The sequence below is a fragment of the Scardinius erythrophthalmus genome, assembly GCF_964197995.2.
Source record: "Scardinius erythrophthalmus genome assembly, chromosome: 16".
NCBI lineage: Eukaryota > Metazoa > Chordata > Actinopteri > Cypriniformes > Leuciscidae > Scardinius > Scardinius erythrophthalmus.
In genome coordinates, this window is record NC_138236.1 from 21,051,630 (window position 1) to 21,188,149 (window position 136,520).

The 136,520-nt window shown below is 37.8% G+C and overlaps 8 protein-coding genes and 1 long non-coding RNA gene across 13 annotated transcripts; 4 read left to right on the forward strand and 5 right to left on the reverse strand.

The window, feature by feature from the left end:
• Positions 1 to 5,604: 5,604 nt before the first annotated feature.
• Positions 5,605 to 9,337, reverse strand: LOC308704328. The gene is made up of 3 exons (XR_014031790.1): positions 9,068 to 9,337; positions 8,314 to 8,347; positions 5,605 to 6,578 (listed from the first exon to the last, which is right to left on the reverse strand). It is a non-coding gene; the product is annotated as an uncharacterized lncRNA (long non-coding RNA).
• Positions 9,338 to 29,162: 19,825 nt separating this feature from the next.
• Positions 29,163 to 37,081, forward strand: LOC308704508 (cell adhesion molecule CEACAM1-like; the record flags this gene model as incomplete). The annotated part of the gene is made up of 5 exons (XM_081388879.1): positions 29,163 to 29,286; positions 34,358 to 34,495; positions 36,208 to 36,450; positions 36,566 to 36,696; positions 37,055 to 37,081. 5 exons carry the CDS (start codon positions 29,163 to 29,165, stop codon positions 37,079 to 37,081), a joined length of 663 nt encoding a protein of 220 aa, XP_081245005.1.
• Positions 37,082 to 60,603: 23,522 nt separating this feature from the next.
• LOC308704077 (cell adhesion molecule CEACAM6-like) lies at positions 60,604 to 73,501 on the forward strand. The gene is made up of 9 exons (XM_081388152.1): positions 60,604 to 60,677; positions 61,036 to 61,356; positions 65,063 to 65,338; positions 65,446 to 65,712; positions 68,815 to 68,926; positions 71,725 to 71,759; positions 71,950 to 71,972; positions 72,418 to 72,564; positions 72,760 to 73,501. Exons 1-9 carry the CDS (start codon positions 60,626 to 60,628, stop codon positions 72,784 to 72,786), a joined length of 1,260 nt encoding a protein of 419 aa, XP_081244278.1. The 5' UTR covers positions 60,604 to 60,625; the 3' UTR covers positions 72,787 to 73,501.
• Positions 73,502 to 83,146: 9,645 nt separating this feature from the next.
• Positions 83,147 to 95,158, forward strand: ceacam1 (CEA cell adhesion molecule 1). The gene is made up of 14 exons (XM_081388880.1): positions 83,147 to 83,241; positions 86,427 to 86,705; positions 86,830 to 87,093; positions 87,186 to 87,458; positions 88,545 to 88,796; positions 88,952 to 89,227; positions 89,310 to 89,561; positions 90,354 to 90,629; positions 90,714 to 90,965; positions 92,253 to 92,528; positions 92,613 to 92,864; positions 93,666 to 93,941; positions 94,580 to 94,810; positions 94,932 to 95,158. Exons 2-14 carry the CDS (start codon positions 86,459 to 86,461, stop codon positions 95,018 to 95,020), a joined length of 3,216 nt encoding a protein of 1,071 aa, XP_081245006.1. The 5' UTR covers positions 83,147 to 83,241; positions 86,427 to 86,458; the 3' UTR covers positions 95,021 to 95,158.
• A 550-nt stretch (positions 95,159 to 95,708) lies between these two features.
• LOC308703917 (uncharacterized protein) lies at positions 95,709 to 98,521 on the reverse strand. The gene is made up of 4 exons (XM_081387939.1): positions 98,386 to 98,521; positions 97,757 to 97,846; positions 96,484 to 96,534; positions 95,709 to 95,994 (listed from the first exon to the last, which is right to left on the reverse strand). The coding sequence occupies exons 1-4, from the start codon at positions 98,447 to 98,449 to the stop codon at positions 95,870 to 95,872; spliced, it is 330 nt and encodes a 109-aa protein (XP_081244065.1). The 5' UTR covers positions 98,450 to 98,521; the 3' UTR covers positions 95,709 to 95,869.
• A 3,338-nt stretch (positions 98,522 to 101,859) lies between these two features.
• On the reverse strand, positions 101,860 to 108,364 carry pafah1b3 (platelet-activating factor acetylhydrolase, isoform Ib, gamma subunit). 5 transcript variants are annotated; one of them, XR_014031870.1, is made up of 8 exons: positions 108,264 to 108,360; positions 107,612 to 107,695; positions 107,350 to 107,439; positions 106,325 to 106,441; positions 104,481 to 104,603; positions 103,347 to 103,507; positions 102,491 to 102,651; positions 101,860 to 102,321 (listed from the first exon to the last, which is right to left on the reverse strand). XR_014031870.1 is itself a non-coding variant. In XM_081389882.1 (8 exons), the coding sequence occupies exons 2-7, from the start codon at positions 107,687 to 107,689 to the stop codon at positions 102,526 to 102,528; spliced, it is 594 nt and encodes a 197-aa protein (XP_081246008.1). In that variant the 5' UTR covers positions 107,690 to 107,695; positions 108,264 to 108,360; the 3' UTR covers positions 101,860 to 102,321; positions 102,491 to 102,525. The 5 variants fall into 5 exon arrangements, 4 of the variants coding, with proteins under 4 accessions (XP_081246008.1, XP_081246006.1, XP_081246005.1 ...); XM_081389882.1 differs by having other exon boundaries at positions 102,491 to 102,538; positions 103,335 to 103,507; XM_081389880.1 differs by having other exon boundaries at positions 101,860 to 102,651; positions 108,264 to 108,364.
• prr19 (proline rich 19) lies at positions 108,334 to 112,562 on the forward strand. The gene is made up of 5 exons (XM_081389878.1): positions 108,334 to 108,424; positions 108,520 to 108,613; positions 108,848 to 110,265; positions 111,245 to 111,393; positions 111,545 to 112,562. Exons 3-5 carry the CDS (start codon positions 108,855 to 108,857, stop codon positions 112,079 to 112,081), a joined length of 2,097 nt encoding a protein of 698 aa, XP_081246004.1. The 5' UTR covers positions 108,334 to 108,424; positions 108,520 to 108,613; positions 108,848 to 108,854; the 3' UTR covers positions 112,082 to 112,562.
• Positions 112,563 to 112,873: 311 nt separating this feature from the next.
• On the reverse strand, positions 112,874 to 115,887 carry tlr21 (toll-like receptor 21; the record flags this gene model as incomplete). Its single annotated transcript, XM_081388545.1, has 1 exon — positions 112,874 to 115,887. The coding sequence occupies one exon, from the start codon at positions 115,885 to 115,887 to the stop codon at positions 112,924 to 112,926; it is 2,964 nt and encodes a 987-aa protein (XP_081244671.1). The 3' UTR covers positions 112,874 to 112,923.
• A 1,203-nt stretch (positions 115,888 to 117,090) lies between these two features.
• Positions 117,091 to 118,056, reverse strand: cnfn (cornifelin; the record flags this gene model as incomplete). The annotated part of the gene is made up of 3 exons (XM_081387838.1): positions 117,091 to 117,180; positions 117,382 to 117,518; positions 117,945 to 118,056. The coding sequence occupies 3 exons, from the start codon at positions 118,054 to 118,056 to the stop codon at positions 117,091 to 117,093; spliced, it is 339 nt and encodes a 112-aa protein (XP_081243964.1).
• Between the last annotated feature and the right edge of the window lie 18,464 nt (positions 118,057 to 136,520).

The window sequence follows — 136,520 nt, forward strand, 5'->3', positions numbered from 1 at the left end:
CGATATCTCGTGCATCCCTAGTTTTCACTTACTCTTTTCATTCTCTTTTTTACAATTTTTTGGAATGGGAAGCTGTTGTTCTCCAGCCGTTCGAAGCATTCAGCACATTTGTCTGTGTTTAAAAGAAGAAGAAAAAAGAACAGCCTCAACCATCTCATTACAGTCAGAGAGCAGTCAAGATTACAGAGCCAGGGCTAAGGAATATCTGAAGCAACTGTAGACTTCCATAATTTTGCTCAGTTTAAAATACAATATTTTATTTAAAAAAAATTGACCTTTAATACAAGTTGTATAGTTGTATACAACTAACATTTTTTAAAATATAGAATCTTTGCCTTAGATGTACTTCACCTTTATGCATCTGGTCTTTTTTTCTTTTTTTAGTTGGCTCTGTGAATGAAAGATTATATTGTTAAAAAAAATATGGGAAGAGAAATTTCACATTGATAACTAATTGTTTAAAAGCTTTATGCATAATTTTACCTTTTTTTTTGGTGGCACTTGATGATTTACGCTTGTGGGACTGAAGTGTGGAGGCCACTGGTTGTGGGTCTCTCAGTGGTTCTTCATCAGTGATGGGCTGGTCTCTCAGTGGTTCTTCATCAGTGATGGGCTGGTCTCTCAGTGGTTCTTCATCAGTGATGGGCTGGTCTCTCAGTGGTTCTTCATCAGTGATGGGCTGGTCTCTCAGTGGTTCTTCATCAGTGATGGGCTGGTCTCTCAGTGGTTCTTCATCAGTGATGGGCTGGTCTCTCAGTGGTTCTTCAGCAGTGATGGGCTGGTCTCTCAGTGGTTCTTCATCAGTGATGGGCTGGTCTCTCAGTGGTTCTTCATCAGTGATGGGCTGGTCTCTCAGTGGTTCTTCATCAGTGATGGGCTGGTCTCTCAGTGGTTCTTCAGCAGTGATGGGCTGGTCTCTCAGTGGTTCTTCATCAGTGATGGGCTGGTCTCTCAGTGGTTCTTCATCAGTGATGGGCTGGTCTCTCAGTGGTTCTTCATCAGTGATGGGCTGGTCTCTCAGTGGTTCTTCATCAGTGATGGGCTGGTCTCTCAGTGGTTCTTCAGCAGTGATGGGCTGGTCTCTCAGTGGTTCTTCATCAGTGATGGGCTGGTCTCTCAGTGGTTCTTCATCAGTGATGGGCTGGTCTCTCAGTGGTTCTTCAGTGGTTCTTCATCAGTGATGGGCTGGTCTCTCAGTGGTTCTTCATCAGTGATGGGCTGGTCTCTCAGTGGTTCTTCATCAGTGATGGGCTGGTCTCTCAGTGGTTCTTCAGCAGTGATGGGCTGGTCTCTCAGTGGTTCTTCAGCAGTGATGGGCTGGTCTCTCAGTGGTTCTTCATCAGTGATGGGCTGGTCTCTCAGTGGTTCTTCATCAGTGATGGGCTGGTCTCTCAGTGGTTCTTCAGCAGTGATGGGCTGGTCTCTCAGTGGTTCTTCATCAGTGATGGGCTGGTCTGTCAGTGGTTCTTCATCAGTGATGGGCTGGTCTCTCAGTGGTTCTTCATCAGTGATGGGCTGGTCTCTCAGTGGTTCTTCATCAGTGATGGGCTGGTCTCTCAGTGGTTCTTCATCAGTGATGGGCTGGTCTCTCAGTGGTTCTTCATCAGTGATGGGCTGGTCTCTCAGTGGTTCTTCAGCAGTGATGGGCTGGTCTCTCAGTGGTTCTTCATCAGTGATGGGCTGGTCTCTCAGTGGTTCTTCAGCAGTGATGGGCTGGTCTCTCAGTGGTTCTTCATCAGCGGTACTGGTGGTCAATTCAGTATCTGGGGCAGTCCCCTTCTTCTCTCTCTGAAAATGAACTTTAGGACGACAACAAATTTTTCAATTAATAGCAATAACAAAAATGTATACAGGGATTATTATATCAGTGTTTAGATTAAGAAATTATAACTGGTATGGATCTTTTGTAAAAAGTGATACATTGCCCAACCTAGTGCACACTTACAAATAAACAAAAACTGTACAATAAATGGCTGTAGGTATTATACAGTTATTTAAATGTAATGCAAGTAATAGCAGGAAAATATAAGAATGCAAACTTTTTAACACTGCTTCATAGACAGCCTTCAACCTCTGGAGGAGATCATCATCTATGACATGTCCATCACCTAAAATGGCATCAGCCACAATTGTATAGTCACTGTTCTTCCCAAGAAGCAGAATGGGATGGAGATTGAGGGCAGCCAACTTGTCAAGCTGGGAAAAAAAAAATGCATTTAACAACTTTATACACAATATTTAATGGTAACACATTACAATAAGGTTTGTTAACATTAGTTAACATTTAAACTTAATTAACAGTAATGTTAATATTTAAACTAAGGTATATTAACATTAGTTAACATCAACTAATAACGAACTGCACGTATACAGCATTTACTAATCTTTGTTAATTTCAACATTTAGCCTACTAATGCTTAATTAAAATCTTGATAAAATTAGTTAATGCACTGTGAACTAACATGAACAAAAAATTAACAGCTGTATTTTTATTAACTAACGTTAACAAATATGAAAAATACAGAAACAAATGTATTGCTCATGGTTAGTTCATGTTAGTAAATACATTAAATTAACTAATGTTAACTAATGAACCTTATTGTAAAGTGTTACCAATTCAATAATAAATAAGTTTGCTTAAAATGGATACATCAATCTAAAGAGAAAGGACACTGGTCATTATCCATGAAAAATAGGGAAGAACATTTTTTTTTTAATGTAAACTTTTACATTCAATGAAATTGTTCAATTATTTCAACGGAAATTCCCCCTTCTTGTGTTTCATGAGCAAAATCCACTGTCTCCATTACAAAATGTTACTTTTAACATTTAAAATTTCACTGACATGTAACATCTCACATATTAATAACATAATAAAAAATATTGATTTTATAAAAATTATATTAAACTAAATTACTAAGTAATAAGGTGTCACTTATCATTACAAACCTGCAGTTAAACACTTACCAAAAAATAACTGCTGTTAATAACTACAGTCCTGTTGCAGTTTTTTTGTATGGAAGCAGCCCAATCAGATTTCATTAATTTAAAATTTTCTCTTTTTTTCTTAAGTTTTTCCTTGTATGGTTGGCAAGTTTTGCATTCAGGGCAAATTTTGAAGGCCACATTGATAGTGGCCTTACAACTTGGGCATGTCTTTTTGGTGCTCCCGGGCATTCCTGGAAAGAAAAAAAGAGCAAGATTAGAAATAATATGTCTAGTGTCTGTAATAAATATATATATATACTGTGCAAAAGTCTAAGGCATGTTAATACCACCCCCCCCCCCCCCCCCCCAAATGCTTTTAAATCAGTTATTTATATCTTTTTGCCATTAATTGTTATAATCCAGTGAGATTTGTGCATGCAGGAGTCTGGAAGGAGTCTGACAACAGCCAGTATGGTCTGATCTCACCATCATCGAGTCCGTCTGTGATTACATGAAGAAACAGAATAAATTGAGACAAACTAAATCCAGAAGAACAGCGGGAACGTCTCCAAGACGCTTGAAGAAACCTTCCTGCAAAGCTATAGTACTGTGAAAAGCACTGGCACTTCTGTTAAAATGCTGTAAAGTGAGAATGCTTTCAAAAATAAAATCACAAGTGGAATTTATTTACAGGGTTGCAAAATTCTGGGAATTTTCAAAGATGGAAACTTTCCATGGGAATGAATGGGAATGTAAGGGAATTAACAGGAATTTATGGGAATAAACTGGGAATTTTCAAAGTTAAAGGTTGACTCTTCATAGGGAACTTAAATATAGTTAAGGAAAGTACACTTGAATATCCATGCCATTCCTCAATCACATGCACATAGCAGACTGCTTACTGCATGGCTGAGACTGGCACTGTACATGCCTCCATCACATGTACAGAAGCCGGAAATTTTCCGCCCCTTTGCAACCCTATTTATTTATGATTTAATTTCTATTAACTAATTCAAATCAATATATGGTATAACGACCCTTTGCGTTTAAAACGGCTTTTGTCCAGGTAACGTACACTTGCATAGTTTTTCAGGTAGCTTTGCAGGAAGGTTTACCCAAGCATCTTGGAGACGTTCCCGCAGATCTTCTGGGTTTAGTCTGTCTCAGTTTCTTCTGTTTCTTCATGTAATCACAGACGGACTCAATGATGGTGAGATCAGATCATCCTGGCTGTTGTCAGACTCCTTGTGCATGCACAAATCTCACTGGATTAACAATTAACGGCAAAAAGAATGTTTGGAAATGTAAACTGATATTTCCTACTGACACACTACAGCAAAATATATAAATAACTGACATAAAACCATTTTTTGTGTTATATTAACATGCCTAAAACTTTTGCACAGTACTGTGTATATATATATATATATATACATATATATATATATATATATATATATATATAAAGACTATCCTACTTCCTATTGTTTATGTAACTACTAAATACTAATTAAGTTAAATCAATAATAATTCCAATAGTCTGATACTTGGGTAAAGTTGGTTTTATATTCGCATATTTGCACATTCGCGGACTTCCGCGTTCAATAACTCGTGAACTAAACGTCGTTGCTACACAAAACACCTATCACATATAACTACAGATTAAACATCATAAGCTACAACATAATTTTCCTCAAAACGATCTTTCCTTCTCACTGGACAAAATACATTGATCTCTATGCGCAGGCTGCTAAGAAGGGACCATCTGCAAAGTGCAAACCCGAAGGAAAGCTCATTTTAAGAAGAAGATTTAAATATTAAAACAATGTTATTTGTGAAGTAACAATATTCAGCTCACAAGATATTAAACGCAGAACACCACAAATATACGAAGCAAATATAAAAAGCAATACCCAAGTTGCAGACTTGATCATGTAAGATCAAGTGTGAACATAGTCAAGTTTAAAAAAAAAATAGTTTCAGGTTTGATATTTGCTGTGTATTCACCTAGACTGCTTTAGTGTACTTTTGTGTAGGCTATTGGACATACAGTACGCAAAAATATTTTATGTAAAAGTTACAATTATTCACCAAAGAGATTTTTTCATGTTCCAAAGGTTGTAGTATGTTCCTACTGACCAGACTGACTTAATACAGGTGGAATTTTCACAGTATCTCCCTTACTGTACGTTCAGTATACAAATATTAATTTAAAAAAAATTACAGTAATTCCCCAAAAGTATTTTTCCTGTTCCAAAGCCTGTAGTGCTTTCTTATTGACTTACACTATCCCACACTGACTTACTACACTGTAAAAAAAAAACCTGTAAAAAAACGGTATTATTCCGGCAGCTGGGGCGCCAGAAAATTACCGTAAAATAACGGCAAAAAACAATCTCGTTAAAATACAGTAATTTTCCATAATTAAATAACAGATTATATCTTTAATATTACATTAAATCTTATGTAATTATTGGGATTTTTAATGTTTTAAAAAGTCATATACACCTTTAAAACAATTAAATACTGTAAATTTAAGGTTTTATAAAATTATTTTATATAATAATGCTGTCTATCTACAGTAATTTTCTTTTAATATAGTTTTTATGTGTAAAATAACAATGAAATTATGTATAAAAAATGCACACAAGTACATAAATTCAAATACAAATGTTTGTAAATTTACAGTTTTATTTTTTATTTGTACAGATCCAATTTCACAACATCTCTAATTAAGTTCTTAATAATAGCAAATTTACAGCCAATTTCTTTTAAATTAACTAAATGTATGAGTACAAATTACCTGCATATTTACAGTATTAGTAATTGAACAAACACTAAACATCAAGATAAGTGATTGATAGGAAATAGAAGCTTAGTATATAATTTAGAACATGTAAAAATATCCACAATAAAAAGCAATTACCGTATACCTTTACAGTATAACTTATTTTAACATTTACAATTACATTTTATCCAAAGTGACTAACCAATTAAGATAATAATTAAAGATAATAAAAAGCAACAAGTGCAGTGACAAGTCCCAGTTAGTCAAGCACAGTACACATAGAAAGGTGTTTTTTTGTTGTTTTTTTTTACAAAGATTTAGTATTATTGGGTGAAGTGTTTATGAAAAAGATGGATCTTTAGCAGTTTCTTGAAAATGTGTTGCGTTGCGCCGGTCATTCCACCACCAGGAAACAGTCCAGGTAAATGTCAGTGAAAGTGGTTTTGTGTCTCTTTGGGATGATGGCACCACAAGGCGCCGTTCACTTGCAGAGCACAAGCTTCTGGAGACACACAGATCTGAAGCATTGAGTTTAGGCATAGGGCTACCTTTAAAGACAACTCTTGCTGCAGCATCTGGATCAGTTGCAGAGGTTTGACTGACACTGGAAGAGCTGCCAGGAGAGCATTACAATAGCCCAGTCTGGATAGAACAAGAGAGTTGTGTAGCTCCGATAGGAAGGGCCTGATCCTCCTAATGATAAGGCAAATCAGCAGGATCGCAGCAAGTATGTTTTGGCTGAAAGCTGAACCATAAGCAGTTCTGTCTTGGCAAGGTTGAGTTGAAGGTGAAGGTCATTCATCCAGCAAGAATTTTCCATCAGGTAGGCTGAGATGCGAGCAGCAACCGTCAGATCATCTAGCTGGATTAAAAGGTAGAGATATGTGTCATTAAGATAGTAGTGATAGGAAAAGTCATGTTTCTAAATGACAGAGCCCCACTAAGCAAAATGATGTCCGAAAGACTTCTTTTCAATGTCTTTGTTACAAAAATCAAAGGTTGAAATGCCGTCCACTGAGGAGCCAGAATGAAAGTTATGACGTCTTTTTTTGACGTGTTCTGCACGTCCGATATAGACGTTCATCGAACCTTCGTACAAGGTTAAAACTAGTTAAAATGTGGCCATTGTGGACATATTTCAACATCATTTATGGTCTCATTTAGACATAATTACTTTGATTATTGCTGTCAGATGATCTTAGTGAGAATGAACAGAGGTTTAGATGTTTATATTCGTTTAATTTGAAGTGTCACCATTGTGGCGATCCGTGTTTGCTTTAGTTGGGCTCTTGGTCCCCGTTCCTTTTATTTTAACTTTTCTTTGGCTGCTGTAACAGTGTGTTTGTGTAACACAATTGTTGTGGCAGAGAAAGCCTAGAAAAAGTATGAGGTGTTGATGATGACATAATTATCACAAAATGGGCCTTTAATATTGTGTTTAAAGTTTTGTGTTTATATTTGCCATTAATAACCAACAACCTTTTGGAACTGCATTATTGGTGCCAAAAACATTAAAATGATCCCTTATTTGAAGGTGTATAAAAAGCATGTGCACATGTTTTGAGCAAGAGTATCATACAGTCACACACAGACATCAAGATTGTGCATATGATTTCCAACAATGGTGACAATTTAAAAAAAAGCTTCATGCTGCAATGCATGATGGGTAGCTTTCATAGTACAAAACTCATCCTTAATTCCCAAGCTTTTTTTGGTTGTCACCGTTGTTGTGATTCATATCCAAAATCTTGATGTCTGTGTGTGACTGTATGATACTCTTGCTCAAAACATAATGTGCACATGCTTTTTATACACTTTCAAATAAATACACCTTCACCAATAATGCAGTTCCAAAAGGTTGTTGGTTATTAATGGCAAATATAAACACAAAACTTTAAACACAATATTAAAGGCCCATTTTGTGATAATTATGTCATCATCAACATTGAACTGATAACACCTCATACTTTTTCTAGGCTTTCCCTGCCACAACAATTGTGTTACACAAACACACTGTTACAGCAGCCAAAGAAAAGTTAAAATAAAAGGAACGGTGACCAAGAGCCCAACTAAAGCAAACACGGATCGCCACAATGGTGACACTTCAAATTAAACGAATATCAACATCTAAACCTCTGTTCATTCTCACTAAGATCATCTGACAGCAATAATCAAAGTAATTATGTCTAAATGAGACCATAAATGATGTTGAAATATGTCCACAATGGCCACATCTGAACTAGTTTTAACCTTGTACGAAGGTTCGATGAACGTCTATATCGGACGTGCAGAACACGTCAAAAAAAGACGTCATAACTTTCATTCTGGCTCCTCAGTGGACGGCATTTCAACCTTTGATTTTTGTAACAAAGACATTGAAAAGAAGTCTTTCAGACATAATTTTGCTTAGTGGGTAGTTAAAAAAAAATAAAAAAATAAAGAAAGATGGGTGGAATCTAACACAATCGTAATCTTGCTGTAGCAAATCCAAACCTTGTGCATACTTTTAGTGCAATCATATGGAATCAGAAGACTGTTATGAACATATGGAATCAGAACCGTTATGATTTTTATGTTTTAATGAATTCTTCCCATACCTTGTTTGCCATGATCATCTGCTTTCCACGTGACCTGAAATCACACACACACACACACACACACACACACACACACACACACAAGTTATTTTAAAACTCAGTATTAGATTTACACATGTCAGAATATGTTCCATTGGGACAATGCAAAGACTCAAATGACTATGATCTTGAAGCTGAGCTGGAAAGGCTAACAGTAATATTTTGAGCTGCCATGTGATTTTAGCTAAGTTACATTTATAGAAAGTAATGTTAAATGAATATGATTTACTGTGACCTAGCTGCACACCTAGTAGGCCTATTTTTAGTAAAACTGTGGCTATTACAATGGTAAAAAATCAGCTAAAAACGTGTTTACTACAATTTTATTATAGTAAAATAAAGTATGTTTTTTAAGAGAAAAGTTTTCAGCTTCCAGACAGTGTTTCAAAATATCCCGCCATTTATTGGTTTAATGTTACTGACTATCATAACGAAGATTTTATACACAATTATGGACTTTAATATGAATAACAAGTCTACTAAAGATTGTTTTAGGTCTTTAAGTTAACAAGTAGAGATGTGGGTTGGGTTCAACTGATCTTTCTTAACACAGATCGATAATTAAAAAACGCATGCTGCATTTTCAGTGTTTTGCCCTGACCCAGTTATAACTGAACATCATTTAAGAATGCTAACGTTAGCATGGAAACTGTCTAACCACTTAACACAAATGTAATATAAAATATCGTACACACATGTAGTATGAGACTCTTACCTCAGCCGTTGATCGGTCGGGATGAGGTCTGCTGTGACGACGAACCAGGCTCACTGAAAAAGGGCGCATTATTTCTGGACTGACTGACAGACTACAAACAACTAATATGTGTTCAGCGCTCCTGCTCACGGCTGGTTGCTTCTGTCGAATACGATTATAGCTTTGATCCACTGTGATCACAATCCACGACTACTTCACGAGCGTAGACTGAAACTTCAAATCTCCCGCTTGCTCTTGACACAGATCGACGACAGAGACAGATCTGTAGGTAGCTAACTGTTGTGGGCGGGACTAGCAGCAACGAAACGTAATGGCGGATAATTTGAATCTGCGCGCGCGCGCGCGGGCACACACACATACACACACACACATACATACATACAAACGCACACAAAGCCACGCAGATTTGGAAAAACGATTCATAAAAGACATAAAATATAGGCCTAAATGACATTTTCGGGCAAATAGCCTACAAATGATGATCAAAATGAACATCTATTTGCAAGACAAAATTAAAAGACTAAATAATTAAATAGGCTTGCCTAATGTGTGTACAAATCTTAAAACTCACTTTAACCCCTACATGCTTAATAATCTTTAAGGAAAACATGTTTAGTGACTGCTAATTTCTGCAGTTATACCTTATTTTATTTGTTTTCTAATTCCACAGAAATAATCTGTAAAATATTACTTAATTTTGTATGTAAAATTACACATAACCCTATAAAATTACAGAGAATTTCCTTTAAAAAAACGTAAAATTAATGTAAAACCAAAATAAAAGCAATTACCTGTAAATTTAATAGTGGACCTTTAAATTACAAAAAATATCTGTAAAATAACAGGTATTCACTGTATAATGACAAAACGACAAAATTCTGTTAAAAAATACAGACCGTTTCCTGTAAATTTACAGTTTTTTTTTACAGTGTACAGGTGAAATTTTGACAATACCTCCCTTACTGTACGTACTGAAAGGTTGGGGTCAGAATCCCCTGTTTCTTCAATTAAATTATATATATCCTTTTGAATGATTACTTTATTCTTATTAAAAATTTAACAATCAAGTAGTATCCTAATCATTTCTGTATTTATTTTCTTTTAGGTGCATTCCAGTGTGTGCCCTTGGGTTGTGTTCACATGCAAGGGGCCTTTTGATGATAATTGTCTTGGGATTGTCTTGGGACTCCTGGAAACTCCATCTGCATACATTCAGTGTATTACAGCCCATTGGTCAAACACAAATTCTTGAACTGTCATTATTTCTGGAAGACCCCTTAGGACTTTCATATATAAAACTCTTCGTCTCTTTGTCCTCTTTTTCTGGACCTTTCCATCATGGCTGTATCTTCTGTATCTCGTCTGCAACAGCTCATAACAACTTTTGCAAAGCTCTTTCTAATACATTTTCAATTCCTCTCTACTCTGCCTCCATCATCTGCTTAATAAATGCTTACAACCTTCAGTGTGGTATGCTTTTCTTTAAAAAAATCATTTTCATAATAAAAATATTTATAAAACAAGTTACAGTGTTTTCCTTAGTAAACCAGCTTCATAATAAAATCTTTATAAAACAAGTTCAGGTGTTTTTCTTAATAAACTATTTTCTCAATATATGGTTACAATGATTATTAATACAAGTGTTTTACACACTGTAAAAGAAAAGTTGACTAAACTTAAAATTCTAAGGCAACTTGCTGCACAGATTTTTTGAGTTGACTCAACTAATAGAGTTTACTCAACTGGAGATGTTATAATCGAGTCAACTCAACTATAGAGATGTTTTAGTTGAGTCAACTCAAAAAATCTGCAGTAAGTTGCCTTATAATTTTAAGTTAAGTCAACTTTTCTTTTTTTACAGTGCAGTAAACACTCTTTCATTATAAAACCACTTTTTTTAGTTACAATTGTGGTTTACTATAACCCATAAATACTTCATATACAACAAGCCATGATTACAATAGAATAATTGCATATTTCACAACAATATCCACATATCTTCATCTATATATCTGTCTTAGTTGACTTGTATAAGTTTGAGGGTCAATTTATACATAATTTCACCTTATTTTCATCAAGTGAACATCTCATGTGTATTTCTTTAGGGAGTGGAGTAAAGGGGCATATTATTGTTCCTGCTTTCCTGGAGTGAAATGTTTTATCAGCCTGTTTAGGTGGATTGCTCTTCTGATAATGAGCTCAGGCCTTCTTCAGCCTCAAAGAGAACTGTTGTTTGTCAGGCAGTGTTGTGTGTGTGTGTGTGTGTGTGTGTGTGTGTGTGTGTGTGTGTGTGTGTGTGTGTGTGTGTGTGTGTGTGTGTGTGTGTGTGTGTGTGTGCATTTTTTATTCTTTGCAGGTTCAGAACTTTGTGATATACAACATTCTTGGACCCTGGAAGAAGGTCACCACGGACTTAAATCTCGGAAATGGACGACAAATATTCTGATTAATGGCGATATACCCACTTATCTATCAAAAATGTATTATTGTTTAGACTTTATGTTCTCTTAGCCAATCAGAAGTAAACGATTATGTAATGCATGACCTTGAAAAAGGTATAATTGTGTGAGATTTGTTTGTAAGGTAGAGTTGGCTTGCGGCCTTCTCGTGACTTTGACGCTGGCTCTACCAATTTAACTGCAAACTATTCTTCAGTAAAATTTTACTTATTTGATTGAATTTCACGACTCCTGGTCTTCTTTCATTATATCTGTTCCTGGGTCTTACAACTCTGCCGTGCAAAGGCAAGACCGTAACTTCGTTTTTGGTCGAAAATGAGTTATTTATATTTTTGACACATTCAAGACCTTCTTTATCATGTGGATAAGTATCTTGAATCAATTCCGTTTATTTTTCGAGAAAATAATGATTTGTCTTAACAGTAACTTCCAAAAGCCCATGAGAAACCAAGGCAGAACACCGTAACATCAGTTACCGCTCTTTGGCTTTGTTTTGGAACGCTCAAATTACGAGTTACGGTGCTCTGCCTTTGTTTAGCCGCGCGTCAATATGAAGTTACGGTGCCGGTGTTCAATCAAACAATGCTACCTACCAGATTGTAAGGTTATCTGCCTTTGTTTTAATGTCCATTAAAATTAAAATTACGGTGTATCCTGTGTACTTTGTACAGCTGCCATCAGTCGCTCTAACTTCTGATGTCCTCAGAGCGGTCAGAACATTTAGTATGGTCAGCTCCATCGACAAACGTGCGATATCGATCGCGAAGGATTATGCAGAGTTGACAGAAAAACGTTACACATTGCCGTAGGCTATCAGATGAATACATCCATGAATTAAAGCTCGCAAACTGGCTGGCAGAGTGCCAAAACTTCGCCTTCAGCCCCGCCCTAAACGCGGTCGAGTCAACGCTGGACTAATAGGAGGTATTTTGTCATGTCAAATGTATTAATAATGCCATCAGAATGCAACCAAAGCACAGGATAGCAATAAGTAGATGGCTATAAATAATTGTAAATCATACAAAATAAATGCCATGATCACTAGATTTTATACAGGTGTGGACTATAATGATTTTGTTAATGGTGATCAGCAACTAAATATTGATAATGTGGAAGTTACTGCCTTTTGCCTTGGTATGACCTCTCACTTTTTGCTGACAATACAAAGGCAGAGTACAGTAACTTTAAAATAGTGGTCAAAAGTCAAGTTTGAGCTCAAGATTTTTTTATGTATATAATTTCCATTACTAAAACATCTATTTGCCAAATTTCCAGTGTCCTACCTATAATTAATTAAGCGGGACAACTAAAAATCTTTAAAGTCATTTTTCTCAGTTCCACACTCTAGCGACTTAAGGTCTTTTGCCTTTGTAGGGCAGAACTGTACCCCCCACACACACACACACACACACCAAACAGTACAATAATCAAATCATTTTTTCCTGTTCCAAAGGCTGTAGTGCTTTCCTAGTGACCACACTGACTTACTCCAGGTGGAATTTGGACAATAACTCCCTTGCTGTACAATTATCAAATATATCTATGTAATAAACATTACATGTGTTTATTACATATGTTTATGTAATAAACTGTAATTCATCTATAGTGTGTTTTTATATTTATATTCAATGGTTGTAGTACTTTCCTAGTGATCAGACTGACTTACTACAGGTGGAATGTTGACAATAACTCCCTTACTGTACGTACAATAAACGAATACGTTTCCAAAAAAATTACTGTAATTCCCCTAAACTATTTTTTCCTGTTCCAAAGGCTGTAGTGCTTTCCTAGTGACCTGACTGACTTACTCCAGGTGGAATTTGGACAATACCTCCTTTACTGTACGTACAATAAACTAATACGTTTCCAAAAAAATTACTGTAATTCCTCTAAACTATTTTTTCCTGTTTCAAAGGCTGTAGTGCTTTCCTAGTGATCAGACTGACTTACTCCAGGTGGAATTTGGACAATAACTCCCTTACTGTACGTACAATAAACTAATACGTTTTCAAAAAAAATTACTGTAAGTACCCTAAACTATTTTTTCCTGTTTCAAAGGCTGTAGTGCTTTCCTACTGACTTACTCCAGGTGGAATTTGGACAATAACTCCCTTACTGTACGTACAATAAACTAATACGTTTCCAAAAAAATTACTGTAATTACCCTAAACTATTTTTTCCTGTTTCAAAGGCTGTAGTGCTTTCCTAGTGACCACACTGACTTAATCCAGGTGGAATTTGGACAATAACTCCCTTACTGTACGTACAAAAAACTATTACGTTTCCAAAAAAAATACTGTAATTCCTCTAAACTATTTTTTCCTGTTCCAAAGGCTGTACTGCTTTCCTAGTGACCTGACTGACTTACTCCAGGTGGAATTTGGACAATAACTCCCTTACTGTACGTACAATAAACTAATACGTTTCCAAAAAAATTACTGTAATTACCCTAAACTATTTTTTTCCTGTTTCAAAGGCTGTAGTGCTTTCCTAGTGACCACACTGACTTACTCCAGGTGGAATTTGGACAATAACTCCCTTACTGTACGTACAAAAAACTAATACGTTTCCAAAAAAATTACTGTAATTCCTCTAAACTATTTTTTCCTGTTTCAAAGGCTGTAGTGCTTTCCTAGTGATCAGACTGACTTACTCCAGGTGGAATTTGGACAATAACTCCCTTACTGTACGTACAATAAACTAATACGTTTCCAAAAAAATTACTGTAATTCCTCTAAACTATTTTTTCCTGTTCCAAATGCTGTAGTGCTTTCCTAGTGACCTGACTGACTTACTCCAGGTGGAATTTGGACAATAACTCCCTTACTGTACGTACAAAAAACTAATACGTTTCCAAAAAAATTACTGTAATTACCCTAAACTATTTTTTCCTGTTTCAAAGGCTGTAGTGCTTTCCTAGTGACCACACTGACTTACTCCAGGTGGAATTTGGACAATAACTCCCTTACTGTACGTACAATAAACTAATACGTTTCCAAAAAAATTACTGTAATTACCCTAAACTATTTTTTTCCTGTTTCAAAGGCTGTAGTGCTTTCCTAGTGACCACACTGACTTACTCCAGGTGGAATTTGGACAAAAACTCCCTTACTGTACGTACAAATAACTAATACGTTTCCAAAAAAATTACTGTAATTCCTCTAAACTATTTTTTCCTGTTTCAAAGGCTGTAGTGCTTTCCTAGTGATCACACTGACTTACTCCAGGTGGAATTTGGACAATAACTCCCTTACTGTACGTACAAAAAACTAATACGTTTCCAAAAAAAATACTGTAATTCCTCTAAACTATTTTTTCCTGTTTCAAAGGCTGTAGTGATTTCCTAGTGATCACACTGACTTACTCCAGGTGGAATTTGGACAATAACTCCCTTACTGTACGTACAAAAAACTAATACGTTTCCAAAAAAATTACTGTAATTACCCTAAACTATTTTTTCCTGTTTCAAAGGCTGTAGTGCTTTCCTAGTGATCAGACTGACTTACTCCAGGTGGAATTTTGACAATACCTCCTTTACTGTACGTACAATAAACAAATAACTGTAAGAAAAAATTACAGTAATTCCCCTAAAGTATTTTTCATGTTCCAAAGGCTGTAGTGTTTTCCTAGTGACCACACTGACGTACTACAGGTGGAATTTTGACAATACCTCCTTTACTGTACGTACAATAAACAAATAAGTTCAAGAAAAAATTACAGTAATTCCCCTAAAGTATTTTTCCTGTTCCAAAGGCTGTAGTGCTTTCCTACTGATCAGACTGACTTACTACAGAATGAATTTTGACAATACCTCTTTTACTGTACGCACAATAAACAAATACATTTAAGAAAAAATTACAGTAATTCCCCTAAAGTATTTTTTCATGTTCCAAAGGCTGTAGTGCTTCCCTAGTGACCACACCGACTTACTACAGGTGAAATTTTGACAATACCTCCTTTACTGTACAATTATCAAATATTTTTATGTAATAAACATTATTACATGTGTTTATTACATATGCTTTGTAATAAACTGTAATTCACCTATAGTATTTTTTATATAAATATATTCCAAAGATTGTAGTGCTTTCCTAGTGACCACACTGACTTACTCCAGGTAAAATTTTGACAATACCTAATAATACTGTTTTACATAATAATATATATAATAACTGTAATTCACTAAAAGGGGTTTTGTTTGTTTAAGGTTGTAGTACATTAATAGGGGCTACATTATTATTAACAGTAGTGACTGAACCTGTATGCATTGGTGCAGCAAATCTGACAGATAACGAACAGCAAGATCATGGAGGCATTCAAGATACTGTACATTGCACTGTTTTATTTATATTATCTTTCTAATTGTTCCACTGAGATTATACATAAAAGTTGTAATTAATTCCTTGTGGTTAGAGTAAAATTTCAATATCACTTCTTTAAAATTTTGCTGTTGTTGATCCTCTCTTGGTTTAAGTTGTTCTTATATTATCGTAAACCCTTTAACTGATTGTTTTGTCAAGTACTTTTTACTTTACTATATTTTCTTTTAGTGAAGTGACGTAAAAGTTTAAGTAAAACAAATGTGTGTGTTTGAATACAATTTTTTCAAATGTTTCCAGTCAGGACTACTTTGGGTAAACAAAAATATTTAAGCAATTGAACATTTTATTCAATATTTATTCATTGCATTATGTAATTGGTTAACACACATAACTATAACTGTTAGTGGTTTGTTACATAATTAATCCTTGTCATGTTTACCAACGTGAACAGTGCCAAAGATGGTACCCAATGTATGCTGCATTGGACTATCACCAGACAAGCTACCTGAAAAAGATGCCCAATGGTTGTGTTCACTGTGCACCTTAAACAGTGGAACATCATTAAAGAATATCTGTTGTAACTTCTGCTTTATTGTCCTTATTGCAATATGGATTACCACTGTATATCTGTATTTTGGGACTTACAGTTAAAGACCCAAGGACCAGATATAATTTATTAAGACCAGGAGTTAGAAGTGCACTCAATTTAAGACAAGAGTCAGAATTATAATAAATTAAAGGAAATTTTACTGAAGAATGTTTGCAGTTTCATCAGGCAGTAGTCAAGAATCAGAACCAGTGATCAAAAGTAGGCCGCTTCCCCTTACATTTACAAAAATCACAGCAATTATACCCTTCACCAAGGTCTAAGCTTTGACATTGCTTCGGGTTGAATGATTCTGATTGGCTAATAAATAATCACACATTTTCTACACATAGATAGACTGAAGCATATCTCCATCAATTATGTGGCTGACATTCGGACCCTGAATTTAGGCACGTCGTGACCTTCCACACTTGTATTGATTCTAATGAATAGTAATTGGACCAATTTTTGAGTCTCCAGTCTAGGACCAACTCTATAGCGCTACCACCAGTTAAAAAATTAACATTAAAAGGATTATAGCTTTTGAACCCTTTGAACTAGATGTGAATATAAATAGATGTAAAATGAAACTTAGTACACCTGATTCCACTCATTATGGTGATCACAATCAATATCTTACGTTAAGACTCTGCCCATTACAGTAGTGGCCATTTTGAAAAGTACAGTGTTAATTTTTTTTGTGCTACTCCTTATTCAAATTTTGTTCAATTTTTACAAAAATTGGCTCAGATGATCTTTGGACCAAGCCACACAGAAGTGACTGAACAGATTTTTTATTTTTGCTATCGTTTCTGATATACATTCCTCCAAATTTGACCTGTATTTGTTGCCTTATGGTAGTTAGCTTAGCATGCTAATTGGTTAGCATGCTAACCTGATGCCATTCTTTCTAATATGGCTCTTCAGCTATCAGGATAACCATAAACTACATTAGCATTAAGCTAACTTAACTTGCTAACTTAACTAATCTGGTTAACATGCCTTTGTGTGCTCATTCTTACACTTAAGCCTCTCCTCGGCAGCTTGGGAAGACAGCGTCATCTGAGTGGTGCAAGCTGCTAAACCACACGCCACGAGCCCTGAACCATTCCGGTTGTGGGTTTGAATCCTGTGTGGCTCATTCCCAGACCGCAAGAGGTATTGTGGCCTTAAGTGGTGTAAAAGTTGCTTGTGTTGCAGACATGGTGTCTATATGTGAGCGAACTCAATAAATACAACATGCAGTGAATTTATACAAAAATTATTCATTTTGAATTGCTTCTCACTTGAACTACTGGTCCTTCTTCATCTTGCCAAAAATGCAACTTCCCAGTGGCGCAATGATATGAGTGACAGGTATCTGACCCAGAGATAATGGGTTCGAGCCCTGCGTGGGATGATTTAAAAAAAAAATGTGTGTAATGTTGTGTCATGTCGATTCCTTTATTATTCAACGTTGTACTAATCTTTCTTCCTTTTGCATTAATATATATATCTTCTTCATTATATGTTCATTCTCATCTGAACTTCTGTTCATTATGAGTTCATTTTCACCTATACTTCTAAACCAGCACTTTTTTCTTCAATTTCTGCTGTTTTTACTATTACTGCTCTTGCTGCTGCTTCAGGGGCTTGGCCCCGTATCGCTGCTTGCAGCTATATTTCCACTTGTTCCTTAACATGTAACCAAGAATACTAACACACACAGACACAGTTTCTTCAAGATTGGATTTGGTGAGGAGGAGAGTCTTCTCAAAACTTTAATATAACATGTTATTTATCTCAAGGAGAGGATACTTTAAATCTAACTGTAAAGTAAAGACTTTAACTAAGAAATGGTCTCTCAACTATAGGTTTCAATGACTCCTGAGACCATTGCTATCAGGGTAGCCTAGAAAAGCAGATGGATGTAGTGACACCTGTTAAAGAAGTCCATATTTCATCTCTGGAAGCCAGGCTAAATGAGCAAGCACTGTTACTGCATTCCGGGCATGGGCCAGACCCTTACGTTACACCTCAGATATCAAATACAGACTTATATTTAAATGATACATGAAATAACATTTTCGATAATCACACTGATAATTTATATAACAAAGTAAAATCTCATAAGCCTAGAGAAGTCATTCAACTCATTTGATATATAGAAGGAAAACTATTGATTAATACCTTGATTATAATCACTCATTAGATATACATTGAAGCAGCAGTGTGTTCCAGAATCCACTTCTTCAGGACTTCATAACAAAAACGTAACTTGAATAATTACAATAAGGGCGTTGCTTATTTATAACATTGAAAATATTATTAACCTAAAATATCTGCTATTTCTAATCAATGAAAGAATTGTGTTGTACAAGGAACAGCAGTTCTAATACATACTTTTACCTAATACATTTATCAAAGTTAATTGAGTAGAGCGATCACTGGGAACATACTATAACCTTTGGAACATGAAAAAAGGAGAAATTACAGTAACTTTTTAATAATAATATGTTTGTACTATACTTACAGTAAGGTATTGGCAGTATTTAACATGTAGTAAGTCAGTCTGATCACTATGAAAGCACTACAACCTTTGGAATATCTAAAAAACACTATAGGTGAATTACTGTAATTTATTTTTAATTAATATTTGTATACTGAACGTACAGTAAGGGAGGTATTGTCAAAATTTCACCTATAGTAAGTCAGTGTGGTCACTAGGAAAGCACTACAGCCTTTGGAATAGGAAAAAATACTTTACTTGAATTACTGTAATTTTTTCTTGAACTTATTTGTTTATTGTACGTACAGTAAAAGAGGTATTGTCAAAATTCCACCTGTAGTATGTCAGTCTGATCACTAGGAAAGCACTACAGCCTTTGGAACAGGAAAAAATACTTTAGGGGAATTACAGTAATTTTTTTCTTGAACTTATTTGTTTATTGTACGTACAGTAAAGGAGGTATTGTTAAAATTCCACCTGTAGTAAGTCAGTGTGGTCAATAGGAAAGCACTGCAGCCTTTGGAACAGGAAAAAATACTTTACTTGAATTACTGTAATTTTTTCTTAAATGTATTTGTTTATTGTGCGTACAGTAAAAGAGGTATTATCAAAATTCATTCTGTAGTAAGTCAGTCTGATCACTAGGAAAGCACTACAGCCTTTGGAACAGGAAAAAATACTTTAGGGGAATTACTGTAATTTTTTCTTAAACTTATTTGTTTATTGTACGTACAGTAAAGGAGGTATTATCAAAATTCCACCTGTAGTAAGTCAGTGTGGTCACTAGGAAAGCACTACAGCCTTTGGAACAGGAAAAAATACTTTACTTGAATTACTGTAATTTTTTCTTAAATGTATTTGTTTATTGTGCGTACAGTAAAAGAGGTATTGTCAAAATTCATTCTGTAGTAAGTCAGTCTGATCACTAGGAAAGCACTACAGCCTTTGGAACAGGAAAAAATACTTTAGGGGAATTACTGTAATTTTTTCTTAAACTTATTTGTTTATTGTACGTACAGTAAAGGAGGTATTGTCAAAAATCCACCTGTAGTAAGTCAGTGTGGTCACTAGGAAAGCACTACAGCCTTTGGAACATGAAAAAATACTTTAGGGGAATTACTGTAATTTTTTCTTAAACTTATTTGTTTATTGTACGTACAGTAAAGGAGGTATTGTCAAAATTCCACCTGTAGTACGTCAGTGTGGTCACTAGGAAAGCACTACGGCCTTTGGAACATGAAAAAATACTTTAGGGGAATTACTGTAATTTTTTCTTAAACTTATTTGTTTATTGAACGTACAGTAAGAGACTTTTTGTCAAAATTCCACCTGTAGTAAGTCAGCCTGGTCTGTAGGAAAACACTACAGCCTTTGGAACAGGAAAAACTACTTTAGGGGAATTACTGTATTTTTTTCTTAAATGTATTAGTTTATTGTACTTACAGTAAAGGAGGTATTGTCAAAATTCCACCTGTAGTAAGTCAATGTGGTCACTAGGAAAGCACTACAGCCTTTGGAACATGAAAAAATACTTTAGGGGAATTACTGTAATTTTTTCTTAAACTTATTTGTTTATTGAACGTACAGTAAGGGACTTTTTGTCAAAATTCCACCTGTAGTAAGTCAGCCTGGTCTGTAGGAAAACACTACAGCCTTTGGAACATGAAAAAATACTTTAGGGGAATTACTGTAATTTTTTCTTGAACTTATTTGTTTATTGTATGTACAGTAAAGGAGGTATTGTCAAAATTCCACCTATAGTAAGTCACTGTGGTCACTAGGAAAGCACTACAGCCTTTGGAACAGGAAAAAATACTTTAGGGGAATTATTGTAATTTTTTCTTGAACTTATTTGTTTATTGAACGTACAGTAAGGGACTTTTTGTCAAAATTCCACCTGTAGTAAGTCAGCCTGGTCTGTAGGAAAACACTACAGCCTTTGGAACATGAAAAAATACTTTAGGGGAATTACTGTAATTTTTTCTTGAACTTATTTGTTTATTGTACGTACAGTAAAGGAGGTATTGTCAAAATACCACCTATAGTAAGTCACTGCTGTCACTAGGAAAGCACTACAGCCTTTGGAACAGGAAAAAATACTTTAGGGGAATTACTGTAATGTTTTCTTAAACGTATTTGTTTATTGTACGTACAGTAAAGGAGGTATTGTCCAAATTCCACCTGTAGTACGTCAGTGTGGTCACTAGGAAAACACTACAGCCTTTGGAACAGGAAAAAATACTTTAGGGGAATTACTGTAATTTTTCCTTAAACGTATTTGTTTATTGTACGTACAGTCAAGGAGGTATTGTCAAAATTCCACCTGTAGTACGTCAGTGTGGTCACTAGGAAAACACTACAGCCTTTGGAACATGAAAAAATACTTTAGGGGAATTACTGTAATTTTTTCTTACACTTATTTGTTTATTGTATGTACAGTAAAGGAGGTATTGTCAAAATTCCACCTGGAGTAGGTCAGTCTGATCACTAGGAAAGCACTACAGCCTTTGAAACAGGAAAAAAATTGTTTAGGGGAATAACAGTCATTTTTTCATAAACATATTTGATTATTGTACGTACAGTAAAGGAGGTATTGTCAAAAATTCATGTGTAGTAACTCAGTCTGGTCACTAGGAAAGCACTACAGCCTTTGGAACAGTAAAAAATACTTTAGGTGAATTACAGTAATTTTTTTATAAACATATTTGATTATTGTACGTACATTAAAGGAGGTATTGTCAAAATTTTACCTGTAGAAAGTCAGTCTGGTCATTAGGAAAGCACTACAGCCTTTGGAACATGAACAAATACTTTAGGTGAATTACAGTAAATTTTTTATAAACATATTTGATTATTGTATGTACAGTAAAGGAGGTAATGTCAAAATTCCACCTGGAGTAAGTCAGTCTGGTCACTAGGAAAGCACTACAGCCTTTGGAACAGGAAAAAACACTTTAGGTCAATTACAGTAATTTTTTCATAAACTTATTTTATAATTGTATGTACAGTAAGGGAGTTATAGTCAAAATTTCACCTGTAGTAATCAGTCTGGTCTGTAGGAAAGTACTACAACCTTTGGGATATATATAAAAAACACTATAGGTGATTTACAGTTTATTTCATAAACATATAAACATATGTAATAATATGCTCATTACATAAACATATTTGATAATTGTACACTATTGTCAAAATTTCACCTGTAGTAAGTCGGTGTGGTCACTAGGAAAGCACTACAGCCTTTGGAACACGAAAAAATGCTTAGGGTGAATTACAGTAATTTAAAAAAAAACATATTTGTGTATTGTACATACAGTAAGGGAGTTTTTGTCAAAATTTCACCTGTAGTAATCAGTCTGGTCTGTAGGAAAGTACTACAGCCTTTGGAACACGAAAAAATACTTAGGGTGAATTACAGTAATTTTTACAAAAACATATTTGTCAACTGTATGTACAGTAAGGGACTTTTTGTCAAAATTTCACCTGTAGTAAGTCAGTGTGGTCACTAGGAGCATGCTACAACCTTCGGATAGTAAAAAATCCCTTTGGTGAATTAATGTAATTTTATTCTAAAAATATGTATGTACATTATGTAAAGTGAGGCAGGTTTCCTAAATACAATCATTATAATGCATTTTTTTTATTGTTGCTAAAGTACAATCAATAGCATTAGAACACATAATGTGAGAGAGATTTGCTGGTACATCTGTACTTTGTAAAAATGTAGTTGTCTGTTTGCGCACAATGGCAAAAAATTGACCTTTTTAGACGGTCCCTAATCTTCTTCACCACACACATTGAATGTTCAGTGAACAGTCGCAACTTTGTTTGCCATTAAAACAATATTTGCTTGTTTTGATCGATTGTGGAGAGTGTTGTAGTTCACCATCTTTGTCCTAAAGATCATGTAGCTGCTTTTATTCAGCAAAAATGTGCTTTATTGCGCTTGTTATTGAGACGTGAAAGTGCGATTGTGCGAATATAAAACCAACTTTACCTAAGTTATTCTGATCATCTGTAGGTCTATATGTTGTAATATTTACATTATTGTTACATCGTTGTTGTTTTGAAAATACAAACTAGAAATGGTAGAGGGGGTGGTAAGTTACCGTGCTAACCCAAAGCTGTCTGCTAACATGTAGGCCTTGATATATGGACAATAAACATATCTGTTATCTTTCATGTATTTGATGTCACTAAGACATCTTTATTATTGACATGTTGTTGTTTTCGAACCCCGTCTTTTTCCGGGTTATAGCCTAAATAAGTGAATAAAATGTAGAGTTAAAATTACTCACGTGCAGATTGAAGAGACGATTGCGAAGTTGTGAAGGTTATTACCTACGCAACTACTAGCGACAAGATGTTTTCCCGCCCCATTCAGCCTGAACTGTGACGTCAAACGAATACTTTTTTATTGCGCTTTAGAACCCCTTCAAATATTCGTTAAAAACTTCACAACAACTATTGCAGGCTTCACAAGTTTTTAAGACACTAATGATAAATATGTAGTCTACAATATTGCAGTTTTCTTTTTTAGAATCTTTATTTTTTAAATAGTTAGAAACACAACTATGACAGACCAAATTATGGTCGTCAATACAATAACCCATAGATAGCCATATATAACGATATAACATTATGATAATTGTTATAATTATCATTTACTAAAAAGGCTACGTTACAGAATAAAAGTACCTTCTTGACCACGTTGTTTCTTCCACAAATCCAGATCTCCGACGCAAGATCATCATTCTAATTCGCTTACAACCATATACATTTATTAAGCATTTCATTTATTATGCCTAGATGGTAGGCATTACACGAGAGAAATGTCCCAAATGTGCACTAATGGGAGAGAAGCAAGCTTACTGAAAACAGAACAGATCAATTGATATTATGGGGTCAATATAACATTTTATGTACCAGGGTTAATTGAAGCTGGGAGTCCACTGCCCACTCGTAAACTTGCTGTACGTTTCACCGAGTACATAATCACCTGACTGAAACGTGAAGTCGTAACGTTCAGGCAAAATTTGTTCTTAATGCTTTCGATATCTTATTTTATATTCGGCTTACAGTTAACTCATAACTTACTCGATAGACACCAGAGACACAGCTATACAAATGAATAAAATTGGGCTCGCCGTTCAAAAATAGTTTGCCAACTAGTTTTGTGGGGTTTGGTACGTAAGTTAATCAACACGGCCATTATTGCGCGATTCCCTGCCGTTCAATTTCAGTAAAACACAGAAAACTAAAACATACAAATGCATTTTTTTTAGAATTAATTGTTCCATTTGCGAGGCAATGCCATACTCTTTCGGTAAACACGTAAATTACCTCGGCGACTCTTTCGGTAAACACGTAAGTTAAGTTACCTCGGCGACTCTTTCGGTAAACACGTAGGTTAAGTTACCTCGGCGAAGTGCGATCCAGAGCCTATGCTCATCGGACGTCTATCCTCAGTCACGCAGCCTGGGCACCTCAGAAGAGTTTAAATAATTCATAATTGATATTAAAATTAATGTGTCTACGTCGGAGTCCTCACATATTGGAGATCGTCGCTTTTATAACCTTTAATAAACACGCATCTGGAGCAGAGAATAATTGATACCACTTAGCGCCTCCAGTGGACGTTTCACCCGAAAAGTGCAGTGAAACGTACCTGGAGGTAGCCTACGTTTTTCAGGTTTTGCAAAAATGTAGCCAGAGTAACGTATTTCCAATGAGACTGGGTTGACTTATTTACACACTCTGAATTGTCGGGCACAGTGGCCAGTGGGTCAAACTGCTCTTTCAATGCGCCAGCAGAGGAAGAACCACAAACTCGCTCAAACGAGAGCAAACGCTGTTTCCTTGACGCCAGCGAAACTTTAAACGCAGCCTGCCCATTACGTCATCTGCCCACTTAAAGGCGCAACATACTCATTCCGGTTACACTAATGTAAAAGATTATCCTGTAAATCTATTACAGTTTTTCTCAATTGCTAAAACACTAAAACCCATTGGCTGAACAAAGTTCTCAGTTGCCTGAACTCATTTAGCTAATTGTGCAGTCTGTTGGCAATACCTTAAAGGGATAGTTCACTTTGAAATAAAATTTTGGTATGTTTTAGCTTACCTCAAGGGCATCCAAGATGTAGGTGTCTTTGTTTCCGCAGTAGTTTAAATTTTGATATTTTTAGGTCAAACCGTTCTTGTCTGTCAGTCATATAATGCAGGTCGTGTCACTGTCTCAAAACACAAGCACAGAGTCCAAATTAAAACAATTCCCCATCGTCCAAATTAATCAATTCCCCATCGTAAGTACACATTGATGGCCTAAGACACGAAACGAGCGGTTTGTGTGAGAAAACGAACAGTATTTATATCGTTGTTATCTCTTGAACACAGCACACGTCCAAATGATGTGACGGCGCGGGCGGGTATAGATATATACATAGATGTCGCCTTGGCTAGTGCAGTTCATTGGAACGAAACCGTAGCCAAGCGACATCAGTTCATTGGACTTCGCAGTTCATTGACTTCGCTACTGCAGTTCATTGGAACGAAACCGTAGCCAAGGCGACATCTATGTATATGTCTATACCCGCCCGCGCCGTCAGATCATTTGGACGTGTGCTGTGTTCAAGAGATAACAACGATATAAATACTGTTCGTTTTCTCACACAAACCGCTCGTTTCGTGTCTTAGGCCATCAATGTGTACTTACGATGGGGAATTGTTTAATTTCTCTCTATGGCTCTGGGTAGAGCTAGACTCACTGCAGGACGTTGATTGGTTGACAGGGAATCGTCACTTGCGCGTGCTACAAGGGGAATGACAACATAAGAAGCGCCTGAAGCGCCATTTTTTAATATACAGTTTAATACAATACTACTGTTACTGTATCACGAAATGTAATTTTAATAGTTTTTCAGGCGAGAATGTAGTTGTTTAAAGCTCAAATCTGTGGTTTATTTATAAAGATGATTTTTCCCCCCCCGGTTGTGAGATCCATGCGGTCAGCGGGCGCTCGGCGCTCATGTTTCCCGGCTGGATGAGCCGTTCCTCGGCTAGTTCTTCTGACGTTCGCCGCTAACGGTAGTGGTTAAACATGAGATATAATTCGTCTTGTGTAGACCTAACGGGCGATCTTTGGTCTCGTGAATATATAATTCGTTCCCTGTCAATCGTTTTGGCTGAGGGCTAAGTTTAGTTTCATATTAACGTTATAGGCTATTTGTATTTAACTTTACTGTTGTAATGTTCGACTAGAGCGCTGCATTTGGATATTTGACTGAATTGTTTGCTTTATGTCTTATTGTATAGCTTCTTGTACCTTTTACTTAAACTTTTTTATTGGCTATTATTGATAAAACTGAAATTTTACAAAAAGAAATATGGTTTCTTGTCATTTTTTTATTACAAGATTATCACTGATGTTTATTGCAACATTTGTACAAATGCATATATTGCCTGAAATATGTTTACTTTTTTTTTTTTTTTAACGAAAAGAGGTAACGTTAGGGTTGTGTTTTAAATTTCGTTTTGTTATAAATAGAATAACGAATAACGTGCAGTGAATAATCAATATGCGTTGCACTTGAACCACATGTGTCCCTATAGAGCTTGTAAGTCCCGCCCCTTCCACTAATCCAGAGGTGTAAAGTCCAGGTTCAGAAAGTAAAAGTCCTCCTCAGTATTTTGTTCCAATCACCTGGATTTGCTAATTCAGCCAGGAGATAGAACTAATTAGTGAAATCAGCTGGCTGAGTTCATGGGTGGAATAAACATATGGCAGGACTTCTACTTTCTGACCCCTGGACTATACACCTCTGCGCTAATCCCCCTGGACCTCTAGGTTGAAAAATCGTCAATGCAAGTGAATGGGATAAAATAATTATTTTCTGGTCCCGTTTGAATATTGCCATGAATGTGAACATATGTTGTCTGTGAATTTTTTATATAACTTTTCATGCAAATAATGCTGCAATTTAGCGTGTAGAAGTTTGATACAGTTAGACTTTGTGTGAGAGCACTTTGTGGACTACAACTCTTCGCTGCTTTCGACGCGTTTGAAACGTCAACACCACTCGCACACGGACACTAGCTCACGGATCCAGCTAAACATGGCTGTGTCTTTGGTGCACTTCACCGCCTTCTTTCAGGGAGAGGACAAAATCGTTGAGGTTGGCGAAAACCACGGGTAAGTCAACTTTATGGGGTGACGTCACATAGGCGACATGTAGTCTTTCTCGTTATGTCTTTTCCACAACTGCTAGCCGAAGAATCATACCATATACTGTCAAACTCGTAACATGAAAAGTTGTATAAAAAATTCACAGACAACATATGTTCACATTCATGGCACAATTCAAACGGGACCAGAAAATAATTATTTTCTCCCATTCACTTGCATTGACGATTTTTTAACCTAGAGGTCCACTTGGTGTTTTTTTTACGGATGGGCGGGACTTACCAGCTCTATAATATTTAATTTATTTAAATGAAAACGAAAAGAGGCAGAGTGGTGTTTTACAACATATTTCGTTTTATTGTTGCTTAAAATGTACATACAGAGTAACAGAGATAACCGGAGTAGCAGAGCGAGCTGAGTGACGCTTTTACAGTTTTTTTCAATTGTTTACACGCAATTTTGAAAACCATTTTCAAAACAGAATCACAATTATATAAAAACCCCACACTCAATTTGCATAATTTCTATATTGTTTGCAAAATGACACACTTCAGTCAAAACATACACACTTCAGTCAAAACATATACACATATTTGTGAAAATGCTATTAGTTTTCATTTAACCAACACAGTCCTCAAAGATCAGACACTATTGCAGCCAGTTACACACAGCTGTGATAAATATAAAACACATTTGTAAAAAAACTAATTTTAGGAAATAGCATGTGCTAGATATTTGGCCAGACATTGTTATGTAAGGGATAATTTAGATGAAAAAAAAAAAAAAAAAATTGTGACAAACCCACAACATTCTTCATGATTAGTTTGAGATATAGGGAGAATGTACACAAATAGACCTACTATAAACTTACCAAGCACTGCACAACACTGATGCTGCAGACTGAATATTTCAAGTATTTATTTCAATATTTACAGTATTTCTTACCATAATCAGTTACAGTAATCAACCAACAATGAAATCAATTAAACAAATAAAATCTGTAGACAAATAAAAATTACTGCATGAAGTACATACACTTTGACTCTGAAGAAAAACTACTGTAAAAGAAACAAGAATACTGTAACTTTTCATCATCTCTCCGTCTGGCTGGATCAGGCCATAAGACTTCATCCACATCACAGGCTATGTCTTCAATGGCATAAGTCCTTCCCTACCTCTTCCTCTACCTAGGCCTCTTCCTCTATCTCCTTCTTCTCCTCTTCCTCTACCTAGGCCTCTTCCTCTACCTCCTTCTTCTCCTCTTCCTCTACCTCCTTCTTCTCCTCTTCCTCTACCTCCTTCTCCTCCTCTTCCTCTACCTCCTTCTCCTCTTCCTCTACCTCCTTCTCCTCTTCCTCTACCTCCTTCTCCTCTTCCTCTACCTCCTTCATCTCCTCTTTGAGCTCCCCCTCTCATTCTCACTCTTCTTCTTTTTCTTCTTGCTCCTTCCATTTTTGTTGAAGACAGGTGAACTCACCTGCTGCCTTTTATAGCACACCTGAGTGCTGCGTTTTCAAATTAGCACATGTGTGCTTCAACACCTGGTGGTTGTGTTTATCCAATTCGTTCATTAGTGTTGTCATTGACAATCCGGGGCTTTTTTAATGACAAGGAAGTAACCTCACAATCCTTAACTGTGTCTAAGGTGTGAAAATGTGTGTGATGTTTTACAAATCACTGTGTGTAATGTTTTGCAAAAAGGGTGAAGCAGACATTGTGTGTAATGTTGTGCAAATCTGTGGAGGTGTTTTGCTCCTTGGAGTAGAATTTTGCAAATTGTGTGGAAATTTTTATTTTAGTGTGTAAACAATCGTAAAAAAACTGTAAGAACGCGCTGTAGGCTACCATTTGCATGTAGGAGTCGCACATGGCAAGTACAAACTTTGCGTACTTGATATTGAGAAAAGCCTAATGTCGGCGCTTGTCTTCTTGTGACAAACATGTCGAGGAGCAAGAACAAGATCTGCTGTATGTCATCCTGATCTGCTGTAGATCTGCTGTATGCTGCTGTATGCTGTATGTCATGTCATAGTTTACTATGTTCTTCTTTGCGCGAAAATGACGTTGATCGAAACACCACGCCTATCAAGTAAGGGTACTGTTGGCAGTGGAAACGCTAGCCAGATCATGGTTAACAGACCCGAATCGTACCGTACTGTCCCGTACCGTCCTGTCCCGTACCGTACTGCTCAGTGGAAACGAGCCATTATAGTGGTACAAAACAGATAAATACAATAAACAGTAAATTCACATTATATCAGATAATAAAATATGGTTTATTTCAGTAAATTTTAAATTTACCCCTTCAATAGGATGGTAAATTCACATTATATCAGATAATAAAATACGGTTTATTACTGTCAATTTTAAGTTAAGTCTGTAAAACCAATAACGTTGCTACCGTATTTTTGACGGTAATGTTCTGACAACCATAGCTGCCGGTTTTTTACCGTAAAAATCACGATTTAATTTTTTACAGTGCAAACACATTCTCATTCTCAAAACACATTCTGCACTCTAATGCACATGTCATCCATACTGGTAAACACAAGAGGCGACAATCAAATACAAATAGAGAACACATGTCATTGATTGAACAAAACCACTCAAAATTGATTTAACCTTTTTCAAAAGATGTGACACAACCAATATAAGCCAGTTCAGAAAGAAAACAGGTTGTTGAAGGTGGGAAGGAGAAAGTCTGAGAATGGATAGAAGAAACAATGTGAGAGGACGAGGACGAGTGCGGTGGGCGACGAGGAGGAGGAGGAGGAGGAGGGCAAGAAAGAGGAAGAGGGGGAGGAGGGCAAGAAAAGAGGAGGGACAAGATTGCTTGTGATGTCGACGAAGTGCTCTGGCCTGACCCAGCCCAAAGACAAGAAGAAGCACATTGATCACGTTTACTCCTTTGATTTTTGTCTCTTTTAGTATTGTATACTGTAGTACAGCATTGTAGGATGTATACTGTACAATGAACAAATTGTATGGCCCTGAACATTGTTAACATTGTTAACCATTTGTTTACAGTAATAGATTTTGACTGGTTGCAGGTTCATATCAACAAAGAACAAGAATTACAGTATCACAAAGACAAAGGAGAAGTTTGTGAGATGCAGGGTACAGTACTGTAAAAATAGGGGTACAAGGAGTAGGAAGAACAAAAAAAAAATTGCAAAGAGCAAAGCAGAGTAGTAATTTCTGATAAATTTTGAGCTACTATGATAGAACATGTTTTCGGTCATCAAAAGACAATGACGGAAAAATATGAAATTTGTTTTGAGATAAAAATTTGTACTTCTCCCTGGAACTATATGTTTCGAACAATGAGTTTTCTATTTTTTGGTGTGTTGTTTACTGACTGCTTGATAGTGTATATCATTTTGATCACTTTGTTTATGATTTGAGAGCAGTGTTTGATTTTGAACACAGGTAAAACTGTTTTGAGGCGAAAGTTTCATTTTGCAAGAGGAGTCAGAGGTTTTGTAAATAGTGCTTGAAGATGAGGTTTTGTGTTTAATGTTTTCAGAAAATGGAGCAAAGATTCAGAAATTGTGTTTTAGCAATTGAGAAACACTGTAAGTAATTAAATTAGCAGAACATTACTGATAACCCCTGCTGTCAGGATTTTACGCTTAATTTACAGTCCTCCCACCATAATCACTTTACAGAATGTTACCGTAATAATCCCATGCAAGTATTACATGCACAATTAAATACAGTAAAAAATAAATAAATAAATTTGAGTCCACTAAACAAAATGTTTCTTAATCAGTTTTTGGTGTAATTCATTACTAAAGCCCTATTCGGACGGTAATTGTTTCTCATGGGGTTGTAAGTTATTTTCAACATTTACAGGGGCTAGTTAGTAATTTTATTGCCGTCCGAATCCAGAATGACAGGGTTTTTCTCCCACCACTCACACAATATCTTCAGCCGAATTACTTGCCGTTTTTTTGTAGAACACCAAGGTTGAGTGGTAATTTAATTGCTGTCCGAATTTCAGGTCTCTGAATTTAGAAGAGGAGATCAATTCAAAATTCACCGTTTAACCCTCTGGGCCTCTTCAGTCAAAAATGGCCGAAAAAATTTTACTTTAAAATTTGGGGGGAAAAGGAAAAGAAAAGGCACAGTTGGCTTCTTCGCAGTCAAAAATGACCGACATTGGAAATTAATGGGAAATATGAAAAAATACAAAAACTCTGAGAATCTTTTAGTGGTACAAACTGTAAATCAGACACTGTGTAAAAGTGCACAGCAATGAAGGGGTGACACTCCAAAAAAATCAAGAGTGTAAAATAGACATATTTATGTCCACTAGAGAATTTATAAGCCACTTTATTTAGAACTATAAATGCTAAAACACTAAACCACATTCTCTGAACCAAATTCTCAATAGCCTAAACCAATTTGTCAAATAAATCACTATTTCTGTAAAACATTAAACAAGTTCAGGTAAAACACGTTTGCAAATCTCATGCACTCGTTTTGCAAAACTCTAAACACATTCTCACTCATTAAAGCAAATTTCGCACTGTGATGCACTTATGTTTCAAAACGCTAAACACAGGCAGGCAAAAGTTAAACACAACTACAACACAGTTGTCATCGATTACACACAACGACTCAAAATTGTTCACACTTATTTCTAATGATGTGACCAAACCAACTGTACATAATACATGTCAGTTCAGTGCCAAAATTTACTCAAAATGTTGCACTGAATGTTAATGGAAACAATAGAGGGAGAGAAGGAAGAGTATGTGTATAAGAGACGGTGAACAAGGAGGAAGAGGATGAGAAAGAGCAAGTTGTGGAGAATGTTGTCAAGGCTGGATCTGACACTCCAGAGGGTTTTTCCCTTTGCAAGAGACGACACTGCTTGTGATGTGGACAGAGTCCTCAGGCCGGACTCAGCATGAAGACATGATGCTGAAGCAGAATCAATCTCTCACTGACCTTGATTTTGCAGTCGCACAACTCTTTTGAGTGTACTGTAACATGCTTTCATTTAGAGTTTTTTAACCTTTTTGGCATTTGCAGTTTTGTCACTGTATTTCCACAGTATGCAAGTGCTGAATATACAGACATTCAATAGGCCTACTACAATTACTATACTATACAATTCAGTACAATACTATACTTGCAATACATACAGTATACAATTTATTCACCTACTGTAAGTTGTTTTTTCTGTAACTGCATGCTTTGGATTCTGTGTTCTCCATTTTTTGATGTAGTGTCTAATGAATGATATGTAGTGTTTATAATATTGACTCGCTGTGTGTATGATCTGAAAGCATTGTTTGATTTTGAGCACAGATAAAATAGTTTTGAGGCAATTGTTTGAGTTAGATGTTCTCTGAATGTGGTTTGAAAATTTGGTTTTGTGTTTAAGGTTTTGAGAAAGTGAGTGATGGTTTCAAAAAAATGTGTTTTAGCAATTCAGAAAAATTGTAATGTCATAATTTCGATTGTTAAATTCATAATTTTAAAAATCTAATCTCATAATTTTGATTCAATGTCTTAATTTCGACTTGTCATGATTTTGATTTAGTAAGTTAAAATTCTGACTTTTCAGTTTTATGTCATATTTATGAGTTAACAAGTAGGCTATGTCATAATTTCGATTTTTTTTTTTTTTCTTATGTGGCGGAAACGGCTTCCATAAACTTCCTGTCTTACTTATATTTTGTTTGTAAAGTGTTTTTGAGCTTCTGGAATTTATGAGGGTCTGAATAATGTTGGTTGGTTTGTGCCAGTAAGAGGTATAAAAAACCTAGTGAAAATATAGCATTTGTTATATTTAGTAAAACATGTATTCCTTAGACCCACCCAATAGCAAGAGTGAATCAGTAATATAAAATAATTTATTTTAATAGAATAAAGCAATTTAATTAGGATGTTACATGACTGAAGTGATTCATTTAGCTCTTCCATGATTAAAAATGTGACTCCTGTATTAACAGCGCTAGGTGGCGCAGTGAGTTCTCTGCATTCTTGAACTGCCGTTTATCATTAACTAAAATCTGATGTAAATAGTTCAGATGATTTGAGCTGCAGCTCCTGACAGATGAGAGCTCGATCATGATGGTTTCTAATCGTTTATACTGGATGCTGTGGATTTTGTTGTGTTTTGGTGAGACTCATAGGCGTAATTTGCGGGTGGGACGGGTGGGACATGTCCCCACCACTTTTTGCTGGTCGATATTGTCCCCACCACTTTTGAAACATCTCGCGGCACGAATGTACCAATACAAATAAATAAAACATCTCCAGTTAACTAGCAGAGCATTCATTTATTTCGTTTGTAAGAGGCGATCTAGCACTGAAATGTGTTGTTTTTGAAATCAAGTGATCAAAGTGCTCGTTGCCGCTGCGATCAGATACAGACACAGGCGCGGATACTGTGTCTTCACTCGGACTCGTGCTTCAATCTGTTGTGGAGACTCTATTCGTTCCGGTGAAATTACAAAACAAAATACATACAAACGTATGCTTGCCTGATATACAACCACTGATAAACATAATCGGTTTTAATGAGAAAAAAAAAAAACCTATACGAGTGCGGATTAGAACCCACAACCTCTGACACGCTTGGCAAAAGTTCTACCACTGGACCATTTCAATACACAATTTTACAATGGATTTACCCACACCAACATAATATCAAACCTCATTAAACGACAAATTAAACCCATGCACTATTTCAATCGATTGCTGGACATCGTAATGTTATGTACATACATCGATTTATGATTTAGCATTCATAAACCCACCCCCCCCCCCCCGTTTAAAAAAAAAAAAACCGTCCCACCCACTTTTCACAACAAAGTTACGCCACTGGTGAGACTTTTTTTTGAATATCTGTATAAATAGTAGTGTTACTTCTATTTTAATTAGGTAATTGCAGAAGAATGTCTGCCTTCTACTGAAATTGTTATTAAAATTTAAATAAAAAATACACTTCTGTAATTGTAGTAGTTATAACTGCAGAACAAAAAAAAATGTAAGTAGGTCTATACATTTAGTGCGATTTTAACTTTCTTTTAATTTCTTTCTTTCATAAAACACAGGACAATATTTCGGTCAAGATCTGCAGTTTCCTGATCCGGCTAATGGAGCAGTGGGAGAAAGCGTGGTGCTCGCCCCTAATAACCCACCCTCCACATCCATTCTTATTCACTGGTCTTTTACTTCAATTACTATAATTAGAATATCGTCTGGTGTAACTACAGTAAACCCCGCATATGTAGGCAGAGTTAGTTTTGACAGCAACACACTCGCTCTGGAGCTGCAGAATCTGAGACTGGATGATTCTGGAATATACAGACTCAGTGTAACAACCAGTGCTTTCGAGACACTTACAGGAGAAACTTCACTACAAGTGTTCGGTGAGTGCGTTGCTAAAACTTAGTTCAGCTTTTAAGCATAAAATATATTGGCCTAAAAGATGATGATATGAAACGAATTTAATAAATATGTGAATGACAAAATAGACTATGTAGGCTAACTCTTTTCCCTATGTAACATGCTGAAAATTAAACAAAAATGTGGATGTGTAAAATAATAAGATTGTTTCTGTAATCTAGACATGCAAGGTGTTAATTTGGGCACTCTTGTGTCCCAGGGATTTTTTATTATTATTATCATTTTAAATTATTAATACCACACATAGTATTTAAACTTTAAATTGTTATGGAAACCACACTAAATGTCTTGGAAATGTGTTACTGTTATAATCAAATTTTAAATACCTTTTAGGCAATATTGTTTTATTGTTTATAAAATCTTGTCCAATACCTAAAATTTCAACCGTTAGGTCAAGAAGCACAAGAACAACATAATTTCCAGAATCTGTGGCTAAATAAATATCATTAAAAACTTTTAAAAGAGCGGATTCGGTGCTGTGTAAAGATTTGAAGCCGGACTGGAATACCTCAAGGGTATTGTTAACTTTCAAAAAAGCCATTATTTGATTGCAGACTATCTTTTCAAGGATTTTTGAAATAAAAGTCAGTTTTGAAATAGGCCTAAAATTAGCAAGATCTGTAGGATCAAGACCAGGTTTTTTAAGTAGAGGTTGCACTACAGCGTGTTTAAAAAATTTAGGGACCACACCTGAGGACAGACTGCTATTAGCAACTGCAAGAACAGACGGTCCTAGTAGAAAAAACCTCCTTAAAGAATTGAGGAGGAATAGCATCTTGTGGTGAACCTGAGGGCTTCAAATTTCCAACAATCTCCTGTAACATACACAAAGTCACAGGTTCAAACTTATCAAATGTCGCAGAGCAGATAACAGAGACTGAGGGGTCACAGGCAGAAGGTGAAATTAAAGCTCTAATAGAAGTGATTTTATCATTAAAAAAGCGTAAAAAATTTTCACAGGCAGCCGAAGACTCATCAACACAGTTTGTGGAACATTAATAACTGAGTCAATAGTTTTAAATAGAACGCGAGGCTTATTACTGTTCAAAAAGATGATCTCAGAGATATACATTCTTTTAGCATCCTTCACAATCGACTGATAGTGACGCCAGCATTCCCGTAGCATTTGAAATGACACTTGCAGTCTATCCTTTTTCCATTTACGCTCAACTTGACGGCACCTGCGTCTAGCAGCACGCACCGTGTCATTTAGCCATGGTTCAAATTTAGTTTTCGGTTGCCTGACTTTTAATGGAGCCACAGTATCTATAACAGATTGACAGGTGGAGTGTAACCATGAGCAAAGCTCGTCTGAATCACACATATGCTGTGGTATACAATAATTCTGATTAAAAACAGATGAAAATTTAACAGCAGTAGTAGAGTTAATAATGCGGCAGGGCCGAGCAACAGTACAGGGTTTGTTTGTACTATAGTCCAATGCAACTTGTTGCAATTGCCTATGCAACAAGTTAAAATAATTTGATGTAGGCTATGTATGTTAATGTTTATTGTTTATTCATGTAATGAAAATGTTATTTATGGTTTTAGTTTTAGATTTTAATTAGCAATAAGTGCTCACTAAACGTGAAAGACTAATTTTAGATCCAGTGTATTTGTTCTTTCTCTCTTGTTTACACAGAAAAAATATCTAATGTCAGGCTTATTGGTCCAGAAGAATCATTAATAGAGGGCAACTCATCTGCTAACATCACCTCTGAGGGAACTGGCAGCGTCACCTCTGTGGAGTGGATGAAAGATAACAGTCCTCTGTCTCCTAGCAACCGCATCATCTTCTCACCTGATAACAGATCAGTGTCCATCAGTCCAGTGCAGAGATCAGACAGTGGGGAATATCAGTGTACTTATAGAAACCCTGTCAGCTCTGAGACGGCGAAACACAGCCTGATCATCAACTGTGAGTGTTAAACATTTAAACATCAAGATGACTTGAGCTCAAACCTGATGAAATATAGACATACTTCAGTGCTCAGTTTGTCCCTCTGACAGTGAGTCTCTTGTGTTTGTTCTAGATGGACCAGAAGATGTTTCTATTGAAGGTCTGAATGAGGTGAATTTAGGGGTTCGAGTGTCTCTGTCTTGCTCTGCAAATTCTGAACCTTCTGCCTCATTCATCTGGAGGATTAATGGAACAGACACCAGTGTGACCACACACACTTTCACCATAGAGAAGACTGACTTAACACACAGTGGAGATTACGAATGCACTGCCTGGAATAGTGTCACGAAGAGAAGCGCCTCACAGAGACATGCTTTACTAGTTAAAGGTAAGCAGTTAAAATTAACCTGAAACTTGTAAACATATGATAAGCAATGCCTTCACTTTAATGTTCCACTTAATTTACCACTTATTTAAAAATGTTTAAAATAAAAACTATAAATAAATAAATTGGCTGGTGTTTTAGCTGGTGTTTTAAATTACTTTTACATTTTTGATGAAGGATAAAGTATTGTGTGCAGCACATGATCTTCGTCTGTTGTTTCTTGTGTCTTTACTATAGAAGCTGAAGGTGGAGGAGGAGGACTGACAACGGGAGCGATAGTTGGGATTGTCATTGGTGTTTTAGTGGCAGTTGCTGGCATTTGTGGTCTTATTTTCTATTTAATAAAAACCAAGAAAATGTGAGTAATTTTAAAATCACATCACAGCTTTAAAGGTAAGGTAGGTAGGATTTTTATAAAAAAAAATTATCAAATTTGTTTAAACTGTCTTTATATACCAATACATAATTAAAATGTAAGTGCTCTGAAAAAGAGAGTATAAAAATCGAGTGACTGTAGACCTTTTAATCTGCAATAAACACAGCTCATTATTTCCATTCAGGACGAAACAATTGATTGGTTTGGGCGACTGTCACTCTCTCTCGCAACCATGGCTACCACCCCTGTTGCTACAAGATCTGGCCATATGCGCGCGCACCCGTTTGATTTGAGGAGTGCAAGAGAGGCGCAGAACCTACGAAGAGTAAAATTATGGCAGAGAAAAAGCATTCAAAATTCAAAGCTCCTGCATATGCAGTCAGCGAAGGCAAACAAGGCAAAAACTACTTCCTCGGACCCTGGTTGCCCGCACTCTTGAACGACCTCCTCTGCTTCGCCCTCGACCCCGGACCTGTCCTCGAACCGACGATGCGGTACTTGTCACTGGAGTGTAACGTTAGTCCTCATCAGAGTCAACAATGTTTTCATCATGGAAACTCTTACATGCAAAACACCGTATATGTTATGAATCTTACACGAAATTCACCTTCATCACAGTGTAACTGATGGTAATGGAAAAACGTGTATCAATGCAACCTGTTTTTAGCTTTGCCTTATAATAGCTCGTTACCTATAGCCTAAATATAGCTCGTTACCGAATCAAACAAAGTATATTTTAAACTTTACCAGTATCGATATGCTAGCTTGATAGTGAGTAGGCTACTAAAAGCCATCTTATTTGTTTATATTTATAGTGATAAAGTTAGGTATTTTATTACATGTGATTCTGACATGATGTCACTGCATGCACTGCGCTCCTTCCTCCCCACTCGTCTCAGGTAAATAATAAATGCGTCTTCCAGCTGAGCCTGAGCGTTTGGCGTCGCGCGTTCATGTGTTTTGGGGGCGTGGCTTTGGAAGGAGCTCAGAAGGGAGGGGGTGGAGTGAATGGAAATAATGAGCTGTGTTTACAACAGTCGTGAGAGGTCTACAGACACTCGATTTTTATACTCTCTTTTTCAGAGTACTTACATTTTAATTATGTATTGGTATATAAAGACAGTTTAAACAAATTTGGAATGTTTTTTTTTTTTTTTGAAAAATCCTACCTACCCTACCTTTAACGCATTTATTTTAGAGACTTTTGTCAATCTTTGTATCTTTGTAAATCAAAATCCTAATGATCAAAATCCCATTTTTGTATGATACTATACCATATCAAGTTCAGTCATTACAGACATTTTCCCTTAAAACATGTTAATATTTTAGTGGTATTTCATGCATAATAACAAAATGACTATGGTCTCAGTGGAAACTATAACTGTCATATGCTGCCTTTTTGTGAGACAGATATGTGGTGAAGAAAAACAACTTTTAACAAATTGTATTTATCTTTACACTACAGTCCAAAAATGAATGAACAACAAAGAGGACAAGCAAGTGGAGGTATGTTTGTTATTTATTGTTCATAATACCAACATCCCAGACAGCAACAGCTAGATCTGGATTCAGCGTGTACCATATGCAGGACGGATCTGGGCTGACACTGTGTTGCTGTCTGGGATGAGTATGATCTGATTGAAACAGCACAACTGTCTTCCCCAGTTGTAACAAGATTGACTGATAATGACCTGTAAAAGATTTCAGTATCAAACTCACTGAGTGTTTCTTTCTTTAAACAGCAGCACAAAACATACAGGAGCCTGTGAGTGACGTTCAGTTTTTGTTTTCTACTCAGCACAACACTTTTTATGCAGTACAGTCATTATGATTGGCATTACCACTGTTTAAAAGTGGGCTTTATGTTTCACCATTTAAATATCAGCAACATACTTTTACTTCATGTGACATCATCATCATATATGACATTGTAATGTAAGAAAAACAAATTAATTTGTTTTTAATTTGCTGTTTGTAGCACTATGAAAGAACCCTTGATTTCCAGATGACTAGTGGAGATGGAAATATGAGTGAAAGGAATATATATGTGAATCTATGTGAAAATAATGACTATGAAAATGTAAAACATGGGTTTTCAAACAGACCCAGGGCTCCTACACCTCCACCAGGTGAGCAGTTTCATAATATTTATATCCATTCTGTCCCATTCTTCATATGTGTGCTTCGGCTACATCACAAAATAAGAGCTATTTATTCTGTCCTGCAGTTGTAGACATTCAGGAAATCATTAGATTCTTTTATTTTATTACATTTGTTACATTCAGGTATCAAACACTCTTTCTGTGCGCCAGCGAGGAAGTGAAGACACTGAAACATCTACTGTATACTGCAGTGTTGAATCTTCCTGCATACTACACATTTCACACAGTTTGTGATGTTTCTATTGTTACATATGTATAGAGTTTTTGTATTAAAATGTTTATTTGCAGGTCCATGTGAAATCTGACCACACAAAACGTATTTAACAATTCTTTACAAAGTATTTAGGCTAGTTTGATTATATTTTCATTTACCAATATAAGAATGTGGTTCATTCAGCTTTAACACATTTCACCATCATAAAATCCATTCAGATTTTCTCCCAACATCAGTGTAGAAACTAACAAACATGCACATGGTCATGGTCCTGCTATGTGTAAATTATCTGCAATATTTGAGCAGTCTGTACTTAATATTCATTTAAATGTTTTCACTATTCCAGTTCATTCTGATTTCTTCTGCAAATGTGTTTGTCAAATGATGTTTTATATTTGTATGCTAATATTTATCTACTGTTGATCACACAGATAGGTTTTTTTAAATTGCTCACACAAGTGGTACTTGACTGAAACCCTTTACTCATGTACACATCATTTGTTCACTTAGAAATCAAAACTCATTGTTTTGAAAAAGAAATAATTTTTTTACCCCCTGCTTTTCTGTTTATAGTGTAAATATACATAATTTGATCACTTAGAAATCAAAACTTAGTGTTCTGAGAAACATACATTTTCCACCCTATTGCATTTCTGTTTGTGCAAGTCATCCTAATTTCTAGTGCTTTACAATACACATCGTTTCAACAGTTTCACAATAGTAACAAATTCAACTGAAAAGAAGCCAAAATTGTCATTATTCAGCTCAAGTCAGTTGATTCAGTTCAGTTACTATAAAATACAACAATTGTGCATACATACTGTATGTACAGTATGTGTGCACATTTGTTTGAGTGTTATGACAAACTACTGTGCACTTCACTGCACACTGAACACAAGACACAAGATAGTGTTTTACATTTTTAACATCTGTGTGTAGTTTGATGTGTATATGATTAATCAATTGATGGTTTGTGTGTAGTTACTATGCAAAAAGAAGTGTTTGTTTTTGCAAGAAATGTGTGTCGTTTTGCATGTTATGTGTATGTTCTGTGGTTTTGTGTAGAGTTTCAAGAAATGGAGCCCATAGTTTCAGAAATTGTGTGTAAGCAATTTATATATATATATATATATATATATATATATATATATATATATATATATATATATAAACTGTCTTTCAGAATTAATAAGAAAAAGTCATACTAATTCTTTTGTAGGCAAATAAAATAAATTCCCCTTTAGACCTGAACACAACATCACTTGGAAAAGTAACAAGGAAGTGGTAAGTTTTGGCAAGCAAATGTATATTACTTTCATTTATATGGGAGTGATATTGTTGTTGTTTTATATTTCATTAATATTTTTCAAATAATTCAACTACTGTTTTGTTATTTTATATGTGTAAAATTTATATTTAGCTGATCTATTTTCTTGTTCATTCTACTTTCTTGTTCTAGTTTTCAGCTCTTTTATATACATGTTTTTCTTTATGGCTTACAACTAACATTTATCAAGACAAATATAGTTAAACTTTAACTTTGATTGTGTTGTTTCGTGAGGATGAGTGAAGTTTGTTCATTATAAATTAACTCTAAACCAGCTGCAGGGTCACAAACCTATCAAATGTCCACCTTTATCAGTAATCACATCACACTCTGTGGTACATATTGTATATAATGTGTATACAATAATTTAACAATTGGAAGTAGCCTAAGGTTTAGTGCATTCTGAAGATTTACTGTACCAGTTCTCATTGTGGATGTGGGATACCACTCACTTTATACGTGTATCAAAAAAGCAATTACAGGAGGCATTTTGCATACAGTAATGTCAAATCTAAAAATGTGGTCTGTAAAAGTGGTACAAGGGACCATAGAAACTGTGTCTGTTAAAGAATGATGATCCATCCATAATGTCCAACTAGGTCATGTTGGTAATTGGTGTCAATTGATCAATATCCTGAAACTTTAATGATCTACACATGGAATTTTGTTAATCAATTTCCATAAGAACATGCATCAAGAGTAATGCAGTTACTTATCATTTTGAACAGTTGTATCAATTGATAGTTAGACCATTGTAATGAAATGAATACTGTCATGATTCTGCACTCGTGTCCTTGATTTTCTTTAGTCTTGAGGCAGAATCATGACAGACCCGTGTTTTATGGCCTTTTGCTGGGCCATGTGCTTGTGTTGTCTCGTTCTCTTGCCCCGCCCCCTTGTTATCCACTTTTGTCTTTATTATTCAATCTGTGTCACCTGTTGTGCAACATTTGCTCCCTATTTAATCCCCTTGTGTTTGCTGTCCTGTGCTGGTTCATTGTCATTCATTGTATGATACCTACCGTGAGTTACCTGTTGAAAGTCTTGTCTAGTAAGAAGAGTTTGATCCTGTCTTTATTGTCTAGTTTATTGTCTGAGTCTAAGTCTAGCGTTGTCAGTCTAAATAGTCTATTCTGTCTTGTTTTGCTCCCTCGTTGGTTTTGTTTTCTGTTTTTGTCCCAATAAACCTTTTGTGAAAATTAGCCCATGAGTTTCTTCTTTCAGACGAATACAATCAGAGTTATATTAAAAATTGTTCTGGCTCTTCCAAGCTTTATATTGGGAGTCAATTGGTATATTTTGAAGTCCATCAAAGCACATCCATCCGTGATAAAAGTGCTCCACACAGCTCCGGGGGGTTAATAAAGGTCTTCTTCACTTCTTTTAAGTGTAACAGTCGTATATGTAACAGAAAAACATCAAGACTCACTTTTCAGGTTGAGGTAGGGCCTATTATGTATCTTGTGACCGCTTTCGTAGACAGACCAGAAAGATGACCTAAAAGAATATCACAGTTTAAATACAAGTAGAAGGAGTGTCATGTAATTTTCTTATGCTGTATTTGTTCATTAATTCTTATGACGGTTTGACCGTGCTCAAAGAGTAGTCTTCATCTAAAAACTGTACAAAGAAACAAGATGTAAACGGTGTCATCTGCTAGTGGAGAAAAAATCATTTACAATCAAGATTACAAACTTTTACAATAGATCAGAAGATAGGGTTTCTGTATTAGGTATTCATTACTGCTAAAGGTCTCTTTTCTTATACACCGTATACATGTAGTAAATTGTGCACTCTTAATTGTTGCATAAAGCTGATGCCCGAATTGTATCCATAACCTTCACAAAGGACAGGTAACCTAAGTCCTCAAATGTGATTGCGTTACAGTAATGTGGTACAGTCAGACGTAGCTTACAGCCAGAGTAGTGAAAGTACATTACATACCATAGTAGCCTACATTACATATCATAGTGCATTGGTGATTATATAAAGACAAAATGTCAATAGCACAAATCTAAAATAAAACATTCCCATATCTAAAGTAAAGAACACTGACAGCTGTGCGAGCACAAACGAACCGGACAGGTTTGTAGACGAGATGGATGGAGAGCGCGGCTTGCTTGCGTGTGACGTCACTACTCCTCCAAAGATTTTGTGATGTCTAATGAATGAAATCATTTATGATGGTTATTTCTACGGCACAAAACAGCACAAATCGAGCACAATCAAAAAGCACCGGTTTGGGGCGATTTGGACGGCATGGGGTGGAGAGTGACGTCACTTTCTCGAATCCAATGTGTTATTTCCAAGCGGCAACCTCCCCGTCTCTCTCTTGAAACCAACACGGAAGTGAGTTAAACTGCAGTTCATCGACTGGCCGCTTGGCCTGGCTGCAGAAGTGAGTCAAATCTGTATCTCCCTCATGTTAAAATTACCAACTTTACAGCAGAAAAAAATATGTTTACAGCCTGGATCTCTCTGTGGCTTTGGTCTATACAGCTAATTTTGCCCTTCATAAAAACTGTGAGGGGGGTGCATTATTTTATAACTTGTCCGTTTAGTTGATTAATATTTAAATTTAAGGGTGTGGCCAAGCCACTTGAGTGACAGATGGATTGCCGCTGTCAGTGCTAGCCGTTTGTCTGCTGTAGCCGTCACTTCACCTCAGCAATGTTAGCTGCTGAACTTGCCATCTCTGCAGTGTTTGTGCTTTTTTTCGGGATTATTATTTCATACAATTTAATACTTGGGTAACGTTACAAAGCCCACGTCTTTGGATTCCGTCGTTATCGTTCGAGAGAACAACCAGCGCTGTATTTCAGTTGTTTTCCTCTGTGAACCTGCACTAAGGGATGTCTGATAATTTCGTTGCTTTTTGGAGTTTTCAAATTTAAAACGTCAATAAATGCTCGTTCGTTCTGCTCTCACGGAACAGGGGTGCGTTTCCCGAAAGCATCGTTGGCCAACTAGGTCGCAAGTTCATCGCAATGTCCATTGAACTCTATTGGTAACGACGGAACTTGCGACCATAGTTGGCCAACGATGCTTTCGGGAAACGCACCCCAGATAGATTATAATATGCTTATGTAAGTTACCGTCAGATGAAATCATGCAGGCGTCGGCGCTTTCTCCGTCCGTGCAGGCACATGAATGAGCACGGATTTTCTAGCGCATTTACTTGCACTTCAAAGGCAATATATCTATGGTTTAACGGTTTAACCCATTTGAGAGACGGCCAACATCAGAATTTAAAATGGACCGAATAAGCTCTCTACGAACTTGAGCGATGCCGCGCTGACGGACCATGAAAGAGTGACGGACATGTATGCAATGCACATAAATCACTGTCACACACAAACACTCTCGAAGTAATACACAGTCTCACTTGTAGCCATGTCTTTTAATTATTATAATATTTCGAAGGGCAAAAATATTAACGTTTAATTGGCTTTACATCATCAGCTAACTCGATCACGTCGAGCTAGGTGATTTCAGATAGCCAGGCTCATATCTATGGCCAGGCTCCTCAGCTCCACTCACGCCCCGCCTGTTTGCCTATTTTCTGTTATCCGGGAGTGACGCAAGGCCAAGATGGCGACGGCCGGCTCCGCCCACTTTAGGCTTCAAAAATGCTCTTCAGAAACCTACGGGTGACGTCACGGACACTACGTCCATATTTTTTTACAGTCTATGGTTATTTCTAAGGAGGGGAAAAAGTTCATCGTAACGGCACAAACGGCACAAATCGAGCACAAACGAGCGGCACATTTTTGCAACGATTTGGACCATATGGGGTGGACAGTTATGTAACTGTACTTAAAAAGTTTCTTTTTTTATGTTTAAGAGGGGATCGTAGTTGCAGTGTTTCTTTCAACGGCACAAACCGGCACAAATCGAGCACAAACGAACGACACCGGTTTGGTGCGATTTAGATGAGGTGGGGTGGAGAGTGACGTCACAGCTCCCGAATTAAATTTGTTATATCTGCAAAAGGAAAACAGATACAGTGTTTGTTTTAACGGCACAAACCAGCACAAACGAATGACACCGGTTTGGAGCGATTTGAACGACATGGGGTGGAGAGTGACGTCACACAACCCAAAAAATAATGTTCAATATCTCAAACACCAAACCAGCACAAACGTTCGTTTTTGCGGCACAAATCAGCACAAACGAATGGCATAGTTTTGGAAATTATTTCGTTTTATGGGGTGCCAACTTCACGGAGGTCTTTTACCTCGAGTCGTTGTGACTTCAAGATGAAACATTAGAATATTGCCCGCCCACTTATTGCGCACATAGGCACCAGGGAAAACTTGAACCTCAAACTGGTGTGGTGAAGTATTGAGTCCAACTGAAATGATGGGTCCCAGCTTAGGACCCCATTAGTATGCCATGGTGTCTCATATTCAGTGATGATAATTGTTTAATTATTGTTTTTGCCACAACAGTAGACATTTGATTTTTTTATCAACATGAAAATAGATGCATGAACTTCAATGAATTTAAGTGCATCGTAATAAACATAAATTAACATTTAATTGCTGTAAATTGAATTATTTTCAACAGTGGGCACTAACAATGACCCTTGGTCACATTTGTCTTTCCTTACTCTTGCTTTACACTTTCCTTACAATTTCAGTGTATCTCCCATCAAACTTATGCCGCCCCGCAGCAAATTCATCAACAAGTTGAGGCAGCATGGATGAGAAGTAGAAAGCTGTCAACCGCTTCACCTGTTCCATGACAGCTCATCAAATGGTATATTAAATACCACACTCTCATCTGGTGTCCAGATCATCAGTCTGGCTGTCTTGAGACCTGTGCAAAACATTCATAGTTGGACTTGCATGTAATAGCCTCGGCTACCAGTTTTCTGAACCTCAAGTTTTTCATCCACTATCTTGATCACTGAATCTCTGAAATAACATTTCACTGAGTGTCTGGTGATTTTTATTGGGGACAGGGCATTTAATCTCTAAGAGCTCACAGGAGTGGATGATTCCATCCGGACTTGCTGATAACCATGGGTGTGCACCACATACAACTGTGCCTGTGTGTGTTATATTTATTCCCTGTTCTTTCAATTGGTTGCAAGCTATTTCTTCCTTTTCTTTCCCATAATTAGTGGCATAGTTACCACAAAAGCTGGGGTAAAAGTGCTCACACAAAAACTTTTCACTATTTGTGCACTACGTACAGGCACCTTCTTTGCTGAACTGGCTGTAATTCTAAGTTTCCTAGAACTGTGCCACAGATCATATGCACTCTGCCCCCTCGTCTCAAGTTCCAGTATATCAGCTTGTTTGCCATCCATATTAACATAAGCCTGATAGAATTTCTGGCATTTCACACAACTCGGATCACTGTCATGATTTTGATGTGACAGAAATGTTAAATCATTGATGGTTCCCTGTTCTTTTGAACTGCCCTATTGTACTGCTGATGGAGTGGCATTGTAACACTTTTCCAGTAGCATGTTCTTGAGAAGGAATAGAGGTTTTGTTCGAGATTTGTCCATTCTCTCTCTAAAGTCAATTGCCCTAGTCTCTCCCTCATTACTTATTCTCTGCCTTGTGGTGCCTAAAATCTATCTGGCTCAGACGCTTGGGCTGAAGGTTCTTGGATGTCATTTCATTCCATCTCCGCTGCGCATCAGTACATGCAAGCTCTGTCTTTCCACTAACCACTGCATTCTGGATCTGAATCAGCTATAATGATAAATTGTAGATGATTTGAAACTCGAAAAATTAGAATATCGTGCAAAAGTTAATTTATTTCAGTAATTCAACTTAAAAGGTGAAACTAGTATATTATATAGACTCATTACATGCAAAGTGAAATATGTCAAGCCTTTATTTGCCATAATAAATTTATAACAAATATATCCATATAAGTATATATTATATAAGTTATATGTTATAATTGATGATTATGGCTTACAACTATGAAAACCTTTTCACAATATTCTAATTTGAATTTGGGGCTTTCATACACTGTATGCCATAATCATCAAAATTATAACAAATAAAGGCTTGAAATTACTGAAATAAATAAACTTTAGCATGATATTCTAATTTTTCGAGTTTCGCCTGTAGGCCTACCTGTATGTACATTAACTGCATTACACACTACAGAAATTCAATATTTTGGACACGGACATGTTATTGTGCTGCACTGTACTTAGAAAAAACTGCAGTACAACTGTATATATTTTTGTAAGGGATATGTTTATTGTTTTCAATAATTTACAGATTTGAACAGCTGACTGTTTCGATGATACCAATGGGCCTCGTCATTACCCAAGCAAGTTGTTTGGGCTTGTAGAGGAAGAGCTGGTGTCTGAGCGTGCAGGTCTGAGAGTGCAAGTCTGGGAGTGCAAGTGCAGGTCTGCAGCCAGACCCTTCTCGTACTTCCCATGTCTATAGGCTCTCCATTCATTCCGCCGGCTGCTGCGATTTCTCATCAGTTTGAAAAGCCAAATCATTGCAGGTAATGATGTTAATCTTGTGAAAATATTGCTGTGCTCAGAAATGAGTGAGAAGCGTGTTGTTGATTGCGGCGATGTGTCCGTTATGCATAAAGACAGCGATCCCCGGCTTTCAAAAATGTTAACACTATAGCTGAATTTAATGTGGCATTTAGGGTTGACAGAGATATTATATGCGAAATCTATCCGTCTCGTAGAGCCGAGCAGGACACATATATAGCAATTATTATGATTATTTAGGATTGTCAAAGTTTTTTTTTTTTTCGTCATCTACTGAATTTTTTCATCAACGATACCAGGGATACCAACGATACATCTGTCTGCACCCTGCAATACTTCAAGTTACGCCCCTTCAAGTTATGCCCACTTCAAGTTACGCCTCTCTCTTGCAGACCGCAGACAGACCCAACTCAAACACCGGGGAACATGAAATTTGGTGGGCATGTAGCCCCACTAGACTTTTACGGAAAAATTTCTCTCTTCTATGACTATCATAAATCATTCCCTGCAAAAGCTGCTATATTTATTCAACGTGTTAATCAGAGATTGGACTGGTCTGTAGTCAACTTAACCCTCATAAGCAGACATTTCACTGCTCATCAAGTTCTCTCCTGCTCGATCTGTGGCTCTCATTCTCCCAAAATATGTGTCTCTTACACCGAAGCCTGGCTTTCAAACTGATGACTCTAAGGTAACACCATTTGCTAATCCATTGTGCTATAATTTTAATGAAAATGTTTGCAAATTCTATAATTGTAAATATGCTCATGCTTGTAGTTACTGCGGGGACAGCCACCCAAAATCTGTGTGCCCAAGACGAACCCGCTCGACCGATGAAAAAGGAGAAAAAGAAATAAAGCCATCAACCCCAGTCAATGTTCCAAAGCTGGGACAGGCACTGAGAAATCATCCTAACCGCTGCTTCGTCAATTATTTAATAACGGGACTTATCCAAGTTTTTTTTGCAGGATTGTTATGGTTAACAATCATACTTTTCATTAATCATCTATCATTCCTAATCATTCTTTTTCCTGTAATAATTTGCTTTCTGCTGTAAAAGAAATTGAATTGTCGATTTTTTTTGTTGGAAAAGGAGGTTAAGAAAGGATTCCTGATTGGGTCTTTTGATAAGTCTCCTTTTGTCAATTTGTCAGATTAATAGGGATTGCAACTCGAAAATATTCAGGGAAGAAGCGCTTAAATTTTGACTTGTCTGCCCCTCATAATGACGCTGCTCAAAGTATCAACAGTCTTACTCCTCTTGCTCTGTTTTACACAACTGTTGACGACGCAATTAAATTCATAAAATCGCGGTGGCATTTATTTGGCCATTTTCCATTTAGAGGAAAAAATTATATTTTTCGGTCAGGCTCACTTTCGGCTGTCACAGTAGGCCTAGTCCAAAAATATTTGACACTATCAGAGGCGCTATGTTGGATTCGCCTTAATAATTGCAAATTACCACACATCAGGGTCGGCGCCAGGACATACAGAACGAGGGGGCCTCATTGTGTCACTGGGGGGGGGGGGCATACCTCTCCCACCCTCAATAATAATAATACACCCACTTTTAATTAAAACAACAACAACAACAACCTCTATAAATCCATGATTGCTTGAATGATCAAGCACGTTAGGTGTTTTAGACGAATACAGATTATTATGAATAGAGTAGAAGTTGACTGAAAAAAATACTTAACGTCATGACGTAGTCATATTTTAATCAATTACATACGCTGCTAGTGACGTAATTTATTTAATCGCCTGTCGCGAGTGAAAATGCAAAGTTGCAAAGCTGATTTTATTCTAGTAAAACTAAATTAATTACAAAAACAACAACAACAACAACAATATATATATATATATATATATATATATATATATTTTTTTTTTTTTTTTTTTTTTTTTTTTTTTAAATAGGCCTATATCGTCGCTGTCGGGCGGAATCCTCGTATCTCAGGAAGTTGAAAAAACAGCATATTTTTTGTATCGTTAAAGTTGGTATTATACCTTATATTGCTTTCCTATACTGTTGTGTACCAACATTAACACAACATTTCCCCAAAATCATGTTTAATCGGAGATACGAGATTTATGACTTGGGAGCAGGGAGATACGAGGTTAATTTACGCTGTCATTGTTGAACGGTACGGACACAGACGTCGCTGCTGCCAGCAGTGTTCATCGAAGTCTGCGGTCGCGTTGAGCCTTTTGACAAGAGATAAGGCTTTAAGAGCCATTCAAATCGAATGATTGTGGTTACATACATCTTCCTAAAGTCCATTTTAAACGTTTAAGAGATATGAGTGATGCATGCAATACCAAAATACTAGGCTGTCTAAAATAGGCGGGAATTAATCTGCACGCAAACTAAGTCAGCGGTCGCGTTGAGCCTTTTGACAACAGGTACCGGCTGGTATCATGTAAACGGCTTATATGCTCTCGCTCTGAAACAGGAGTAATAAATGAGACAGTGCAAAGTCTGCGTCCGTTTCTCATCTCGGTCAGCAGAAAGAGAGCCAAGAGGATTTATTACACAATCACAATTAAAATCCTACTTGGTTACAAACACACAATGTCTTCCTATGAAATAGACAGTTTCAAAAATAAAATACAATTTGTCTTTTCTTCAACTTTCAGCAATTACTGAGATATAATTTGTATGTGATCGAATAAATCAACATGACAGTAACCACTGTTACCTTGTAAGTTGTCTTTTCAACTTAATATAAAACCTAGCTTAGGGCATCAATTGCATATAATTCCTAAATGCATTTTCTATTTTCAATTAGCAATCATTTGTACTCTTCCACAATGCATGAGCTGACAGACTTCTAACTTATTTTTTTTAACCACTTTTAGAATATATAACATTTGGTTTTAACACTAGCTTTTCACATATTACCCAATATCCTACATTTCAAAACTATTAAACTTTACAAAAATGTTTAAAGAACTAAAAATAAAACTCGACGTGACCTTGGTAGTAACAGATGACGTCACCGGGCGCGAAAATACAACTACTGTTATATATACATTTCTCCACATTTTCATAAAACAGCCTTGTTACATGGACCTTAAAACATTCAGCGACATGTAAACATATTACATTTCAGTTGATTAACTTAATTTACAAATCTACCAACCTGAAACAGGAGAAATAAATGAGACAGTGCAAAGTCTGCGTCCGTTTCTCATCTCGCTCAGCAGAAAGAGAAAGACGGCAAAGCGGGGCAAACCATGGGCAAACTGATGTAACGCCCCGGGAGCACAATAAGTGCCACACTGCCCCCTGCTGACAAACTCCACAATTACTCCTGATTTCTATATAAAATATATTAGCGCAAATAAATGGTATAAACAGGTAAATTACCCCTGAACAAATTTGAAAAACATTTCTTTTATAAAATTACTAAAACTACCACAAATGTGATAACAATTTACTGGGCATCACAAAGAGAAAAGGCTTCAGTAGTTAACCAAAGCTAACGACTGGTTACATACATCTTCCTAAACTCCATTTTAAAGGTTTAAGAGCTATAAGTGAAGCAGAGCAAAAAACGATTAGCTGACTAACTGTAGGCTGTCTAATTAGGAGGAAATTAGACCAGTAATGTTAGACCTAACTTACCTTTTTTCTCCCATAAATAAAAACCTTGCTACTTGGGGTAGCTATTTTACATGCACAGTGCCAACTTCGAGTCAGTAAAATAATAATAAAAACAATAATTTAATGCTGGTATCCAAAACATTTAATTCAATTCAAGTATTATATTAGATAGGCTACATTTTAAAACTTCAATGCACACGTATAATACGCCTAGTAATAAGCCTAGTAATAAGTAGACATTTAAAATACATCAATAACTGATATCATAGTTTAACAGATAAAATCAGAGTTAAGGCTTGCTTTACGTGTTGCTCAACGAGGACTTCTTAATCGTTGTTACTTTCAATCTTGAGGAGACAAAATGCCGCGAGGCTCCCGCCGCGGAGTGAAGAAGAGGTGGAGTTACGAGGATTCTCAGACAGTTGTCCAATGGAGTTAAGAGATTTGCTCTCAAGCTATTTTCAACACTTTAGATTGGTTAATAATTTGTAAAAATAACAGTACCACGTGGGGACTGACCAATAGCATCGATTTGTAAAAAAAAATATGAAATTGACCAAATTTGGACATACGAGGTTTTCCACCCGACAGGCGACAGCGACGATATGTAGTTAATTACTATGTCAGGAATAAGAGGGCACAGTGGAACCGTCACCGTGCCTGTTGCTGAGTCTCAATGGATGAAATCGCTCTCAGAGGAAGGGTGGTGTGCTGACCAGAGGTGAGGGGGCACAGTAACCTAGGTGGCCGGGCCAGGCCCCTTCGTGGCGCCGACCCTGCCGCACATGCTCCATCTTTTAGATGATTTTCTGCTAGTGGATTATAAAAATGCAAAGCCAGAAAGATGCATTTCGGCGTTAAAACACACTTTCGCCGATTTAGGTGTTCCCCTTTCTGAGGAAAAAACTTTAGGCCCTCTTAAAGTTATCGAGTTTTTAGGCATTACATTAGATTCCAATTTAATGCAAGCCTCGTTTCCCCTTGATAAATTAAATCGCATTAGAGAAATCATGAGAAATGCTGAGATGTCCATGTTTTTTTTCAAAAAGAGATTTGCTTTCTCTGCTAGGCCATCTTAATTTTGCGATGTGTATAATTCCCCAAGGCAGGTCTTTTATTGCCAGACTCCTCGATCTATCCAAATCAGTTAAAGATCTTAAGGACATTACCTTAGATGCAGGCTGCAGATCAGATCTCAGGTTCTGGTCTTTGCTCCTTGAAAATTGGAATGGCATTTCTTTTTTTCAGAAAATTGGGTTTAATGGTCAGTGGTTTGCTAGTAAATGGCCAAAGGAGCTGCTATCCGTGCCTGATAATAACATGTCCACCGCTCTGTTGGAATTATATCCCATAGTCATAGCTTGTATTCTGTGGGGCAAACAATGGTCTAGAAAACAAATTATGTTTTTTTGCGACATTGAGGCAACTGTTAATATTATTAACAAAGGTCGCTCATCAGTTCCGTTTATCAACAGATTCGTCAGGCGCCTTACTTGGTTATCTGTCATGGATAACTTCATTTTTTCGAGCTGCTCACATTCCAGGCTTAAAGGGATAGTTCACCCAAATATGAAAATTTTGTCATCATTTACTCTCCCTCAAGTTTTTCCAAACCTGTATGATTTCCTTTCTTCTGCTAAACACAAAAGAAGATATTTTAAAGAAGGTTGGTAATTAAACAGTTGCTGGTCCCCATTGACATCCATAGTATTTTTTTTTTATGGAAGTCAATGCTACTTTTTTTTTTTCTACTATGGAAGTAGGTGCACGAACTGTACTATGGTGAACAGCCACTGCTCCGAGGCGATAGAGCATATGACTGTGAAATGCCGGCTATACTATCTGCCACGTGAGTTTACGGTGGTGTTTGTTATGGCTGTTTACATCCCGCCAGGTGCTAATGCTAATGATGCGCTAAAGGAGCTCCATGATAACATTAGCTCGCTCAGAGCAAGCACCCGGTAGCTTTTTCGTGATTGCGGGGGATTTCAATCACGTAAACCTGACGGACACACTGCCTAAGTTCCATGAGCATGTCACCATAGCAACACGGGGAAACAACACACTGGACCGTGTTTACACCAACAAAAAAGACGCATATAGAGCCGTCCCCCACCCCCATCTCGGCTTCCCCATCTCGGGGGTCTCCGACCACATCTCCATCATGCTGGTCCCGGTATATCGTCCCCTGCTCAGACGCCAGACACCAACACAGAGGACCATCATCGTGTGGCCCAGTGATGCTGTCCCTGTACTGCAGGACTGTTTTCAGCGCACAGACTGGCAGATCTTCAGAGAGGCAGCTGTCTGTGAGGGAGAGGTGGATCTAGAGGACTACACATCTGCTGTCCTCAGCTACATCAACAAGTGTACAGAGGATGTCACCACCACTAGGACAATAACATGCTACCCGAACCAGAAACCCTGGCTGAACACAGAGGTCCACTCTCTACTGAAAACCAGAGATGGTGCGTTCAGGTCTGGTGACAGTCTGGCACTCAGGGTGGCTAGAAGACAGCTGACTGCAGGAGTGAAGAGGGCCAAAGCTGCATACGCCCAGAGGATCGAGGGACACTTCATATCCAGCGATCCCCGGAGTATGTGGAGGGGCATAAAGTGCATCACAGACTATAACACCAGAGATGCACAATGCCCCAGGGATCCCTCTCTACCCGACGCTCTCAACAGGTTCTATGCCCGCTTTGAGGACCCAGACACCCCCCCTCTCAGTACCAGACTCACCCCCCCACCAGGAGAGGAGCCCCTCAGCATGACCGCAGCAGAAGTGAGGAGGACCCTCCAGAGGATTAACCCACGGAAAGCTGCTGGTCCCGACAACATCTCCGGGCGGGTGCTGAGGGGATGTGCACACCAGCTCACAGAGGTGCTGACGGACATCTTCAACACCTCCCTCCAACAGGCAGCGGTCCCCACCTGCCTGAAGACCGCCACCATTATCCCCATCCCAAAAATGTCCACTGCGACAGGCCTGAATGACTATCGGCCAGTAGCCCTCACCCCGATAGTCATGAAGTGCTTCGAGAGATTGGTCATGGCTCACATCAAGGACTACATCGACGTCACTTTGGACCCACACCAGTACGCATACAGGAAGAACCGATCCACAGAGGATGCCATTTCTTCTGTGGTCCACACAGCCCTTACCCACTTAGAGAACAAGAACTCTTATGTTCGCATGCTCTTCGTGGATTTCACTTTAGCCTTCAACACTATTATACCACAGACCCTGATACAGAAACTGGCAACACTCGGACTGAGCTCCACCCTATGCAACTGGGTCCAGGACTTCCTAACAGACAGGCCGCAGTCTGTGAGGATCCACGATGACTCCTCCGCCTCCATTACCCTCAGCACCGGCTCCCCCCAGGGCTGTGTGCTGAGCCCCCTCCTGTTCACCCTGCTCACATACGACTGCTCAGCGATACACCCGAGCTGTCTGATTCTGAAGTTTGCGGACGACACAGCTGTGGTTGGACGTATCGTGAACAACGACGAGTCTGACTACAGGAAGGAGGTAGAACACCTGGAGGGTTGGTGCAGAGAAAACAACCTCTGCATCAACGCGAAGAAGACCAAGGAGATGATCGTGGACTTCTGGAGGAGCAGACACCTGCCCCCTCCCCTGAACATCGGAGGGACAGCGGTGGAAGTGGTTTCGTGCTACAGGTACCTGGGCGTCCACATCTCTGACAACCTTACCTGGAGCACCAACACTTCTTGCCTGATCAGGAAGGTACACCAGCGCCTCTATTTTCTCAGGAGGCTGAGGTGCGCTGGACTGGGGAGCTCAGTCCTGACATCCTTCTACAGGTGTGTGGTGGAGAGCGTCCTGTGCTCCTGCATCACTGTGTGGCACGGCAGCTGCTCTGCAGCAGAGAAGAAGGCTCTGCAGAGGGTGGTGAAAGCTGCACAGAGGACTGTGGGACACAGTCTACCCACCACCACAGACATCTACACCTCCAGATACAGGAGAAGGGCCACCTGCATCAGGAAAGACCCCACCCACCCTGCACACACCAAATAGTGAAAAATAGTCACCGGACTGCATTTGCACTGCACTGTCACTTTAACTGCATTTGTACACTACCTCATTCAGTTAATTTTATAGTTTTAATTTAGTGTATAGTAAGCTAATTTTATTCTCTATATTTATACGTTTATTTTATTTTTATTTATTTTTTTTATTTATACATGTCTTTTTCTCTACTTATGGCTTGAAACGGGACCAGAGAAACCATTTTCGTTCCTCCATATGTACCAACATGTGTAGAAATGACAATAAAGAATCCTTGAATCCTTGAAACCTTGAATCCTTGAATGGGGTCCATCAGTCATTTGGTTACCGACTTTCTTCAAAATATCTTCTTTTGTGTTCAGCAGAAGAAAGTAAGTCATACAGGTTTGGAACAACTTGAGGGAGAGTAAATGATGACAGAATTTTCATTTTTGGGTGAACTATCCCTTTAAACAATCAAATTACTGATTCTCTTTCTCGATTTGAATTTCAGAAATTCCACCTCCTGTGTCCAGGTTCAGTGTCAGCCAGCTTGGTCTGCCCTCCTTTCAGCCAAACCGTAATAGATTAGACATGACCCTTTAATCTTATTTACATTCAGCAGCCAAGTACATGCGCAGTGGTCTAGCAACATCAACATTAAAAATGTACGACACTGCTTGGTCTCATTTTAGTTTTTTCTGTGCCACCTTTTCTGTAGATGTACTTCCTGTTCATATGTTAGGGCTTTTATAGTCCATTGTTTTGAGTCCCGTAAAATGCAGCCTTCATCCATCAAAAGTATAATCGCCGGCATCCAATTCCACCTGCGCTGCTTGGATCCATGCTTAATGGATCTTAAAGAGAAACCTAAAGGCAATGATCATCGTCTCCCTCTAACTGTGCGTTCACACCGAACGCGAACAGCGCGTCAAATTCGCGCCTGCCGCGTCTAGTTATACGCTTGACCACTTTGTGTGCATTCGCGTGTCAAGAGCGAAATTGACGCGCGTAAAATCAAAAGTTTGAATCGAAATTTACGCGCGTCACGCGCGTCAGAGGCGAAAGTTTCGAAACCTGTTGGCGGCCATCTTTTTTCAGATGTTTATCGAGCATTAGCATTAGCATTAATCGAGAGAGTCACCGCTCGTATATGCTCTGGAGATCAGAAACAGCAGCGTAGTGGACATCGTCGCTGTTCTCGGGTCCACCAAACCCTCCGGAGGGTTTCAGGGGTTTCACAATTTGCTCCAGGAGGTAGGTTTGGTGGACCTAACGGTGAGGACGCTGACGAGGAAAGCGTAGGCCGTATAAGCCTCGGCCTCGAGTGGTGGTCGCTGCCTGACGAGCCCGCGCTGTACAGCCTGGCGCGAGGTTCACCCTCGCCCGCACCTAATCTGTGATTTATTTTTGTTTTGATAATAAATGGAGCTGCAGCCTTCAAAAATGAAACCTGTCCTGTGATTTTTTTTTTTACACACACTAAATTGTGTTTGTTGTCTTTACATTAGATTAATAATGTTTCATATAATCTAGAATAGATATGGAATAAATAGCATTCAATACAAAATGAGTATCTCTCATATATTGAAATCGAGTTTTATGTTTTTATTTGCTTTATTGTGCATTTTAGTCATATTACAAAATTTATTGAGGCCAAACATAAAATAACATTATAAACTGTCACTTCACCACGTGACAGCAGCATGCAAGCAGGCTCCTGATTGGTTAACGCGGCGCGAATTGACGCAGAAGTTCAGATTTTTCAACTCGGGCGGCAGACGCGAATTCGCGTCAAACGCGTGAATGCACAAATAGCACTAATAAAATCATTCGCGCGCGAATGAGGCGAATTCGCGTCTACCGCGCCGCGCTAAACGCGTCATTCGCGCCGCAGGAATTTTTTACGCGCATAACGCGTCTTTGCATTGACTTAACATTGAAATGACTCGCGCCTGACGCGCTAAACGCGTCCGGTGTGAACGCACCATCACACTTCCACTTTTGAAAAAATCAATATCACATCTGAGAGAGGGATGCTTTAGGACAGTGATCTCAATTCCTGGAGGGCCACAGCTCTGCACAGTTTTGCTCCAACCCTAATCAAACACACCTGATCCAGCTAATTAAGGTCTTCAGGATTACTAGAAACTTCCTTGCAGGTGTGAGTTGGAGCTGGTTGGAGCTAAACTGTGCAGAGCTGTGGCCCTCCAGGAATAGAGTTTGAGATCACTGCTTTAGGATTTATTCTGATATGATGTTAGAATCTGTTTTGCTTACGGCTTTCTATGGCTTTCTCAGAGGTGGCGAGTTTTCAACACGCACAGATTCCTTTAATCCGTCACATGACCTCAAAATATCTGATGTTTAAATTTTTCTCACCACTTCACCATATTTCTAAAGCACTCAAAAACTGATAGGAATAGGGAAGGATCTTTTGTTTAAGTTTCTGAAACTAACTCTGCTTTTTGTCCTCTGTCGTCTATGTTGGCTTATCTGAGGAGTTGTCCACAAGCTCGTCTGGAGGACCCATTATTTACAACGGAGGAGGGAAAGCCTATGTCCAGAGCCTGGTTTGCATCCCGTTTCCAAACGCTTTGTCAATACTGCGGCCTGGGGGCTTCCTCCAGAGTTTTATTCGGCTCATTCATTGCGCATAGGGCCTGCTACAACTGCAGCTTCCTCTACTCCCGTTTCTACCCTAAAAGCTATGGGAAGATGGTCTTCGGCAGCTTATGAACGGCACCTCCGGCCAGATACTCAAGTCATCCTTGAGGCTCAGAAAGCTATGAGTGATGCTTGTGATCTGTAGTTGAAATAAATATTGCTTCAGTAACTAATGGGCTAATTTAATTACAGCTTCATTAGCTCTAGCTTCATTCCTCTTCTATTGTGTTAAATAGTTAAATTAGGATTGTGTTCTGGGGTGGTTCTAATGTCTCTAGCCTTCCTCTTGGTGTGTCGATCAGAACACAGGAATGGATCAGGACAGTCTGATTCGATCAAAGGGGTTTATTGAACACTGAGGATTCGTTTTTCTGTGTGAGGCATGTATGTGTGGTTCTACAATAAAACATAAATAAAGAAATAATCAGCATAACATGACTTGATCAAAATAAATCACACTTTACATCACATTGCATTACATACAGTGTATACATAACTCAACTTTCCGTTGACCAATACAACGCAATTTGGCGCTGTTATTGTTTAAGTAGGCTAAACATAATCGGCATGTTGAAACCGAAAGTGTACATAAACTGACAATGAATATCACACAGCGCACTATACAGAACTCCCCAAATGAACTATATAATCCTAACAAATAATTAAGTATAGTATTATAGTAACATGAATAAACAGGTACGGAACAGGCTGACGATATCCTGAACTGTGATATTATATTGTAAACACAGCTCGTGAATGCGCCGAACGCGCTATCTTAGTTCTCACACTGTTCACTCAAACTACCTCCATAACAGCGGACAAATACCAAATTGCCTCGAAATGATACTATGATTAATAATGATTGTATGCTGATCAAAACGGATAGGCCTACTCACAATCAGTAGACGCACACTTTAGCACACAAAATAAGGGTTATTTCTCCCGGTCCCGTGCGAGTCTCTCTCTTCATTTTACCTCAGGACGATGATTGATAGGTGCGCTAAGTTCCGCCTTTTCAACATTTTGGCTTATTCTTTTAACTAAATAAGATTGGCTTTTTGAAATGCTCATTTTGATCCTCCTTTGGTCCTGACTGGAATGACACCAAGGTTTCTCATGCTAGACAGTTTTTTGTTTTTGTTTTCCCAGGAAACAACCCCAGGCAGTCATCCTCCACACACCCCTTATTTCCAAATAAAATCATCTCGGTCTTATCCTCATTTAATTGGAGAAAGTGATTCGCCAGCTAGCACTTAACCTCGGTCAAACATGCATGGAGAGACAGAATGGCACATTTATGCCCATGTTTCAGTGGTAAATAAATTTGAGAATCATCCGCATACAGATGATACTGAATCCCAAATTTCTCAAAAATAGAACCAAGAGGGAGCATATAAAGGGAAAATAAAATTGGTCCCAGTATAGAGCCCTGTGGAACCCCACACATTAGAGGGGCAACAGTAGAAGAATAATCCCCTAAACTGACTGAAAAAGTCTTATCCTTCAAATAGGAAGAGAACCATTTCAGGGCTACGGGCTGAATACCAACCTGATCCCTAAGACGATCAATAAGAATATTATGATCAACTGTATCAAATGCCGCTGTAAGATCTAACAAAAGTAGAACAACACGGTTTCCAGAATCAACACCTCTTAGGATGTCATTAGAGACCCTCAAAAGAGCAGACTCTGAACTATGACCAGCTCTAAAACCTGACTGGAATCTATCGAAAATGTTATTCCTCATTAAAAAGTCATTAAGCAGTGCATTCACATTTTTTTCCCAGTATCTTAGGTATAAAAGGTGATTTCGAAATGGGACAAAAATTACTCAAGTCAAACGGGTCTGAGCCAATTTTGGGGGTTGAATAACTGCATGCTTAAACTAACCAGAACAACACTAGATGACAAACTAATATTCATAATAGACAGAATGCTTGGGCCAATGGAATCAAACAACAACTTCATGTTGTTGATAACAAAGAATGGAATATATTTTCTTTTTCTTCATATTTTTATATCAATATGGTACAATATTATCCTATTAAGTTCAATGTGATAGATAAACGAGTTAGGTCAAAATTAATCTAAAAGTAATCATAAAGTAGTCAGATTATATTACCTAAAATGTGAAATGTAATGGATTGCATTACTAAATACAATTTTTGTCATGTCATTTAGAATCAGTAACCAACTACAATGTGTAAGTAATCAACCCAGCACTGTCCATGGCTAACCTGTTCAGAGGCAGATTATGCCCTGGGTAAGAGAGCTGTGATCAGCTGTGAGCAAAGTGAAACATTTCTGACCCCCCAAAACGTCACTCCCTCATTTATTTTGTTCTAAATAAAAGGTAATATAGTCAAAGTTTTTTGGGCCCACTTTATGTGTCTTTAAGCTATGTACTAACATATAAATAATTTGATACAATGCACTTATTGTGTAGGTACCCTAAATGTTTATTACATTGTACTTAAAAAATACTTGCATGTTATTACAGCTGTAATTAGTTTCTGTAATTACATCTATAATTACACTGCTGACTGTCCTGACTCCTGACTGTGCTTACTGACCAATCTGTTAGTTTTTGACCCTTTATTATGAGACTGAATTGTTGGGTTTTATGTCTGAGTAGCCAAGCCTATAGTGAAAAATACAAACACTGTTAGCCTATATTCCCGCCCTAAATAATATTAGCCTACCACACACAATGTGGAAAGACTGAATCAGTAAAACTAAAACATGTGAGTTGAATAAAGCTGGCTAAGTGTTTGGAGAGATCCATGATCAAATCTATGAGTATCCATAACACGATACAGCGTTAATATAAAGCGCTAGGTGGCGCAGTGATATCGCTGCACTCTAACTGCATTTATCATTAACTGAAAACTAATGTAAATAGTTCAGATGTTTTGAGCTGCAGTTTCTGACAGATGAGAGCTCGATCATGATGGTTTCTCATCGTTTATACTGGACGCTGTGGCTGTTGTCGAGTTTAAGTGAGACTTTTAAGAAATTATTTATGCTGTTTTATGCTCTTTTAGAAATTAATTATGCAAATTATGCTGTGTGTTGAATTTCTGTATAAAATAACGACACTGGTGAGAGCTCTATCATGATGGTTTCTCATCGTTTACATTAGACGCTGTTGCTGTCTTCGTGCTTTAGTGAGACTTTTTAGAAATTAATTATGCTGTTTTATGCTCTTAGAAATTAATTTTTTTAAAATTGCAAATTATGCTGTGTGTAGAATTTCTGTATAAAATAACGACACTGATTGTTGTTAATTATTTAACTGCAGAAACGTGCAAGTCTGCCTTTTAGTGAAATGTTTTTGTTTTTTTTTTTTTTTCTTAGGACAATATTTCGGTCAAGAACTGCATTTTCCTGAGCCGGCTAATGGAGCAGTGGGAGAAAGCGTGGTGCTCGCCCCTGATAACCCACCCTCTACATCGATTGATATAACTCACTGGTCTTTTGCTTCAATTACTATAATTAGAATATCGTCTGGTGTAACTACAGTAAACCCCGCATATGTAGGCAGAGTTAGTTTGGACAACAACACACTCGCTCTGGAGCTGCAGAATCTGAGACTGAATGATTCTGGAATATACAGACTCAGTGCAACAACTAGTGCTTTCGAGACACTTACAGGAGAAACTTCACTACAAGTGTTCGGTGAGTGTGTTGCTAAAACTTGGTTCAGCGTTTGATCATAAATTAGACTTAGCCTATATATGCCTAAAATATTATGATAAGGAAATGGTTAAATAGGTGTTTAAATATTTTAAAAGAAACATTTAATAAACAGTAAGCCATGGATGTTTGAAATGGCATTGGAACAATTTAAGTGGCTAACAAAAATACTAATGAGGATTTTATAAGTAATAGTTAGGCTATATATTAATTAAATAATAATTATAGGCTATTTTAGATATGCACATGCCTGCTTTTATTCGCAGTGAACTGGATGCTAATAGTGTTTGGCCACATCACTTGAAGTTTTTAAGCCCAATTTGCACCCCCTAGCTATCATGATGATTCAAGGCTTGAAATCCTCAATTTTAGAGGGTATGCATTGACGTCACTTTTACGCCGGAACACGCCGCCTCAGCAGGACTGAGTGGCAGAGCTGCAGTGTGACTGATTTAAATGGGGAAACTGCGAAAACGCGAGTAAAACGAGGGATTTTATTAGTTTAAACCGGTTGGACTCGATATAGTGTTCCTTACAACTTACCAAAGATCCAGTGAACTATGGATATTGATATGCAACCAGGAATCGTATTTCCTGACATGTGTGCCTGATTTCGACACAAAATACAAAATAGCCTACATAAAGCAAATTTGACTGTGAACACTAATATAAATACAATAGCCTATGGGTAGGTATAAATCTGGGTGATCACTCATATCAATGTCGTCCAGCCCTAAAACTTGTATATTTTTTGTCAGTGTTTATTTAAAAACATCCAATTATCCATAATATAAGATGGTAAATATTTAATTGATGAGTTGTCAATACAATACAATATATAGGGTATGATTTTTTTACCCCAAAATTCAGCATAATACAGACATAAAATGATGACTGCAAATCCACCCTTCGCTGCCTATAGAGTCCAGGGGCCTCATGTATCAATCTTGCGTACACACAAAAACTTTGCGTATGCCAGCTTTCACGCTCACGGTCGGATGTACTAACAGTGAAATTAAGGCGAGAATGTGCGTTCCTCCACGCCAATTTCATGTCTGGCGTACATTTCTCATTGTTTTTGTCCGTTGGCGACTCAGGCAATGAAGTGAAGTTGCAAACATTACACAACGAATTGTTCTACAAATCTATCGCACCACCAACCGTGGGAAGCATTGCTATTAATTTGCAATTTATAAAATAATTGACATATATTGTCACACGAGCCTTATGGGAATATTCTATCAATTATGCAATTAAGTAAGAACATATAAAAGCATATGCAAATTGATACAACCCTTAGTCTATAAATAAAATAAAATATAAAATAATATCAAATATAATATAATATAATATTAATACAAATATTAATTAATATATATGAAGAGTTCAGATGCAAAAGCCTCTAAGTGCCATCTGAAATTTTCTTCTAGAATGATCATTTTTATAAAGCTTGTATATTTAAGTTAAGTAATTTCACTTAAATGACAATTAATAGGTAATTTGCATTGCCATTTAAGTGAAATTATTTAACTTTATACAAGCTTGATAAAAATTTTCATTATAGAAGAAAATTTCAGATGGCACTTAGGCTTTTGCTGAACTCTTCATATATATATATATATATATATATATATATATATATATATATAATTGATAATTGATAATAATTGATGGCATCAGCCAAACTCTCCCGCTTTTTTCTTTTTGTTATTAATGTCCCCTTTTGTTATTAGAGGACAAAGTTCCAAATAATTTTTTTTTCTCGTTTCTACCTTCGATAGTAACACCTCCAATTCACTTTCTGTAAAGTTTCATTTCTTGCCACTTGCTTTAGCCATTTTCTTACTGCTTTCTTTTGCCAAAGTGGACTCATTACCATATTTAAATTGACTTAATTAAGGGAGGAGACTGGGTGGGACGTTGTGCTCGTACATGTGCGCTCAATTTTACGTTAATTGGGATGTACAAAGAGAATATGCGTGGGATCCTTCGTACGCAGAGATTCATACATCTGTTTTTGTTTTGTTTTGTTTTTTTGTGTGCGTACGCACATTTACAGCTTTGTCCGTAGCCTACGCAATGTTTTAGTATGAATTCAACGCAAGTCTTTTTACATGAGGCCCCTACTGTTTCAATGAATTGCAGGCAGCGATGCATTTTCTTTTTGCTAGTTTTCGGCAGTCTTTAAAAATATACCCCACATTTTTGTCAAATATATTTATACTTTCAATCTCAAAGGTCTTTCCCGTTTTAGATGTGCTTTGTGTGTTTTTCGTGGAATTCACGCTGAAAACCAATCCTGCCGTTTATTCTTTCTGCCACTCAGTGGGTGTAACCACAGGCACTCTGATCGACGGTGATGTCATCATTGCGCATATCCAAACTTCGCAGCCACAAAAATGCCATGAAAGTGGAGTATTGAGAAAGAAGATCACCCATATTCACGCCAGGAGAACCAGCTGACAACATCGATTGTCCTCCATTTGTTTTTCTTCTCAATTTGATCTGATCTCGCGAGTCTCCGTGAGATCTCGCCTCACTGTGGAAATGTTACTACAATCGACAATCCGGACGAATTTTCTAGTGTGCGCATTAGGAGGATTATAATGCTACAAATCGTTGAAACTGCCCACAGTTTTAAAATTGTTTAATATTCGAAAATCGTAATGTCCCAGGCCTAAGTCAGTAAACCAGACATGCAGCGATGAGTGTTTTCCCCCCAAATTATAAAGTTCCCTTGTTCCACTTAATATTAAATGCCTTTAACTAATATGTAGCCTACTAGCATTTAAATTAATAATTTGATACAAACCACTTAGTCTGTACATTCATGTTTTTTTTTTTCCTTGTACATAGGCTATATATTTATAAAATACCTGCATGCAATTACAGCTGTAATTAATTTTTGTAATTACATGAAGACTTCAGATGCAAAAGCCTCTTAGAGGCTTTTGCATCTGAAGTCTTCACATCTATAATTAAATTGCCGGCCCTTCCCTTACACCTTACCCTGTCCTGAAACCTAACCAGACCACCAAACCTGTCCCCAACTTTATCTATATCCCACCTCAATAGCAGGAAAAGTGTTTTGCAATACATAAACACATGAGATCTAACAATGATTTTTATGCAAGTACATAGTAGTTAAAGACACATAAGGTGTCATATATGAGATGTGAAAAACTTATTGACAAAAGAGAAACACAGAAAAATTTACATTCAGCATACAGAATTCAATGGTTAATATAAACAAACATTTAAAGACTAAACAACTGTTAACATTACTAAGCAAGTAAAAGTGACTAAATAAAACAAAAGCAAGCTGTAAATAATTATGGCGATTCTACATTACAGTAGATGCTGCCACGTCACAGTTATTTGCAGTCATAAACAAGAAGTATTCAGACTTCATAATAATAGGTAGGAGTGAACTTTTAACTAAATTGTAATAATCATTTCCAAAGATTCTACATGCAGGGATGTCGGTGTAGTGCATGGGATGGAACATTATGCCTGTTTGTTATGCAACTGACTAATATTCATAGGAACCAGTAATTTGTGAAAATATGCACACTGCAAAAGCACAAACTCTTTTGCTATTTTTACAAATGTTCAGTGGGCCCTAAATGTGAAAGACTAATTTTAGATCGAGTGTACTTTATTTGTTCTTTCTCTCTCATTTACACAGAAAAAATATCTAATGTCAGGCTTATTGGTCCAGAAGAATCATTAATAGAGGGCGACTCATCTGCTAACATCACCTCTGAGGGAACTGGCAGCGTCACCTCTGTGGAGTGGATGAAAGATAACAGTCCTCTGTCTCCTAGCAACCGCATCTTCTTCTCACCTGATAACAGATCAGTGTCCATCAGTCCAGTGCAGAAATCAGACATTGGGGAATATCAGTGTACTTATAGAAACCCTGTAAGCAATGAGATGGCGAAACACAGCCTGATCATCAACTGTGAGTGTTAAACATTAAGATGACTTGAGCTCAAACCTGATGAAATATAGACATACTTCAGTGCTCAGTTTGTCCCTCTGACAGTGAGTCTCTTGTGTTTGTTCTAGATGGACCAGAAGATGTTTCTATTAAAGGTCTGAATGAGGTGAATTTAGGGGTTCGAGTGTCTCTGTCTTGCTCTGCAAATTCTGAACCTTCTGCCTCATTCATCTGGAGGTTTAATGAAACAGACACCAATGTGACCACACACACTTTCACCATAGAGAAGACTGACTTAACACACAGTGGAGATTACAACTGCACTGCCTGGAATAGTGTCACGAAGAGAAGCGCCTCACAGAGACATGCTTTACTAGTTAAAGCAGCACCAGCAGGTAACTTTTCAACCTTCATATATTTCCAAGACTCTTGTGATGGTACATCGACTTACAATAGGTTGAATGACATGTCTGCCATAGCCTAACGGGGTCTGTCGTTTTAATCGTACTTTTAAACTTCGGGGTTCGGGTAGTAACACCCGCGCACAAAAAGAACTACAAAATTCGACTGCTATACGGCATAGGCTACCACACTTCCCCCAGCACGTCCTCACATGCTGATGGACTTGTAAGTATATTGCTTATATTGTATATCACTCGGACAAGCTTTCACTCGTTGGTGTGAGCTAAAAAGCACCTGGCGTTCTTGTTGATGGATTAGTAACTTAGATCTTCGGAGGCTAGCTCGATGTTCGATGTCCGACGATTTGAAACGCGTTGTGTTTATTCCCCAATCGAACTCGTGTAACTGTCTGTCACACGTTTTACCGTCCACAGCATTACTTGATAGACAAAAATAGGACAAGAATGAGCATCAAACAGAAACAATCAGCTTACGGAATGTTCGAGGCGCACATACAATACAGACTGCGACAGTTAAACAGGGCGCGCGGTCGCGCGCAGCTCTTAAAGGGGCCACACCTTATTTCCACTCGTTACAGCTTCTATCCGACTGAACAGGGACCGGTATACAGGGGGGAGTATGGAGCGAATTCTGTGCCATAATTTAACAAACAAATCCAGCATTTTGCAAACAAACTCAATCTACTTCGCAAAGGAAAACTCGACTCGCAAACAAACTCGATCCGCTTTGCAAAGGAAATCTCGACTCGCAAACAAACAGAAAGCAATGTGCAAGCACAAAGGTCACAAATGCGCCCAGGCAGATTTTCTCACAAATGCGCCCAGGCAGATTTTCTCACAAATGCGCCCAGGCAGATTTTCTCACAAATGCGTCCAGGCAGATTTTCTCACAAATGCGTCCAGGCAGATTTTCTCACAAATGCAGTTGAGCAACTTCCTCTTCTGAAACAGTAGATGGCGCTAAACTATAGGCTAATTTAGCTTTAGTCTCCCGGGAGAAGCACTGATTTGAAACTTGCCTTTGCCTACAGCTGAGGAAAATGACCGGTGAACGGGTGTGTTTCTGTCTTATTTGATCTATAATTAACCTTTTTGAGGTTTTCTCTTGCCAAACGTTTATTGCATATCTAGACAGAAATCCACATTAGCACTTAGTAGCACTTCACTCTCTCTAGAATCGGGGAATCTGGAAGCTGAAAGCTCTGCCATCTTGTTGCTTTTTGTCATTTTTTTCTGCATCGGACTCATGCGAAATTACTAAATTAGTGATTATGTCTACACTGAACAAATCTATTTCTTTCGTTCTCCATAAATGAATGAGAACATTTAATTTAATTGAGAGGCAGGTTTCATTTGTGTGTCCAAAATAATAATTTGGGCACTGCATAGGCACAGGCAAGATAAGAAACAATTGTATATTGTTTTTTTTTTTTGTTGTTTTTTTCATTAATTATTTTATTACATTAACTGTTAAGCTGACTGAATTCCAACTAAATAAAATAAATAAGTGGGAGCCTCCTTTCAATTAAATTAAAGGTTCTCATTAATTTATGGAGAACGAAAGAAATAGATACAAGTGTAGACATAATCACTAATTTAGTCCGATGCAGAAAAAAATGACAAAAAGCAACAAGATGGCAGAGCTTTCAGCTTCCAGATTCCCCGATCCTAGAGAGAGTGAAGTGCTACTAAGTGCTAATGTGGATTTCTGTCTAGATATGCAATAAACGTTTGGCAAGAGAAAACCTCAAAAAGGTTAATTATAGATCAAATAAGACAGAAACACACCCGTTCACCGGTCATTTTCCTCAGCTGTAGGCAAAGGCAAGTTTCAAATCAGTGCTTCTCCCGGGAGACTAGCGCTAAATTAGCCTATAGTTTAGCGCCATCTACTGTTTTAGAAGAGGAAGTTGCTCAACTGCATTTGTGAGAAAATCTGCCTGGATGCATTTGTGAGAAAATCTGCCTGGGCGCATTTGTGAGAAAATCTGCCTGGGCGCATTTGTGAGAAAATCTGCCTGGGCGCATTTGTGAGAAAATCTGCCTGCACGCATTTGTGAGAAAATCTGCCTGGGCGCATTTGTGAGAAAATCTGCCTGCACGCATTTGTGACCTTTGTGCTTGCACATTGCTTTCTGTTTGTTTGCGAGTCGAGATTTCCTTTGCAAAGCGGATCGAGTTTGTTTGCGAGTCGAGTTTTCCTTTGCGAAGTAGATTGAGTTTGTTTGCAAAATGCTGGATTTGTTTGTTAAATTATGGCACATAATTCGCTCCATAGGGGAGGGTATCAGGCCATGATTGAAGAGACTGCTCTGCGTGAGTGGTATTTACGACAGTAACGTTAAAGTCCGCGTGAACAGGAAGTTGCAAACGACTTTTCTCCAGTGTTGTGACGTATTTCCCAGTGAAACGGAATATTGAGCAGAGAGCAGGGTTTTACTCTAGCGCTCCTCCTCTCCATCTCTGCTCATAACAGACTAACGGTTTGAGGGGAGTGGTTAAGCGTTTCCCAACCCAAGTCCTCAAACATACAGGGAAGGTCCTCCAAAGCAGTGGGGAGGGGCATTTTCAGATTTTGATTAAAGATTACGAAGCCAAAAATTTTTTTTGTGTGGATTGACTTGCATGGATGAATTGTTCACCACGAAACGATCAATTTAGGCAAATAAAGTAAATAAGGTCAATTTTCACAGCGACTCTAGGGGTCGTTGTTTGTCCAAAACGGAATTCCTACCTAGTGTGGCTTTAAAGTTAAAAAGATAAAACAAACCTAAAATGTTTTCACTTTTTGATAACCAATGCTTTGATCTTAATTTTAAAGTATGTAATATTGTCAAAAATGTATGTTTAAAAAAATAGTAATCGGTACTTTTATGACGTTTTGTATTGCTTTAGATTACTTTGGATACAATTATTTGCATAAAAGTCTGCTGCATGAAATAAATAAAATACTGTACACCCATTAGAAAGACATTAGACAGGACATTTCATATACATATTACAATTTTGGTACAGGTGCATTACAGTAAGTATTGTGTTCAGTAGATTATCTGTTGTTTTTCTTTATCTTTGTAGATGGTGGTGACGAACTGACAACAGGAGCGATAGTTGGGATTGTCATTGGTGTTTTAGTGGCAGTTGCAGGCATTTGTGGTCTTATTTTCTACTTAATAAAAACCAAGAAAATGTGAGTAAAACGATCTGTTTCTGAATGATGCGAAATTACATTTACTTTCCCTAAAATATGTCAATTTCCGGTTGTACAGGGGTGCTAGTGGGTGCTTAGTGCCCTCAATCAAACATAAGAGCACCCTCAGTTGAAACTATTGTAGTAGCATATTGGCAAAACAGATTTGGCCGCCTGTATTCGGTACCTACTGATACGGGCATGCTTTCAAATGCTGCCGTTCTATATGGTTCTATATGTGTGTTTGTGTTAATGCGATCTTGTTGCTCAACTAACCATACCAGCATATTACAAGTAGCAGGAAAGCAATGCCCAATGCACAATAAATAACACATAACATCACAAATGTCATTCCCTCTTGAGTGACTGAGAAGAGAAGTTTAAAGCTTTAAGGCTTCTGTACGTTGTCCGCCTAAAATGACTTCAGATATTTCAAATGGTTGCATCCTTGTCCTCGATATCAAGAACACAGCCAGGTACTTTAATGTGTTATTTGTAGTTCATTAACACGGCAACAGCGTTTTGGGGTCCTGAAAACACGAACTTGGGTTTCAAAGTGTAATTTATTTTTAACTATACTACCATTATCATCTCTGCGTAAACTACAAAAATGTGAATTTGTGAAAATTATGACGTCATGCACATGCATATAACACCAGGTGCGTAGTGTTACAAAGTGACATCGCCAAATACTGGCCTGGCAGCACAATACAGCGTTTAAATCGTTTATTGGCAGACCCATGTGAACAGAGGAAAAATAAAAATGTATATAATTATATAAACAATTTATTATTATAACTATTATTTTCAAAGAGTTCAACAGGTAAAAAGTAAAGGAAGTGTGCTCCAATAGCTTTTGCTGTGGTAATGAAATTGATACTGAGAATCCTGTAATTGTACTGGTATAGTTACCGACTATTGAATTTTGGTTTTGGTTTTGTGACTAGTGTTGTTAATAATAAAATACTAATTTGTTATACGAAGTCAGTAACACATGCCCTCCTAATATTTTTAAATGATGTTGCATAATTATTTATAAAAGTACTGACTTGTAAACTTGTAAATCTCCCACTGAACATCACTATTTTTGTTATGGAGGTACTTAGGAGCTGTTTCTTACATATTACATGAGTGTAAGCCCGTCTATCGGTCCAAAAAGGGGATTGCGGTAGGACGGGTGAAGGTTTTTGCACGTTAGGCTACTGTCTTTCCTTTTACGCAACACAACAAGAAAAAAGTGAGCGAATGTTTGATTATTCTTTTTAACTCTTAAATTAGCTTATATTTTACCCATTCAAATTAAACTACCGTCCTTCGGATGAGACGTTAAACCGAGGTCCTGACTCTCTGTGGTCATTAAAAATCCCAGGATGTCTTTCGAAAGAGTAGGGGTGTAACCCCGGCATCCTGGCCAAATTTGCCCAGTGGCCTCTGTCCATCATGGCCTCCTAATCCTCCCCATATATACTGATTGGCTTCATCACTGTCTCCTCTCCACCAGTAAGCTGGTGTGTGGTGGGCGTTCTGGCGCAATATGGCTGCCGTCGCATTATCCAGGTGGATGCTGCACATTGGTGGTGGTTGAGGAGATTCCCCCCTTCTATGTAAAGCGCTTTGAGTGTCGAGAAAAGCGCTATATAAATGTAATGAATTATTATTATTATTATTATTATTATTATGTCGCTCAGAGGTCTTCTGTTTAACGCGGGTCTCGCGTTCACAAGACCATCAGTTTTGGTCACCAAAGAGAGGTAATTGCTATATACCTGAGATCAGTCACATTCACGCTTACACAATCAAAGATACTTTGGTATAGCCCCCATGGAATTGCATACACTTGAATTTAACTTAACTTTTACTTCAGTAGAGGTATGGCCACTATTACAGATATAAGCCGACCAACATTACTTCTCTTATAATAGCTTTGGATTGGCCATGCCGTGATTACCCACGTACACTTGTCTAAAGTAACATTAAATTAAAGGGTAACTCTTGCCAAAATTGAACCTAGGGTCTAAAGAGTCAAACTTTTGTGTAAAAGCATAATTAGAATGGAAATGCCACTTTTAAGATTGACCGTATTTTCGTTCTAGGTCAAAATGCCTTTTGAATGAGAGTGCATGGGGCACTTCTATGATGGCATCAAAATCGCTATTTTTAAAACCCTAAGAAGGCTCGACACAACATAAAACTGTGCTCGAAGTATCACCAGGGGCTCTACATGTGAACTTGAGCATTGACTACATTGTTTGTGTAGACAAAGTTTACTAAAAATAAATGTTTTGTACGACTCACTTTATCGGTTAGTGTTTCCGGTGGCTGGAATTTTGTCAGTCAAAAGTAGTCGATCTCCGAATGCAATGTGAATGTAACATGAGAAGAGTAAAGATGGAAAGCTCCTAAAGCTTGTGTCCATATAAATTCTCGGATAATTTTTTATCTAAGTTATCATCATCTTTTCATTGAAATTACAAGTTCATGAAATTTCCTCATATGGAGTCAGTTCATTACGTTGCATTCGGAGATCGACTGCTTTTGACTAATTATTAATTAATTTCCTTTGTTCTCTCAGAGAGTTGCCCTCTCTTCCAGTTTTTCCAGTCTTACATGAGCACTTTAGAGCACCCACACTAATTTCAGAAGCACCCTCTGTGATTTAATTCTGAAACCGGGCCTGTATTTATCTGATAATAAAATGATTTCAGCAAAACAACTGTAATAAGCTGCTTATTTGTGAGACAAAAATGTAGTCAAGATTAACAACTAGTTGTAACAATGTATTTGTCTTTACACTACAGCCCAAGCCTTCACAAAAATGGACGGCCAAGTGGAGGTGTGTTTGTTATTTATTCATAATTTCAAAACAATTAAGTTCTGATTAAAGCAACACTACTAACATCACCAATTATAGCAAGATTGACCATGACCATGACCAGATTTCAGATGATCTATTCATATTACAGATGATTCAGAACATATTTCTTTCAGTATCAAACTTATTGAATGTTTCTTTCTTTAAGCAGCAGCACAAAGCAGACAAGAGCCTGTGAGTGACTTTCAGTTTTTCTCATCACAACCATTTTTACCTTTTATTCTCTAAAACTGTAAAAATCCGATGTGAAATGACACATTGCAAACACTTAAAGGTGTTTTTCAGTGGTAGTAACTTATTCAGTTGTTCTGCCTCTTCTGTCTCTTGACTCTTTTATCTCATAGAGGTAATTAAAGAGTTTATGGCTTTTATAGCAGGAGGGATGTGTGTATTTTTACTGTCAGTTCAAAAGGACTTTAAGCTTTCAGAAATTACTGTGGCAGTGAGCTATGGAAATTTGCATTTATTCAGTCATTTTGATTATCATGATAATTATCACTGTTTAATAGTGACACTTCTTTTTCCCCATTTAAATTTCAGCATCAAGAAAAAAAATTATCTGATTTTTACCTAAATTTATATCATCGTGTATGACACTATTTGTATTTACTATTTGTAGGAATTGAACTATGCAGACATCAGCCATTTTCAGAGGGCTGGTGGAGAGAGAGTGGTTCTGGGGAATAATAGTGAGCCTAGTACAGAGTATGCAGAGGTAAAATCTGGAGCCAAGTCAAAGGCTCCTCCACCTCCCTATGGAAGTCAGGTGAGCAGTTTCGTATAGTAAATGTAAATCTAATCCCATTGTAGAACACCATATGTGTACTTTAGCTGCAATAAAACTGTAATGCATCATAAAACAAGTGCTATTTATTCTGTCCTGCAACCATGCTGTAAAACAATAAGGAAGTCATTCGGTTGCTTTCTTTTATCATTATGCTTGTGTAACGTCTCCCTTCAGGTATCAAACCATCCTTTGCGCAGGTGAGGGAGTGAAGACACTGAAATCTACTGCACTGAGTTTTCCACATATTGCACATTTACCACATTTTGTTTTACTTCTTTAATTTAGCTTTATTTTGCTGAATGTTGTTGTGTAAGTGAAATGTAACATTTTTAGTTTTGAATGCAAGATGGCCTGTCAGGCTGAGAAATTGTTCTATTTTCATAATTATGATAGGGAAGACAGGGGAGGGAGGTAACACTTTTTGCTTTAACATTTGTTGGTCAGGGCTATTTATCTTAAATTTTAATGCAATGTTCCCAGATTTATCTGATAAAAATTGATGTTGTTTCGAAATATACAGCTTGTTTTGAAATCTCTCTATTGTGAAAAATAATGTCACATACAAAATGACATTACAACATACCATCTACAGGAGTGAGCTGTAACAGTATACGTGGGGTGCAACTTTATAGTGAAAGCATGGATATCTGTTTAAATTTTGCACATGCATTTATATATTTTCATTGAAATGAAATGAAATGAAATGAAATGAAATAAATGACTGAACAAAAACATAAAACATGGGCTTTCACAATTGTCAAATATCAGCTTATACGATGTCCTATTTTGTTACAACCCTTCCCAGCTCAGAGATGACAGTTCCAGTTAAACAAGAAGCTGCGGATTCAGATGCAACATGTTCTGTCTATTAACATACATAAATCTAATCGCAAATAAAAATTTGAAGTCAAGTGTTTTATTTTGTGTGTATCAAGTGTTGAAGTCAAGTCAATTTTTCTATCTCAAATTTATCTTTACATTTTTACACAGAGACTTACAACTTACTGTCACCTCAGGATGGTGGACATGTATGATTTCATCCCTGTACGGAATTTGGTTAAACTGACCGTATTACAACTCGGCCCTTGTTACAGCATGCCTTTATAGCATATATAGCATATGACTGAACATCAAATATCCACTGTTTGTGTCATATGCACCTCCAGTGCCTTTTAATTATAAACTGTAATTCACACTTGAAATTGTTCCAGATCATTCAAATTGAAACTGTGACAAATGTTCAGAGCAGAGGACTGTGCTCTGCTATTGTGTAGATTGTTATTCGTCTTATCTAAATAGTCCATAGATAGGCTATTCTTCCTCTAAATGTTTTATATTTATAAGCTAATGTTTAGCTATCACACCAAACAGTTCTCAGAAACCATCAGATACATCCTCATTCTTTCTTGCACTGGGAAAATAAAATAACTGTGATGGTGGGTAATTAAAAAAAGAGGTTTCATGACTAAATTCACCTTTAGACCTGAACACAACGTCACACATGGAAAAGAAATGAGGAGGCAACATTTTATTCTAGTCATAAACTTTGGTAAAAAAAAAAAAATAAAATTATATGGCAGTTTTATTGTCTGAATGCCTAACTTGTTCATTATCTTTACCAAAGAATGTGATATAACTACTGTTTTGTTATTTATAATTTATGTAAACTTCAATGAAATTTGACAGAGGAATTTAATTAGTGTAAAATAAAGAGTTAATTTATTGCTCATTCTGCGTTTTTTTGGTTCTGGTTTTCAGCTCTTTTGTATATTTATAAGGTCACGTACTGTATTTTCCCCTCATGTTAGAACCACAACTGATATGGATTTATCAAGGCAGATGTAATGAGTTAAACTTTAACTTTGATTGTGTTTTATGTTGACGAGTGACCTAAAAAGTATCATGGATGAATTCTGAACAATGTACAAGGTATATATTGTATGCCTTAATCATGCATAATGTTATTTCATTAATACACTTAGATTTTAAACATTTTTTTACATGAGTCCTGTTCTCATGTCATACTCAAAAAGAAATGGCAAGATATATTACGAAAGTCGTTTTCAAATTAATATATTAACATATTGTGAAAGTTCTTTCATAATTCTTTAATATCAGTTAAAATTACATGCATGTGCACTGACTTGACATTTGTTTCTTCCTCTTTTTTCCCCATGAGAAAAATGTAAAAGCATTTCCTTTCTGAGGAAACTTTTTCCTCTGAACTGCTGAAATGACAGAACTCTTTTATTTCATTTTAAATTCATTGCTATATTTTTTTCAGAAGTTAAATATTCTGTGTAACTGTTCTTAATACGAAACATACAGTACAGATGAACAATTCTGTAGTTGTATTATTATATGGTGGTTATTACCATGTTCCTGTAAAACAAACAGTCTTTGATAGTCTTTTACAGCCTGCTTGATAACAGTCCCCTTGAAATGTGGACCATGGGTACAGAAATAGGCTACTAGTTGTTTTGACATACAATTTGATCATAAATGCCTTGTGATCATTATGAAACTTTAGAAATAACGGCATGCAGTAAAGTTGCTTTCTAATTTCATTTCTGAACTTACTGATGAAATTGTGGCCACAAGCAAAACCGGCTTCACTAAAAATCGTTTCCTGGATCAACATCTTTGACACGTAGACACTGTACGTAGACTTTCGTTGCTTTGAATCAAGAGATCGGCTTGCAGTTCTCCACACTAATAGTTCAGAGCTAGACCTGCAAGGAAAAATTAACCACTGCTGCCACCTGTTGTTTATGCAGTGAGAAATCCCACAACAACATTTTCTGTTTACCCAATATTGACCACTGGGCTAAATACCAGCCATATTTAACGTAAAAAACAACAAAAGTTGCTTGTCTATGATCTAGGAAGTGTGGTGTCATCATCAGTTTTGCCTTTGGAGGGCACTATTGTTAAATAATGGCATTTTTGGAGGACTCTACAACTTACTGGATCAAAACAACTTTCATAACTATCATGTGTCAGTCCCATCCTATTTTTTCCCACAGGACAGGCTATAGCAACACAGGATTTTTTTTCAAGAGCCCCAAATTTTGAGAAATCAGATTAAATTTGATAACTAGCCTATAAGAAGTGGGCCTTAGGAATAAGAATTGTTGAAGCTTTTAAACAGATTAAAAAATACGTGGACAAAATATATTTGTTTTTATATTGCCCATATAGGCCCATATTAGGCTATCTGTAGGCCTAAAAACGTACATTAAAAAAGACAAATAAAGACCTTTTACGAAGTCTTGATTTTGTTTTTGGGGTGTAGGCCTACTAGAATATGTTTTCATGCTTGACTGTTACAATTTTACAGCTCCTCTCTCTCCAGTCTGGCTCAAACCAGAGCCATATAGAGCTCTGGCTCAAACAGCTAATTTCGATGAAGCCCCTCCTTTCGAAACACCATGCTGTGACTGGTTAGCTGGCCCAGTTTGTTGTTGTAATTGGCAGTGTTTAGCATGTGTTCGGGAAATGTCTTTCCCTCCATAACTGCGAGTTCTTCTCTGGTGTAGGCTATATATTAATGATGGCGTCAATTTCAAACCAATTCGAGCCCGATTTAGACCCTGACAGTTAACGACAGAGGATCATGCAGAACGGATTTCATGCACAGACTTTGCAAGCACGGATTTCACAGGACATTTCAGAGTGATGTTTTTTTGTAAAAACAATTTATACATTATTGATACGATGTTATCCACCATTTAATCGTGATATTTGTCAGAAAACTATAATACAAACTGTAATTGATCACTAAACCATGGTTCATTTTCCAAAGGAGCTGTGAACCTTCTTACAAAAGCGAGATCTTACAGAAGTAAACATATTTTCCATAAAATGTGCAGCACACAGATAAACGTTTGGGTTTTAATGTTCAGGAACAGTATTTAAAATAAATTTTGAGTTTTGGAAACAGTGGATAAGTGTCTCTTTGACATAGCGACAATGTCTTCTCTAATGCAACAATCAGGCATTCTCCCTTTTTTTGCATATTCTGTCAGAGATTTTTTAAATGAGGATTATGACTTTATAAGATCCGGAAAAATCGCTTTGTAGTCCATGCGAGCCTTTCATTGTAGTTCTTAAAAAGGGGATTCTGTTAAAATATCTCCCTTTAAAAGACTTTAAGTTTTGTAAGCTTGCATATAGTTTTTATGCTCAAACAGCTACATTTGGGCCGAATAGCAGTAGGGGTTCAATCTTCAGCTGGCTGGCAGGAGCCGCCACTGGCATGTCATGTGACCTGTCAGTGCCGGCAGGAGCCGCCACTGGCATTTCACGTGACCTGTCAGTGGCTGGTTGGCATACAGTCTGATTCTGGCATTTCACGTGACCTGTCAGTGGCTGGTTGGCGTCTGCCAGTCTGATTCTGGCATATCACGTTCTGTCAGTGGCTGGTTGGCATACAGTCTGATTCTGGCATTTCACGTGACCTGTCAGTGGCTGGTTGGCGTCTGCCAGTCTGATTCTGGCATATCACGTTACCTGTCAGTGGCTGGTTGGCATACAGTCTGATTCTGGCATTTCACGTGACCTGTCAGTGGCTGGTTGGCGTCTGCCAGTCTGATTCTGGCATTTCACGTGACCTGTCAGTGGCTGGTTGGCATACAGTCTGATTCTGGCATTTCACGTGACCTGTCAGTGGCTGGTTGGCGTCTGCCAGTCTGATTCTGGCATTTCACGTGACCTGTCAGTGGCTGGTTGGCGTTTGCCAGTCTGATTCTGGCATTTCACATGACCTGTCAGTGGCTGGTTGGCGTCTGCCAGTCTGATTCTGGCATTTCACGTGACCTGTCAGTGGCTGGTTGGCGTCTGCCAGTCTGATTCTGGCATTTCACGTGGCCTGTCAGTGGCTGGTTGGCGTCTGCCAGTCTGATTCTGGCATTTCACATGACCTGGCAGTGGCTGGTTGGCGTCTGCCAGTCTGATTCTGGCATTTCACGTGGCCTGTCAGTGGCTGGTTGGCGTCTGCCAGTCTGATTCTGGCATTTCACGTGACCATAAAAAGAAAACAATGTATTTCCTTACAGCGAGAGTGTCAGACAACGCGTTATACACGCAGTTCAGCCGCGGCTGACTGGATTGAGCGCCCAGCAAAGCGTCAGTAAGCAACCAGTCTGATCACGTCCATTTTAACTGGTTTAATTGGGATAAAATTCTCTAAAACATAACTAATACTAAATAATAGATGCATGAGATTCCATTCATAAAAAGAAAACAATGTATTTCCTAACAGCGAGAGTGTCAGACAACGCGTTATACACGCAGTTCAGCCGCGGCTGACTGGATTGAGCATCCGGTAAAGCGTCAGTAAGCAACCAGTCTGATCACATCCATTTTAACTGGTTTAATTGGGATACAATTCCATAAAACATCACTAATTCTAAATTATAAATGCACGAGATTCCATTCATAAAAAGAAAACAATGTATTTCCTTACAGCGAGAGTGTCAGACAACGCGTTATACACGCAGTTCAGCCGCGGCTGACTGGATTGAGCATCCGGTAAAGCGTCAGTAAGCAACCTGATCACGTCCATTTTAACTGGTTTAATTGGGATAAAATGTTCTAAAACATCACTAATACTAAATTATAGATGCACGAAATTCCATTCATAAAAAGAAAACAATGTATTTCCTTACAGCGAGAGTGTCAGACAACGCGTTATACACGCAGTTCACCCGCGGCTGACTGGATTGAGCATCCGGTAAAGCGTCAATAAGCAACCAGTCTGATCACGTCCATTTTAACTGGTTTAATTGGGATAAAATTCTCTAAAACATTACTAATACTAAATAATAGATGAATGAGATTCCATTCATAAAAATAAAACAATGTATTACCTTACAGCGAGAGTTTCAAACAACGCGTTATACACGCAGTTCAGCTGACTGGACTGAGCGTCAGTAAGCAACCAGTATGAATTCTCTAAAATGCCAATCATGCAAAAGAACATAATCATATCAACAGATGCATAATACACGAGCTAGAGAGGGAGGAACATACAAAACAGATAAACTGGCAAAAATCAATGGTTTCTGAAACTTGCAAAAGGCAGACTGCCAGACAATAGCCAACCACTGGCAGGTCACGTGATATACCAGAATCAGACTGGCAGCTGCCAGTCTGCCACTGACGGTCACGTGACATGCCAGTGACGGCTCCTGCCAGCCATCTGAAGATTGAACCCCCACTCCCGAATAGGCTACTGAAGCCTATGATTCTCACTAAAATAACCCAGGCGCAAGATGGCGCCAGGTGCGTTTGTATGAAAGGGAGCGCTACAGACTGCACCGGTTTCAGCCGTAGCCTACATATCTATGGTTTTAGCTACCTCGATGATGAGTGTCCAATCAGAATCGAGCCATGTAGTAATATTCTCGTCCAGCCTTGATTGAGTTTGCGTTGTTGCGGTGTTTGCATTAAAGAACAACCCTTTTATTTATAGCAGAGATCATACGCCTACATTTGAAATGATACTTGTGTCTCTCCTTCGGTACATATAAATAGAATCAACAGATGCCTTTGTCTCAGATGATGTCTTGCGATATAAATGCAAACAGACAAATATTTCCAGACAATGTTGTGCATTAGCCTACAGCATTAAAGGTAAGGCTGGCCCAACCCAGCTAAAAAAACAAAATAAAACAAAAAACAGGCTTCGTATTATTGTTCTTCTATCACTTATTGAAGATAGAATTGTCCCTCTTTGGATATCATTTTACTGACTTTGTTTACTGACTTTGTGGTTCCCACACAATACGGGTGAAGCATACTATTTATACTGGTTATCTGTGAGAAGGTTTACAGATTAATTTATTTATTAGAAACTGGACTTGAAGACTTTAAAAGTTCACCCCAAAATTTAAATACTGTCATCATAACTTTCTCATCATGACATTTCAAACCTGTATGACTGCCTAATTTTCACTGTCTATATTTTTATTATCATGCAAATATGTCAGTCACTGATGTCAATATTTTCTTTGCTTATTTATTACACCGGTCACAAATCATAGCCTATATAGAAAATCTCTGATTCTCATTTTAACAGTGGTTTAGCTGAAATGAAAACGAGAAATCACAAGAACATCAAAGAGCCTCAGATCAGTAGCCTACAAGAGAAACTCAGATCTGTTTGCTCAAGGTGAGTAGCAGGAGGGGTTGCAGACAAAAAGAATTTTGAACAATAGCACTGTGACACAGATATTTAAATAGATTCTCTACCATTTTACATTCAAAGCGGCAGTTAGGGTTGGGAACCGAGAACCAGTTCTTATTCCTTAAACACTTTTACAACTACTCTTTTAAAGAAAACTTTTCATTCTCCAACAAAAAGTTCTATTACATAAACATAAGGGGTTTATGCCTAAAACAAACAAAAAAATGGTTTAATGTACTGACTAATAAAGTGCTAATGCACTCTATAGATATGGTATAGAGGTGTTCCTTTAGAGAGCATTGTCCCATGCAGCAATAAGCTGTAGTAACCCATAAACGTACTTCTTTCTGAGATTGTACTGCTAACATCTGAAGTGTAAAATGGGGGAAGATGCCACCCTTAAGAACATTGAACTTTTAAATTATAATATATTTAGATATATCTCCTGTAAATGTATCACTACTAATGTAAGATGGCCCCCTGTCATGGGCAAGAAATGAAAAGCGAAGATGTCTGAATGTTCAACTAATTCATAAAATGACTGAATAACATTTCACTTGGGGCCTTCTTTGCCAATTACCGTAAACAAAGGTCTAATTGTATCAATTCACTTCACAATAAAAACTTTTATTTTATTTTGAAATAATTCAAATCTTAAAACATTCATGTTTCACATATCCCTTACAATCAAATAATAATTTTTGTTTTTGTTTTCCAGAGACAAAATTGATCAGTTAACCTCAAAATTGTTTTGACTGGATAAATGTTGATATTCAGAAGAAATGACAATATTATAGCGTAGCCATTCATCATAAGTGATGAGTGAATTGAGATTGTTTGACTTTATGGTCAAGAGAAAAATGAAGGTCATCTAGCCCTGGGGAACACCATACCCTGTCTTATACCCTATATGTTAAATAAACAAATGATGTGGTTCAGGATCTCACCCTGGGGGTATATTTACATATAAATATGATTTGAAATAAATATGAGTTGTCTATTGATGGTATTTCCAAAGACATATTGACGATTAATAGGATCGCACTAATAGAGTAGTAGTGTCCCCTCACATCAAGAGGGTCCCTGGTGGTGAGTCCTAACTGAGCCAGAAGATCATTCTGTGTGAAGTATGCTCCACATGTTCTCCTCGTGTTAATGGGTTTGTTCTGGTTTTACCCACAATCCAAAGACACAAAGGTTAGGTGAATTGGAGACTGTAAATTGCCCTTCTCTCCAGGGGTTACCTACGTCCCAGCATCCCTGCCACCTTAGGGCAAGAGAATGGATGAATATCTTACACCAGTACTCTTGTTATTATGCTTGATTATGATTAGGCTCTGATTAAATGCATGACTAAATGTCTTATGTATAAAAAGATTTATTCTTATCAAAGTGTCTTATTAAAGTTTTCTTCTTACTAAACTTTATGAGAATCATTCTTGGGCGTGTCAGTGCTGAACTTGAAAGTCAGCCAAAAAGCCTCTATCACATTTAAATAATCGCAAAACAAACAGTGATTCATGATTTTTCACAATTTTTCCTGCACAAAACTAATATCAGTGTGAAGTAATCTTTTAGAACGCAAACAAAATGAAGTAGTTAAACATAGCTTTTCAATGACATCAAACCTGTTCGGTTTACGTCACTTGAGATAAAAATTTAATGTATTATAAAAACAAACTTTAAATACTCAGAACTTGAAACCAGGAGTGATGTTGGAAGCTGGCGTGAATGAAAACAGCAAACTTTAATTGTCATCATGAGTCACTCCATGTTAATATCAACTCTTAGTGTTGATAGTGCACACTTTTTACTAACCACAAATCTTTTCCTACCACACCAGGAAATATTTAAATACATATGGCTTGACCTTGGATTTGTGACTTGAATGTCAGCTGGGTACCAGCAGTCTGATTCCAGATTACAGTCAACCACAACAAACACCGCCACTCAAAGTGAATGTGTGTGATGGTGACAAGGGGAGTACCTTTTTGTCACATGCTTTCTCATTGGAGAACCTAGTCATTGGGTAAATATTGGTAGAATGAAAGTATAATAGTGATTACTCCATTTAGTTTCAGTCTCATCTGAAGTTTGTGGAAGAAGTCAAATATTTTCTAGTTAGGATTTCCAAAATGGGACATCAATTACTTGCCTTCTTCTTCCTCACCTTAAGCTGTATACCAGGTATTTATTCAATTGTATTTTCATTTTCAATTGAGTTCTTTTTTTATGAACAACAATGCAGAAAGGAGATCATTTGTTACTGTAAATATACCAGTTTTACAAATTTACCAAACATTTGGTTTGACAGAACAGTTAACTTTCAAACGTTTTTTATTAATTCTGTAATTTACTTTTTTTTTAAATAAATTTCACTTGTAATCTTCAAATTTTGTATAAAAAGAAGGTACAAGTATTTAGTGTCAAATCACTTTTTAAATAACATTTATATGTATTTTGGTAACACTTTACAATATGGCCTCATTTGTTAACAGTTACTGCATTAACTAATCAACTAACAAAATATTTTTGCAGCATTCAATCTTAAATATGTATTAGTAAATGCTGAGCTTAACAAGAACTAACAACAAACCATACTTCATAATGCATTTATTAGGCTTAGTTGATATTAAATAATGTAGTTAACTAATGTCAACAAATAAAACCTTATTGTAATGTGCAATACTTACTCTTACTTGAAGTGCAATACGGTTATAATGTACAGTTCTGAATATTCAACTTTTCTCAGGTTCTTCTGACTGTAATCATTATTACAAGAAATATATTTTTATATTTGAAGAAATGTACATTTGTGGATACAGTGACATTATCACCAAAATGTCAGAATAAAGTATTAGAATAAAGTGCCCAGATTACACATAAACAGATAATTAATTACATTAGCAATAGCAATGCTTAATTAGAGAGTTGACCACATAATTACATATTAAATATATGTTGGTCATTAGTACACTTTAGAGTGTCTATTTTTCCTTTTTACTTCTACAAGCTAGACAATACTAAATATGAAAACTACAACTATGGAAACAAGCAACGAATATGCAAAGGCTACATGTAAATCAGTAGACTTATTTGTGTTGAATATTTTCTTACTTTATATGATTGTTTAAAATGATACTGACTGGCTCTCCTGCCTCTCCTAGGTCTTTATTCACTGACCCTGGTTCCATCACAAAACCCTGTGGCGGTCGGGAGCAATGTCACCATAAGTTTGAGTGAACCCATCAACACTGAAATTGGGAACTGGGTGTTTGGGTCTACATTGTTCATATGGTTCACAACAAACGTTCGCCCAGGTAGTAGCAAACCAGATGGAATATCTTTAAACAGCACTACATATCAGCTCACCTTAACGTCAGTAACTTTGAAGAACTCCGGTCTGTATGCATTTGAGTCCTTCAGTCCAAGCAGTGTCAAAGCAGAGATTACATTAGATGTTCAGGGTAAGTCAAATAAAGACCCTCTCACCCTACACACTGTAAAAATAAGATATTCACAGAACTTGTACTGTAAAAAAAGAAAAGAAAGAAAAAAAGATTACCTTAATTGAGCTATAGAATTTGATGTTTTTAGGTTCATTAAGTGAATTTAAATTAGATTTTTATCTTGAATAAAAACAATAAATGTAGATGTTACCACATAAAGCACATTTTTAAATTGATCTAAATAAGATATCAAATGTTTCTTAAATTCTATGCAAAAAAACAACAACAACAATGTATCTTATTGGCCTGATAATCTGTCCACAGTTTTATAGACTTTTCCATCAATGTGACCACTGATTCGTTTAACAGTTTTACATAAACATTCATGATGGAATAATATATAAAACCATTGTAAACCAAAACAACAAACAGAAAAAAAGAAAGTTCAATAAAAACTACAATAATCAAGTAAATCTTTGGCTATTTTACCAGAATTATCTAGTACATCTACAAATTATTTGCTTTACACATTTTTATAAGGGTGTTTTCAAAACAAACATTTGTGCACGCAGTTCAACTTACTTTTAGCTGCTTACGCACTTAAAAACACTTAGCCTACACTCCCTGCTAAAAAATTAAAACGCCTAATATTTGCCGTGTGGTTACTTCATGCTCTTTGAATACAAAAAAATTGTTTATAACATTAGCCTATACTGTAGACCTATACCAACATGAACCTGTAAGCTAGATCAGTAGGCTAGTTCCCAAAATGGGTGCCGCGCTTTTTTCCAACATAAAATAACCTAAAATAACTATTCTAACATATACTAACTTTTTATAGCATATCTTTAAAAAATATATCAAAACACCAAAATATTCGCATGTCCAAACGAATAAATAAGCGAAACAACAATGATATATTTCAAATAGCCTAAAGTTTAAATCGCCTGCTCCGCCCTCTGTAAACTACTCGTCCGCGCTCAATTTTATATTTCACGCAGAGATTGACAGCATAGGGCAAATATGGCGCTAGAGTTCTCATTCCTGGCTAATGATACTTTGCACGTGAGTGACGTCACAAGTACTGGCTGGCGGGCAAGAACGTCGTTCCCCAGCAACGAAACCCAGTAAACTAATCAAGGGTCGCAAGTTTTACTATACAAAAGTTGTTTTTTGAGGTGTAAACGACATGCCAGATAGTTGTTGTGCAATTGGATGCACTAACCGCAGATGAGATAAGCAACCTTCACAGTATTGATACTTTGCAGTCACGTGACTACCACGGATTTTCAACGTTGAGTCCTGTAGTTCCAGGACTTTCTAGCTATCAAGTCTGTTAGCGAGCTAGCTGCATATGGACTAGGATTAACTCCAAGGTAGCTAAATTGTGTAAAGCAGACAAGTTTTTTTAAGATAATCGAGCAGTAATAATTCATTGAAAATTAATGATTTCCGGGCACTTTGACGCTCTCGCCGGTGGCGGTGTGAACGCACAGTAGGCCTAACAGCTGTCGTCTTTTGCTAACAATAACAGAAGAGTGTGATAGGTTGTTTTGAGGTTTGCGATATCTATGATTTTCAATGAGAACCAGAGATGACCCAACAGTAGAGCTAGATTATTTATGGAGGAATTATTACTGCTCGATTATCTTAAAAAAACTTGTCTGCTTTACACAATTTAGCTACCTTGGAGTTAATCCTAGTCCATAGTTATGCAGCTAGCTCGCTAACAGACTTGATAGCTACTAGAAAGTCCTGGAACTACAGGACTCAACGTTGAAAAGTTTGTTGCCCGCCAGGTATCCGTGGTAGTCACGTGACTGCAAAGTATCAATAGGCCTAACTTGAAAAACAAAAAGGCAGCGCCTGTCAGTGGAGCACGAACTAAGAGTAGGCTAGCATATCCTTAATCTACCCCCGTATCAAGAGGCTGTGCTCGCAAAAGCAGGCACATGTATCCCATTAAAATGACCGCGACAGTTCCATGCACATATTTTTTAGTTAATTTTTTGAGTTAAGGTAAGGTTTGAACAAAGCAAATGAGAAACTAAAGAAAAAATTGAATTGGAGTTGGATATTAGGCTATTAGTTAAAGAAGTATCAATCTTTATATGTGTTTTGTTCCAATGATTCCCACTTCAAGTAATTATAATTGGTTCAAATCACTTAGGCTACTGAAACAATCGTTGTCATACTTGTCTGTTAACAATTTGAACGTTCTTGTTCACTTTTATTTATTTTGAAGATCTGAGGTGAATTGTTGCTTTCAGTAGCGCTATAAAATACATTAAATAAAGCACATAAACAGTAGGCTACCTGAGATTATCACTTTCTATTGTTACAGTCGCGATGTCGCAAAAATAGAAACCGTTTCTAAAATAGAATCATCGCGTGTCGCCGTCGCGGCTGGTTAGGACAATCCTGTGTTGTGGCGTCGCGTCACGTCTGGTTAGGACACGATGTCTGTTGTGATGCATTCATAATAAATTCACGCTGCTGTTTATGCTTTATTTGTTGTTTGCTCATCTAGATTTAATTTAATCAATGGGCCCAAATCACTATGCCTTTGGTGTCCTCGTCAGAATCACTCAGTCATCATGAACATAATGCAAAATAATGAAATTCTGAGGTTTTATGATAGATCAACCAACATTTACATATATAGAAGTAGGCTACAATGATAAATATCTTGAAATGTGTTTTTGTCATTTTATACCATTTTCTTCGATTAGACGTAGGCCTATGTGAATTTGGCATGTCCCACATGCTGCTCTGCTAACTTCAGTGAGTGTAAAGAGCTGTTTAAATGACACAAAATCAAAATAATTATTTTAATATTCTTATTTTTCTCAACAAGTTGTTTGATAAAAACAAGTCAATTTGATAATTTATATGCTCTTTTCATAATAATATTAAACATTATAGGCCTACACATGGGTTGGGGTGCCGTGGGAAATAAAACGCTACAATGCCATGCTTTCAAAAATTTTGGGAACCACTGGCTTAGATAACAGCATGATGTCTGACGACAGCATAGGTTATTACATGAACTACTTGGACGGTGAACAGATGATTTTGTTGAGGGGGTGCAGATAAAGGAATGGATTGATAATGCGAAAAGTTATGGTCTACTATACACTGATAGATAATGCTTTGAGCTTGCAGAAACTTTTGTGCTAAAAACAATTTCTGTTAACTTGTAGAGCCTGTCAGTAATGTTACTGTAGATGTAAGCATGACAAACCTGGTGGAGTTTAACGACACCGTGACGTTCACATGCAACGCCAGCGGCACGCCACTGTGGTTTTCATGGCAGAACGGCAGCTCTGCAGTCACAACGGGAGGAAGAGTTCAGCTCAGCAACAATGGACGAAATCTCGTCATCAGTGGTGTGACGCGGTACGATGAAGGTCCCTTCAAGTGTATTGTGGAGAACAACATCAACAAGGGAGAGAGTATTCAAATTAATCTCTCAATAAGCTGTGAGTATATAACAGCACAAAGTGTTGATTTCACTACATATTCCTTCAAAGGGCATAGATAGGGAGGGGCAGCTGACAATAACATGTTTCAAAAGCTCAATCTGAATTGGTTTTATGTGTTTAGATGGGCCTAGTAACCTGAGAATTACAGCCTCGCCAGACAACATGGTATACACTTCTGGTTCAGCCATTTCTCTGTCATGCTCTGTTGAGTCCAAACCAACAGCTTCTTTCTACTGGACATACAATGGCAATCCTCTGAATGTCTATAGTTCGAGTTATAATCTTACAGACACTACCCAGGACCGAACGGGACAGTACACCTGCGTTGCCAAAAATGAAGTCACGCTCAGATATGCTGCAGTGACAAAAAACATTCGTATAGTTGGTGAGAACACTCTCGAAATATGTTTGTCTACATTTCTTATGCTTGATCTTGTGATCTTTTTATCACCAATACGTTGTTGTTTGTTTATTTAGACCCAATATCAGCAGTGACAGTGATTCCATCAGGCTCTCCAGTAGAACTCATGCCTTTTAATCTAAGCTGTAATGTTGTGGGGCCAGTGGACTCCATTCAGTGGATGAAGAACAACATGTACCTGTACGCCGACAATACGATCACTTTTTTCAATGGCAACTCAACCTTGAGCTTTAAAAAACTCACTCTTAGTGACGACGGATTGTACCAGTGTGCAGCTAGTAATGCTGTCAGCAACATTAGCAGCCAGCCCTACAACCTTACGGTCAACTGTGAGTAGGATAGATATTTCCAGAACATCTTTGTTTCCTATAAATACTATATAGATTAAGATGGGGTTAATATGTCTTCCCACCATAAATGTCTCTCTTGACCATAAATAAATGGTCATTAAATGTCATCGCAATGCATTTGTGAGATCTATTCCATCTGAACACTTTTTAGGTGAAATGACAAAAAAGTAGAAATAATTTATTTAGTTCCTACAAAATAATTTCATGAATTCAAACATCTTCATTATTTACATAACTTATAGTTTAATTGAGTTGAATCATTCGATTTGAATACATGGTATTCTATAGCAAAGCTGTATAATTTATATAATTATATATAAAAGTGTATTTCCGGTCTTTGATTCTGATTGGTTGAACCGCGTTCAAAGCTGTTGTAAATTACTCTACAAACATAGCCTACACCTGTGACCATTACATCAGTATTACTGCACTATTTATTTTTTGAATAAGATAAATATTAAAATAAATATTTTTTTATGGATTAACTGTTTTATAATTGCAATAAACCCAGTGAAGCCATAGTTTACAGTGAATTTAGACAGCTAAGGGGCGTTGATAGGCACGGCTTCTTTGGGGCTTATTGCTTTTTATAAGTGTGATCTAGTTCTTATGTATCTCTTTAGATGGAACATTAAAAAATTAGAAATGTTTCTTGAGCAGCAAATCATCATATTAGAATGATTTCTGAAGGATCATGTGACACTGAAGACTGGAGTAACGATGCAGAAAATCCAGCTTTGTAAATTACAGTAAAAATTCGATTAAAGTTTAATTGATTCATTTCAAGTAGATTGAATAAATTACAATTTTAAATATATTAAAATAGAAAACAGTTCTTTTAAATTGTAATATTTCAAAATATTACAGTTTTATTGTATTTTATTGTATTAAGAAACTTTCAACAATGTTAAAAAATATTAATATTCTAAACTTGATATTGTATGAATTCAAAAAATTGCTCAAATCTTTGTGTACTTCATTGTTAGTTATGTGTATTACAATGTTAAAAATAGTGCACCAGTATAACATGAAACAGAAAGTTAACACAAATCATGTATTTATTAGATGGCCCAATCAACACAACAGCCTCTGGTCCAGATTTTGTCAAAGTGGGATCCAACGTGACATTCAGCTGTTCTTCTGTCTCTCGTCCTCAAAGTCAATACAGCTGGTATTTCAGTGGCTCAAAAGTGGCAGAGGGCTCAGTGTATGTGACTGTAGCTCTCCGACAAAACCATAGTGGACAGTACACCTGCATGGCCTTCAATAACATCACAGGCATTAGCAGCAATGCCTCAGTGCAGTTAACTGTACTTGGTGAGTGATTCAATTCAGTACTTTGCTTAACTGAAACTAGTGTTAGTTTTTAAAGTGTGAGATCTTTTGACAGCCTGATTGTTTTTAAAATCTGTAATGGTTGGAAATGTAGTATATATATATATTTTTTTTTTATTTCTTGGTATGAAATTTAGCTCCTGTCACCAATGTTATGGTGAATATGGACAATCAGCAACCAATCTTAAACCAACCATTCACACTAAACTGCACTGCCAGTGGAGATGTTGAGCACATTCAGTGGATGAAGAACGACATGTTCCTGTATCCTGAAAATGGAATCACATTGTCCAATGACAATTCCACCTTGAGATTCCAAAATCTCTCTCTCAATGATGACGGACATTATAAGTGTAAAGCAAGTAACGCTATCAGCAACTCGACCAGTCAAGCCTATGACCTGATCGTCAGCTGTGAGTAACACAGATATATTTGTAACATGTCCATTCGAATCATTGTTCATGAATAATTTTCAATGTATATGGCATCTTTCAGATGGTCCATGGAACCAGAAAGTCGAAGGCCCAATCATTGCAGGGATTGGATCCAATGTGACCTTTAACTGTAGTGCAGTCTCTCGTCCTCAAAGTCAATACAGCTGGTTCCACAATAGTTCAAAAGTGGGAGATGGCCCAGTGTATGTGACCGCAGCTCTCTCACTAAGCGTCAGCGGACAGTACACCTGCATGGCCTTCAATACCATCACAGGCAGCAGCAGCAACGCCTCAGTGCAGTTAACCTTAAAATGTAAGTTGTTAGGCCTTCAAATAATGTATGCTTTTTTAATACTTTATCAGTTCTGTTGTTCAACAGGCAGGTAAGCACATCCTGTTGAGTTCTTTTATCAACTTAACTTTGCAATTTAAAGGAAGCATTTTATATGTATGTGCAAGACTTCTGGTTCATTTTCCGCTAGGTAAATTACCTGAAGAACAACAGTGCAGTAAACGGTAAAATGATTTGCCAGTGTGTTTATGATTATGATAATACATAAAAATAATAAGATACCAAATACCAGTTTGCTGTATCAATCAGCATTACAGACTGTACTTGTACAGCTAAAATAACTGGAAGCAGCTTCGCACATTCAAGTTACAAATGACCGCTACGCTCTTATTTTAAAAAAAAAAAAAGTGGATAGGGTGATAAGGAAAGGTCCAGAATTACTTAAAAGAGATAGTTCACCAAAAATGGAAAATTCTGTCATCATTTACTCTCATAGTCCAAACAGGTATGACTTCCTTTATTCTTTGCAACAAAAAAAGAAGGTATTTTGAAGATTGTTCCAGCTGTTTTAGTCTGTACAATGAAAGTCAATCGGGTTCTAAAGAACACTGGACCACATTGACTTTCAGTGTATCGACAAAAAAACTTTGAGAATTACTTCAGAATATCTTGTATTGTGCTTTACAGAATAAAGAAATGCATATTGTACATGATTGGAACAACATGAGGATGAGTAACTTATGACATTTTTGGGGGGTGAACTATCCATTTATATGATGTCATCTGTCTAAAACCTTTATGTCTAAATTTCAGATCCAGTCAGTGATGTTATTGTAAATGCGGGCAATCAGCAACCAATCTTCAACCAACCATTCACACTAACCTGCACTGCCAGTGGAGATGTTGAGCACATTCAGTGGATGAAGAACGACATGTTCCTGTATCCTCAAAATGGAATCACTTTGTCCAATGACAATTCCACCTTGAGATTTCAAAATCTCTCTCTCAGTGATGACGGACATTATAAGTGTAAAGCAAGTAACGCTATCAGCAACTCGACCAGTCAAGCCTATGACCTGATCGTCAGCTGTGAGTAACACAGATATATTTGTAACATGTCCATTCGAATCATTGTTCATGGGAATAATTTTCAATGTATATGGCATCTTTCAGATGGTCCATGGAACCAGACAGTCGAAGGCCCAATCATTGCAGGGATAGGGTCCAATGTGACCTTTAACTGTAGCGCAGTCTCTCGTCCTCAAAGTCAATACAGCTGGTTCCACAATAGTTCAAAAGTGGGAGATGGCCCAGTGTATGTGACCGCAGCTCTCTCACTAAGCGTCAGCGGACAGTACACCTGCATGGCCTTCAATACCATCACAGGCAGCAGCAGCAACGCCTCAGTGCAGTTAACCTTAAAATGTAAGTTGTTAGGCCTTCAAATAATGTATGCTTCTTTAATACTTTATCAGTTCTGTTGTTCAACAGGCAGGTAAGCACATCCTGTTGAGTTCTTTTATCAACTTAACTTTGCAATTTAAAGGAAGCATTTTCTATGAATGTGCAAGACTTCTGGTTCATTTTCCGCTAGGTAAATAACTTGAAGAACAACAGTGCATAAACGATAAAACTATTTGCCAGTGTGTTTATGATTATGATAATAAATAAAAACAATAAAATAAGAAATACCAGTTTTCAGTATCAATCAGCATTACAGACTGTACTTGTACAGCTAAAATAACTGGAAGCAGCTTCGCACATTCAAGTTACAAATGACCGCTACGCTCTTATTTAAAAAAAAAAGTGGATAGGGTTGTTGTAAAGTTTTCTTTCATCGAAGCAGAGACCAGGAGACAGTTGGGATCGCGTTCAACGGAAGTTATTCTTTATTGAGAACTCCGCTGTACGTTGCTGTAGTACTTCCAACATGATCTGAAGTACATACTTGTTCATGGTGTCTTATAGGCTTTTTAGGAGGAGGGACTTTTGAAGGTGGAGACAAATTCAAACAAAGCATGTAAATTAGGTATTCAGGTTTAGGTAAAAACACCCTAGACTGAACGTCTGGCCAATCCTAATTCAATCAGCATAACAGTCTATTGTATTGCAAATTGCATAGACGAATCATTCGTGTGCTAATCCCATCAGTCTGAGTGATACTGGGACTCCAAGAGCCATTAAAGACAATAAGGAGAAAAAAGGAAAGGCAACTTTGCTGAGCAGAATCATTATCCTACCCTTAAACACTAAATACAATATTCTTTACCGTGATGTTATGTAAGGAAGCATATTTGAAATAGATTCTTAAATTTGGAATCCTTCAGGGTGATAAGGAAAGGTTCAAAATTACTTTAAAGAGATAATTCACCAAAATGGAAAATTCTGTCATCCTTTACTCTCATAGTCCAAACAGGTATGACTTCCTTTATTCTCTGCAACAATAAAAGAAGGTATTTTGAAGAATGTTCCAGCTGTTTTAGTCTGTACAATGAAAGTCAATCGGGTTCTAAAGAACACTGGACCACATTGACTTTCAGTGTATCGACAAAAAACATTGAGAATTACTTCAAAATATCTTGTATTGTGCTTTTCAGAATAAAGAATTGCATACTGTACATGTTTGGAACAACATGAGGGTGAGTAATGTTTTGGGGAGTGAACTATCCATTTATATTTCATCTGTCTAAAATCTTTCTGTCTAAATTTCAGATCCAGTCAGTGATGTTATTGTAAATGCGGAGAACCAGCAACCAATCTTCAACCAACCATTCACACTAACCTGCATTGCCAGTGGAGATGTTGAGCACATTCAGTGGATGAAGAACGACATGTTCCTGTATCCTCAAAATGGAATCACTTTGTCCAATGACAATTCCACCTTGAGATTCCAAAATCTCTCTCTCAATGATGACGGACATTATAAGTGTAAAGCAAGTAACGCTGTCAGCAACTCGACCAGTCAAGCCTATGACCTGATCGTCAGCTGTGAGTAACACAGATATATTTGTAACATGTCCATTCGAATCATTGTTCATGGGAATAATTTTCAATGTATATGGCATCTTTCAGATGGTCCATGGAACCAGACAGTCGAAGGCCCAATCATTGCAGAGATTGGGTCCAATGTGACCTTTAACTGTAGTGCAGTCTCTCGTCCTCAAAGTCAATACAGCTGGTTCCACAATAGTTCAAAAGTGGGAGATGGCCCAGTGTATGTGACCGCAGCTCTCTCACTAAACGTCAACGGACAGTACACCTGCATGGCCTTCAATACCATCACAGGCAGCAGCAGCAACGCCTCAGTGCAATTAACTTTAATAGGTAGGTCTTTTTGTGTCCTGTCAGTATCTTTTTTAACCCATTTGCTTTTTTTTTTTTTACATATGTAAAGAGATCATTTGAAAAGTTATGCACATTTTGCTTACATAATATAGAAATTCTATATTATGTATATTCTATTAAATTCTATCCTAAGTTTGGAAATAAGACTACACTGGTCGCATGTATGTTTTGATTTACACACACACACACACACACACACACACAAATATCCTAAGAGAGTCATTCTCTCTGGGAGTCTGGCTACACTGTATGTTTTTGATTCACTTAAAAGAACCGGCCGATGAGTGTCATTCATTCTGGAAATCAGACTACACTAGTTGTACTGCATGAGCTAAAAATGACTGATTCATACGAGTCATTTAATCAAGCTACACCAGTCATACTGTATGTTTTTTATTCACCTAAAAGAACTGGCTCATGAGAGTCATTTGTTTGGGGAATCACACTACACATATGTTTTTGATTCACTAAAAAGAACCAGTTCATCATAGTCAGTTGTTCTTGAATTGGACTACACTGTTGCAGTGTTTTTTTTTTTGTTTGTTTGTTGTACACAAACAAAAGGACAGTTCAATAGAAAGTCATTTACAGTATTTCTAAAATGTTGCACTACATGTATTTTTTATGGCATTACATTCAATACAGACCACAAACTAAAAATCATTAAAATGAAGATAATTCCAATGAAGATTACTGTTAAACGCGACCCTAGAAGGTACATAATCACACTATTTACAACACGGTGAAATGGACTCATATAATATTCTGTACACTCTACAGATCCCATCACTTCAGTGGTAGTGACCCCTGATCGTCTCATTCCTCTGGCTTCTCAAAGTCTGCAGCTCAAATGTAATGTGATGGGTCCCTACAACAAAATCCACTGGCTCCGAAACAACCAGAGTTTCCAGCAATCAGACGGAGTTACATTTTCAGGAGATAATACCATTGTGACCTTCAAAAATCTGAAGACCGCTGATGACGGGCAATATCAGTGCGTCGCCACAAACTTATTGAAAGATCATGTCAGTGAACCATATGGTCTTGTGGTCATCTGTAAGTAATATAAAAAACATACATGTTTAAAATATAGCTGTAAGCAGCAATTAAGGGGCTAAGCACAAAAGGAGAACTAAACTAAAAACTAAATGAATTTGAACAACTATGGCATAATTAGTATCATTGTGCTCAGTATTACTCAGTATTCAAAAGATATTAGCATTTTTTAAATTTCTGTATACTTTTTGACCACAAGGTGGCTGTCTCAAAACTTTTTGAAACGTCACCAGGGCATGGTGCCGATGACATAACGACGCATTTCATAACAATGTGCTACTGTTTTCATAAATCATAGCATTTTACTACACAATTCAAAATGGCCAAAAATTGGGTACTGTTCGTGATTTTTGGTCAGCCTGTTCAGAAGTTATAAGCTAAAAATATAATTTTTTCTTATCTCATATTTCATCTTAATACAGCAAATCGCTGTGGAGCTACAGCCTCATGTCCATTTTGGCATGCTCTTCGTCGAATTTGTTAATTTCTCAACTGTACGAGAACGGTTGGGTCTATCAAAATGTCAGGATGGTCTGAAGGTGTCCTTCAGTGCTTGGCTCCTAATTACTTTGATATAAATCTGACTTTAAAAGACTTGTTTTTTGTACAAACTAAACCTCTGTGTGTTTACTGAACAGTTGGACCACAGAGTGTGCAGATCATTGTAAGTGCAGAGATTCCCCCCAAGTTGACATGTCAAGCCCTGTCTCAGCCACTTGCTGAGTATCACTGGATCCAAAACAACACAGTAGTGGGAAATCAATCTACCATAGAAGTTCCTATAAAGTATATCCTGGGCAGCAATTACACCTGTGTGGCCAAAAACCCTTTGACCAATGTGACGGTCTACACCAGCCAAGTCGTCAATTGTGAGCCCAAATTCACACAAAACAGTTATGCAATATAGAGGTTAATTGTCAAAATATGCATAAATAGGAAGTTGTATGCTGTGTTCTTGAAGTAACCATCCTCTCTCTGTATTTACCACAGCCCCCAATGCTGCTGTCAGCGTCCAGGCGAGTGTGTTGCTGATGGCTCTCATCGCTCTGCTCCTCCCTGTGCTGGAGCAATGCCTCTAATACTGATATTACTGTCAGGATGAACATGGCATTTCTGAATGAGGCTTGTAGATTAGTTGAACTGCTCAAATTAATTTTAAAACATATTTAAACATTATTGAAAGCCAGGCATAAGCATTTATTAACGGAACACTCTGTTGGCAACTAACAAAAGGGGGTTACATTTTAATGGAACCATACTGCATTATTTGCCTATATATTTATTTTCTAAAAACGATATATGTGGTACATTTATTACTATCATTAATTGGATGAATCACCCATTTAATATGATTTACTCTAAATTAAAGCTGAACCTCACAGATGCAGGATTATTCTGATTTGTAGCTCTTTTTTTTTTAGGCGTGATAGAAATGATCTCTTTCTGGAAAAAGCATCAAATTCTGGCAAATTACTTATCCAAATGACATAATATCATAATTCTGTTTACTTCACAAAGTTCATGTTTCTTACATCTCGCAATTATGAAATGTTTTCTTAAAGGAAAATGATATGCCTACTGTGTGATTTATGTATTTTGTGATTATTTAAAAGATCAAAAAATATGAAATGTTATATATGATATAAATGTTATTTTCTTTATGGAATTAAATAAAAGCAAATTATTCAAACAAACTTCTCTTTTTATTGGCAACCTGTTTTATTTTTAAATGCACTTGCACATCTTTTTCCAGTATGTATATATTTTCCAATTATTAAAACTGAACCTTGAACACTGGGTAGATTAAATGTTTTGGAATATTACAGATACAAAAGTAGTTCAGTATACTCTACTTACTTTAGATATTGTGTAATAAGTACATGTATAAAACTGTGGGGGCGTATAGTTTGTGTGTATAGTGACTGAGATTAAATCGGCATACTGATGTTGCCTTTCTTCTGCTTCCTGATTCCTCCAGTCAACTGTTGGCATTTCTTAAATGTTGCAATCCCCTTCTTTTGGCAAAGAGCTCTCTGCTCTTTGCTGAGGAATCCTGAAAATAAAAGAAAGGAAAATGGATAGGGCTGTCAAGCGATCATTTTTTTAAATCTTATTAATTACACAATGTGCCAATTAATCAAATTAATTAATCGAATTAATCGCAAATTAATCGGATATTATTGGCTGAGATATTACCCCCAAAAGATAATAGTCATTAAAGTCATTATGGTGTTAAATGAGAAAAATATCTAATTGACATAAAGAAAAATGAGCCTTAGAGTTTTTTTATTTTATTATTTGATTCAACATTCAACAAACTTTTAGGCTTAGATGGCCATGAGGGTGAGTAAATGGTGACAGAATAATTTGTGGGTGAACAATACATTTAGTGGATTTTTTATATATGGAAATTAAATAATAAATATAAGACAAACTCATACATGAGCATTTATATAACTGCAAGTTGTGCCAGTGTTTCATGATCTGGTCTGTTTAGGTAAAAATCAAAATGGTCTGGGTAAATACAGGTTGCGTGACTCACTGTGACGTTGCAGCTCACAGGAACAGTTCTGCTCCAGAGAAACTCTTCTTCCTGTAAACACCACATCAATCAAAATGACAGGACTCTTGGCAAAACAGTACATACTGTTAGAGAAAATGTCATATATTCTGATCAATACTTCCGTCATCACATCATTTAAGAAGCACACTGAGAGACACTTTACTACTGGTTAATTGCTGTAACACATAAAACAAATAAAGTCCTCAAAACAATTCTGAAATCGGAAGGCAGTAAATGATTGTAAGGAATTTAAAGATTAAAAGCTCTACGAGACCGACAGTTTCAAGTGAGTTGCGTAATAAATGTTATTTTCTTTAAGACACGGTCTAAATAAAGCGTGCTCACTGGCCAACTTACTTTATTTTAGCATGTTAGCAAAATAATTAAGCATTTCAGATTGTTTTATGAGCAATTTAGCATGTTGTAATTAAGAAGATTGAGTAATTTTGACGTTTTCCCCGTCTTACTTTTAATTAATTTATTATTATCCAAAGAAGTTAGCTCCAAATATTAGCATTTCCACCTCAGTTCATATTGTATTTTATGCTTGAATGATCATTAAACAAATACTGCCCCCCCCCCCCCCAAGCAATGTTTCAGACTTGACTGCATTACATGAAGGTGTACCAGTACCGTTTAGTTAAGTGCTTCCTCTACATTCACTTAGAGTGAATGTAGAAATGCTTGATAAGCAAACAGGTTTTATGTTGGTTTAAGCTTTTTTCGCCAGTAGGATAGATGCAAACCGATCAGCTGTGCTGGTAACTCATAACAGAAATAATCACAATTAAATGGAATGAAGATTTGTCTTCTCAATAACAGGGGTGAATTCAGGTTGGATCAGGAAGCGGATCGAAACCTTTCATCAAAGTTATACATGAATTTGGAACAATACTCGTTCTTGTCTTAGGACAACTTTGATTAACTTTTTTGATCCACTTCAAATGCTGACTATCTGATGCAGTGCTTCCTTAAAATTCATGCCTTAAGAAATGAGGAACAAGCCCGTTATATGTTGTTAGAGTAGAGCTTTGAATCTGTTTCCTTAAATGCGCACAGTCATGATATTCCTCTGATTCATTGTGCATCAGTGTTTTATCGTAGAAAATGTGGGGCTCCTAGTATTTTGTGACGCATTCAAAAGTAATTTTTAAACCATTTGTGTCGATGCTCTCTCATGAAGGTTTCCAGTACATTTCTGATATGTAAGATATGTAAAAACCTTATGCACAAAATGTGAGTATCATCTTACCACTGCAGTTGCATGTCCTGACCTGCCTTCTTGTCATAACGTGACCTTTGACCTCTGGAGATTTATCGGAATCTCTCAGCTGAGGCTGGGCTGCATCAAAGACAAATATTGAAACATCAAATATTCAAATAAATCACACATTTAATATCATACATTTTTATAAAAAAATATATATATAAAAAAAGAAAAAGTTTTTAAAGGAATAGTTTACCCAAAAATTAAAGATATTTTGAAAAATGTTGGTAACCAAACAGTTGATGGAACCCCATTAACTTTCATAGTATTTCATACTTTTTTCACATGGAAATCAATGGGGTCATCAACTGTTTGGTTAACCGTTTTCTTCAAAATATCTTCACTTGAGTTCAAAAGAAGAAATTCATACAGGTTTGGAACAACTTGAGGGAGAGTAAATGATGACAGAATTTTCATTTTTGGATGATCCCTTTAACAGATGTAATTTAACAGCTAAAAGCAAATGCAAAACAAACAATATATTTTTGGTTTGGTTTGTAACATTACAACGCAATATAACATAACAGCTAAAAAACAAAAACAACAACAACAACAAAAAATACATATAGCATACCTTAAATGTAATTATATTAATGATTTTTTTTTTTTTTTACCTTGACAGTGGATGTTAGTGGCAATCACCAGAGCAAAGGCCAGCAGAAGCACCTGGAACTTCATCGTTCTCACAAGTACTTAGAAAGAAAATGAGAAATACTGTCTAAAAGAATGCTCTCTTCAAGTCTCTTCAAAACTCCTGCTTTTCAAGAGAACTCTCTATTCAAATCTAGGGTTACACAGTATTTATATGACAGAGCTCTGATTTCTGGGTCTCAAACGCCACGTTTGGTTATGCCCCAACTTGCTGGATAGAATTTTAGAGGTGAAGTGTGCATGACTTGCTGACAGCATTTTTTTTTTTTTTTTTTTTGATGGAAACGTCTAAGATCTGTGATGAGGGTTGCCATTATTTTGCCGAATTTCAATGTCTCCTTTGTAATTCAAACTCTGATGAACCCTCACAGAATTTTTTCTTATTCTTACCATATCACATTTATACCTTAGTTCAGTTCAGATGAGACCTATTAAGTCCAGTGCCAAATGTTCTGCATTAGATTGTTTTGCAGGAACCCAAGTTCATATTTCACTAAACCTTTCAAAGTCTGATAACATTATGCGGTTGCAGTGATTTGCCATGGAAGAAACATGATGGATGTTCTTGTGAACAAGCACCTGGAGGTCTGGGTCACATTTGATGACCAACTCAGGACCAAAAAATAAATTCCTTAACAGCTAAATGATATCAAGCATGCACCCCATAATCAATCTTGCATTCACTCAGATTCATTAAACTGTAAAGACATGCTGGTTTGACTAAAACCATTGTATAACTGCAAAACAACATAGGGAAAAATTGTCCTTCTGAAGACACTCTCAAAAAAAAAGAAGAAATTACATCTTGCGGAGTTCTTTATTCAGAGTTTTGACTTTAACTGAGATGCTATGGCATGACCTCAGCGCTGCACGTCAAGAATATAGTTGAAATAAAACAGCTTTGTGAAGACAAATGGCACCGATTCACAGTTGCAGAAATCATGTTGCTGTGTTATCTGTTATTAAACCCATAAACATCACACAATTTCAAATCACATACTTAAATCCTCACTCTGCCCTGAATATTTAGTGACTGATAACTCTATAAAACTATAAACAGACTGTATCTATTGTTGAATACCAGAGTTATGCAGAAAACCCGTTTTCATACTTTTTCCTCTAACTTTAAATCAATGTCTTGAAGTCGGCTTTCAGAACTGAGACATAATGAAGAGAAATTAGATCTACCTGTCACATTCTGACATATAAGAAATGTTGTGCAAGACATTTGAGTTGATAAAAGAACTAAAGTAAACATGGGTTGTCTCGAAACTCGCTGATTTACAGATATCCTGCACTGTAATTCTATCTTTAACAGCCTGAATCACTCAGCTTGATATCACATGTCATCTGACACTCTTGTGTGTACACCATAACATGTTCCAGCCGAGTGCTTGTTTTCTGATGCTTATCAGATTGTAGGTGCCAAAAGGTATTTAACAGTATTTGTGCAGTGACACAATATCAAAGAGCAACTGACTTCAATTCATTCAGCTGAAGGAGACCTATCGGTCTGAGACTGACTGACTCTGAAGCATGGTTTCTGAAAGCAACATGGAAATTACTTTAATCACATGGATTAACTTCTGAATTTAAACTCATTTTGATACTTTTTTTCTGGTTATTTCAGACTGTAAAATATCATGCCCCAAAACAATTATATTTATTAAATATCAATTTTATATACACACAGACACACTACACTAGTGGCCAAAAGTGCTGTCCAGCATTGGAAAATTGACATCTTTTCCCTTTATTTAAATATTATAACAAATGTATTTAATGACTTTGTAATAATATGATTGTAGTTGTGCTTGCAGTCAATTGTTTTATTTGTAATAACCCATGCCAAATTGTGTAGACATAATTTTTGGACAGGCTTTCATACACAAAAACATGAATATGAATATGAACACATGCAATAACCAACGGAAAATTAATAACTGATTATGTTGTAGTTATGTGTTTTCCTGTGAGTGGATCCTGTTTAGTAAAATCAAACCTGTAGCTGTTCTTTGCCTTTTTTTGCCAAGTAATTTAACCAAGTTTAGTGTTTCGTTTTTCCTTCATATTTTCAAAAAATATAAACATTTTCCTCATCTTGTGATAATTTAAAAAGAAATATCCCCTTCAGATATATATATATTATATATATTACCTTAATATAATATAAACACTTCCCTTCAAAAGTTTGGGGAACGATTTTTAAAAAAGCGACGGCACATTAAATTGTTCAAAAGACATTCATAATGTTACAAAAGTTTTCTATTTCAAATAAATGTTTCTTTTCAACTATCTATTCAAAAAAGAATTCAACTTAAATATTAACTGTTTTAATATTAACACTGATAATAATAGGAAATGTTTCTTGAGCAGCAAATCAGCATATTAAAATGATTTCTGAAGGATCATGTGACACCGGAGAGTAATGATGCTGAAAATTCAGCTTTGCCATCACAGGAATAAATTACATTCATAAATACAGTGCTATGCATAAGTTTAGACACCCATACTGAAGTTGACTAAAAAGAGGAATAAAAAATCATATTTTGGAAATTGAACTTAATGCCTTAATTTAAAAAATTAGGAAAAATCCAACCTTTAAGGACACCAATTTTCTTTGTGAATGAATAATGTATCGTAAATAAATAAATGTTCTTCCTTAAAATACAGGGTGCATAAGTTTGGACACCCCTATGTTAAATTCCCATAGAGATTGGCATGGTTTTATTTCAGTTAGCCTAATAGCTAGTTTGATTTGCATTGAGAGATGATCTTATGGAAAGTACCCCATGCCAATCTCTAGGTATGGTGAAGGCTATGTGATGATGTGGGGCTATTTTAATTCCAAAGGCCAAGGGAACTTTATCAGGATGCATAGTATCCTAAAAAAAAAAAAAAAAAAAAAATACTTAAAAATAAAAATCTGCCTGCCTCTATGGGAATTTAACATAGGGGTGTCCAAACTTATGCACCCTGCATTTTAAGGAAGAACATTTATTTCTTTACGATACATTATTCATTCACAAAGAAAATTGGTGTCCTTAAAGGTTGGATTTTTCCTAATTTTTTAAATTAAGGCATTAAGTTCAATTTCCAAAAGATGATTTTTTATTCCTCTTTTTAGTCAACTTTAGCATGGGTGTCTAAACTTATGCATAGCACTGTATATTAAAATAGAAAACAGTTATTTAACATTGTAATAATATTTCACAATGTGTACTGTATTTTGATCCACTAAATACAGCCTTGGTGAGCTTACTGTACATGACTTCTTTAAAAAAAATCATACCAACCCGAAAGGTTTGAACAGTGTACTGTATATTTAAAAACTGAATATAATACACTTCTAAGAACTTGACAAATGTTTTCAAACTAAATTTGTCCTACATAACAAAAGACAGCTTAAAATAGAAATTCAAAACAACAACACATTTGAAAGGTTTTCCAGGTTTTATTCCATAATTTTGACATGATAGTTGTTTATCGCAGCACCAGACATGACATCTAACCCTCAGGCTGGAATCTCAACACAAGTCATTAGGGAGACACAATTTCTGGAATCATTAGAAGATGATAATGTTCACAAAAGCCCATCAGACAAGACAGTACGAACACAAACACCAGGACAAAGCAGCAGAACAATCATACACCTTAACATTTAAACATATTCATCAGCATTTGAAAGTGACGGTGGGCTGATTGGTTGTAACACATCCAGAAATTAAAATGAAGAAAGTGATCAGACTCTTGTCATTTCAATTCTCTGCTTATTAGAAACTGAGCCATGCAAGGACCACCCACACCCACTCCTTGTCTCTAGTTACGAGGTTGGATTTTATCCACCTTGTAAATCTTTCAGTCAGATACCCCTGGTGCCTAAAGTACACGTGATTTACCTGGAGGTGAAGGAGAGAATTCATTCCAAAAATAAGAAAAACACTGTACAAAAATAACTGAAACACTAATTCAATGTTTACCACAAAGAATTCCTGCAAAGTAAGTATCCAAAACAATAAATCTTATGGAATCATTTTAAAGGTACGTAACATTGTGTGAAGCACCTACCCTTTTTTTCTCAGAAAAGAGACTATGGGCATGTACTATGAAGGATCACTGACGGAAAACAAAACCAAATTAACCCACATTGTTCCTTTCAACAAATAAACAAGCAGTTTCCAACATCTGAAGAGCAGCAAATAGACTGCTTACGAGAAATCTGCTGTTTCCTACACAAGGATCAAAAGGAAGTCTTGGTCAATCAAACCATGATAGCAGCACGCAGCCATTATGTACACTTCAACAACCTCTACTCATCACCATTACACTGCAAAACAACAACAAGCAAAGTCTGTTTATATATGTACAGACTTCATAATGTAATGCATTTTGCGTAAAGAGAATAAATCTGACATTTTAAGGGATAGTTGACCCAAAAATGAAAGCTCTGACATTATACCTTCATGTCATAACAAAACTGTATGACTATTTATTCTCTGTGTGTGTGTGTGTGTGGGGGGGGGGTGGTATATATGTTTATAGAAATAAAAAGTCATAAGATGTTTGAAGCTACATGAGGAATGGCATGACAGTTTGCAACTATCCCTTTATGCCGTCTCTAAAGCAAAATCTATTTTTGTAGTAACAAGCATACTGACAGGAATTGGTGTGTTGTTGTGTGTGATATATTCGTTTGTGTCTTAAACAGTCATGTGTTTTTTCCTCAGGGTGTTTACATCTCAATAAGGCTCTAATTGTAGAGCATAAATGATGAGACATCCGTCATTTCACAGGAAAGGGTGTTTATGCTATATTTTGTGTTTGCGTTCATGGGGCTTGTTTATCTAAAAGGGATTTGATGCATTCATGCAAGGGCTGGCACACCCTCTGGTAGGCCTGCGGCGTGAGGTGCAGATAATCATACATGTCCTGATGTGCGATGGAACCGTCGGACTGAACGAACCCAGGGTCCATGTCCAGAAAAGAGACATGAGACAGAGACGCTACCTCAGCCTGAACTTGAGCATTCACACTCGCGTTACGCTCACGAAGAGGGTTTGGACTTTTACCTCTCGGCAGCAACCCCTAGTGGTGAGGAAAGAAAGAGAATTACCTTCCAACAGATGCAATAAGTTTGAGCCTTTTAATGAGACACCAATATCTATTGAGGATATGTCTAAAAGACAAAAAAGGAGCTTTTTGTCAATGGTCAAAATGACTGAATATGCATAACCGTTCAAAAGGTTTATGAGATATCTAACAAAATCACAGTAAAAACAGTAATATTGTGAAATATTATTACAATTTAAAATAACCATTTTCTACTTTAATATTTTATAACATGTAATTTATTCATTTGATGGCAAAGCTTAATTTTCAACATCATTACTCCAATCTACAATGTCACATAATCCTTCAGAAATCAATGGGCTGGCACTCAAAAAACATTTCTTATTATCAAAGGTGATAACTGTGCTGCTTATTTTTGTAGTAACATGATGCAAAAGAACAGCATATTTTTTAAATAGAAATCTTTTGTAACATCACAAGTCTTTACTGTCACTTTTGACCCATTTAAGGCATCCATGCTGAATAAAAGTAATAATTTCTTTAAAAAATCTATCTTACAAAGTTTTGTACAGTAGAGTACATTATAGTACCCTGGATTCACATGTTCATTTACATTTACATTTATGCATTTGGCAGACGCTTTTATCCAAAGTGACTTACACTGCATTTCAAGGTACAGATTTACATTCTTACAGTTCTTGCTTTCCCTGGGAATCAAACCCATGACCTTGGCGTTGCAAGCGCCAACGCTCTACTGTTTAAGCTACAGGAAAGCATTTATATGATTAAATTATTTGTATAATTTTTGGACAGTTCTATTTTTGTTACTTTTTTTTTTTGTCCATTTCTCTGTTAAACAAGTCATAATGGCCAAGAACATCACAATCAGCACTGATGGAAATTGACAAGACTGGTGTGATGAATTCAATTGAGGATTAAATTATTTTCAAGATGTTGTGACTGAGAGGAAGGAGCTGAGATAACTAACCAACACAAGAGTGTGAGCATGAGGCAGCTTCTGATGGATCACATTGACAATGGCCATGATGCCTCCAAGAATCTGTTCTGGAGTGTGACCATGATTATTAGTGCCCACCCACAACACCACCACCTGCAGACCAACAGAACAAATAAGACATTAGTAACTATTTCTGCTAGAAGAGGGTCTTTAAGTTTGTTTTGATAATTAACTTCAGACGTCTAAACAGTATCATCTGTGACCATTTCCTTCATGTTTCCTTAAAAATAAGGGATCCATACACAAATGATTCACTTCATAGAAAGAATACAAAGATTCCCTTTTTGCCAACAGACTCTTTTTTTTGTCGGTAGTAATCGATTGTCGAGTTCACACGCATAGGTTTAGTACCTATGATCACGCGCGTGAACTCGATAATCGATTACTATGGACTTCAACCGAAAAAAGGAAGAAAATACAGGTATGTGCGCTGGCTGAAATAACATCATTTTTATTCATATCTTTCACATATACTGCAGTCAGATTCACCCGTGATCACTCGAAAGGAATCAGTCACATTAGCTGTGCACTTGTAATGACACATCAAGGATGTTAAGAGGCTAAAAGCAGGTTTAGTACTTGCCCCATTGAAGTCAACAGGGTGCAAATTTTAAAAAGAGGATAACACGGTGTAGGCAACACCGATTTTTGTCATCGTTCTCTGTATTGACAGCACTCCAAATTTACAAAAAAATGAGCTCAGTGTTAAAATTGACCGGAGTTCTCCTTTAAAACAGGTGATTCCCAGGAGGTTTGAGATTTAGCTGTTCCATGTCAACCCACACTTCCACACGTATCAAAGTAGCCGGATCAACTTTTCTCTATTTACAGATATGACGACACACGAGCGAGTGACGCATGTACACAATTTCCTGCAAAAACCATCTCACTAGGTCTAAAATATAAACACTTAAAACAGGGTAAGACAAAAACATGTTTTGGAAGAACTGATGATGTATTGACTCATTAATTAAATTATTTGAATTAAAGGTTCCTTTAATCTAGGACTATTGCCTAGTTAGGTTGGCCATATTTAGATATTGTAATAATAGTTAAATTAGTTTTGTTCATGAATAAATCAGCCGGTTTGAATGGATCAGTGAATGAATGATTCTTTGACTCACTTATTAAGACTTGCCGCCACCTACTGGTGGTTTCAGTTTCATAGAAAAGTATCAATATTATTTAATTAATTAATTTCATATTTCTATATTTAAAATGTTACATTTTAAAACTAATTTAATAACATTCCCGCAACTGTAAATGAAGTCCAAGTACATCAAAATAATAATAGAATAATATTAATAATAAATGGTAATTTCTGTCAGTAACGCACAACATTGATTTAATTTACCAATTCCAGCATAATGCCAGCAAAGAACTAATTTAATTATTAAATTGTTTGTTTTTATATAGTTGAAACGAAAGCCATGCCAGCTATCTCTAAATTCATGGCGAGAAAGAGATTAAAAAAGAACGATTAAAAATAGATTTTTACATTTTATCTTTGATAAAAAAAATTCTAAAATCAGATCTGGTGTTATGTCATTAAGAGTCAACTGAAAAATAAAGAACTCTAACAGAGTTCAATCTATCACAGTCCATCAAAATATGCTTCAGTAATAATGGATTCTGGCACAAGGGGCATAAAACAGGATCTTCACCGATTAACAGAAACATACGAGTTAGTCTGGAGTGCCCTATTCGTACTCATTTAAATAAATATATATTAAAGTAATTTAAAGGTGTTCTACAGTATGTAACTAACATTTTTTCTGCTTGAGCACCTGCCCTACCTGTTGCAGGTCATTTACCTTTGGGCTGATGTGGTCCAGTTCTCCATTGATGAGTCTCCACAGTACATGCTGTGTAGCATCTCCACCAATCCCAAAGTTTAGTGCATGGAGAGGGGAAAACAGCTTTCGCCAAACCTGCCGACATCAAGTAATACAGAAATAACACTAGTAAAATGCTGAAAATGGCCTTTAAACAGGTAGTTGCTGTTCTCATAGCTTTAAATAATTTAATAATCCATATTGTAATAAAAGAAAAAAGAAAAAGAAAAAGTCTGCATTAGTGCTAATAAAAAATAGACTAAATGTCGTTAGGTGGAACAAACTGTAATTTGCACTACTGTCAGTTCAAAAGAAAAGAAACCTAGCATTGTGGATTTGTTGCTTTTTCTGGTAACACTTTAGTTTAGGGTCCAATTCTCGCTATTAACTAGCTGCTTCGCATCCATATTACTATGATATCTGCTGTTTATTAGTATTTATAAAGCACATATTAATGCCTTATTCTGCACGACCATATTCTACATCCCTTAATCCCACCCAATACATAAACTTAACCGTACTAACTAATAAGCAGTATCAGTGTAGTTTTATTTAATGCCATGTCAGCATCTGTGACTATCTTCATGGCAAAAACTGAATTACAAAAATACAAGAGCTACATGTATACAATAAAAATAAAAAAACAGAAAAAACACAGCATTTATTCAAGATTTTTAACATTAACATGATAAAAATTCTAAAACCTTTTTGTAGTAAATTGTTACTAAACAAATCCTTGCATAAGCTTATTTCATACAAATGTTTTCTACTTGCATTAAAAGCAGGACAGTCCAATAAAATGCTTATCTAATAAGCAGTAATTAGGGGTTTATATATTGAGGCAAAAGTCATAGTTAATGGTGAGAATTGGGCCCTAAACTAAAGTGTGAGAATTTATCCTATTGTACCGTCATTCTGTGTACCATTACACCCCTAATATTATATTTTTTCTTGTATACAAAACCTAGCACGTATTTATGCAGTCGTTGATAAGAATGCTGTACCTCAAACTCATGCAGAAGCTGGATAAGTGAATCGCCAATAAACAGAACATCCGGCTCTTTTCCTTTACTGTCCGACACAAATCGATTGTGCTGCATAGATGAGAACACATAAAAATGCCATTACGACTCTGTTTGCATATTAGAGAAGATGCTGGCTAGTGGCTAACTGTGTTTTTGGCAGATAAAACAACAGGATATATAAGCAGTCTAATAGGTACACTAAGGTTGTAATATTGTGTTGTTAATTGTACAAAAGAACCACCAATGACATCCATCGGCCATCTCCCTGTGTGTCCTGACAGGGGGTGGGTGTGGCTGCAGGGTTAGAATCTCCACTCATTACTTCCTGAGGAAAGACATGGAGGGAGATGAGTTAAATTTTTCCAGTAGCGTTAAAAATGGATCCTCTTATAAGCCCAAACAACATTTGAGATTATACAATTTTGAGCACAATATTGTGCTTTAACATGCAAAATATTAAATTAAAACAAGTTGTACTATGGTTGTCTTATGTACTTTGTACGCATCGTATCCGTATGACAAGCACAAACACGGCTAACGTTACATTTTTCACAGCTTTACTACTAGTGCTATTTTTGATGAAGTTTGCATTGCAGTAGTTAACCTCACAAAATAGTTGATGAAAAAATAGCAGCTTGTAAATAATAATTGGTTGGGCGTTTGAGTATATCACAAAGTTAACGTCTTAAAGATTATTAATGCTAGTTAAAAATGCTTTTTAACTGAGTAGCTCACATAGCTAATGTAGCACTTAGCATGCAGATGTCTCCTTTTAGAAGAACAAGACACAAAAACGCTTTAAAACAATGCGTAATATGATACATAAGTATTTGCAATACATATTAGCACTTATGTCGATTCATATTCATTTTAAGAATGGGAAATATCGTTACCAACAAATGTAACCACAGCAGAGTTCAGTGTTCAATCAGTCAGCCAGCCAGCGGTCAGCTGCCAAACCCCGGAAGCAGGAATATCGAACCAGGCATTACTGGCAGATCGCCGAGAACAGTCGACTTATAAAAAAGCACAAAACTTTATAAAAGCAAAAAAGGTAATTAAATCTCCTTCGTTTTTTAGTTTTCAGTGGTGCAAATGTATGTCAAACTTTAAAACATTACTTAATAGCAATTCTCTTGGGCGAAATAGTCTTTGTAGAGATCTGCATTTGACGGTCATCTTTCGAAGCACGTTGCCAAGCAACGAAAAGTTATAACTTAACGGCCTTTGGACTCAACTGCAGGTATACCGATTTCATGTGGTGGTTTGATATATTTATATATTATATGTCTATTTGATAATGAAGAAAGCATTTCATTCAACCGTTTGAACACAAAGAATGCTCTTTATTTGATGTATGTTGCTAAACCGGTGTGGTGAACATAACTACAATAAGCATGTGACTAGTAACTCAGATTACTTAAATTATTTAAATACATAACAGACTCATTTAATTTTAATAACGTGTGTTTTATAGTCTCAACATGAAGATGAGCCACCAATCCTGCAAAAATTTTCCACATAAACACAGCCTGCCAAAGACATCCAAGGACCACCACAGTCTCAAAACTAAGTCTTCATGTCATGCAGCCAATGCTGTCCACAACTGCAAACCAGCATGTAGCAACAGCATGAATACCGATGTGCATTGCAACGCATCACATAAAGTAAGGCGTCTTAAAACCAGGAAGGAGAGGAATCAGGTTCGAGGTCAGGAGAGAAACCGGTCTCACACATACAGTCAGCACAGTAGAAAGGAAGCCGGTGAGAAAGCACAGTGCCGCCACATCCATCCACTGTCTTGTTCAAGAAAAGAGAGCACATTCGCTAAGCCATTAATTCCCCAGAAGCCAAGCATCATAACTGAAGGACGCCTTACCTCCATCCGAGGCCTTTTCAGCCATGAGGTTAGGTCCATAGATATTGAGAGGCTGGTGAGCGACCAAATAAAGAAAGATAAGCAGAAAAAAGAGCAAAGAAAACAGTCTATGACGCACATTACATCACCGCTATCTCCCCCAGTAACGTTACCTGATTCAGACCAGGACTGCACTCTCGATGAAGTACAGGAACCACTCCAGGAACAAGAAAACAATACGACACCACATGTGAAGAGGAAGAAAAGTTTAAGAAAGGAGCTTATTGGAAAAGAAACTGGTATTCAGACTAATAGCGGAGACGCAGGGCCTATGGGATTGTCTAGAGAAGACGGGAAGTGTGACAGAAATGCCAACACCAGGAAAGAAGATACTAGTAACAAAACAAGGCAAGATAGTCCAAGTAGCCCAAGAGAAACTGAACACATGGTTTTGTCATCCTTAGAAAATGACCCGGTTCATCAGTTATGCTCTACTCCAGTTGAAAAAAATAAGAATAACTCTGATATTTCACAAACAGACACTCATGATGAAGGAAACCAAGAAAATGGTTTTATGAATATTCAGATATTTGAGAAAGCTTCTACAATGATGGGATTTCCAAACATGGAAGTGCCGCAAATGTTGGAAAATCTGCAAACTTTAACTTCTCTATCTGAGCTGGACTCTGGGGCTGGTCAATTGGCAGATAATGTCAAGCAGAGGGAGCAAATGTCAAAATCTTGTAGGGAAGCAGTGAAAAGACTGGCAACACGTTTGTGCCAGGCTTCAGAGCTCCATGTACCAAGCCATCGGCGTCCCCTGCTGGCCGAGTGTAGAGAGGTGCTAATGCAGACTTTACAAAAAAGACATGGCTTCCAGTTAGAGCACAACCTGCATAGGCTACACTCATTCTTGAATGCGAAACAAGCTTCCTCTCAGCTCAGCTCAGGGCAGAGTCATAAAGATTGTTCATCTTTTAGCCATGCAGTGGAGAACGAGGATAGGTGTTACAGCAGGAACATGGAGATTTGGAAAGGTATGTCACTTTTTTGACATTTGTGGTTCAGTGACAGGTAAGAGTGTCCAAGATAAAGAAAAGGAAAAATCTTTTAGAGATACAGTTTAAGCAAGTTCCTAGAAATGTAATCTTTGTATTTAGGTTGCTTTTCAAAAAACTTTTATTCTATTTTCAACAACATTTTAAATTTAAAGCTATGACCATTTTCAGTATGAAATAACCTAGTCTTTTTAATAAAAGGTCAAATTATTTGTGAATGTAAGATAATTATTAACCTCGAAACAGACATGATATCGTTCCTGTTTTATTTGTTTATTTTCCTGCATGCTACTGCACATTGGTTGCACAACATGAGTCTATCAAATGTTTATAATATTTCAACGGAACTGCTTTGATGCTTATTTTTTCTGAAAAAAAAAAAAAAAAAAAAAATATATATATATATATATATATATATATAAAAGAATATACCAAACTACTCGAGTTTTTTTTTAATTTATTTTTTATGGTATTAGGACAGATGTGTAACTCCGACATTTTTAACTTAATGCACCCCCAAAATAATGAATGAATAATGAATTTTAATTTAGAAAAATAAAAATATGCTTATCATTAAAGAGATTTATTCAAATCATTATGGCCCGGTTTCACAGACAGAGCTTAGATTAAGCCAGGATTAAGCTTAGTTCAATTAGGGCATTTAAGTAGCTTTTATAAATATGGCTTAGACAAAAACATTACTGGTGTGCATCTTGAGGTCAAAACAATGGCATTGACATATTTTAAGATATGTCAGTGCAAGTATCTTTCAGTTAAAACAGTTAAAACAGTTAAGCCTTGTCTGTGTTATACCGGGGGTATATTAATTGCATTTTTATATCCTGTATAAAAAAAAAAAAAAAAAAAAAAAAAACGAGTGTCATGTCATTAACCCTTGTCTCATGATATAATATTTGTGTACATGATAGAAGTTTGAAATGACCTCTCTGCTTCCTAGACAGTGCCATGCAGCACGATTACTTAGCAGAGGAAGTTAGGCTGGACTTGGACAGAGGAGCTTCCACCAAGAAACGAAGGATACAAGAGTGGAACACCTCTTCCCCTCCATTCTCTCTACAAGAACCACAACAATCACACACAGACATGGTGAGTCAGTGAAATCAGATACAACGTTTAATGTCTCTCAACAAAAAAGTAAAGAATTAAGTCCAAATAATACTAAAGTTGTCGTAAACTGTACTATTACAGAGGAAAGATATATTTAGGCTATTTTTGGCATCTGAATTCGATTTGTCAGTTTTTGCAGTTTGACCAGTGGAGGGCAGCTGAATTGTCTCAGGATTGCTTCAGAGCTCAGCATCATCCCAGCAGACACCTCCTTAACCAGAGCCAGACCTTTACCCAGCATGCCGTCCCTATACTCAGAGCCCCCACCTGGCTTGATCATCCTGTGAACTCCGACTCCCAGCAGCAGTCAACGAGCACAGGGGAGAGTTCGAAAAGTGTTCATTTAGATCTCTCCAGAATCTCTCATCAGTGTACAGAAGAAACAGATCTTAATTTTAATTCATATCTCTTACATGAGAGCAGAAAACTAAAACCACAAGAACCATCCTTTGAGGGATCCAGATGGTCCGTTCTGCAGCAAGTTCAGGATGAAAGAGAAAGAAGGGCTCCCTTTTCATTCTCAGCGTCCTATCTCTCAGAGGGCTTTCAGTATGAGCCCTTTTTCCGCTGTCCACATCCATCTAACACACAGCGCAGGTCAGACTGGCTTGGTATGACTCAATATCCCAGATCAAACACACCATTTTACCCTCCCCTTTACCTATAGCAAAGGCTGTTGTTTGCCATGGTTAATCTCATCGAATCATCATAGGTGATGATATGGTCCAACTATGCATCTTCTTACTGTCTTTAGATGAGTAAAACATTTTTTCTTTGCATTACAGATTTACCTTTTTATATTTACAAAAATTTAAAGACCATCACCTCTACATGTGATTTGAATTTGAGAGTTCAGAGTACTTACATTATGATTTCTCTAATATATTCGTTTATAACTGGTAACACTGGTAGTAAAAGTGAAACACTTTTTAAGATCAAATCACTTTTTTGGTGTACAAATATCAAAACCACTGCTTATTAAGTTTATTTTATTTTATTTTATTTATTAATCTAGTCAAATTTCTTCTTTAAATTTTCTTTTATTCTATATAACTTGAGTGGACTCTGAGTGGAATAAGTTCAGTATACTGTAAAAATAAGATGCATGTGATTTTGTTATATCCTTTTAATAAAGCAATACAAAATTGACATTTTTCTATCAAACTGATTTCACAATTTCAGTTGTGCAATTTCTGCTAAAATATCTTGTAGTAAACTAAAATATAAGAATTCAATTTAATACTCTCTTGTAAAGTAAGTAGATCACAGTTATTTTACCTGTTGAATTTCTATTTATTTAATTATATTATTTTATAAATTTTCATTACATTTTCACCACAAAAGCCAAATAAAAATTAAAAATACCTTCCAGTATTCCCAGTTTGTATCTTTTCCAATATTTATTCATTTTTTTACATATTGCAATATATGCGGCCTGCAGAATTTATAGCCTTTTATTCAAGTAAATTAAATTAAACTTAAACTGTAAATTTGGTTTTATACGTGTAGTCAGGGCATCAGGTAATATACTTCCTCATCAATTGGTGTCTGATTCACAAAATATTCGGTTTCCTCCATGTCCTTCTCTTGTCTCTTCTGATAATTCTCTTCCTTTATCTTCTGTTCCTCTTGGCTTTCAGTGTTGCTGCTCCTTAGTGCTCTCTTTAACTGATTCCAGAACAGTTCTTTTGCACTGCTTGGATCAGAACAATTTAACCCAGGCCATTGCAAATAGGTCTTTTTGAGCATGACCTTTCTCATACGGTGATAAGTGGACAGTTGCCGCTTTGGTATAGGCTCCAGAAAGACCAGCAAAAGCACATCCTGCATTTCTTGAAAGAGACGATAGCTGGCCAGCTGGATCTCCAGTGAGCACCATTCACTGCGAAGGAAGCTCTGACTGACCACACAGATCGTTTTGCGACTTCCATATACAGCAGCCACAATGTTGTCGACAATATCGCGGCCCAGTTCGAAATCTCTGTGGTGGAGGCAGAGCCGAAATGAAGAACCCTCGAGATTCGGCAGCAACTGTTCCATTACCCATTCTTCATCTGCTGAGTTGTATGAAACAAAGGCATCATACTTGTATTTCTCTTCCTGGTCCCTTAAGCGACGCCACTGTTCTCCAAACCATGATCGAAACACATAGTAGCCGTACTTAAACTTCCAATAAAGTCTGACATAGAGAAATGGTATTAAGGTTAATAATATTGTGAATGTAAAAGTTAAGGAAAAGAGGTAGAGTTCTATGTCCAAATAACAAACATTAGTATCAAAGTTGTGAAAATATGAGCCTGGATGGTCTTGGCATGTAATATTGTAAAGATATGGAAATTGGAGTCTCTTATTGCTTAAAGTCCAGTTCTGTAGATCACTATTCTGACAGCCACAACTGAGAGGACAACTGCGCATGTCAATGTATGTTAGATTGGTCAGATTGTCCAGTAAACTGATGTCCAAAGACATCATGGCATTGCGATTCAGATGTAGTGTCTTTAGTCCTGTCAAATTTCCAAAGACCTCTTTTGAAAAAGATTTAATCCCCATGTTCTCAACAAATAACATCTTCAATTTTCTAAGGTTTTTGAAAATACCAGGTTTGAGTTGGGCGATCCCGACACATGAGTCAACTAGAGTTAAAAACTCCAAGTTTTTCAGGTCATCAAATGTTTCATCACCAAATCCAATGATATGGTTGTTGGTGAGGTAAAGACTTTTTAGAGAAGTTAGACCCCGGAAAAACGCACGCGGCAACAAGTATATGCCATTTGGTTTCTGCGCATCAAGTTTCAGGTCGAGAAGCCTCGACATATTAATAAACGGCGAGTATGTATGCTCTTTCAAATACCGAATGTGGTTATCCTGTAAATCCAGCACCTGCAGGGTGGCATGAAGTTTCCCAAAGAGACGGCTGTCGATCATATTCAGACGATTTCTATCTAAATACAAATTGGCCAAGCTATGCAGCCCATCAAATGCATGTGGCTTCAGCTGAGTGATCTTGTTCCCGCCTAAATCTAAAATACTTAGATTTGACAGAGAATGAAAAGTATAGTTGAAAATTACAGCTATTTGGTTGTTGCGCAGGTTGAGAGTCTTCAGGCTGGTAAGATCTTCAAAGCTGTCGTTGTAGATATCGGTCAAAAGGTTGTTGTCCAGGCGAAGTGTAACAAGATCTTTGAGTCCACTTAAGGCTTTATGATCCATATAAGCAATTATGTTTATATTTAGCTCGAGGTTTGTTAATTTTGGTGTATTACTGAAGGCAAAACCACTGACCTGTAGAATACGATTGTATCGATAGCTCAGGTTTCTCAGGCTGTAGAGCTTTTCCGTTTTGTTGCAGGACATTAGTTTGGTCAGATGGTTATGTTCCAATTTGAGACTTTCCAGTTGGTTCTGACCATGCAGAAACTGCAAGCAACCCGTTTGTTTCATTTCGTTCCGTGAGAGGTCCATTACACCTGTGATATTGGGGCAATGATAAAATGTGTTGTTTTTTAAAGTTCTTATGGAATTGCCCTCGAGAAACATTTTAGGTATGTGTTGCTTTTTATGGTGGTGATCTTGCAGATGAAAACACAGCGAAGACAGCGCACGAGAGTCCTTCAGTTTCAAACCAGAGAAGTCGATGCTCCATGGTCGTACATTGGTACAAGTAAGAAGCTTGGTAACAGAGACGTTGGTAAAGCGCAAGCGCAGGTACGTTATATTCTCCAGATTCAGGCCCTGAAAAGCCTCGAATGATAACCTTTTGTTGTCTGAGAAATCTAGCACTTTCACATACATTAGGAAAGACTTGTCACATCCCAGTTTGTATAGATTATTATCACTTAGGTAGAGTATGGCAAGCGACTCTGGCAGACGGTGGGAGTGATGCAGGGTGGTAAGCTTGTTAAAAGAAAGGTCCAGCTTTATCAAGCTGGACAGGTTTGTTATGCATTCAACCAAAGCGGAAAAGTTTTTCAGGTTATTCCGGCGTAGGTCAAGAATCTGAAGGTTTGTCAATTTGGAAAACAGGAACATATCAGTATTATTGAGTTTGTTGTTTCCCAGGAGCAGCTGTGTGAGGTTATGGAGGTCACTGAAGACATCACGGTGGAGAGATGATATGCTATTGCAGGACAGATTTAAAATCTGAAGTTGATGCAGATTATTAAAAGCATCTTTGTGGATTTTAACAATATGGTTAACGTCCAGTACCAGAGAATTAAGATTGGACAGACGATCGAAGCTTCGGTCTTTAACAGATGTAATGTTACTGAGAGAAACTGTAAGGTTTGTTGCTGTGGTAAATACATCTTGCACAATTGTAGTTATGTCTGGTTCGTGACATTTAATACATCTGAAGGTTGTATGGTTAGAATCTGGGATCTCTATGCAACTCCTGAAACTGTAGCTGAAGACAAGTTTAAGGAGGCAGATAAATACCGCCTTTAGGATCAGTTCGCGGCATGCAGAATCTGCCATATTTTTCAATTCCACTTTTTAATAACTGCCTTCATCAAAGACCAACACTACGATGTTCTTCACTCAGTATGAGCAGCACCTAATCCAATATTCAGAGTTTATCACAGCCAGCTGCTAGAAAAAAAGAGGGGAAGATTATAATCTGTTTGAAAATTAATCTGAAACGGACAAATTGTTACATATTGATCCATAATGCCTCTTGTCAAATTGACTTTTTTTATTTTTTTATGTATTAAATACAACAGAAACAGACTATGGATGTTTTATGTATTTATTTTATTTATTTTCAGATTAATATAATGACTTCAAATGTGATGGAAGTAATGTATATGAATACAGGCAGTAAAAAGGTAGATACAAAAACATTACTCCTATTATATTCCACCTAAACAAACTTCTCTAATGTACTCTTACATAATCCACCTCGGGTGACAATTTCCCACTTCTCAGACTCGTTTTTACATCAACTTCCTTAAAATCGTAAATAATAAAACAATAATGGATTGAAGCAACAAAACATGTTAAATAAAATGTCTTTGGAAGTTTATGTAAATGCATTACACTTTCTTTACAAGTTCTCTTTTTTTCACATGCAACCATTTGCTCACGATACTGATGTTAACATACATACAAAGGCATAAATCTTGTCATGGTGAACAAAGTAGATAAAGAGCTTTGTAACATTATGTGAACAAATTGTTCACTATAGTGTTAACAGTACAAATACAGAAAAAAAATCTCTGGCTCACTATTTCGAAAACCATCAGCGAGCAAAAATAACCCAAGATCTCATATCTTTCATTAATGCATTTCATCATGCTGGCTATTAGTCATTTGAATATTCTCTAAATAAAAACAGAAATGTAGTTCAGTACCTTACCTTCATTAAATTGTTCCCGATAATTTTGCAAAACTATCATAGACGTTCTCTCTTTTAAACAGGAATAGAAAGAGGAACCATAAAAGTTTCGAGGCCGAGCAAAGAAGACCAGACAATGGGACACAATGCCTGATCCAATTACTTTATGTAAACAAATATAATAATTTAATTAAAGATTGATTTGTAATGTAAACTCACATGTACAGGTCATTTAAATCAGGATATAGTTTGGAATATATATTTAAAAAAAACAATAATAAGAAAAAATCCAGCCATCTAGGCATTTTTAAATAGGCAATTCTCTTCCCTTCATTTTCTTTAAATTAACCTCTCGCCTTCTGTTCTCGAGCCATCTGACAGAGTCCACAGAAAGGACAGCAGGTCATAATCACCCAGTCATCACAGACAGAGCCCTAAAAGACAAAAGGCACTTACTGCAATGCTATTCTTTGACACCAATGTTATTGATGTTATGTTATTGATATTGTTATTGTTATTGATGTCAATGTTATTGATGTTATGTTATTGATGATAGATTTCAGCAGGAATTTCAAGACCACATCAACATCAGAAAAAAAAAAAATCAATACTGAAAATATTTTTGCATGGCCTACATTAATACGATATTTATCACGGATGCTGGTTCTCAATGCAATCATAGCTCCAGGTAGGAAGGGCAAACAGCAGCTGTCGCCATTATCCTGTGCCACCTTACAACCCAAGATGCAAGGAATAAATGCCCCACACAGACCTGAGGAGCAAACCAGTGTCAGAATTCACACTGCAATATGAGGCTTTTGAGCCACTTACTCATCAAATTATTTGAAGAGATAGTTCATTCGGATTTACTCATCCTCTATTTAAATAAATCTTCTATTTCTTACTTTTGCAGGACACGAAAGAAGATATTTTGAAAAATGTTTTCAGTAGGGTCCAAAACAACTGACTTACAGTATATGGACAAAAACATTCTTCAAAGAAAGAAAGTCATATACAGTTTTGAAATGACACGAGTGAATAATTTATTTTCGGTGAAGAATTTTTTATTTTTAGGGAAGCTATTCCTTTAACAACTTACCCAATTTATAATCTCTATTACCATTACATAAGCAAAACAGATTTACATGAATAAAAAAATATTAATGTCAATATCTCTCACGCACACATATACACTCACAAATGCCGCAGTCCTCACAACAGTCACAGACATCAGAGCTCCAGTGTGAAACAGTGTTGCTGATCACAGTCATCTGTGGCTGGGAAGTCATTGCTTCTGTTTGATATGACATCACTGACACACAGCAAATTATATAATTAAATAAAATTAGCAGTTTACAGTAAATACTGTAAAGTTGTGTTGTTGCTATAAGTACATGCATTTTTATTTGATGGCTATTATAGCAAAGATTGAAGTATGAATTGGGACATAACATGTAATGTCATTTCTAAGCCAGATGGAATGTTTAAAATGTTACCCTCTCTCTCTCACCTGTTTGCTTGGAGAGGCTTCCTGGTACTGTACGTGTCTCTCTTCCTCAGGGAATGATGTTCAATTTCTGATAGTTTCACAGTGAAGTTGGAAATCACCTCAGCATGACGTAGGGGAGGAGAAAATGTGGTTACCATGTGAGTGGTTTATGTGACCTGTAAACTAAAGGGTGAAGTGTTTGATTTGGGGGCGAGGAGTTTTACACTATTTCAGTTCTCCACACCCTTCCATCAACACAGGATATCTTATCTACAAGCTATAAAACATTTAGATGAGAACCTTGTGTTTTTTACCTCTTGAATATGTACATTGGCCCTTTTGACAAATAAGTAATTGCCTTCAGAAAATCAGGAGCTCGGACTTCCATTTTTAACACTCCTACGGTATATAACATCAGAAACACTAATGGCGTTCATATAAGCTGTGAATTCTCTGCATACCTGAGCCATTAGAGAGAATAATTCCATTGCCAATTGGTAGTTTTCTACAATCTGTTCGGGTTACTGGGAATTCGGGTGAGCAAGTCCACAACTTTTTCAGCACCCTTGGTTCTGGAAGTATTTTTTTCATCAATTTTTCCATTGGGGATTTTCAAAAGAGTTATAGGCCATAACCCAAACCGTGTGAATCACAAAATTATAAACTTTGATTTGAAGCAACAACAAAAAAACAAAGGTACAAGTAAACAGACATTTAAGTTAAAGAACTACAATTCTATTAGCATTCTTTTACAACCCCATTTCCAGAAAAGTTGGGATATTTTGTGAAATGCAATAAAATCAAGAACCTGTGATTTGTTAATTCTCTTGAACCTTTATTTAACTGACAAATGTACAAAGAAAATATTTACAATGTTTTCACTGACCAACTTAATTTTATTTTTAGGTACAGTATAAACAAGTTTTGATTTTGATGGCTGCTACACACAAAAAGTTAGGACAGAGGCATGTTTACCACTGTGTCACATCACCTTTCCTCTTAATTACACTTTTTAATCATTTGGGAATTGAGGATACTAAATGTTTAAGTTTTGTATGTGGAATATTTGCCGAATTTCACCTGATATAAGACATCTACTCAGTCTGTGGTCATCGTTGTCCGATTCTCCTTTTCATGATGGGCCACACATTTTCAATAAGTGACAGATATGGACTGAGGGCAGTCAGGCACATCCCTTCTATGGTGCAGAGTGTCTAGAAACCACTCTGTTTTAGCATGTGCAAATGTCATCTTGATGGTAGTTTATGTCTCTGTGCAATCCAAATATATGCCTCCATGCCAGTGGCACCTTCACACAAATGCAAGTCACCCATGCCGTTGGCACTGATGCACCTCCATACCATGATATTTGCTTTTGCCTGTCGCTGAAGAATGTCTAGTTGGTCCTTTTCATCTTTGGGACTGAGAACTCAATGTAAATTTTTCCATAAACAAGCTGAAACATGGACTTATCTGACCACATAACACATTTCCACTGTCTTCTGAGATGAGCTCGGGCCCAGAGAACTCGCCGGCATCTCCGCGTAGGACTGATGTACAGCTTTCTCCTTGCGTAATAGAGATTCAAGTGACATTTCTTGATGCAACGTCACACTGTGTTCAGTGATTTTTTTTTCCAAAGTACTCCTGAGTACATGTGGCTGTATTTAACAGAGTAGCATGATGGCTTCTCATGCAATACCATCTAAGGGCTCAAAGGTCACGTACATTTTTACAGAGGTCTCCTGCCTTGCCCTACACACACACTGAGATTTCTCTGTATGGTATGGTAGATGGTGAAAGACATAAATTCTTTGAAATCTTGCATTTAGAAATGTGATTTTTGAATTGTTTAACAGTTCTTTCATGATATTTGGCACAAAGTGGTGAGCCATGACCCACTTACAAAGACTGAACCTCTTTTACACCCAAACACGGTACCCTCTATTACCAATTCACCTATTGTGGACGGTTTAAAAATAGTTGGATAATCTTTTCACTTTTATTTTGCCTCTGTCACAACTCTTTTGTAGTGTGTTGCAGCCATCAATATCAAAATTTGTTGAACATTGGAAAACTTTTCTTTGTACTTTTTTCAGTTAAAAAAAGGTTAAAGAGAATTAACAAATCACAGACTGTGAATTTTATTGCATCTTACAAAACGTTCCAACTTTTCTGGAAATGGGGTTGTAAATAAGTAATTACTCAAGGCCTGTTAAAAAATGCTATGTTGTATAGTATGAATGTGTGTAGTTTGAATAGAAATATTGCATTTGTCAGGCTCTCATTGTCATCTGACCAGACAGTGTCAGTTTTGTAATTTCACATTCACAAATCCTCTCCTGTGGTCTCATGGGTTTGTAAAGTGTTCATCAGATGAGAGGCAGTATTAACATTAAGTGGCATGGCATCTTACGCACAGAAGCCGTTGACACATGCCGCTATAGCCGATCCGGTTGTCATTGGCAGGTGTCACTAAAACTTGTGACATGCCACTCAAATGTATATTATAGTGCCACAAACTGACTACATGTTTGAAAAATATTACCAGTTTGTAAATACATTTAATTGATTTTTATTTTAATTACACAAAATTAGTCTATTTATTTAGGATAGCTGCTCAATTCATCTGTCAGTCACCATGCACAACATGTTCTTCAACATTGTCAGTGGCACGTCACAAGTTTTAGTGGCACATGCAAGTGAAAACCAGATGTGCCACAGTGACATGTGCCAATGGCTTCTAATGCCATGCCACTTAATGTTAATACCGCTACTCGAGAGGATGTGCACCTCAGAATCTCTCTAAAGCGAGTCATTATTTGGTACAAGACCTTCGTCAACTCCTGTCTGCGAAGAATCCTCCAGATCCGCTGGCTAAACACCATCAGCAACCAGGACCTTTGGTAGAGAACCAATCAGCTTCCTGCAGAAGATGAGATCCTGAAACAACGCTGGAGATGGATTGGTCACACGCTCCACAAGCCAGCTTCCAACATCACCAGGCAAGCGCTCACTTGGAATCCCCAAGGCAAAAGGAAAAGAGGAAGGCCAAGAAATACATGGCACCGAGATCTGGCAGCTGATACCAAAGAACTTGGATACACCTGGAGAGAAAAGCCCAAGACAGGGATGCCTGGAGAGCTCTTGTCAGCAGCCTATGCCCCAGGAGGGGTAGCAGGCATAAGTATTTGGTACAAAATAAAAGCATTTCAAAACAAACTTCCTGGTTAAACATTGAAGCACACTATAGTGTGATAGGGTCACTTTTTTACACTGATGCTGAATTCTGACCAGAACTTGCATACAGTCTTTGATAGCAAAACTAATAGTATGCTAGTACACAGCTCTGAAAACTGTACTGACTTACTGTAGGCAGATATCGAGTGCAAAAAAATAAAATAAAATGCAATTGATGCCAAACTAATCAAATTAATAAAAGTAAACCATAACTGTATATTTCTTGTGTTTTTCTCCAACAAAACAATTTGTGAAAAATCCCCCACATCTTTGACATACATTATCAGGCCACATGTAAACAAAAGTTGCAAACATACCATAAAATAAATCAGAGAAAAAGGTCACTTTTAAATCTATACCTGCCATTGTCACGATTCACACAGAGAACAGACGAGATGGTAAGTTTAATGTTTATTTAGCAGAATGAATCAGAGATGAATGAGTAAACCAAAATTAGATAAACAATGGAAGCTTAGCTGAATGATAATCAAGTCTCTCCTTCTCTTTGCAGATGATGAAGATGAAGGCTCAGAAGATGGATGGTAGACAGGCTGATGAGGATCGGCTCAGGTAGATATTCAGGTAAGTCTTGTAGGAAGAGAGTCTGTGCATCTTGTATTTACAAGACCAGACAAGGAGTGAAGGGAGAGTGCTGAATATATAGGGCTTGTTAACAAGGGAGTGCAGGTGATGATGATGATGATGATGATGGTGATGATGGCTGATAGAGTGCAGGTATGCCAAGGAGGATGATGGGAAGTGTAGTGCAGAGAAGACAGACGGTGAAGGTGGTGAATGTGACAGCCATGGTTTTTCTTATTTTTTGTCTCTGATTTTAGTCTGTCTTTGAGTTTGTCCTAAGCCAATGCGCTGTGCCTCTATACCATTTTATGGCTGTGCTGGTTACGGTATATGGCAGGGGAGGGTGTGAAAGTCACCACTCCTGGACTGCACCAGACAAAGATATCAGTCTGTCAACCCTTTTAGAGCAAAAGATTAAATCGATAACCAAATAAAAAAACTTTGATTTCAGGCCCATGCTCTCTTTTGAAAGGCAACACTTTGAACTTTCATGTCCTCAAGAATCAGAATCAAACAAAATTCTAAGGTAACTGAAAAGGGAAGCTCTTAAATTGGAATGTGACTAATGTATTCTTTGCAGGAAGATTTTTAGGGAAGAATGCATGGCTTAGAGTCGAAGAGTCACAAGCTGAGCATGTTCAACACGTTCATGTTGAAATGTAAGGATGATACGACTAAGTAAAAACTGAGGTGCTTGAAAGTGTTTTCTTAGAATAGGTCTGCCTGCATTTTCATTAAAACGTCAGTAGGGGGGTGTATACATATATACAGTAATACAGTATTCACAAACAATAACCACAGTTAAGTATTTTGGTGGATCAGATAAAATCTTAGGTAGAATGCTAATTAATAGACCAAGATTTTTTTTATTATTTGCCACATCTTTAGACATCTAAGTGCATGTTAGGACAACAGAGACAAGGAGACGTACAGTTTTATAATAGTGCAGTGAATCTGTTGAGCTGTTTGACTTGATTGTTTACACATCAGGGCATGTCTCTGCATGGTTTTCTTATTTAAAGTCCTGATTAATTCTTTGCCTTTTTACCTGCGTCTGTGAAGTCAGCTTGTATAAATACAGTAATCAGCCTCCTGCCCCTTAAGTAAATTATCTTTTTAAAAGAAACACCCAAAGTCATCTGAGAATAGGAAATTCCATGCGCTTTACTGTTCTAGTTATGAAGAACTGTATTTTCGTATTTAACTTAAAAGGACTTTATTTAGGCCTATGTGAAAAGAAGAAATATATATATATATATATAGAATACTCAGCAGTGTTTTCTATAGTTTTAATTTAATATTTTAAGATTATTGTGCAAATTCTACGGTTCCTCTCACTGATCCCTGTAACCGCATACAGACGTGCACACTGCACAGGCCACATGATTGCACAATTCCTGAAAATGTGTTGCACAACCATTCAGTCAAAATCATGCTCAGTTTCAACTGTTTTAGACAGGGATCAAGTAACGGATATGAAACATCACTCCTGTTTCATTAGTATTAGAAACAAGAAGCTCTGAGGTCAGGTGCATAAGCAACCGTTAAAATGTAAAGTAATGCGGACATTTCTAAATCTTTTACTTTATTACATCTGAGGTGCAAAAATAATGACAATGACAAAATAAAAAATATGTAAATAATAATTGATGAAGGAGATAAGATTGTTGTTACGTTGCTTTGGACTGATATGATAAAAGAGTGTCACTTGAATTAATATATTATTTGGATGGGCAAGTGAAAATACAGAGCAAACATCTTATATTTATATTTTGCTGTTATAAATTATGTCAGTCTCCCACAAGGTACATTTGTTGTGTCTGAGACAATCAGTTCCTGCATATATGCTATAGGAAAAAGAGATATTGCTGCTCTGTGGTAGACTGATTCATTGTCACAAATATCTGTCAGTATGACTATGGTAATTTATTAATAATTTGTGATCAGTCATCGCTAAACCTAATAACTATAATATTTAGTAATTATCAACTTAAAATTGTCTATTAATATAATGTATAGAAATAGTCATTTCTCTATGCTCTGAAAAAAGGTTCCATGGAGTTCAACAGAGCCCTAGGTTTTTTTGTAACCCTAGTATGTTTATGAGCTATTTAATTAATAAAATTCAATTAAAATGTTATGAATTAACACAGCCTGTGCGTGCGGAGGTCACAAAGTCGTGGAAGGCACCTTTTTCTGCCCAAATGGTATGGGAGATTCCCCAGGTGAAACATGCAAAGTGCTGCCACCTGGTGGGGTCGTCCGCATCTCCCATCGAGGCCTGTAAGTTCTCAGGCACTCTCGCTGCCAAGGCTTACCGCGCTACCGGATAGGCCATCTCCGCCCTGCACGCCATGTCCCTCCTGCAAGTATACCAGTTCAACGGCCTCCACCTCCGCTCCTGGCAGGAAGGTGACACAGCCCCAAGAAAGGCAGTGGGTTTTGACCAATCTTGGGTCTGTGTGTTTTGAATCAAACCCTTCACACACTTCCATTCAGAATGCTAATGCAGAAACGCAATGCCTTTTCGAATGCGTTCACCGCAAGATTTATTGCACCAGATGGCACCCATGTCCAGACCTCTGGAACCTCCTGGACGGGACACGTAGGACTTAAGTGGCTGCCCCCAGCGTTGACACTATCACTTCAGTTAGAGCCCCCTCTACGAGGCAAGCTCATGGCTTGAAATGGAGTCTGTTCATTGATTGGTGTTCTTCTCACCAAGAAGACCTCCATAAATGCCCGATCAGAGTCGTCCTTTCCTTCCTGCAAGAATCTCCCTCCACCCTGAAAGTGTGTGTTGCCGCTATCGTCGCACATTACAGTGTGGTTCTCAAACTTTTTACACCAAGTACCAGCTCAGAAAATATTTGGCTCTCCAAGTACAATTGACCAATATTAAAATAGGGTAGCATAGTAGGCCTAACTATTCAGCTACAGCTATTCAAAAACGAGGCAGTTTTACTCCCAAGAATATTTATTATTGTCAGCCACTTTAAACATTGTAAATACACAGTTTAAACATTAACACTGCACTGTGCTTACATACAGGTAAATAAAAAACTTAACTTTTAGGTACAATACATTTTAATTCAACCATTATTTAATTCAACCATTATTATTTTGCCAATGGGTGATGGCAATGCTGCTCTTAGACTGGCCTCTAACCTGAAAACTGCCTGGCTTGGTAGTACCTGCCAGGGGTATAACCCCCACCGGTATAGTCTTCAGGGTCACGGAGGCACACAAGCCCCCCCACCACGACAAGGTAGCAACAACAGGGGAGGTTTCTTTTTTGGTGTTTTTTATTTTATTTTATTTTTTTTATTTTTTTATTTTTCTTTAACTAACCTAGATATTGCTATTGCTAGCTTCACTGCAAAGCTACTTTACAAACGGTGGAAGTCTGATGTGTGGCCCGCCTGTTCTGAAATACTTGCTAACTACAAAAAGAGAAGCAGTTTTGGTGTTTGGCAAAATTATTTTAAAGAGCTGGAATGTCTGGAAAGTGTGTCTATCTGGTTTTTCATCTGTCTTCTGTGTGAGAGTGAATTGTTTAGTTGGTAAGAATGACTTCTGCCTGTAACCTCGTAATCTTACCAACAATACCAATCATTTGTAAATCTACCAGCCCAAAATTTAATCTCATCACGTTACTAATGACTAAGATGGCTATTCTGACTTTCTTCTGATGTTATCTGTGGGGGAATGTCATTAGGTAAGGCTTTTTCTCAAAAAAAAAAAAAAAAAAAAAATTTAGAAAGCAACCGGAGGCAAGATTGTGTTAGTTATTTGGCCCCTGTTTTTTCTACTTGTGACTTTATGGTTTCTTGGCCATAAGTTAATTAGGCATAGTGTTGAGCTCATTTGCATATTTAAAATAGATTTTTCAAAGAAACTTGTAAAACAACTTTTCATGTATACTTTCACTGTGTGAGGTTTGATTGTGATAGGAGTAAAGGAAAAAATTAGTCCAATAGGGGGTATTTTGGGCATATTCAATTAGTATATTGCTCATTTGCATATTCAAATTAATTTTCAAAGAAACTTCTAATACAAATTTTACTTTTCATGGGTACTTTCATTGTGTAAAGTTTCATTTTGATAGGAGTAAAGGAAAGAAATATCCCCATTGGGGTGTATTGTTGCCTGGCCTTATTGGCACACATCTCAGATTGATGAGAATTTAACATATTTCCTCAACTAGGATTTCTTAGGACTTTTAGTATGTTGTTCTGGACACCACATAGAAATGATCTAAGCTGTAAAAAATTATTTTACAATTAGTTCTATTTTTGTTTCCAAAATGAGTTACTTTGCCTGTACTACTAATTCTACTTTTTCCCACCATTGACTGAATTTTCCAGCTATCCATGTTATCACTGGTATACGGTAGGGGGCGCTATGACACATCTTCTAGTGCAGAATCTCTGGATCAAAACACAGGAGAAGAAGAAGCTGAAACAACTAGTGATAGAAGATTGTTCACTCAAATGTAAAATAACGTGATCATCAAACATTAAACAGCTTGTAAATCAAAACTGCTTAATGTTTCCAAATAAAATGAAGCGTAACCCATGAAGAGAAAACGACTGTGAAGCTTTGGGGTTGTTGGACTCGGTCTACTCCATCTGTGTTTTGATCACGTTTCTGAATCTGATCAAGGCGTAGTCTTTGACAAAAATTCGATTTTCTCATCTTTTTCATTTAAAATGTTTCCTTTCTTTATGAAACTTACCAACATTCAAGTGTTGATAAAAAAGGATGCATGAAGCTAATAAAATGTTTTTAAAATTAAAGTACAGTTAAAGGTATTTTTCAAGTATAAAAAATAACATTTGAACATAGAGATAGAGCGTAACGCGTCATAATCTGAAGACCACGCCCACCGAGGGGGAAAACAGTCCAACGGTCTCCATTGACTTTGCATTGCGAGAGGCTGCCTCCTTGTCATTTCTTGCTTCTAACAAAATACAGAATACTGCCTAAAAGCTGCTATGTGACAAGGTGTACAGCAAACAAGCTAAGAAACCCAGAAATAAGTTTTTATAAGCTGTCGAACCCAAAAAACGAGCGTTTGAGGACATAAAAGTGGATACAGGCTGGATCGAATGGGTAAATTGTGGGATCCTGACACTCAGTATGCACTAAAAATACACTACGTGTGCAGTAAGTTAAACATTTGGTCACTGGTAAGTCAAATATCCAAATGTCAGTTTTATATATTATATTTCTGTAAGATAAACTATCCTGTGTTGCCGATTACGGTCTCCTCCAGCGGGCGTACGTTAGTTCTCAGAGTAATGAGACACGTGACGCTCTGTCTAAACTGCCTGTATCCACTTTTATGCCCTAAAAACACTCGTTTTTTGGGGTCTAGAGCTAATAAAAACTTATTTCTGGGTTTTTTTAGCTTGTTTGCTGTACACCTTGTCACACAGCAGCTTTTAGGCATTTTTCTGTATTTTGTTAGAAGCAAGAAATGACAAGGAGGCAGCCTCTCGCAATGCAAAGTCAATGGAGACGGTTAGATTGTTTTCCCCCTGGGTGTGGGCGTGGCCTAAATACGCTCTGTCTCTATAGTAGAACCAGAGAATGTCTAATATGGCTCTGGTAGAACACAGTTCCCTATCAAGGCTACGGAACTCGACATTACGGATGTCGTATATGGGAACTCCTCTCATCCTTCACTTCTGCTGAAATCTTATAGGCTAACGCCAGCAGAGCTGGCCGATTGACGCAAATATGCAAATACTGAAACACCGTTGCAGTTATAATGCAAGTGCAGCGTCAATTCCCTTCAGAATCTCTCTCTTCACGCTTAAATCGTGTGCTAGAAAGCTGATACTTCAAAATACTGGAATATATTCGCCGTCGTCGAAGTTGCGTCGGAGATACTTACACTGTCTCCTGCATCCGATGGCAGCTACCTGTAACCTGTGCTCGGCCCCCATCGCCCCCACCGACACGCACCTGTTTTGCATCGCGTGCTTGGGGCTGGCCCATGCCGAGTCAGCCCTCGGGGACGGAGGGTCCTGCGACCTCTGCGCGGACATGCCCCTTCGAGTCCTCAGAGCCAGGAGGGAGGAAGCTCGCGCAGTAGCGGGGATTGGGCCTACCGCCGCCTCCGAGCCGCTGGTAGCCCCCCCCAACCGCGGAGTCGAGGTCCGCTCCCCAGTGAGCTTCCCCGACCCCACCTTTCAACCCCCGCGCGACGTCGCCGACTTCATTTCCTTCGGGGCGAGTGAGGAGGACGACTCCATGTCGCTGTCGGCCTCCGAGATCGACTGGGGTGCGGAGCAGGCTGCGGCCGCGGCCGCGGGGCAGGACACCCCGGCGGACCTACAGGACGAGCTCTTTCGTGTCCTCTCGAAGGCCGTCGAGGAACTGGACCTCGAGTGGAAAGCTCCTGATGAACCATCAAAGAGCAAGCTGGATTCGTGGTTCCTGCAATCCAGCCGCCGCCAGGCCGCTTCGAAGAGAGGAACACCGTTTTTCCCCGACGTGCATGAGCACGTGGTGAAGTCGTGGGCGGCCCCGCAATCGGCGCGCACCCTCACTTCCACCCAGGCCATGTTTGCCCCCGTGGACGATGCGGGGGACCACGGTTACCTCAGCATCCCCCCGTCGAGGAGACCGTCGCCGCTCACCTCTGCCCGTCGGCTCCCGCCCTGGGCTCGGACCGCAGCCTGCCGTCCCGAGCCTGCAGATTTACGGCCCACCTGGCTAACAAGGCCTTCAGTGCCGCGGGGGAGGCGGTATGCGCGCTGCATGCCATGGCCCTTCTCCAAGTGCTACAGGCAAAGCAGCTGAAGTCTCTGGATGGCGCCGCCTCTATTGACGCTGACGCCATCCGGGATCTCCGTTCGGCCACGGACCTCGCGCTCCTGGCCACGAAGCGCTCAGCCCAGGCGATCGGCCGTTCTATGGGCTTCCTCGTGGTCCTCCACAGACATCTGTGGCTCACATTGTCGGACACACAGGAAGCCGACAAGAAGACGCTCCTGAATGCGCCCATTTCCCCTGCAGGCCTGTTCGGTGACGCGATGGAGAAAGTCACCGAGCGTTACTCGGAGACGCAAAAGAAGGCCAAGGCTATGAGCCACGTTATTCCCCGGAGAGCGCCGCCGCCACAGCCGCGCTCACGTTCGTCCTCAGCCTCAGGCCGCCAACCCCAGGCTGCGGCCAGGAGACAAACAGCGCCCCGCCCGGGACAGGACGCCCGTAGAGGCCGCAGCGGTCAGTGGCAGGGGGCGGGTAACAGGAGGACGCAAAGGAGCCCGCGCAGGAAGCCCACCGCGTCGCCTGCGAGGCCCAAGCAGTCTTCCTGACCGCTCGGGCAAGAGGAGGAGAAAGCGCCAGGTTGGCCCCGCGTCCAAGCGGCACGCTCTAATGCACTTGGTCCCTCGGAGTTCTGCGAGCGACGCGTGCAGTTGTGTTGTGAATGTAAATGTAAATGTAAACAATGCTGTTGCAATAAAACAAATCACTACTTCACAAACAGAGCTTTTTTCTCCTCTTGCACCACACACTGTGTTACTCGCCCTGCCTTCGAGCAGCGCAGAGCCACGGTCAATAACTACCCCCAGCACTCACACAGCGGCCATGACTGCAGCGGCGATGACCGCAGGTTTAGATCAGCCCACGCTCAGTCGTTTTCAGGCAGCGTGGGAAGCTATTCCGGGCATTTCACCGTGGGTATTGAATATAATTCGGCGCGGGTACACGCTTCAGTTCAAACGCAGACCACCCCGCTTCCGCGGCGTAATTCAGTCATTAACTTTGCCCCAAAACGCTCATGTGCTGAGGCAGGAAGTGTGCAGCTTGCTCGAAAAGAAGGCTATAGAACCAGTTCCCCCGAGCGAGCGGGAAAGCGGGTTCTACAGCCGCTACTTCGTCGTGCCGAAGAAGGGAGGGGGTCTCCGTCCCATTCTGGATCTGAGACCTGTCAACAGAGCGCTTCACAAGCGCGCCTTCAGGATGACAACACTGAAACAAATCCTGGCGCAAATTCGCCCCGGGGATTGGTTCGCTTCAGTGGATTTAAAGGACGCTTATTTTCATATTCAGATAGTGAAGCGTCACAGACGATTCCTGAGGTTTGCGATCGAGGATTCGGCGTACCAATATATGGTGCTTCCGTTTGGACTGGCCCTAGCCCCCCGAACGTTTTCGAAATGTGTAGACACGGCACTTTCACCCCTCAGATCGAGCGGAATGCGCGTCTTGAACTATCTGGACGACTGGCTAGTTCTCGCTCAGTCGAGAGAAACGCTGATCAGCCATGTGAATGCCCTCCTTCGACACTTAGAGATGCTTGGTTTGAGGGTGAACGTCCAAAAAAGTGTGCTCACACCGAGCCAGACGACAACATTCCTGGGAGTGTGCTTGGATTCGGTGAGAATGAGAGCGCGCCTCTCCCCCAAGCGAGCGGAGGCTCTGAGTTCTTCTCTCGGTCTCCTCAGACCGGGCAGGCTCGTCCCACTGAAAGAGTTTCAGAGGCTACTGGGACGGATGGCAGCGGCATCTTCGGTATGTCATCTGGGGCTGCTGCATATGAGGCCGCTTCAACTCTGCGCCCTGGTTCCGTGGAGGAACCCGGATCTCTTCAGCGCAGGTGTCCCTATGGGCTTAGTGACGCGGCGAGTGGAGGTCCTGACGGACGCTTCATCCACCGGATGGGGAGCGGTCTGCTTAGGCAAGCAGTGGACTGGCCGAATCAGCCCTGGTTCGCGGATTTGATAGAGTTACTAGCAGGGCAGCCATGGGAGATTCCGCTCAGGAAGGACCTTCTGTCTCAGGCGGGCGGAATGATTTGGCATCCCAGCCCCGGGCTGTGGAGCCTCCATGTGTGGCCGCTGCAGGGTTGCTGAGCGAGCGGGACGCGCTGCATTCGCGAGTTTTGAATACTATCGCAGAGGCGCGAGCTCCGTCCACCAGGCGTTTGTATGCTCTGAAGTGGGGTGTATTCTCTAAATGGTGTCAGGATGTCGGTATAGACACAGCGGACTGTTCTGTGTCGGATATTCTACGCTTCCTTCAGTATAGGATGGATGAAGAGAGCCTACCATCCACTCTGAAGGTATACGTGGCCGCTTTTGCCGCGTTTCACCCCCCTGTTGACGGACAGTCTATCGGTAGACATGCGTCGGTGACACGGTTCCTCAAGGGAGCTAGGAGATTGTGCCCTGTACGGCCGCCTTCTGTGCCGCCGTGGGACTTAGCTTTGGTCTTGGAGGCTTTGTCACGACCGCCTTTCGAGCCCCTTGCCTCGATTGCCATTAAGGAGCTATCGCTTAAAACGGCTCTGCTTCTCGCTCTCGCCTCGGCGAAGCGGGTCGGGGATTTACAGGCTTTCTCTGTAAGTGAAGATTGTATTCGCTTTGGACCGGGAAACTGTAATGTTATTCTCAGACCGAGGCCGGGTTACATTCCTAAGTCGCTCAATACCCCGTTCAGAGCGCAGATCGTTTCTCTGCCTGCCCTGTCCGCTGAGCCATCAACCTCTCAGGGTTCGGATGCTCAGAGTGCTATTTGTCCAGTCAGAACGCTCTGAGAATACATTTCTCGCCCGGCCGCGTTTCGACAATCGGACCAGCTGTTTGTGTGCTTTGGTGGATGCAACAAGGGATGGGGGGTCTCTAAACAGAGGCTTGCTCACTGGATTGTGGACGCTATTGTTTTGGTTTATGATTGTCTGGGGCAGGAATGTCCCCTGAACATCAAGGCTCATTCGACTAGGGCGATTGCCTCCTCGTGGGCTTGGACTAAGGGTATGTCTATTCAGGATTTATGTCTTGCGGCTGGCTGGTCTTCTCAGAACACGTTTGCCAGATTTTACAAGTTGGATTTGCCCTCTGTAGCGTCTCGAGTGCTTTCGGTGAGTTGATCATTTACACAGCATTAGAGAGCTGCTCTGCGCTTTGCTCATGAGTTGTTCTGTGTGCTATTGTGTGTTGTACTATTGTCACCGCTATGCGTTGGCTTTCTCTGTTGTTATTGCCCTGTTGGTCTACAGTGCAACCTTCCCCCATTTATACTTCCCGGGATATGCAAATTCCGGTAGTGTTTGTGAGCTTGTGATTGGTCCCTTTGGACCTATCGGAGGTTAGAGGTTCACTATTGGTCAATCTCGGCCTATCAGGCGCTTACATTCTGGGGGCGAGGTTTGTATTGGGTCTGTTTTCAGTGGTTTGCTGCCACGGCGGGATTCTATACAGTTCCCATATACGACATCCGTAATGTCGAGTTCCGTAGCCTTGATAGGGAACGTCTCCGGTTACTTTCGTAACCTCGGTTCCCTGAAAGGCAAGGAACGAGACATTACGCTCGCCGCCGTGTTCGCTATTGATTTAGCGTTTGTTCGATTCTGAAGGGAATTGACGCTGCACTTGCATTATAACTGCAACTGTGTTTCAGTATTTGCATATTTGCGTCAATTGGCCAGCTCTGCTGGCGTTAGCCTATAAGATTTCAGCAGAAGTGAAGGATGAGAGGAGTTCCCATATACGACATCCGTAATGTCTCGTTCCTTGCCTTTCAGGGAACCGAGGTTACGAAAGTAACCGGAGACGTTCTTATTCGATCTACGTCATCAGTGTTCGCGGCGGCCATGTTGTTGACATAGAAACCACGGCAACTATCAGTCTGTCAATTGACAAGCGAGGCAGCGTCGGTATTATCGCTGTATTTTTTTTTTAAACAGCGCGATGGTGTGCTGTGTAATACACGGCTGTTCTAACAACAGCAATAAGAACCCCGGGGTTAGTTTTTATTCGATACCGACTGTCAGAAAACGTGAAGGGAAGGAGACAGAGGAGTTGAGCCAGCGCAGGAGAGACTTGTGGCTAGCTAAGATAAATAGGCTAAACTTTCAGCCAACTCCCCACAGCAAAGTCTGTTCCCATCATTTTACCACAGGTAACATTAGGGATATATGCATCACAGCAAAGTCTGTTCCCATCATTTTATCACATATGTTTAACTGTAAGCAGTGGCTGAAACTGCTCTTTCAAATTGAGGAAGCTGCCATAAATTGAGACAATTATTAAATTAGTATTAATACGATATTGTTCTTTGTGGGCTTAAGTTAGCCAGATCCCTAAAACACAGTTTATACCTACACTGAGAGTTTTCAGTCATAATCAGACATCAGTATCATGCAGTAATTTGCAGTTAGTAGTTACTGTAGCTTACCTATGAACATATCGGTCTGGCATTGATACTAGGTAGGGAATTAGTGCTTGTATGATACTGTGTTATTTTGTAACAGCGCTCCTAGTAAAAGTTAGCCTAGAGCCCTGACTTGAAATGTTTGGATTTCTTTTAGGTAAGCCATCATATCTACATGATAGCTCTCATCCTGATTGGGCCCCCTCATTGAAGCTAGCAGGAGCGACAGGTCAGACAGGAAAGGCTGAGAGAGCAACAGACTTCACATCAAAAAAAAGATGTGTAATGGCCAGGTACAACAGGGTGCAGCAGCGAAGAACACAGGCATCAAGTTCAGGGAGTGTGGCACAGGAGCAAGACAGCCCAGGGATGAACACTACAGAGGCTTACAATGAGGTTATGGATGCTTTTGAGACAGTAAGCACCAGAGACTGCTTACTGACAATATTACTCTGAAATGTAAGCTAGCCACAGAAAAGATAAGCATGGACACACTCAGGGATGATGAGAAAAAAGTCAGATTTTACACAGGTTTACCCAGTTTAATGGTGCGCCATAATTTAATTGAAGGCTCCCTTACTGACAGCATTAAAACATCACTAACCAAGTTTCAAAAACTTGTGCTGGTACTGATGAGATTCCGCCACAACTTCCCAGAACAGGACCTTGCCTACAGATTTGGCATTTCACAGGCTACCATGTCCAAAACCTTTGTTTGTGTCATACATGTTTTGTATGTGAAACTTAAAGGGATAGTTCACTTTGAAATTAATTTTTGATATGTTTTAGCTTACCTCAAGGGCATCCAAGATGTAGGTGTCTTTGTTTCCGCAGTAGTTTCAATTTTGATATTTTTAGGTCAAACTGTTCTTGTCTGTCAGTCATATAATGCAGGTCGATGGTCACTGGCTCAAAACACAAGCACAGAGTCCAAATTAAAACAATTCCCCATCGTCCAAATGAAACAATTCCCCATCATAAGTACACATTGGCCATTATTTATATCGTTGTTATCTCTTGAAAACAGCACACGTCCAAATGATGTGACGGCGCGGGCGGGTATAGATGTATACATAGATGTCGCCTTGGCTACGGTTTCGTTCCAATGAACTGCAGTAGCGAAGGCGACATCTATGTATATATCTATACCCGCCCGCGCCGTCACATCATTTGGACGTGTGCTGTTTTCAAGAGATAACAACGATACAAATACTGTTCGTTTTCTCACACAAACCGCTCGTTTCATGTCTTAGGCCATCAATGTGTACTTATGATGGGGAATTGTTTCATTTGGACGATGGGGAATTGTTTTAATTTGGACTCTGTGCTTGTGTTTTGAGCCAGTGACCATCGACCTGCATTATATGACTGACAGACAAGAACGGTTTGACCTAAAAATATCAAAATTGAAACTACTGTGGAAACAAAGACACCTAGGCCTACATCTTGGATGCCCTTGAAGTAAGCTAAAACATATCAAAAATTTATTTCAAAGTGAACTATCCCTTTAAGAGGTTTATCTTTTGGCCGAGGAGAGATGAGCTTTGGAAGTCTATGCCAATAACCTTTCAACAACATTTTGGGTCAAGAGTGACAGTAATAATTGATTGTTTTGACATTTTTATAGAGAGGCCTTCAAGTTTGAAAGCACGCAGTCTCACTTGGTCTTCATATAAACACCATAACACCTTATAGGCATCATACCTCAGGGATCCATTTCTTTCCTCTCTAAGGCATGGGGAGGGCGTACTACCGATAAACATGTCACAGAAAACTCAGGCTTACTCGAGCTACTTACCCTTGGTGATTTCATCTTGGCAGACAGAGGTTTTAATATGCAAGAGAGTGTAGGGTTAAAATGTGCAAAAGTTGTAACACCCAGTTATACTCAAGGAAAGCTACAGCTGTCTGCTCTTGAAATTGAGGCCACCCGCAAAATCGCACATGTTTGCATACATGTAGAAAGAGTGATAGGATTGGTGCGCAATAAATATGGGATACTGTCAGAGAAGATACCCATCTCCTACCTGGTGACATCAGGATCTGAGATAGCGGTTATCGATAAGATAACTACAGTGTGTTGTTGCCTTACCACATGTGCTCCTTAGTTGTACCTTTTGATTAGATGTGTGTGGTTGTAAAACGGGTTGTTAATACATGTATAGTGTTACCTTAACATCTTAATCACAAAAGTCAGGTTCAGTATGGAAAAAGACAAAGTTATTTTAATAGTCATCTTACATTTTAGGCATTGCATTTAAGCCAGTCATTAGAAATGGTACTGAAATTTCATATTTTTTTGTATAGAATGACAAAATACAATGAACTGTGTAAATACAAATACACATACAAATTATAATAAAAACCTGTTACATCAGAATCCTCATTTCATGTGTCATACTGTACCATCGCACTTCAGCTCTACACACCAAACAGTACCATTTGCTCCCCTTATTGGGCATACGTTTCATGTTCATACATGAGAGTGGAACCATATATGAAGGCAGTCCTCACTGTGACAACGCACCACACGGTCATGAACTTTGTATGGTTGCTTGCACACGCAGATGATGTCTGATGGGATTGTTTTTTCTCTGCTTCCAGAGGAATCCACTTCAGTCACATCAGCTGTGTCAGTTGGCATTGCTAATGGACATGGCCTTGAGAAAAGTTTGCCCACAAGCTCTGGGAGAAGGGCTTTGGAAAAAAGATCCCTAGATTTTGACTTGATTACTTCTCAGAGTCCAATATCTGGTTCTATCCTCTCTATGTGTACATCATTTTCTGACCATACAACAAAATCAGCAAACTCCTTATTGCATACAAGCATCTGTGTCTGGACCTGAAAATAATAAGCATGTGAATGTTTGAGCTGTAATTTGCCATTAGATTCCTCCAAACAGAATCTGCCATCAACACATTCTTTGAGGCTTATGCTATCATGTGCACAAAACGGACATTTAACCTCCTCTACACCATCACCACAGCAGTCGCAATGTACTATTCCATCTGGTGTAGCACCTATGTGAGGCAGTTCTGGATTTATTACAAAACCACTGGTCTCACATCTGAAATTGGTGTGTGAATGCATTTGCTGACGATAACAAGTTAGTGCCTGTTGTTCATGATCACACCCCCAAGTGGTTGCTTTACTTGTAAACCCTGTGCTTAGAGGGTAACAAATCATTTTGATGAGGCTTTGTGATGGATTCCCAGGTGGTGTGGAACAAGCATCTTTCATGCGTGAGGCTGTAATTCTGCCAGCCCTAAATCTATACCAGGCTTTACTTT

Bases quoted from the DNA above. Each gene is read 5' to 3' on its own strand.
- ceacam1 (XM_081388880.1), top strand. From the start codon at position 86,459: ATGACAAACCTGGTGGAGTTTAACGACACCGTGACGTTCACATGCAAC. The intron at 86,706-86,829 runs GTGAGTATATAA...TTATGTGTTTAG, and splicing joins AATTAATCTCTCAATAAGCT to ATGGGCCTAGTAACCTGAGA. The intron at 88,797-88,951 runs GTGAGTGATTCA...TATGAAATTTAG, and splicing joins AGTGCAGTTAACTGTACTTG to CTCCTGTCACCAATGTTATG.
- LOC308703917 (XM_081387939.1), bottom strand. From the start codon at position 98,449: ATGAAGTTCCAGGTGCTTCTGCTGGCCTTTGCTCTGGTGATTGCCACT. The intron at 97,847-98,385 runs GTAAAAAAAAAA...TCTTTGATGCAG, and splicing joins CACTAACATCCACTGTCAAG to CCCAGCCTCAGCTGAGAGAT. The intron at 95,995-96,483 runs GTGAGTCACGCA...TTTTATTTTCAG, and splicing joins CTGTGAGCTGCAACGTCACA to GATTCCTCAGCAAAGAGCAG.
- LOC308704077 (XM_081388152.1), top strand. From the start codon at position 60,626: ATGATGGTTTCTCATCGTTTATACTGGACGCTGTGGCTGTTGTCGAGT. The intron at 60,678-61,035 runs GTGAGACTTTTA...TTTTTTTCTTAG, and splicing joins GTGGCTGTTGTCGAGTTTAA to GACAATATTTCGGTCAAGAA. The intron at 65,713-68,814 runs GTAACTTTTCAA...TTATCTTTGTAG, and splicing joins AGTTAAAGCAGCACCAGCAG to ATGGTGGTGACGAACTGACA.
- pafah1b3 (XM_081389879.1), bottom strand. From the start codon at position 107,689: ATGAGTGGAGATTCTAACCCTGCAGCCACACCCACCCCCTGTCAGGAC. The intron at 107,440-107,611 runs GTGGTTCTTTTG...TCATCTATGCAG, and splicing joins ATGGCCGATGGATGTCATTG to CACAATCGATTTGTGTCGGA. The intron at 103,508-104,480 runs GTTAGTTATCTC...CCTCACCACTAG, and splicing joins ATGCTCACACTCTTGTGTTG to GGGTTGCTGCCGAGAGGTAA.
- prr19 (XM_081389878.1), top strand. From the start codon at position 108,855: ATGAAGATGAGCCACCAATCCTGCAAAAATTTTCCACATAAACACAGC. The intron at 110,266-111,244 runs GTATGTCACTTT...TCTGCTTCCTAG, and splicing joins GAACATGGAGATTTGGAAAG to ACAGTGCCATGCAGCACGAT. The intron at 111,394-111,544 runs GTGAGTCAGTGA...TCGATTTGTCAG, and splicing joins AACAATCACACACAGACATG to TTTTTGCAGTTTGACCAGTG.